Consider the following 144,179-nt stretch of genomic DNA (forward strand, 5'->3'; position numbering starts at 1 on the left):
GCCTTTGCTACCAAAACCATGGCTGGATTTACTCATGTTTAAGGGCTTAATAACTCAATTGGGACATCCCTACCTGACTGTAATGAGTCCACAGGATACACATTTCCTCTACAGGTATATCCGGATCATAGTTACATTGCTGCAAACAGCAATAAAAGTTTGTTTCCAAAACGCAATGACAATGTACTGTCAGGCTATAGTGCCCCCTGCTGCCTGACTGCTGTCATTACAGGGCACACATGTGAGTTATGAACATGTTGAATTTAACTCAGACTCACTCAGATTTTTATTTATTTATTTTTTATGGTGTCTTTACTGTTGTTTGGAAAACGTCAGTGAAGTCAGAAAATTATTTTTAAAAAATGCACATTTTAATTTAAAATGACTCGGGTTGTGATGTTTTATTCTGAACTCAGTAACTGTTAATATCAGGCAGATTTTACAAAGAGTGTTTAGTGAACTGGGTAATGAAATAAAATATGAGCTTGTCTGTGCTGTCTTCTCTCTGGATCCTTTTTCCTCAACTGTTCAGCCAAATATTCCCCTCTTCTTTGCTGTCGAAGAGAAACAAACATGTTATTCACAACACAGCATCCTTATCATCCTGCATAATTATTCCTCTTAGTTTGAATTTGTCTCCCTGCACAGTAAGTTGTCTTACCTTTCTCAGTAACAGTATACACTGCCTCCATGCCACCTTTGAGGTGATCAGTAACATGGCAGTGGAGCAGCCAGGTGCCAGGATACTGAGGGCGCATCTTTACTGTCTGAACAGCAGGAAAATGAAAACAGCAACATGATTCACTGGCCACAAGTTACATTTTTATAAATGCCTGACAGCACCGTCAAGCCAACAGAGAGACTAATTTCACTTTAACCTGGTGATGCTAAATTTTCTCTTTTTGTAATGATTTAACTGAAACATTTAAAAGTTTTCTTTTTTTAATTTCTGTTAAAGATGGTAGTATTTGCAAAGCAAAGCTTCACTAATATTGAAGCTTGATATAATGCGTTAGTCACAAGTGTAGCATTTCATACCAACAATAGTCAATTTTCACAGTTGCTACCTATTTGTTTTGGAAGTTCATCTGTAGTAGCTATTTTATTGTTTCTATTTTTTTGTTTTTTGCCTTTGTTTTAATATCCTTTATTAAAACAAATATTGCTTGTTATGCTGAAGAGTTTACAATACAAGAAATGATAACTTTTTGTGTAGTTATGCTGATCTCTAGAAGTTACACTAATGACAGAGAATTAATTGACCTTGAAATCAACGTGCAGCACATTTAAAGGAATACTTCACCCAAATAAAGATAATTTGTATATCAGTTAACCGTGTTATGTTGAATTCATGAGGAAAACTTTCCTCGCATGCCTCCATGTTGAACAAAGAATCCAAAAATAGAGAAAATTCTTGATGACTTGAAATAAATGGGGGACGTGTGTAACAACAGCGAAACTACATCAAAACATCTGTTTACAAAATTCTCACACTAATTATGCAGTCTATTCCAAGTCTCATTTATCTAGTCAAATGTTTAGCACTTCCCAAACACATGATTATTTTGCTAAAACCTGACTATTTTAAACACTTGCTCAACAACAGTGTCACACACAGATGAGTAGCACACCTTGGGAAGCACGTGTGTTTGAACTCTGTTCAATGGAATGCATGAGCAGAGTTGAAACAAACACACCTCCCCAGGCAGGCCACTCGTGTGCAGGTTGTAAACAGATGATTCGATATACTTTCGATGTTTTCAAATGCAGACCCCCTTTTACTTCAGTTCATCAAGACTTGTCTCTGCTTTTGAATCTTTGTTCACCGTGGAGGCATGTAAGAAAAACAAAGTTAATGAATTCAGCATGACACAAGGTGAGTAACTGATATTCAAATTAACGTTTTGGGAGTAAAATATTCCTTTAATGTTCAGATCAGTTGATGCCAAGTTGGGATGTGTTGAGGTTTTACCTGGAAGGTGGCTGGAAACAGCTCATACACATCAGTGCGATGAGGACCTCCACCCAGCTGGAGACAAAGAAGAGTTGGTGTTTGTCTTTTATGTGCTTGTGCTGGTGTGTTTTGCATGTTTGTATGTTTTTATACCTTATATTCCACACTGTGTCCATGCCAGTGTGCGGTGTGTATGTCCACCTCATTGCCCATTCCCATCAGGTACCAGTACACCTTATCACCCGCCTCCATGTTCAAACCATTCAGATTTCCATACATATAACCATTAATGGCTGCATCCACAGAAAAGCACACAATCACAAATACTGTTAGCTGTCTGGACAAAGCAAAAAAAAATATCATCCCATCTGTCAAAATGATGCAGTTCATTATGTGTGTATGTTTATCTCACAGTGCATCTTGTTGCTCTCGATAAAGGTTTCATCATCCTTTAGGTTTGTACGCGGGCTCTTTATGTGGGTCCTGATATTTTCATCCAGATACCTGGAATAATAACAACAGAAAAAACATTGCCAGGTATTGCCATATAATAAATGAACAGCAGTTTTTTGTTCCTGGGATTGCTGCAGAAAGACATCAACACCACAGAGAGTGTATTCAGACTAGGAGGATTAATCCGTCAAAAGCTCAAGACATGAGGCAGGACCCCATTAAATTAGCTCTAGTTGCATCTGTGAGATTATTTCTAGAAAGTCAAGTTACAGTATTTCAAATTGATGCTGTTTTTGGAGAACAATCAAAATTCCATCAAAGTCCATTGTATTTGGGTGACAGCATAAGTTTCAGACTTAAAACTTTGGAATATAAAACCAAAACAGAATTTGCATGGCTGAGTACTATGAAGTTATGCGGCTTAATCTGTTTTTGTATGTGAATGTACAGACTACTGAAAGTCTAACAAATGAATGGTTGTAATGAGGGTTATACTCACCAGCTTTCATTCTCATCAAACACTAGGAAAAGCAGCGCAAACTCTTCTACTTCCTTCTTCATACCAAGACTCCTGCAAGTAACACAATAAAATAGCACTCTAGTGTACTTGTTGTGTGATGTAGTACAAAAAAGCACAAAGTATCATCCACCTGCCATGTCACATCTTGATCTTAATATGCATGCAATACAGGGATGGATTGCTGAATGAGCCCCTTGGGTACAGGCCAAAGGGGTCAGGGGGCCCCTGGACCAGATCCGCAGTTTGAAGGGATTTTTAACATTTCTTATTGTGAAGACAATTAAACAACTACAAAACTACAAACTGACTACAACGAGATGCAAAACAACCACAAAGAGACTCAAAACAACTACAAGAGATACAACAGCTACATAGAGACATACAATGGCCACAAAGAGATACAAAAAATTACAAAGTGAGGCAAAATGGCTAGACAGAGAAGCAAAAGAACCTCAGAGAGATTCAAAATGACCACAGAGACACAAAACAACTACAAGGAGATGCAAAAGGACCGGAGATTCAAAACGACTACAAAGAGACCAAAAAATACATAACATAACAACCAAAAAAAACACCACAAAGAGACACAAAACAACCACAAAGAGATTCAGACTACAAAGAGACATAAAGTGAAAACAAAAAGACACAAAACAACTACAAAGAGATGCAAAACAACCACAAAAAGACTGAAAATGACCACCAACAAGAGGTGTGGGGGGGCCTTTCAAAACGTCTGCACCCGGATGGATGGATGGATTATCTCATAATCCATGGATGGATGGATTATCTCATAATCCATCCATGTGTATATACCACAAAATTACTAAATATCAACTAGTTTGGGTAGTGCTGTATGCAGAGATGCTCACCTAGCCCAGCTACGGCGACAGATCACCAACGGACCAATCAGACCGCTGTACAGGTCCTGTTAGGCAGGGAGACAACATAAGTGCGTGTGTGCGTGTGTGTGTGTGTGGGGTGTGTGTGTGTGTGTGTGTGTGTGTGTGTGTGTGTGTGTGTGGTAGTGTACCTTGGTAACATCAGCAGTGGAGTAGTATGCTGACACAGAGCACTCCTCCTGGTCTGTGGTTGGTCCTGTATTCTTTGTAACATACCAGTAGTAGGAGTGAGTCTCACCTGGGAAACAAATTATAGGGGGTTTTTTTTCAAGGTTTTGGACAATATTGAGACCAACTTATACACAGGCTTTTAATTATGCGGGTCGAGCGCTATAATACTCTCAGAATATTAAAGCCATGCAAAGTTAAATTTTACTGCACAACACTAATCAAATTAATCCACAATTAAAACAAAGCATGTGAGGATTTTCTGTTTCAAATGTTTCTGTCTGCTGATATCCTGCCTGTCTGTACCTGGCTGAGTGACATGAACTTCCGGGGTTTCTGTCTTGACTCCATGGGCGTGGATAGAATAAGGCCTGGACGCCATGTTTTTAAAAACCACCTTCACCTTGTCTCCCACATCAGCGTGAATCATCGGACCTGGCCGAGGGGAAGATGTTCTAATTACAACACCACACAAACTGGAGCTTAACAGAAAGTTATACATCATACACAATGTTTCATATATTGCAGTTGTGGCTTTTATTTTGCAATCCAAGTTTGTGCATTATTGATGTTTTGAAAGCCTACCCATAATGCCGAGGTGTTCCATATCAGCCGCTCTGTCCTTCTGTTTTGTAAACTTGTCATTGGTAAACTCACGGTAGACCACCTTCTTGTAAAGGGAACCTATATACCCACCCTGTTTGTCCAGGAAGACAGGAGCAGGACTGCAGAGGAAGAGAGGCAGGCTTATGAATATGTGAGGCTCAGTGTGTGTGTGTGTGTGTGTGTGTGTGTGTGTGTGTGTGTGTTTGTGTGTGTGTTTGTGATGTTGTGGCTACCATGGTACAACATCATGTGGATGTATTTGAGCATTTACTGCCATTTGCGTATAAATATTTTTGTGAGTAAATCTATATTTATCGGTTTGATTACAATGAAATTACAAAACATTGACTAAAAATAAGACATAAGATGTGATTATATTTACATCTTAAAGAAAATAGTCAGAAGAGAAGTTTGAAAAAAAAAAGTTGTAAGAAAAATAGACTGCAAGGACAAGGTTGGCCCTAACAAATTCTTCAAAAATATGTCTCCAATATGGATTTTTATTTTCAAAAAGGCTTCATTTTCTGCTGGAAAATAGAGCCTGCTGGAACTGCTGGAAACCGTAGTTTTAAGCAAACATCACTCAAACTGAGGTAGATAGTGGACTTGTTGGGGACTATTTTTAGCTGTGGATTAATCCACTGTCGGTACTCTAGTGAGTATTTACAGCTGCAGGATGGTGTGTGTGGGATTGACTCAAAATAAAGTGTATGTGTCTGCAACTGTGTGGCTCACTGATATGTTTTTTATAGTGTCAGACAAAAACTGAGGTCTTCTTTTCCACCAATAATCTCCACTGATACTTTGTAAATGACTTGTTTCATGCTGTACATGTGCAGTGGTACTGTACTTGTCCATATTGCGGAACATCTCAGCCTCCCAGGTGCGGTTTGGAGAGTAGTCCCAGTCAACTTCCATGGCAGCGATGTAGTAGGTTTTTGAATGAAGCATAATCTCACCCTGACGCTGAAGCAGGCTGCATTTTTGTACCGTGTAGTTGGCTCTCATCCCACCACGGTAATGGTTCACTGTCGCTGACACGACTTCGAACTGACCTGAAATAGAAACACAGCATTCTTACAGCCTAGAAAAGTGTCCCTTCAGCCCTATGTTCCCTCATCTTTATGTTCCCTTCGATCAGTACCTTTGCCAATGTGGTGATGTTTTGTTTGTCTTTCTGTCTGTCTGTTATCAATATTGTTGGTGTGATGTTAAAGATTTTATAAAGGGCAGACCCCATAATGTTCACACAAGCATACAGTGGAAGTGTAATATGTAATAATATATATGAGAAGTACACAATTGTGTGTGTGTGTGTGTGTGTGTGTGTGTGTGAGATGTCTACCCATGCTGTCTGGCTCCATAGTGACTGTGTGTGAGATATGAGGGAAGATGCTGATGGTGTCTCGTCGGTTCTGACGGTAGATGAAGCGGTTTCCCTGGAAGTAAAGGCTGATGATGTCTGTCTCAGAACCCAGTCCTGACACGTGCCACGTTACTTTATCCCCTTTACACATGGTCAGGCCTGGGAGGTTCCTATATACAAAGCCATTGATGGCTAAAGAGAGAGACACAGAAATAACACAGTCTTTACACAGAATCAAATCTTTTCTGCTAAGCATATTGAATTTTGCATCTTCAGTGAGTAGTCTAAGCTGCTAGTGTCTCCTACACACCATGCATCTTGTTGCTTTCCATAAAGCCCTCATCTTCTTTGTTAAAAGGGGTGGTACGTGGGCCAAGGGTCTTAATGTTGTCATCCAGATACCAGCTCAGGTTCTCATCAAACACTGTGGCCATGAGGTGGAATTCTTTGTCGTAGTTTTTCTACATGAGGAGAAAAGAGACGAAAGAAAAGGAGAGATGTCAACTTGAAATGTATTGATAAAATGACAATTATTTAACTTTAAGATATGCTTTCTGTGCCCTTCGTGGTGGACATCCATTGAAGCTGTTGCCTGCTGCAATATCCCACAGATCAGAACTGAAAAAATCAGATTCAATGAGATGTGATCCGAACAAGTTTGGATTCTGACACTCTCTTCTCACCTGTGCTCCTTTCTTCAGCGATCCAGGTCGACAGACAAGGAGCGGTCCAACCAGTCCAGAATGGGTGTCTTTCACAGGGTCCACTCCAGAGTAGTACAAATAGGTCAGACAGTCAGCCTCCCCTTGCACTGGACCAGCATCCACTGGCACTGTCCACTCATAGGTGTGTGTCGTTCCAGGTCTGACCAGAGCAGCGGGGGGAGGGGTCACCACTCCTGAAAACATAAATTTATATAAAGTTTTATTAACAACTCTTTTGTTAATGTGTGCTAAGTTAGACTGGTACCGTAACTCACTCAGTTCTTTCTTTAGCTCCCGTATTCTCTTTGCTGTGTAGGTCTCTGAGTAAGAAGTGTAGAGGAGGAAGGATGGAGGCATAAAAAAGTATGAGGAAGTGATTCATGCGGTCTTATACACTGATAACAGTAGGCTATGTGTGTGTGCATGTATTAACCTTCCAGTTCATTGTGATAGAGCGTCCCGTCCTGTTCTATACTGTACTGAACACCATGTGGTTGTAAACTGTAAGGTCGGCTGGCTTTGTTCTTAAACACCACCCTGAGAGTGTCCTTCTCCTCAGCTCGCAGAACAGGACCTGGAGACACAAACAGATAGGACCATTAGATGACATCATCATGTTAAGATCCTGCTGATGTATTTCGAATAGTTGTGTTGAACCCCAGTTCCATATGTAATAGTTTCCTGGCCAAAACTAAAACTGTCCAAAGATTATCATTACTAATGCCTTCAACGATGATGATGCTAGAAGGTCAGAATATAAAATAATTCTCTTGACAAATAGCTTTATAATTTAGTCAATTATTTAGTCAATCGATAGACAGAAAATGCAATCATTGATTGACATTCCAGTACCTAAAATATTACACTTGCATTTAATAGACTAAATAGTAAATCAAAAAATAATCTGCAGATTAATCAATGATAAAAAATAATTGGTAATGACAGTCCTAATAATAATAGTTGTAATTTTGGCAGAAAACCCTGAAGGCAAACTTCTCTCAACAGCTACCAACCCCAGCCCAGCCTGGATTACCCAGAATTCCAAGGTGTTGCTCCTGTGTGCTGCGTAGCATCTTTGTCATGAAGGTGCTATCAGTATACTCCACATAGCGAACTTTCTTATAGCGGCTTCCAATACGGTTCTGATTTTTGGTTACAAACATGTCTGCTTCACTACACACACACACACACACACACACACACACACACACACACACACACACAAGAACAAGTTATCAACAAGTCTCTTATAGAAACATTATGACCACCCAAGCCCTTTCTGTGAAGATGTGAGTGTGTGTGTGTGTGTGTGTGTGTGTGTGTGTGTGTGTGTACAGTAACCAACCCATCAGTAGGTGGCGTAGGAGCGTAGTCCCACACTTCTTCTTCAGCAGCGATGTAGAATGTTCTGAGCTCACCGTGTGGGCGGGGCTTATGGACATTGGGGAAACATTTCTTGATCTCAAATAAAGCCTGCATTCCACCTGCGCACAAAACCACAAAAACAATAAAACAACTCACAAATGAAAAAACTAAATGAATGAAACAATCATTCAGTTGGGTGACAAAATGTCTTGTTAATAAATTAAGAATGGAGGAAGTGGGCTCACCCGACAAATGGTCATTGACAGTGCACGTCAGCAGCCAGTGTCCAGGGTTGTCAGCTACCATTTCAGCTGTAGTGCTGGAGGCAGGGAAGAGACTGACTGTGTCTGTGTGGTGGTTCTGAGTGGTCAGGATCTGGCCATGGAAATGAATTGAGTGCATGTCCACCTGTTGGAGATAAATGACATTTAAACTGTAGACCAGGTGCCTGTAGCTAAGTCCAGTTAGCAGCCCTGCAACTTAAGTAAAAACTAATATATGCGCAATATTAATACATGTTCACAATTTTGAAGGCAAATTATTGAAGATGATTAGTGAAAGAAACTGCAGCAGACTTTCACCTACAAAAGGAGAAATCTAATTTGCATCCATAATAAATTTGAACATGTGAAATGCACTTCATTTAAATTGCACCAAACTATATATTTATAGGTACCTAATGGTCATGTTAGCAGACTGTGGCATGATAATTATTTACCACTCAGGTTGACAAAACTTTTCAAATAAACTTAGTCTCTTCTACATACATATATACATACATACATACATATATGAATATATTTAATTCGAGTAATTTATGTTTCTTAACTTAGACTCTTGTACACTGCAGCAAAAAATGTTGAACATGATTTCAGTGATTGATGTTCTGGAAAACTAGGGATTTTATTCTAAAATACAAAACAGAAAAAGAAATGTTTCCCTGTAGCATCAGATATTCTGGTTAGTAGTCATGATAATAATAATAATAATAATACAATATTTACCTCATTGCCTAAGCCATACAAATGCCAGTGGATCTTGTTGCCTTGGCACATACTCAGTCCGGGAAGGTTACCGTACAGAAAACCATTTATACCTGCAATCCACACTCAGAGTTAAAGGTATTTATGTGTGTATGTATATGGACGTGTGTATGAGGATGTGGATGATGCCCCTCACCATGCATTTTGTTGCTCTCAATGAAATCTTCGTTATCCTTCAGGCCCGTGGCAGGATTCGTAATGTACGTCTTGATGTTCTCATCCAGGTACCAGCTGAAGTTCTCATCTGACACCATGAACAGCAGAGCGTACAGATAGTCTCCTGACCTGTCTCCATGTAAATCCAGAGTTCCTACAGAGGAGAGCAGAGAACATTTTAGGATGCTGTGCATTGATGTACTGAAGGGGAAATCTACTTAGAGCTCTGAAAACCTATGTTCTCAATTAACTTGCTATTGTTTGTAAGACTGCAGATCAGAACAGTTTTTCATATTTCACATAACAGCTTTCTGTTTTTCTGGGGGGTTTCTTTTCTGAACTCCTGTTACTGGTTTGAAGTGGGTCGGGCTCATATAGATAAGGTGGTGCCCCATACTTTCAAACACTTGTCGGTATTAAGCAGCAATTTAATTAGAACCAGATGGATTGTTTGGTCACTGTCAATCAAATCTGATGAAACCACACTCACACAGTCCTGATAAAACAGATTAGCTGAGGTTTTGAGTTCAAACTCATCATAAATAACTTGGACAATCAGCTTGTCCAAAAATGACAAATGTTCTCTACATGACATTACCCATCTCTGATGTATTGCAGTCTATGCTATCAGACTTTAATAAAGGACACTTGCTAGTTGTGGAATTGATAGTAAATATTGCCCAATAAATTGATTTATTTTAGCATTTTATTTCTTTATTAAGTGTTCTGTTGCTGACCAACTAATCCAAGCTGAAGTGCAGGGGCCGTATTCACAAACATTCTGAGAGTACTCTAAGAGAACTTAGACTAAAAACTCTTAGAACTCCTAGCTTAGGAGTTCTAAGAGCAACTCTGAGCAAGAAAAGGACAGAAACTTTTATCTTAGCGAGGTGTGGTTGACCCTCTTGCTAGGTGTGATGCTTTCTTTTAACCGTTATGATTGGTTGTCACAGACACACCCTCTTTTGGGCCTGCAAGGTGTGGACACCTACTGGAAATGAAATGAACTGCATCCCAGTGTGAGCTTGACAGTGTTATCATTGTCAATGCGACAAAAGTCATCACTGCTGCACTGTTGCATTTTTTCAGCTTGTCAAATATCTTAGTATTGTGATAATTTTATTTCTGGCGCCATAGCATTATTTTCTTCGGTGGGAAATGTGTGCATATCTCTAATGAGATCGACCACAGAAATTATCCCTGCACAATCTCATCTGTTGCATTTTATTTACTCACTGTCATTTTGTGTTTAGTGACCGTTTCTCCGACCTCTTTGTTTTTCCACCATTTTATCCTCTGCTTAAGAAACTCTTAAGCCTCTTAAAAGTCCTCCTCCCTGCTCCTAACAGTTTTTCACCTTAGGAGCTCTCTTAAGGTCTAAGATGCTTTGTGAATAACTTTGTCTTTACAAGGACCTAGTCTTAACTTTAAGGGGAAACTCTAAGAAAACTTTTGGTGGCAGAGGTCTGTGGCAACATTAAGAGCAGGGGCACTGGAAGTCTTGCATTTTACATCAACCTGCCAGAAAGGAGAGATGGATTTATTTGTCATTAGATTTGTTTCATTTTTTTTTTGGTCTTTTTCCTGTTTGAACAAAAAGATTTTGGCAGAGGCTTTGGTGGAAAATCCAGAGAAGGGTCCAAGAAAAATTTGCAGAAATGACGCTCCATATATATATATATATATATATATTTTTAAAAATGGCGCTCAGGGGAAAGATTAAAAAAAAAAAAAAAAAAAAAAAAACTTGAAAATTACAACAAAAACTCCTCCAGTGTGCCTAGTATGTAGGAGAACTACAGTAGCTGAAGCTGGAGTCGGTGTTTGGTTTGTCCACTCTGAGCCACTGTAGAAAAACCATGGCAAACTGGAACAGGACCAGCTCTGTATGCAGATGTAAAAGGCTCATTCTAAGGTAACAAAAACATGACTACTTTTAGTTTCAGGAGATTATAAACTAATGAAAACATTGTTATGAATGTTATATTTCATTTCTGCTGACATAGCATCCTAAATCTTGCACACTGGACCTTTAATATTAGTGTTTTAAAATGTTATAGTTCCCTCTGAAATGTAGTTGAGCAGAAACATATAGTAGCAGGAAAAGGAATTTAAAATATAAGAAGCTCAAAATTGTACTTAAGTACAGTGCTTGAGTGAATGTACTTAGTTCCTTCACTGTATACAATAAGATCAACAGTTTCCAGCACCTCTCTTACAGATGATCAGGGGTCCAATCAGTCCTGAGTTAATGTCATTTGATGTGGCGACATGGGAGTGGTAGAATCTGGTCAGGCAGTTGCTGTCCTGTGTTGTTGGGCTGTGGCTTTCTGGGAGAGTCCATGTATACACCACTGTTGCACCAGGAGCCACTGAATCATCACGCTTCAGATCTGCACTTGTACCATCTGGGTACAGGGCCCCTGAAGAGACAGATACGAACACACAAAGTCACACTTCTATCAGTCTGTTAAGTCTGCCCATGCGCTGATTTGTACATCAACTCAGTAGTTCCTCACCCTCATTGCCCTTGCTGTAATTCAGTCCATGTGGGTGGATGCTGTAATGTCTGCGTGCCGTGTTCCTCAGCTGGACGACTATTGTGTCTCCCTCCTCGGCCATCATCAGGGGTCCCGCGTAGCCCAGCCAGTCGGGCTTCATCACCTCTGTCCTGTAGCTGCCGTCAGTGTACTGTTTATACACAGCCTTCTTGTAGGTGGAGCCGATACGCTGGGGGCCTCTCTGTAAAAACACTGAGGCTTCTCTATAGACAGAGAGACAGTGATGATTGTTATGGATTACAATTCAAAAAAATAAAAAAAACTGTATAGCTACAGCTACTGACAAAAACACAGTAATCATAATGTAGATGTTAAAAAATATATCTAGTTATCTGCTGATTCGGCCGTTTCACATCAGACAATCTGATTTGTGACTGTAGGAAAAGCACCAGTGTTGCTGATAATATTAACGGCTAACCCCCTAACCCTTACCCACATACTGCTGTCTTGTTCCTAGTTTCCAGATAGTGCATAGTGCAAAGAGATAAATGTTAATCTAGATTCATGTGTGTTTCTGCAAGTATCCAATCAAGCCAGTTTATTTAAGAGTACATTTTATAGACAAGTTTTAAAGTACAAATAAATAGTTCAAATGAAACATAAATACCTGATTAGCAGGTAAATGTAAAAATGTGATAGGCCTTTTGCACTGAAGGATATAAATTAGAATATATAATATCACTCACTAAAAGTAACTCTGTCACTAAATTTTTTACAAATAAAGGGAGGCCGATATAGCAGAGATATTGGACCCTATCTTACACGCACAGCGCAACTGTCATTGCTAGTTTCAGACCGACACAGCTGTCACTTTTCACAGCCAGCACCCACGTCGTGTAAGGAGCAGGTGTAGGTCTTGGAATGAGGTTTGGTCAGGCACATTGGTGGTGGCTACTATTCTGAGGCAGCAAAAAGCAATTGCACCATTTACCAACAAGAGCCTGGTCTGAAGTCAGAATGGCGCAGTATTTTCCTGCTACTAAAAGGGTTTATTATTCAGGTGGTGAGACATGCCTGCATAGGAAGGTTCACAACATGCATACACTCTTCTTGTTACACACATAGGAAGATGCAGATGGGTTGCAGGTGGGTGAAATCATAAGTTATTAATGAGGAAAATATTATTTACATTCTCTGATATGTGAATGTAGCAGAGAGCAGAGCAGAGCTGCTTTCCAACTCCCCAGTAAGAGAGACACTGTGTCCATTTACACATGTGGAGCAGCGAAACTTTATTACTTAGGTTCAGGAGCAGGGCGACAAGTTAGCCACACCTCTGATTACCTGCCAAGCCTACTTATACCTTGTCAACGTATCCTGCTCTGTTTGTCTCAGATTCTCCACCCACCCTCCTTTTCCCCTCCTTTCATCCATTATCCTCCCTACCTAATCCCAACCCCATCCTTCTTTCTGCTTTTCCCAGCCCACATTCCTTCATCCTTTCTTCCCTTCTCCCCTCATCTCTTCTTATTCAATCAGGTGCATACCTCTCCGATGTCTCATTCTAGGTACCGTCTGGGGGCCTGTAACCAGCTCAGGCAGCAAAAACGCCTGAGACGGAACCCCCACACTGAGTCTCCCTCTGCCGGATCTTCAGTGCATCCTCCCAGACCAACCTAACAGAAGACATCCCTCTACCACCTTCACCCCCACTTACATCCATTCATCAGTCCTCAACAACTAACACCTCCTGAATTACAATTGAACCTTTAAATAACATATTGTTGTGGCATGGTCCTTGCTGGTGAACAGTTTTTGCTGCTTAGATGTCACACACAATATTTGCTGCAGGGACATTACTGCTCTTACTGCAAAACCACTCAATTCTCCAGTTTGCCAAATCTGCCATGTAAATAGCAATGAGCTAGGTGCAGGTGCACCAGGCATTTAAGACATGACACTCTGACTGGTTCAATTCATGTTACACCCAAAAGACAACTATGATTAATGAAGGAGCTAAATACAACCCCTTTGCCTCTTGCTCCTTACTTTGTGCCCAGATTATGCACCGTTTAACAAGTATAGGTGGTTGGACATGTCCTAAATTGCATCATACATTCTACATCATATGCTATAGATCCTTTAAGTAGGACCCAAGGTTTCTTCTCTTGGCAGACTTGCTGCTGCATTTTGGACGAGCTCCAGAGCAATTAGGGCTGTTTGACTGACTCCAACTGAATCAAGACAATGTACTGTGCATGTACTCACTCATCCTCCTGCAGTGTGCGGTTCTGAATGATGTTCATCCCACTTGGAGCGTAGTTCCAAGACACCTCCTCAATCCTGATGAAGTAGGTTCTCGTCATCCCAGACACACATACTGCTGCCCAACACAGCAGCAACACTTCCTTCAATCCCCACCGATGCATTTTTAAGACGCAGCTCTGGCCTCAGTTGGCTTCACCAACTACAAGTCCACTTTGAAAGAGCCAAGGAAGAAGACGGATTTTTAATTTCTAGTTAGTGATCCAGCTGATGAGAATGATGAAGTCAAACAGTGCAGACAACTGACAGCTGTTAGTCAGTCTGTCTGAGAGACTTTAGACCCTCTATTTGTCTTTATACTCCGTCAACTGACTGCTGGGAACAGCCAGGGCAGAGGGGTCACTGACCAACAGACAGGGTTCAACCAATCAGAGCGGTAAGGAGTAGGATCAAAAGGTTAGACTTGCATAGAACTGAAAATTCTTTTCCTTTGCAATGTCAGCATTTTATTGTCCAAACATGATGAGATAAAATTTACATTAGACTTCATGTTGTTATCTCCTTTTAGTTGGAATATAGAAAATCAGAGCTGTAGTCATGTTTAACTAGTGATGAAAGCACTCTGACTTTTGATCCAGTCGATACTGCTGTCCAATGTTTAATGCAAACAACTGAAGAAGACACTGAAAAATTATGATTTCCTAATTAAAATTTGCATTTGTCCTAATGAACTTAATGCATCCAACACATTTAAGTAGTTTAATTACCTAACACTAATTCTGCATTACTTCCATCTACCTCCTTAATAAAAGTAAAGACCAATTCATTCTACTTTCAAAATAGGTTGGTGATTTTTTTAAAGAAGCAGTGCGTAGGATTTAGTGGCATGTAGCACTGAGGATTGCAGATTGCAATCAGCAGAAACCTCTGCCATGTGTCAGGCACCAGTTAGAATTTCTTCAGTGTTCATTGTTCAGGAAGTTTTGACTGGGAGCCGAATTATGCGCAGAGGTCTTTTCCTCTCCAAAACAAATGGACTAGGTTAAAACATACTGAATAACGCAGGTTCACTTTACAATTCAGTGTTTGACTGATGCTGTTTGGCACGTCACAGACAGGCCGCTGCACCTGCTAATCTGTGCTCATCCATTTTCTCTCATAACTAAGATCCAGACGTTCAGGAGGTTTTTACCGGGAGCCAAATTATCAGCAGAGATTTCTTCCTCTTCAAAACAAATGGACAAAACAGTGGCCCCATCTAGAGCCAGTGTTTGGTTCGTCCTTCTGGGCTACCATAGGAACATAGCTTTGTGGGATATCTACATGGACAAGGACCTGCTCCTAGGCCCTTGGGAAAACAGCTTTGCCCGGCAACCAATTTTTCCCAGCGGCCACTCATGGTTTTGCAGTGAAAAAATCCCCTGCGGCCCAAAAAGCTTTTTTTCCATTGATCCCTATTATAAACAAGAAAACTGTTGACAGTTCACCTTAAACTGCATGGTCAGTTAGGAACATTTCTACTATGAATTTTTGATCCATGGCAGTTTTGTATTTGTAAAATTTCCTCGAGCCTAGTAAAGCATTTTAAAAAATCTATGATGTCATCACAATATAGAGTGTATGAGCTGAGCGGGAACTCACAGACGGGCCAACTGTTCATATTCAGTGGGCTGCATACCGCATAAGTAAACCTGGCAGCCAAAAACATTTTTGGCATATGTGCCAGGCGAGCAATGCCATAGGGCTAAATAGGCGCCATTTTGCCTTCCAGTATCTAGGTATTATTAAAGGGAAATTTCAGTTTATTTCAACCTGTCTCCTATTGTCCTAAATTTGTTTCAAGTGACTAGTGACATAAAAATAATAGTTAGCATGTTAGCCATTAGCCTAGATACAGCCAGGGCGCATAGTAGCGTCAGACCTGTTAAAACGTAAGTGAACAGGCATACTTCAAGTGCAAAGTTAGTCCACTAAACAAGCTTTTTTTCCACAAAGACCGCCTCATATCGTTAGGATAAATGTCAAAGAACATATAGAAAACGACATATAAACGTGTTGTCTTACCTTACCGGTGTGCTGCCATGTTTGTTGTTTACCATTTAGCTCTGCTTTCCAAAGTGTGGCCGAAATATAGCAAGAACAAGCAGCGATCTCTCGCGAGCTCTAGATAAAGCCCAGCTGGATACTACTCCAGGTGGAGGTGTCTCGTCCTCGGTCACATCCAGACCTTGAAAATAAGGCTGCAACCGGTCCCATTCCTTGCAACAGAGGCATTCCTCTTCTGTGGGCACTGGGGCACAGCATTCACAGGTACACCACCAATCTCCAGCCTTGCAGCAGCCATTCCTCCTCTCTCATCCTCTACCTGTTGCGCTTCTCTCTCTCTCCTCCTCTGTTCTTCAATTTCATGAAGCTCTTCATCAGTGTATTCTGGCTCAAATAAATAAGGGCGGCCTTAAAACTCTGCAAAATCAAATTCCTCCTCCACAAAGTCGAAGTCTGGCAAAAAGTCAGCCATTATTCTATAAATCTTTCATAAAATAAATGAATGAACTTTTTAGGTTACTGTCCGGTTCTGCCTTCCAGCTGTTGCTGCCTGTTCTCGCGATATTTCAGCCGCGCTTTGGAAAGCAGAGCTAGATGGTAAACAAACATGGCACCACACCGGTAAGGTAAGTTTACATGTCGTTTTCTATATGTTCTCTGACATTTATCCTAACGATATGAGGCGGTCTTTGTGGAAATAAAGCTTGTTTAGTGGACTAACTTTGCACAAGTATGCCCGTTCATTTACATTTTAACAGGTCTGACGCTACTATGCGCACCACCTGTATCTAGGCTAACAGCTAACATGCTAACTATTATTTTTATGTCACTAGTCACTTGAAACAAATTTAGGACGATAGGAGACAGGTTGATATAAACCGAAATTTCCTTTTAAGATCTATTCCCACTCCCTAAGTAGATGTAAACAACTCATTCTAAGATAACAAATCCACAACAATTCTTACTTTTAGGTGATTATACACACAAAAAAATATGGAAATACTATATTCCATTTCTGCCAATATATCCCCCTAAATCCTTCACACAGGACCTTTAAGGCACATAAAGCAATTTTATTCACATGGTGCCATGAAGAGAAAAGAAAAATATTCTTCCCACAGCCACCTTGTCAAAAGACCTTGTAAGATTTAGTTTCATTTGCTGAAAAATTAATTGTAAAGGGACTGGTTCTCAGGGTCCAAAGCCACATTTACTCAGTTTGGCTATGGATCAATAACAGGCAACTCTGGAAACTCCAGGAGATAAACTTTCGTCCAGGAATCAGTTACAACACACCAAGCATGCTGTACCAACACATGTACCAAACCAACATGTTGACATATCAAACGTAAGCTAATGTTTCATTTGTGTCAAACACCCATGGCCTCTGTAAGAGTGAGTTGGGCCAAAAGTAATCCGGATGGAAACATTTTGTTTACGGTAACAGTTTGGAGGAGGTGCAGGAGGGGAGTCAAGCATGCAGACACACATGAGAATGTGCTGGTTATGAAGTGGAACCAGTTTTTGTTGACAAAGAGGACAAAGATCAGCTTCAACTTAATGACTCACTAGATACTCAAAATGGAATTTTTTATTCAAGGCAGCACAAACAAACATACATTATAAAAATATGTCACTAAAATATATATAAAATGTCCATTAACACTGATCTAGCATCCAAAAGACGTAAAGAAAACAATTTACAACAAAACGCTCTGAAAATGAAAACAAATGTACAAACACACACACAAAAATCAGCTCGTAATCCTCACGTGATGCAACACAGTGTATGAAGTATAAATGTTGGATCCACAAGAATTAAACTGCACAGAGAGGACACTTCCTGGTGTATTAAGATAATCATGTTAGCCAAGATCCAAGGACACCACACAACACATGGCTGCCATCTGTAGTGTACTATTTTACTGACATTGATTTAAACTGTAGTATCATTTATTTACATAATAAAAACCGAAGTGTTCTGTTGTTGGGTTTATGAAGGTATACAGTCAATAATAACAATAAAGAGAGTGAGCGACATTGGCATTGTCATTCATCCTCTTTAAAGAAAAAGGCAAAGCAAGGCACATGAAAGTTTCACACGCTGTTACTTACTTCAGTGAAACCTACTGTCACATATACCTAATAATATTATTATTATTATCAAGGATGCTCTACTTTGTCTTTATTATTCATACATGCCTCCTTTCACAAGAATTAAGTCAATTTTATCTTTTTTTATGTTTTCATTGAGTGTTCATGACAGAGACACTCACATTTACATTATTCTGGACTAATAACCTGTCGCCTTTGAAAGGTTGAGACTTACATCAGAAAATATCACCATCACCGATGACTGCGCAGTGATTTTTTTTTGTCAAATTTGCCCTCAACACTTTGTCATTATTCTCAAAATGCAAAAAATCTTCCTCTTCTGATTTGTTTTCCTTACGCCTGACTGGCACTAATACTGAAAGTTCAACATTATTCTCAACAAAACAATTTCATTCTTAGCATTTCAACTTCATTCTCGACAACTCAACATTATGCTCATAATACAAAATTAAAAAAATAATTTCTCCCCTGATTTATTCTTCCCTGTGCCTGACACTAATACTGACAGTTTGACTTTATTTTCAGCATTTTTACTTTATTCTAGTAATGCAAAAAAACTTCTCCTCTGATTTACTTATTCTTATGCCATGGCTTATCCCTGATAGATTTTTTTTTGAATGAAAAGGTTAAAATTACATGATTACACTGACGTGCCTGTCAGGTGTTTATGATACTGGATGAGAAAGTGTGTCTAAGGCCAAGTTGTACTCACACACATATGCATAGCACTGGGTAATAAGGCTGTGTGTGCAGAGTTTCACATATGCATGGCTCCATTAGTGTCCTGTGTGTGATTTCTTTTTTTTTAATGTGTGAACATGCACTTGTGTCTCTGCAGTTGCGTCTACATACATGCGCATGTTGATTTAAGCATTAAGACTATACTCCTGCTTGTAGCAACAGGGCCGACAGACGGCGTTGACTAAACCGTTTCCCAGCTGTAAGAGACAGATGATGAACTCCAGCACAGAAAGGCCCAGTAACACGCACAGCAGAGTCACGTTCCACTCTACGATGTGAACTGGCTGAAGACACCGTGACCACTTCTCTGGTTCTAAGAGATACCTGAGGACATACAGAAAAAGGACAGAGATCAGTAGACAATTAATCACAGACTGCAGCCTCACTTTACTCAGAGAGCTGCACTACATTCTTAAAATGCTGAAATGGTAAAGGGAAGTGTTATCTCTTAGTGCACACTGATGAGTTAAATGACGCAAGTAAGCAGTAATACATGACGAGGTGCCTGATATGCAAAAATAACAAACAAGGTGGGGACAAAGTCCATTGTTTTCTATATTAGGGCATCTTGTTGTGTCTCATCACGCTTACACCATGGTCATTTACAACATGCAATAGCAGAAATTGTTTATTTCTAGTCAGTTTTATCCACAGTTAAATCTGTTTCATTAATGAATATTAAATGGTAACACAACATTACGTGGTGTATAAGCACTGTTACTATGGCTGTGTGCAGTTTTATACTCTTTGCAAACTCATTTAGAACTGTGGTTAACCTACAGCAAGTTAGAGATGTGGGTGACAAAATAACTTTACCCTAAATTCACATTATTTGAGATTACCTGTCACAGGTGATCTTAGATCTTACCAAGCTGATACTTGAGTACTTTAGCTGGATTAAAATGGGCCATTTAGCATTGTATTCAATGAGGACACCTAGCCGACCTGATTCAGCCTTTTCTGATTGTACCAATAATGTTAGGAATTACTAGCTCCAGTAGTGATGCGAGAAACACTTTCCAGAAAAAACACAAGGCTGTAAAACTAGAAATGTGTAGTGAGTGCTCCAATGACTGCAACCTGTATTGTGAAACTTTAGCTTTCTATTTGATAGTCTTTTACGCAGAAATGAGACCCAAAATGGTTAACTTATTGATCAAAAGATTAAACAGTACGAGCTCTGATAATTTGTTACTGTACATTCACACCAAAAGCGACCAGAGCTTCCAAAGCGGAGGAAGTCATTCATTTTCAATGAGAGCCCGGCGACTTGGGCGACCTGGTTGTCAGCCGCGTGTCTTGGGCGACCAAAGCCACCAGAGCGGCTCCGGAGGGGAGTTAAAACACATTTAACTTTATGGTAATAAGCTCTGACACGGTTCGGCGGCAACCAGTCGGAATGCTGACGTGCTACGATGAAGCGGGTCCCAGAGAACAAGCCATGTAACTTTGGTTCCTACAGCACACTTGTTCTGACAATGGATATCGAGAAGTTTATTACTTGTGTTTGCGCCCACTCAGTCCTTTATAATGTGTCGCTGTTCAGTTACAGAAACCAAAATAAAAAGAATGAGGCTTGGGACCGCGTCCTGGAAGTAGTTGGTTGGTCTGGTGAGTTTTAAAGTGTGTAATATTAGTAATAGAGGAGAGAATTGCAGGCTAATGTTGCGATGTAGCATGCAAGTCTTCCTTGCTTGGTTTGAATGGGATGACATACGTTTTCTGTTTTCATTGACTAAACATAACTTTCTGTAGGCCAACTATGAGCTTTTTGACTGGACAACAGCAAGCAGCAACTATGCTGCTTTCAAGCCAGTAATCTGCTTTGCGGCTCCTTTAAATTGACAAGCACGATCGAACATTCAATGATTCACGTGATGAGCAACTAGAGCAACTACGGATATTTTTGACAGTCGTGCTTCTTTGCGTCTTTGGAAGCTTTTGGTGTGAATGTACAGTTAGTCATGTGCCATTAATTAAGCTACAATGCCAAAAGACCCCACTGGTTTCAGCTTCTCAAATGTGAGGATTCCCTCCTGTTCTCTGTTTGATGTAATTGTAAATTTAATCACTCTGAGTTTTGGACTGTGGGACAAAACAAGCAAACTGTAAAAATTGTGATGAAGATTTTTTTCACTATTTTCTGACATTTTATAGACTAAATCTAAATGCTTTATAAATAAACGAAGTAAATAAACCTCATGCTACCAACCACACACACGGCACAGTATCTCCCTACCTGCCCCACTGGTCTGCAAAGGGGTACGACCATCCGTAAGAGGTAAAGCACTGGGGACCCTGCGCCAAGGCGAACCCTGACATGACGAAACAGTAGCCAGACCCCACCAGGCCGACCACAGCTGCCAACACTGACCCGCACATCTGGAGAGGAACACAGACACACAAGTGATTTTAAAGGAGAATGTGCACGTGTTTGGATGCCTTTGTGAATGCGTGTGTGACTGCAGCTGCCACACACACACACACACACACACACACACACACATACACGACTGCAGCTGTGCATGTGGCTTGAGTGGCGTGAGCCAAGCTTACTTTGTTGAGTGGTATCTAACAATGGGCTCCTTGTTGAATGATCATAGCTGGATTAGCATTAGCATTCCACCTCATAAGGACACAGTGTTGGCTGGCTTAATGACAACTGTACAGTATTATCCTCCAAGTGGTGAGAAGAAAATGGCAAAAAGGGGTAAAATGGGAACGACATGAAGAGTTATAAGGGGTGAGAGACCAGTGTGTGTAGCAAGCAGAAATATACGAACATAAAACTAAGCCTTGGTTATATATTTAGAGAGGGTTTTCTCTACATGTCACTGCTAATTGTGCTAATCACTGTATTGCGCTAATTCATCATAAACAAAGTAGGGGCTTCTCTACCACACCGTTAGCTTAGCATAGCTGTCATTACAGGAGTTTGAGTTGTTGGTGCAGACTCAGCATAGTGTGTCTCCTGCAGATGGAGTGTTACTGATACTGTGGTAAATCCCCTTACCATTAAGCTTGAATTCCAGCAGCAGCTACATTTCCCCAGAGTGATGAAGACCACAGCTGGAACCAGCATCTGGAAACACAGAGTTAAATGTCAGGATATTTTCGTTTTTAGTCTTGATACACATTGAAACATTTGAGATAGGAAATTTGTAGTGTAGGAAAGTAAATGATCATTAATCCTGCTTTTCTTTACTTGCAGTTGCAGGAACATTTCATATCAATACCTACCACTCCAACATAACAACATATCACTGGCATTTTACAGGTACTGTGATAAATACAAAATGAGGAGCCCATTGCCCTGATTACATAAAAAATGAAACTCAGATTTTCTACTCAGATTTTATACATGTGGTGGTGTGCTCTTTATACATTAACAGTCTTTCCAAAATTAACTTTAAAATTTGCATCATATCTCCTTGCTGACAGTATCTAAATATATTACAATATACTGAATCGTAACCCATGTATAATGACACGCATTGTATCACCAGATTCTTGCCAATACACATGCCCTACAATCAACATAAGGCTGTAATGCCCAATGGGGGACTGCCCATTGTTCTGACAGCCCAAAATTCCAACGACTGTTAGTCCAAAAAATGTCCCAGTGGACTTAAAGCTCATTTCTCTAACAGCACGTTATTCCCCACCGCACGGGTACATTACATTTGTCAACTATGCTGTGGTGAATGTGTGGTTAGGTTCGGGCACAAAAAACACGACACGTTGCGATCAGGAAAAGATCATGTCTTAGCTTAAAACACCCACATTTGGTGGCACAAAAGTGGCTGAAAATCCAGGGACAGGCACTGCGACGCTGACACTAACTGCAGGGTGTGTGTATTTTCAGAGAAACAGGACTTCGGATCAATTGCTGTTTGTTGTTGAGATAACAGGCTGTCAGAGAAATGGGTTTTAGTTCCCAGGGACATTTTTCGGACTAATGGGGCTTCGGAATTTTGACCCATCGGAACCATGGCATGGCACCGCTCATTACACACTATAATCAAATATTAGGTCTGTTTTGACTTTGTCAGATATGGCTCAGCTTTCAACAGTCTAAGCAGTAATGTGTCAGCATCAGCTCTACCTAGGCCTATGCGTGCCTGCTAACACAGTAGCCTATGTAGCATGGCAAATAACATATATATATACTGTAGTAAACAGGGAGTCAAACTGTGAACTGCAAGAGGAAGAGAGAGATAATGGCAATCCTACATCTGTTTGTTTGTTTGAGAGTTCTACTGTTTTAGTATCCCTCCCTCCCTTTTTCCTCTCCTCCTCTTTCCTGTGCTGTTGCCTCTCTCCCAGCGGTCAAGGATTTTAAATCACACCCTAACAGAGGGAGGGAAGTTCCCAAGGTCTTACACACACACACACACACACACACACACACACACACACAAAGATCACAGGAATCATTACACACACATCCTGGATGTCCCCCTAAAGCACTATCTCTGAGCACAGGCAAAGAGAGACAGGCTGACAATACAGAGGGAAGTGCACGGGGAGAAAGGAAGGGAGAGATAGAAGGAAAAACGAGGGAGGAAGAGTGAGGGAGAGGGAGGGAGCTAAAGATAGATTCCTCTCAGGGGGGTTCAGTTTGCTCTTTGACTATTTTGCGTTCTGTCATTTCCACAAAGAAAGGAAAAGCCCAAAGAGGAAAAAATAAGCACAGCACGTCAAAAGTCATCTCAGAAAAAGTAAAAAACATCAATGAAATTAAGTCATGTATGGAAATCTCCGGAGTTACAGGTGGTTCCCTGTTCTCTTCAAATTACATGCACAGACTAACTTAAACTCAGATAAATCACTGTATTCCTAAAATGCTGAATAAGGCTGTTATCTACATCAACTGAAGATAAAGGCCATTATTTGGGATCGGGTCTCACTAAAGACCTTTCTACACAACCCTGATTTAATACAAACTTCCTCCATAGTTCCCATTAAGAACTTCCCAGCTGTTCAAGGGGCATTTTATTGTGAAAAATCTTCAAGAAGTGTCATCTACAGCATGTGAAAGGGACATGTTAAGGTTCAGACTTTTCTCTCTCATAACTTGACTGCACTCCATAATTTCCCTGGTCATTGTTCTGCATCCTCTTCCGGTTTTGAAAGGCTTGGTCTCCCATTTGTGTGCTGATTCGTCACCTCTATAAATAAAGTTTTCTAGCAATGAGGCACTGCAGCAGCAAAATGTTCAAAACCTGTCGCACCTTTTACTTGTTCTGACAACTTAACACTAAACTTCTGCAGAAATTAGTGCCTAAATCGTCCTTCTATGTGGGAAAGTCAAATATGAGCTGCTGAGAAATGCCTTTTTTTGAATGGTCAAAAATATACTGTTAGATGTACTGTTACAGTGGAGATGGGCACGTGCTTGGTTCATTTAGTTTTACATACATCATTTCTGTTATGTAGAATACAATATCTATTTTAGTTGCGTGTTAAAATTAACTGAGTAACTTTTTATTTTCACCTGCACAGACTACAACAAACCACATTAAAAACAAATCGAAATATTTTACAGAGCAAAGCTTTATGTATCCAACATAAATGCTCTGCTGGTCAACAAGGTTAATCTTGTTTGGTAAAATACAATCTCTCCTCTGTTCCTCCGTAAAACCAAACTAAAAGAACAGCTCCTTTCTGCTCAGTCAGAGCATAAAGCCATCAGATCAGCAGCATGTAGCAGATGGATTAACTGTGAATTCACACAACACTTCATTGTTCTCAATGAGCAACTGCGAACACACTCAGACTGAATGGTGCTGAGTGGAAACAATTGACATTTAATAACATTTTGGTCTTAAAATCCTGTGAGTATTAGACTTAGACAAGAAAAGCAAGTCTAAGCCTAAATGAGTGTGAATCAGCAGTGGCTGTATGTAATGAACACAAAGTGAGCACACATAATAGCACACACTGTATCTCCATGTACCAGCGTCTGCCTCCACAACCACTGAATAAGAGAAGAAGGGAAGTGAGTTATCAGTGAATGCAGTTTGATCATGATGCTGTGTAAAAGAGCTCTCAGTGGTAAGGTTTTAGCGTCACATGGCTGAAATGCTGTGAAAGAATGTCATTCATTTTTGTGTAAATGTAAAAAATCGGTGGTCAAAACATGGTTTGAAAGAATGTTACTGGTGAAAGGGGATCTCATAACTTTTAGTTTCAGTTAATGTCTCTCTCCGGAGGCAAATATTAGTGACGAATCCCACCACACGGTGGTACCAGTGACCTCAGTTAAACCTATATCCACAGTGTTTTTGTTTCCTCTGCCAGGCAAAATAATCCGATCTGATTATTCATTTGGAACAGTGCTGCCACATTGCTCTGATATCAAACAATTCAACTTCTCTTCAGTCATTATGGTGGATAACCATTACTGTCGTGATGAAAGTCAAAGCTTTAAATCTTCACAATAAGACAAATTATTTTTTCTATGTCATGATGAAGTACATACAAAAGTTATAGTGGATACAAACTCTCCCTTCTTCAGTTTCACTAATGGCTTATTCCAATATTCTTATGAATTTTCAAGACTAATAGGATGCAGATATAAATATCCAAAACTTGCTTCTCTGTAAAACTTATGTAACTGCAATCTGACCATATCTGAGTGCAAAAAATGGATGTAAGAATTTGCACCAGGTGGAAAAAGAGCTTTCATGATATATCAGTGTTTTGTTTAAAATCTTGCCTCATTAAAGGATTGTTTTAGCTTTTTTGATGAATAATAAAAAGAAACAAATCATCAGTTTTTGAAAGATGGTAAGCACATTTTAAACTTAATGGAAAGCAAAAAGTAACTTTGGACTGCATAAAGTTAAAGGAAAGTCATCCCATGATACTAAAGTTGAGCTTTTGAAGAGACAACATCCACACTACACTTTGTTCGGTCCATGTGAAATAATGGGACCTTAGTGTGTTTTATCCTTTCTTCAAAAGATGTATCTGTCATGACCAGCACCTAATTTTTACTCACCATCAATCCCCCTCCTCCTAGTCCACCAAAGTACCAGATGTAGCTGGCCAGGCGGTCCTGCTGGATGTAGGTGGTTTCTCCCATGGGAAACAGCAGCAGCAGGTTGGCCAGGATACAGCAGAGGGCCAGAGGCAGCAGGGCCAGACCCAGAGACCTGGCGAAACCCACCGAACAACACATTGCTCACCCAAAGACACACTCACAACTGCAGGGAGGAGAGGAGAGAAGTGGAATGGACCGAGGAGAGCGAGAGTAAGAGAGAAAGAGGGGAGGGAAGGGTCGGAGCAGCTGGGGAGCCAGGAAACAAAAACAAGTGACGGGAGCCTGTTGTGTGTATGTGTGTGTGTGTGTGTGTGTGTGTGTGTTTCCCACAGCCTTTGAGTCAGCCTTGCCTCACAGAGCACTCTGAAGTATGAATTTCCTTCAGAATGACTGACTCACTACAACAGTGATTTTTTTCCTACTTCCCTTTTTTCTACTTATGGTTCACACATTTGTACAGTATATGTATCATGTTATATGACAAGACTATACTACATAACTTACATTATCAAGTGTTGATCATTTTGTCTATAAGATGAAAACAATTTTCAACTAGAATTACCGACTCAAAAACCAGTCATTTACAGTTGCAGTTACAGTTTACATCAATGTCTGTCCACACTCATATAATACACATATAATATATGTTGGGGACTATGCCCCTTGAACTGCATATAACATACACATAATACTCGTATAATATGTGTGGTATATCATTGAGTCCAAGTCTACTTAGCATGTTTGGGCCAACCAACAGTCCCAAGACCAAACATTAATCAATTTACAGTTAACAAGAAGACAAATCATCTGGTGATCAACTAACAGACTGATTGTTTTAATAGTAATCTGTACGATACCTATAGAGGTATATCCACAGTTTAAAAATGATGATTTATTTATGAAGCACTTTTTAAAACATAAAATGACAAAGTGTGTCACATTTTTTGTAGGAAACACATAAAAGTGTGTACACGTACGCGTATACACACACATACACACAAATGTTCATTCATACGTACATATCAGTTATTTACTTTACTAAATTACTTTTGAAGTTCATTTACTAGATAAAAAAATGGAGCAAGCAATCCAGCACATTTCTCAATATACAGTTTCTATTCCTCTGCAAATGTAAAGACTATGTAGTGTGCAAGAACCAGGCATGGAAGATGTATTCAGATAATTTACTGATAAAAGTAGCAATCCCAATTAAAAAAAAACCTCTATAACAAGCCATAGCCTTGAATTTAAACTTAAGTGCAAGTGTTACTTAAGTGCAAGAATAGAAGCATCAGCAACACAATGTACTTTAAGTATCGAAAGTACTTGTTCTGCAGAATTGTTTTTTTATATTTTATAAACCTTTCACATGTTTTTGTAAGATGTGTAGAATAACTAGAAACCAAATAGCTGTCAGATATATGTAGTAAGCTGAACTGTAGTGGAGTACATAAACAGAAAATGGAAATACTCAAGCAAAGTACAAGAACTTTACTTAAGTACAGTGTTTGAGTAAATGTAATCAGTTACTTTTCAACAATTGCAAAAGCACTGCTGGCATTTTAATTAGATAGTATTAAATCAAACTTGTGAAAAGTGAAAATAGCATCCTCCAAAGTGTGAACTTTTTTGAGAAATAAAGACAAACTTGGATTTAGTCTATCACATCTGGGTTAAAGGATATCAGATTTTTGTCACCAGACAACAACACTAGTGTAGATCAGTTTAACAAGGACTACTCAAATACAAAATGTTTCTAAGACGTTCCCAAATCTGTCATATGGGCAAGGCCGCCTCCTTCTAGGTCAGAATGATACAACAGCTCAGCAGGTCTATGTGGGGCAATAGGACAAAAGCATGACTTCTAACAGTGCTGTGTCAGAAAGCCACAAAGACCCTGTATGTGAACATATGTGTGTTTCAGGGCCCCAACATGTTTTGAGCTGCTTTTTAATCCAGCTGGAATGCACCACATCCAGATAAACTGCGCTGTAAGCTGGAACTGGCCTTCTTTAACAGGCTGTTTCAACCAGTGTTAATTAAGGCAGATTATATAAAACAGAGTGTGTGGGTGACAGAACACATGGCTCTTTATAGGAGTAAACTGTTGGTACCAGGCGGGGTTTGGAGCTGTAAGGAGATCAACAATGAAACAAAGTCCAACATCATGTTTCTACATCGAGAGATTTGTGCTGAAGTAGAATCATGTTTGAGCTGCCTACTCAAGTGGTTTTTACAAGTTTAGTGTTTACCAACTGACGCATATTTTTAAAATCCTTTTTCACACAACCACAGCCACTGCATACTGTAATATAATTTATCTCGTCTGTGTGGTATGTTGGGGGGCAGCAGGGCGTTTCCCCAACAGCTAAATATTCACCATAAGACAAAGCTCATACACAAAGGCAAAACACCCACTTCATCCAGCCTGCTTAAAAACATGCAATGTAACAGATGGATCATATGCCGTGTGATCATGATCTTATTTCTTAAGAGTTGTTACAGTGTGAAAGGCCATGTAGTTATTAGGGAGATGCCAGACCACAGCTCATAGTGTGTCCAAAATAGGAAAGGTTTGGTCTCTGGGCTACATGAGTGTGCTTAGAAAATTTGATGGCAGTGTGCCCATTACACTCAGATTTCTGATGGTTGTGTGAGAGTAAAGGTCAGAGAGTAAGCAAATAATGCAAGTATTCACCCTGTGGGGGCTGTAAATATACAAAACAAATGAATAAAATCTAACCTCTGGTTTTTCATATGTTCTTTACAAAGTGTGCATTTTTACATTACCATAGTTCAAAAAAACAATTATTAGAAATCACTGTTTGGTCCAGAGTAAGATGTCTCAAAAGGACTTAAATGTGTGGATTTTCAGAGTCTCCACAATTTGTAAAATTGTTCAAAATTTTGTACACAGGTTCAAACACCCCTGCAAAACCCCACGCACATCTATCTTGTCCAGGTGCTGAATCCTTTGAACTGAATTCCCTTCAGACTCCAACAGTTTCAACTAGTTCTGTTTAAATCTTGTACTTTTCCAACCCAATCACCAGAATAATTGTCGACTTTGAACGTTTCTGCAAACCACAGATGCTAAATTGGTATGTTTTATATGGTGAAGATGTCAACATTACATTTCTTTTCATTTCAATTTTCAATTCTGTTGTGACAATGCTGTGGATAAAGTGGTTAGGTTTAGGCACAAAAAATACTTGGTTATGGAGTGGAAAATATCGTGTTTTGGCTTAAAACATTCACTTGAAATGTGCTGATGTATCACTAAAACACACAGCTGGTCTCAAGCAGTGGTCTGCTGCTTGTCTGCTTGGTGGCTCTCTCATCTAGGTCTTATATACATTTAATCTGAACTACACCAGTTTAGAAAAATTGTGAAATGTACAAATGTAACATTCTGTATCTATAGTTTGCAGAAACATACAATGCCAACATTTTCTTTTGGCGCATGGAATGACTTTTCTTAATGAAGAGTTTTGAACCCAAATCATCTCGCCACTGGGTACAGAGAAACAATCTGGAGAACTTAACATCACTTAAAAAATAAATTCGATTTATTTGTCATTTGTAAAAACGTACAATATCATGATTGTATCCAGCATATTTCACAGATTATTTTAAATACAGACAAAGTTAAATCAGTTTGTTTCCAGCAATAGCAGATACAAATATACTTCACTTAAAAGTCTAGGAAAATGATGCAAACGGAATTTGAATTAAGATATACCGTAACACTGATTGACTTGACTTAAATGACATTATTACATTATCTCAAAGTTTATTTTGTAAAATGTCCACCAGAGTAAAGATGCAACTATCATTTATTTAGGATGGAAGTTTTTATATGTAATGATATTGTTTTCCTTCTGGACCAGCAGCAACTGAACTGACCAGCAAAGGCACTGAAACGGATAATTATCGCACCCAAAATACAAAGCTGATGAATGGCATCTGAGATTTTTAGTGAAGTGTTACACAAAAATTTGTTTTCTAATTCGTTGTTCTATATTTAAGAGCAAACAAAAGAGTACACTGACTTAAAAATGTAGCTTGAACTTAGGAGGATTTGGAATAAAATTAGGACGGTAGTGCCAATGATTCCTTGACAAACTATGAAATACGGTGCACAATCTTAAGTCAAACTTTACTGCAGGTCACAGATAAAATGTGTGACATGTTATATGATGATGCTGTGATATGATTGTGTTATAAACCTGAGTTGTCGTCAAGAATTTATGGGGTAATAAATTCACTTGGTTACTTGAAGCCACATTCCACATGTAGGAATTTGCCTTCTGAAACCTTTATGGTTTTAATGTACCTTGATATTACATCAACACAGAACAGGAGAGGAGGTCACATACTGTAGGTCTAGTATCCCTGAGCACATCCATCTGCTCTTGGGTCGGATCCCGCCCACAGCACCCTGGATGGATGATCAGCTTGACTGACAGATGGGTTCCACCAGTCCCCCACTGTGATGATCTGTCCCCGCCCAAACTGAGCCCTCTGATGGCCTGTGTGTTTGAATAAAAAAAGATAAATAAATAAAAATTTATTGAGCTCATTAACTGCCAGAAAGGTGGCAGTTAGGTTCTAAGGAAGATACACAGTTATTTTTTTCTCAAGTGATGAGCAGCTCAGTGATGAGCAGTTAGACAATTGGTTCCTTAAATATGATTTGTGTGTTAATAAATGATGTTAAAACCAGAAGTGTCATAAATCCTACATGAGACCATAAGTCTTTAGTGCTCATGACAGGCAACAGATCTGAATAACTATCTAGTTGGTTTAAAAAATTGAAGGTAGTAAAATATAAATAGAATAAGACAGGTTAATATTATGCTGTATTTTTCTACAAGTGAACCTGAAAATAACATTATTAACAAGAAATAATTAAAAGAACTCAGCATTCTACATCAAGATGCTACAAGCTGCCCTGGATATATACATCTTTACATCACTGCAGCATTCATTTAGATAAAAAAGGCAAAGAAAATGGGCAGTTACAGTAAGAACTTCTTCACTGAATTGTAAATAGTGTCCTGCTGGGCTCCACATAAATGGATTGCTCTATGATCTAATTTTTAAGTGGGTAATGCTATTCCAGAATTAGCTAAATTAATGTTCATAATAGCTGGTAGGGGGAATTGAAATCCTAACACTTCACACTATCACAAAAAACATGTTCACACTTTTAAGAAAAGCCAGAGAGCAACAGCTAACTCACCCAGAATGATGTCAGGGTAGGGAAGAGGAACCAATAAAAAGATCCTGTTTGTAGCAGGAAGCAACAGTGTGTATGGGAACTAAGGCCTAATCCCACTGATTTGAAACTACCAGTTGTTTCAGCCATGGTCTTGTTTATGGCTGTAGCTATACATCAATAAAACAATTAATGTAGCACGTTAACTTCTGAGTAGACTACATGTAGCACCTATTTATCATAAAATACATCATCAATGCAACAAAAAACCTTGACTTGTAGATGCCTGAGTGACAGTTTTAGTGACATGTTGCATTCCTATCTAAGCTGTTGGAGAGTCATTTCAACCCAATACTCTCTTACATGAATAAAAAATAATATTTTTAGCAGTTGCCAGTCAGGTTTTAGAGACCACCATGGCACACACAGCCCTTGTGAAGGTTTTTAACAACTTACGTTTAACAGCTGACAGAGGTGACAGCTCATTCCTATGTGTTGTTTTCTTTTGAGTACTGCCTTCAAGATGATCGATCACTCTGTTCTCCTGTACTGTCTAGAAACTGGGTTTGTCTACAGGCAACAGCTCTACAGCCACTACACTCTTACCCCTTGAACAGAACTTTTACTGTTGTAGAAAATGCCAGTTCCTCTATTGCTCATTTAAATTGTGGGGTTCCTCAAGGGTCCACTGTTGGCCCACTGTTGTTTTCAGTTTATATGCTCCCTCTTAACCAGATTCATTTAAAACCATGGTGTCTCCCACCATTGTTATGCAGATGACACACAACTATATGGGCCTTAACAGTACAGTATTCCCAGTAGTTAATTTAATCTTCTTGCCTGCCTCAATCATATGAAATGCTGGATGTCACACATTTTTTTTAACATTTAACAATGAGAAAAATGAGATCACAGCCATTGGTCCAACCAGCCTGGTTCAAAACAAGCTTGGATCCCTTAATAAAAATATGGAGCAGACTGTTAGAAATCTTGGCGTAATATGAGAGACAAATCTAAAATCTGATCTTTTTTCTCTCCTTCAGAGTCACATAAGGTTATACATGCTTTTAATTTTTTTTCTCACCTTTTCTCACATGCAATTCATGTTGGTATCAGTCAGAGACTCCAAACACATTACTCTGTGCTAGCCAACTTGCATCTGCTGCCAGTATGTTCCATTTTGATTTTAATACTTTATTGATACTTCTTAAAGCATTAATGGCATTGCTCCAAATTATTTCAAGGATTTTTTGACGCTCTATGTGCCTGGGCATTTCCTCAGATCAGTGGATGCAGCTCTGCTGGTTGTTCCTATCCTGGCTTGTGACCAAAAGAGACCAAGCCTTTGCTGTTAGAGCCTCCAGACTGTGAAATACTCTTCGTATTGAAATCAGATAATGCTACATCATTTATTTGCATCTTTTAAATACTTTCTTCATAACATTCTTATAAAGGAAAGTGTTTAGGAATGTTTAATATGTTGTTAGGTTTTATTCCCCAGTGTTTTTATGATTGATGTGACATAGGCGCAGACACTTCCAGCTGCCTCTCTGTCAGCTCCACTACAATTGTGCTAGGTTTGGGCTCTTGAGTCTGCTTTGCGAGCTATGGTGGGGCTTGTGTGGTTGGTGTTGGACGGTGGTGGCATATAACTGCAGGCCATCGCTTGGGTGAGGGGTTCAGCTCGCCAACCTGTGGGCTCTCCTACTGCTGATTTCTGGCTAGCCAGGTCTATGCTTTCAAATGTAAATATTAGTTAACACTGAGAAAAGATGGAGAAGAGTGAGTACCAGCCGAACTAGCATCCTGCTAGTCATTGTACATTAACCAGGAACTGTAATATCCTTTGATTCATGAAACTTGGCTGAATCCTGCACAGCACCATTCAACCAGGTGACTCCATTTCTACTGCCAATCCAACAGTGCATAGGACTCTGGAAAGGCAAGGAAAGGAGAAGTGCGCTTTACGGTGAATAAGGACTGGTGTGCCAGTGGGAAAGTGTGGTGGTCCCTGTTAAGCTGTGGGTAACTGCTGTAATATTTTACCGTGCAGACAACCACGGAGCAGCACTGCTGTGTTCAGGAAGAAGCAACCCTGTGGTCGTCTTGTTGTGGTCAGGATGTGTGGGCAGTTAAATCATTCCACAACAAGAAAACCATGGATTACCAGAACCATCCAGAATCATGGACAATTATGACGCACCAGCCAACGATGTAAAAAGATGAAAAAGGATTAACTCACAGGGCACAACTTAAAGGAGCTGATGAGTTCATTTTACCGGAGTTGTACTACTGGTTTGTGTTTGTGTGTTTTATGAATGAATGGCTGGGAAAATCGTCTACTTTCTGGAACCACTGCATACTTATGATGTAAAAAAATGCCATGCAGCAACTGCCAACAGTAATTATGTAAAAGAAAAAAAAAAACAGGTACCTGTGATTGGCCAGCTGACTTTGTGGCCCCGTCTTCTCAGCTCTTCTGCTACCTCCTGGTCGATCCCCTCCTCCAGATTGACCAACCACTGATGAGCTAGACAGAGAATGTTTGATCAGAATCAGAAGATATAAATTTGTCACATACACTGTCGTTTTTTACTAAATTCCCACAATTCTCATCTCATATACAAATTATGTTACATTTTACAATGACATCTGACAGTAGAGGAAAACCATGACTTCATATGACCATCACCCTAAAATATGATGAGGCACAGCCATATCGTTCATAGCCAATAAACATGAACTCTGGTATCCCAGGATAGAGAGCTGATTATCCAAAGTCATTAATCACATGTATACTATACTGTTTTCTATGTGTGTGTGTGTGTGTGCTATGGAGGAGCAGGGCATACTTTTAGGGTCATAGTGTACATAGACTCTTGGTGCATCCAGAGCTTGTTGAGGATTCATCCCAAACTCCAACATGTTTAACAACACCTAAACACAAGAGAAACATCAGTTATTCACTCATTAACACAATAAACTAAGACTGAACCGTGATTAAAGTGAGGTATGTTCAAATTCTCTGTGAATTTATACACACTTATACACTAAATCTTTCCAATGCCTGATCTAGTCGTATTCATTTATTTAGAAATGGACAATGAAAAGTTATATTATAGAGAATTTTCTGCACTTACCTGGACATGTCCTTGCGGTTGCATAAAACCCCCCATCACCCCCAGTGCAGCGAGGAGTCATGGTTTTTGTGATTTGGTTGCAGAGACAGTGAGAAGTGCAGGTATTATGGTGTGATATGGTCGCTTCCCCCCTGCAACACAGTTAACGTGATCACGATGCAGAGAGAAGCAGGCACCACGATTCTGTGAGAGGGAAAAAGAGATTTTATATAAAGATACACACCAGAAATCAAGCTTTTCAATCTCCTCATTCAGTTTTATGTTTTAATATTTTAGCGTGCTTCTCGAAACAGTCTGGAAATTCTATTTTTACAATGGATAAGCTGTATGAATGATGTTAACTGTATGTTATCATCTTACTACAGCAATATGTCTTTATAGGTTTGGTTCAATGATTTTCAAAAATATTTCCAAGTTAGTACACCATGCATACCATACACTCGCAAAGCTCAAGCACATTCCTGCTCTCCTAAGGTAATGATACCATGCAAAACATTCTCAAAGTATGAAATTTTTAAATTTCATTCTCACACTCATGCTGCTCCTCTGGTAAATGACTGCTGTTCATCAAATCCACTGATGTAACCACCTACTCTGCAGTGTCTAAACAGTCAGTAGGTTACCATCACTATCTCACATGCATACATATCCTCTTGCTGACCCCCCTGACCTGTAGTGAGAATCCACAATCCTTAGGGACCAGCCCACTTCCAAAACTCATATAGTTGCTGTTGACAAATGAACAGGCATTGCCCTCACTGTCAATCACACAGAAATAGACAGTGTCACTTCCTGTCGTTGGGCCAGGCTCCACTTCTTTCATGGTCCTAAAGATACACACACACATACAACAATTAGAACACACACATAAATCATTGCTGTTGTTGTTGCTGTTTTTGCCGTGTGGTTATCGAAAATGTTTGGAAAAAGACAAATAGGTTTAACTGGGCTGAGGAGGAACTTGTGCTGGTCAAAGGATATGTCAAAAACATATTGCAGAGTTACATCATAAGATCAATACCACTATCATGCCTGTACTGTAAATATACGGCAACAGCCAAATCAAGTGAACAAGATATAACATTAGTTACTGGCAGGTAGATTTTTGAACTTGTGACAGGGCCAAGAAGGGCGTTTCACCCTGTTTCCCATCTTTATGCTGAGGGTAGCTAACCATCTTCTAGCTATAGCTACATATTCTAGCATACTCTCATGAGGGTGATATCAATTTTACTCATCAAATTCTGCAAAAAAAAATTAGAGTATATTTAATTAAAACATTGATCTATATTTTTCAGTGTTTCCCTTTGCTTTTAAAATTTACTTACATTTTTTTATGCCCTGAAATAAATATTTTCATAAGAAATATCAATGGATCTTTTTTTTAATCAAAGACATTTAATAGAAAAAAAAGGTCCTGAATAGAATCACCCAGGCCCATCCACCAACCTCACACACTGGAAACAGCGGCTATCACTTACATAATCTTTATAATTGTGTGCTTTCTCATTCAATGTCCTCTCACAGCATGTCAGTCCAAATGTTCCTATCAGCATACATCACAAATAAACCATATGCCAGCCTTGGTTCAAACATGTTGTAGGGTGTTGGCCGAGAAATTGATTGCCAGCTCTATGTAAACACAGGTTTTACAGTAACCATTTTATTGCATTACAAGGAAACATGATCTGTAATTTCCTGCCATCACCTGATTTCTATAAGTTACATGCATGTATACATAATGACAGTGGAGACAACATTTTTCTTACTTTTTGTATTACGAGAGACATCAGGTTCTGCTTCACATTTCATTTAAGGTTGGTTGAATCATCAAAGTGATACTAAATTAAAAGAAAGTGTATGGTTGGTGTTTGTATTTGTATGTGTTGCCTGATGCAGTAGTACACCCTCAGGGATTTAAGGTTATTAGAGTATGAAACAACGGCAACAACAGCAGGATTTAGTACGACAAATATGTCTGTGTGTGTGTGTGTGTGTGTGTGTGTGTGTATGTGTGTGGAAATCATCATGTTGTTTTATACTTTTATAGTCTGTTTGTCTATTTGTGTTAGAACTGATAAAGACCCAAAGTTCAAAGTCTAAAGTACTGACCAGTAAATATGTGTTGGTGCCAAAACACACACAGTTGACGGAGCAGTGGAGGAGGGACAGAGGCATAAAGGGATGGACATTAAGGCTGGGGGGGGAGTAAAAGTCTACAGTCCTATCTAAAGTCAACAGAGCATGACTGGTACCCACTGGTACTAACAGACACACACACTTACACACACAGAGGCACAGACCTGTCCATGCTGATGCGTTGCGCTCGCTGGTGGCTGTAGCTCTTGTCCAGTAAGGTTTCCAGAGGGATGGTCACATGGTCTGGGTCGCCCAGGTAACACAGAGCATCTGCTACTGCCAAGCGCACAGTCTCCACCAGTGTGTGGATGTAGTCCGAGCTGTTATGGCCTGCAGCTACATACATACATACACACACACACACACACACACACACATACACACACACACATACACACACACAACAGATTAGTGCAAATCAAATTCTATGATCCACAACCATTTCATTGTTTGTGTGACTTGTGGTTTTGTCCCCTTCAGGGACTACAGGAGAGGTCCACAGCAACTTTAAATACATATCGTGGACATAATATGATGTAACTTCCAGAATCAACATGTCATCGTCATTTTTTCTGTTCTTTCTTCTTTTTGACTTGCTGTTACTAAAGATATTGGACATTGTGGGAGTTACCCATCAACATATACCTACTTATCCTGTAAAGGGTTGCAGGGGCCGGAGCTTTTCCAAGCTGACAAGGTGCACCCTGAAGAGGTCGGCAGTGCTATCACAGGACTCCTAAGAGTCACAATACAATCAACTTAGAGCTGTCGCTTGAAAGTCAGAGATTCAAATCATCAGTCAGAGACTCCTCAGTCAACTGACATTGCCTCAAGTTGAGCTGTCTTTTTTTTCTTTTTTTGCTGGTCACTGCACTGTGCAGTGTACATCTGGAGATGTTCTGGTGTCAAAATTTTGCTGCAGAGTGAGCGCTCTTGACTTCAGGCTACTCTTTGGGACAAACAGCTGAGGACACAATGCAGCAGCACATAGGAGGAGAGACTTTGCATCATAAGGCTCTGAGGTAACATTACCATCTCTTCTGCTTAGAAATGGTGAATTTACAGCTCACAGCAACTAAATATGATACAGTCTCTGGCTTTTGTTTGATACCTACACTTCTGATCCACTGTTAGCACAGTTAGCTTGTTTACTATATCCCATGAATGTCGCTGTCACACTAAACGTCTAGCTGAAGCCTTTTCAAACTTTCAAACTTTATCATACAGCCAAATCGGGTACAGCCCTATATCAACTTATTGAGGTCATCAAAAATGATCAAGGTCATGTCCATATATCATATGATGTTGTCCTTGTGTTTATATGTGTTTGTGTTTGTTTACATCATAATGACACCAACATTTTATTTCACAGCGCCTAACCCCACTCAATGGAAGAGACTATGTTGAGACATTTTTTGCTATCATTTCTGGTCACGCTGCTTCTGTCTTCTCATCTGCTTTCTGTCCGAGTTTCAGCATGGGCAGAGCTAAGCCCCTTCACGCACACATTTATTTAAATTTCATTTTTTTTTATATATTTCATTTAATTTCCCCCACATTCTAATTCCAGTCTGAATATTCTTAAGAATTAAACAGTTAAATGCTTTCTGAAACGGTGTTCTTGTGTTACTGTGCTATTTTAGTGGCAAAAGTGGTCGCAAAACAACATTTATTTCCTGTAATAGAAATGGGCCACGATTTAAGAGGAAAACATTTAAACCCAGGCAAATAAAACCAAGAGTATATTTTTAAATATTAGTATGCTAATGCTTTATGTTTTTTATAAAGTACATTTTGACTCATCCACATCACCAGATTAAAATCTATATTAAGATTTGAGGTCCTACTCCGTCTCTGCTGGTATGTTGTATCAGCATTCCAGTGAATACCTTTGAGAGGGAAGTTCTCCAGGATGTTGAGAAGCAGCAGGGCAGTCAATCCCTGACTGTTAGGAGGAGGCTCCCACAGACGCACACCCTGAACACACAATGGAGTCATTGCCTCTGCTTACCACGCTATCAAAATACACAAAAAGTGCCTGTGATCGCTGACCTCACCTTGTACTCTGTGCTTATGGGGGAGATGACCTCACTGTCATGCCTGCTGAGGTCATCCAGGGTCATGACTCCTCCGTTTTGGTTGATGATGTCAACGATGGCTTTGGCCACTCTGCCCTGGTAGAAAGCTGGTTTGCCACGCTCACCGAGCTCCTGTCAACACATCAGTCCACCAATCTGTCAATCAGTCAACTTTCAATACATCAGCCTATTCTGCCTGTCCAGCTACATGTTTTAAAACCACAGCTACAAACACAAAGACATTAAAAATATGAAGTTGTGTGTGATGTAATGCCATTCATGAGCCTAGAGTTTGAAAGATATGCGGATGATGTGTCTGCTATTGTGTATATCTACAAGTCCAATCAATTTTAGCAAACGAACAGGATGGTGTGTGTGAATGTGTGATTTTTCACCACAAGAAAGTAACACACTCCGTCATCACTGAGGAATGACCGTTATGATGCCATGGAAACAATCTATCAATGAGGCTGAGGTCACTGCTATTGTTCTCCTGTCTTAGGAACGTGTGTGTGTGTGTGTGTGTGTGTGTGTAGGTTATCATGGGCGTACTTGGCAGAGCTCCTGCATCATTGAATTACTAAAGACTGAGTGTTTGATGTAGTAATATAGTAGAGCATTGATCAGCGCATGCTTTAATGGTGACACACCAGCAGACAAACACACATGGTGGGGTCAGCCATCGCTGCAGTGACAGGAAACTACAGAATGAGTGTGGTTTTATGAATGCTACATTGTCCACACACACAAAAAATCATAGTAGAACATTCACATGAGGGATTTCATGCCAATCCACCCAGTGGTTGTTGAGATGTTTCAGTCTGGACCCACCAACCATAAAATCAGGTCAACATTTCAATAAACTGTAACCAAGATCAGGAAACTATTTACAAGTGCATTAAACCATGAAGAACTCCACTGATGGACATACAGGCTGACTGACCTCAGCATCACCTGTGATGCACACTGTTCTGTGGAGACCAACACTTTGATTTACTGTTATTGCTTTTAATTTTATTATGGATATAGATTATGTTTTTATTGTTTACCACCTTCACCTTTACTCCCACCTATCCTGCTCCCTTTCTTCTTTTTCTATCCATCTCCTCCTCCTCTCTCTTTTGACCATTTCACCTTTCACTCATTCTTGAGAATTAGGACAAAACCTTATTTTGGGTTGTTGTTTTTATTTTTCATTCAATTAGGCTGTGAAAATATATTTCTTGTTATAGGCCAGCCACCCAGTGACTTATTTTTATCTTTAATAGCATGCATGATGGTTGTCAGAGGTAAGATCTGATGGAGTTGACAGAAAGTTAGTAAGTGGGACAGGAGTCCTTGTGATATAGCTAACCCCATGTATACATAATTAAATTATGTTTTTGTAGAATTTTGACACCATTGAGAAAAATCTGGGACACATCTTTAAAGTGTTAAATTTTAACACTGATGTTATCAGTACGTACTGTTAGTTTCAGATTTTGAGGACTTAAAACACTTTTTTAAATGTTTGAAGCTGGCAATTCTTGTCTGGGACAAGGATGTTTTCTGGCACAGAGCAAGTTTAGAAGATAAAAAAAATGAAAGCAGATCTATATATATACATATATATATACATACATATATATATATATATATATATATGTATCATATTTGTTTTAGATATGTAAATCCTTTAATAATAATGTTTCACCCCAAGAACAGAATTATAGTGTCAATATGTTAAAAAGGGCTTTTTTAATAAGACATGATTTTTCCAAATCCAAAAGAAAGGGTGCTTTGCATTTCTGTCATCACCATGTTTGCCTTTCCTTGTTCGCTTTCACTCCCTCCTCCACACTTCCCTCTCTTTTTGCCTCATTAAATATCCTTCCTATTGTGCCCACCCATGTATTCCTCCCTCCCTTCATCTTCCTTGTTTTCCTTCCATGTTGAGTCCATCACACTAATGGATCCATGGTTAATTACCCACTATGCCCCTGGGTTCATCCAAGGTCTTCCCCATAGAAGACTAGGAGACAATGTTAAAGGGCCTGTGTGTAAAATGGGTTGAAAACAGTGACATCAGTGGTCAAATTCTAGATTGCAGGGCTCACTCGCTCACTCTCCCGTCGGGTAAATGACGGTGGCCTCGTAGGGACAAAAAGCCTTGCGCAAAGTTTTTCAGGAGTAGGTCTATCTAGCGACGAGGTGAATATTTATTTAGAAATCTAAACCATGTTACGATATTGTAATGAATCCCTCACGAGCAGGAGACCAGAGTAGCATTTGGCACTCCAAAAACTCTGGTAACACTCCAGGGGGTAAAAGACTCCGTCCCAAACTCTGACTCTTCTAGCGTAACACACACACTTCAAACACACATACTCGCTTACAGCACCTAGCGGGTACCCCCTCCCCTCTCTGCTCAATCTCCAGCCCGCACACTGACTGACAAGGTAGCCTGTAAACAGAGCTCAGCTGTTTATTTAGCCTAGCAATATCTCTGGACTATAGCAGCTGCAATGGACGACTTTGAACGCGATTTTGAAGAGTTTCTTGTAGTGGACACAGATCCAGAGCCATACCTGTTTGAGCCGGAGCATACAGATGAGGAACTCCATGTGTTTGATGCTGAGCGGGCGAGAAGAGAGGCTGAATCCTCCGCTCCCATTTTGCTGCACAGAATGGGATTCGGTGCTACCATCGTTGGGGAGATATATCATCAGGAGGAAAAGCGCCGAGTGCATCACAAGGAGTGAAGTTGCGTCTTCTTTTCCTCGCAGATGACAGTTCGGGTTCATTCTCTCCTGTTGCGTGGTAAGTGTGGTCCATTCACAAACTTTATGACTAAAAAACTTTTCACTAGTCTCCATCAACGAACTACTAACACTCTCTGCTGTTTCCTCCTCCTTCCTTCCTTCCTTCTGCTGTCTTCGTTGGTTTATTTATACACGCGAAACGCGTTCTCTGGCTGGCTGGATTGTCCGCTCGGGCTGCCTTACATACATGGCAGCGCAAGATAGCGACCTCTCTAAAGCAAGGCTCTTGCTATACATACTGTATATATATATATATATATGTATGTATATATATAAAAGCATAATTATAAGGCTACGAAAACCAAACAAATTTTATTTTATAGCGATTATACACGTATATAAACATATTAATGGGTAGAATATTCAGATTCAGATTCAGATTTGACAATAAACCATGCCAAATATTACACACTGGCCCTTTAAGTTCAGCAAAAGAAAATAATGTCGAAGAGAACGTGGAACCAGCACAGTGGTTTCTCTGGGGCTCTTCATTGTTCTGTTTCCTTCTGTCCTATGTGTTTGTTTGTGTATACCTTCAAGGTCTGGGCCAGGTTAGGGTTTCTGAACACTTGTCCACATTTGGGCGTATGACCATCAATGAGCAGGTCTCCACCTAGTTCCTTCCCTGCATCTCTCAGAGCAGCCACCCCTTTCGCCCAGTGGTGAGCTGTTACCTCGGCAACAGGAAACCCCACCTCTGCGAGCTCTGTCGGCCCGCTCAGCACCTCCTGCAGGGACAGCTGGAGAAACAGGGAGTGGAAACACACACTTGTTACCTCACAGGAAACCTACTGAGCAGGAAGTGTGAGTCATTGTTTTGAGAGGAAATATGTGGAGACTAAAACTGGGTTGTAAGTTCCTCTGAGGGTTTTCCAGGCAGAAAAAAAATCAAAGAAATGTTATTAATCTGTGTGAACAAGAGGAGACAATGGGGGTTACTTTGTGATATACAGTATAAGTGTCATTCACTTTTCTGATCATCAGCATCCTAACATCTATTTACAAACTCTCACACAACTTGTGCAGTCCAGTCCAAGTCTCATTTATCCAGTCACATGCTTATTACTTCACAAACACATGCATTTTCACTAAAATATTACTATTAAAACACCTCTGCATACAAGTAGTGTGCCTGGGCAAGCACGTGCGTTTGAACACTGCTCATGCATACCACTGAGTTGCCAGCCACGCTACCCATCCGTGCTTGAGACTGTTTAGGTTTTATAATTTAACATTTTAACAAAACTGCATGTGTTTGGGAAGGACTGAGCACACAACTGGATACATGAGACTTGTAAACAGATGTTTTGATTAGTTTTGCTGTTGTTAAACATGGCCCCCCTTTACTTTAATTCAACAAAAAACAAACCTTTCTACACAAATTCAAGGTGACATGGGGTGAGTAACTGATATACAAATGGTCATCTTGTCGGTGAAGTATTCCTTGAAAGTGAGTCTTACCACTAATTCTATCCGTTTTAAAATGTTGCCCACATTTTCATGGACCTGTGGAAAATTTACCATAGATGGCTAAGTTACGTCTGTTTTGACCAAAAAAAGGAAACGCTAGTTTGTCCACTTATTTACATCTCCTTGATCACTTTCAGCAGCACTGTTTAGATCATCCACAAGAGTCAAGAGTCCCACTTCCATGTGTGTTAGTGGTGTGTGTCAGTATGGTTCCTTTTGCAGTGCTTACATTTAGGTTGTTTATGTCATGTAACTGATTATATTAGATAGGATTTGGCTACGAGAGTGTTGCATAAAACACATACCGGCACATACTGTTCTGCAGAGATAGATACACAAACACACACACAGTCAAACCTTGTGACTACCAAACAGCTGTACAGTATCACACCAGCATGCAGGGGCCCCTGGTACTGTGACATTCAAGACATCAGAAGGTAAAGGAGGGGCCTCTTCAGTGTACCCATGTCCTTCCAGGAAGTCCAGGGTCTGAGCTCTGGCCGAACGACCACTGAGGACACAGAGAGAGGTTCAGCAAATCATTCTGTACTATGGAGACAACGACAGCAGCGAGAGAAGATACTCCACCTGCCATTAATTCCTCTGATCTCTCCAGTGTTTCCGTTGTAAAACAAGCAGAAGGCGTCTCCACCAGGACCGGTGCTGAACGGCTCTGTTACCGCCAGCGCTGCTGCTATGGCAACCGCAGCATCTGCTGCATTACCACCACGCTTCAAGATGTCTGAACACAAACACATTACTTTGTGTGATTAATGCATGCAATTACTCACAATAGTTTTACTATCCTAAAAGGACCTGACCCAAGTATGTCATTTTTGATAGCATACTACAATTTACAAACTTTCGAGGTAGGTTATCCAACTCTAAGATTTTTGCCTCCACTCTTAATGTCCCACATCTTATGTTTACTTTGTGAGCTGCAAAAGATAAAATCCTTTCATCTCAGAGGCACCTGGACAAATTAAACAAACACTATCTGCACAGACCGAACAAGCTGTCTGAACATCTGTGCATCTGAGGATGTAAAGACTGAAATATGAATATGACATGTATAATCTGCTTATGCAGTGGAGCCTCTTTAACCCAACCTGCACTTTCAACTGCATAAGCCTACAATGAGTATGAGCAAGTATTCATGTATTTTTATACCATTTGAGAATGAATGGAAACATCTATACAATCAGCACAGTTTTAAAGTGGTGATAGGTGTCACCAATTCAATATCTGACCAAATGTCTTCCCTTCTCTTCCTGAGCTCTGAAGTTGAATAATGACCAGAAAAGGTGTTTTTTGCAGTACATTGTGATGTCACAGTGAAGCTGACATTTGACGCTTTGGATATGAAATGTCATCACTTCATTATTTGATTCTATTAGATATTTATGTGCAATTTTGTCATAATTAGCATCAGAATTCTTGAGTTATGGCCAAAAACATTTGTTTTGGGAGGTCACTCTGACATTTGACCACTAAACTATAATCAGTTATTTGTTGAGTCAAGTGGATGTTTGTGCCAATTTTGAGGAAATTCCCTCAAGGGTTTTTTGAGATATCGTGTTCACGGGAATAAGATGGACACAAGGCCACAGTGACCTTGACCTTTGACCACCAAATTCTAATCTGTTCATTCTTAAGTCCAAGTGGACGTTTGTACCAAACTTTAAGAAATTCCTTCAAGGTATTCTTGTGATATCATGTTCACGAGAATGAGACAGACAAGTGGTCCTTGACCTCTGACCTATGACCACCAAAATCTAATCATTTAATTCGTGGAAAAATTTAAAGTAATTCTCTCAGGGCGTTTTTGATATATTCCATTCACAAGAATGAGTCGAACAGATGGGTGAGTGGACAGCCCAAAAACATGATGCCTCCGGCCACTATCACCTGTGCAGAGGCACAAAAATCTTAAATCCTAAACAACTGTTGCCATTAATAAACGATTTGTTGTACGGGCTGCAGGTGAAACAATTAGTCCATTGTCAAGCAAAATAGCCATTAAGTTCCTCAGTCATCTACTTAAATATGAGGATTAGCTTTAGTTTCTCTTAAATGATGATAAACTGAATATCTTTTTTTTTTTAAGGCGACTGGCTTGACAAAAACAGCAAAGTGAAAATGTTAAAATAGAGGTTGAACAGATAGTATATAGTCCCCTATTTTCTGACATATTGTAAGCAAAACAGTTAATCAGTTAATCAAGAAAACTGGTTTAATCCTTTGAATGCATATGAGCTACGGCACTGCATACAGAATGAGGTCTGAAAGAAAACATGAAAACTTTTCTTTCTTCACCAAGTTGCCAAAGTGTCTCTCTTAAGAACTTCAGTGAAAATAAACTCAGACTACTTCAAAATTCTCTGTGTAATGTTTTTTGTTTTTAGTCCTCCAGTTCTCCTTTGTGGCAAATGTAATGACAGCTTGTTAGCTAACTTATTTAGCTAGCATTAAGTTAGCATTTAGCTGTTAGCTCTCACTGGATCAACCGTTGACTACCGGTCCCGATTACAGAGTGATGCTTTTTGTTCTCAAGAATGTATCAGATGAGTTTAAAAAAAATGGCACAGTTAAGTGGAAAAACAGAAACTTAACGTAACTGTGAAACTTACTGAGGAGACTGTCATGTTCCTGTCTACGTTTTAAGATCTCCATGGCAACTGTTTCTCACTCACCGAGTCCTGTGTTGGTAGCTAGCGGCTGGCTGGACGCCACACAGCCGTGTAAACACACCACAGGTGACCGACGAGAGGAGAAAATCAAGTCGGTATCCATTCCGCTTTAACCACCAGCGAGTGTTAGCAACAACAGAGCAAAAATAAAGGGATAGAAATTAACTGCTGTGGACTTTCAACTTCCGATCGGTTACTCGGGCATCGATTGAGTTTGGCTCAACAAGGACAGCAGCAAAGATGATGACGGATTGCATCGATAGGTGATGAGGTTTTGGCAGTAGAAATTAAAGTTGAAGCTACTTTGTCATCTGTTCCTCATAGTGGTATTTGTTTTGCCTGAAAAACACTAATAACTACTGTCAGAGATCAGGAGGGCTTCTATAACAGAGATACTTTACAAATTAATGAGGCCCCGCTGGGTAAAATAGAAATAACCACAAGCCATGTTGCATTTGGATGAAATGCTCATCTACCCCAAAAACTGAAATCCAGGTTTTAAGACAGTCTAGTAAATTTGGGATGGATTACAGAAATTCTTGGGAAACCTACCTCAACTCAAATTGACCAGTTCACTTCAAGTTTAGGTTTGTCGCTCTATCTACAAAAATTATGGGTAAAATTTGATTTAATTCTTATTCTTAGGGCACAGAAAAAAAATTAAACGAAAGGTCAGACAAACTGTAACATTATAACATGAAAGAAGGTGAGCAGAATTACTATGCCATCTCTTGCCAGACAGTAGGGACATCAAATAGTCTGGGAGAAGGGTGGAACAAGTAATTTTTTTTTTATTTATCATTATTATTATTATTATTATTATTATTACTATTATTTTATTTTTATTTTTTCTAACTTTTGTAAAGGGCTAGGATCCGATCCAAAACACTTTTATTGAAGTGCCCACAGGACAATGACTCATTTGGGTGTACATGTTTGTCTTTTTTACTGCACAAAAAGCAGATAGCATTATGAACCTTTCAAAATCAAAAATTATCCATCCATCATCCATCCATCCAGCCATTTTCATTGGCTTATCCAAAGCTGGGTTGCGGGGGCAGCAGGCCAAGCAAATCACCCCAGACGTCCCTCTCCCCAGCAACACTTTCCTGGGGGACCCCAAGGTGGTCCCAGGCCAGATGAGATATGTAATCCCTCCAGTGTGTCCAGTGGGATGTGCCCAGAACAACTCTAACAGGAGGCGCCCAGGAGGCATCCTGATCAGATGCCCGAACCACCTCAACTGACCCCTTTTGATGCGAAGGAGCAGCGGCTCTACTCTGAGCTCCCTCTGGATCTCTTAGCTCCTCACCCTATCTCTAAGGCTGAGCCCAGCCACCCCACAGAGGAAACTCATTTTGGCTGCTTGTATCCGCGATCTCATTCTTTCAGTCACTACCCAGAGTTCATGACCATAGGTGAGGGTTGGGACATGGAGAGTGGAAATTTAAAGCTTTGCTTTCCGGCTCAGCTCCCTCTTCGCCATGACGGTCCAGCGCAGCGCCACCATCACTGCAGAAGTAGCACCAAACCGCCAATTAATCACACTCTCGATTCTACCCTCACTTATGAACAAGACCCTGAGATACTTGAACTCCTTAGCTTGAGACAGTGACTCTCTCCCAACCGGGGCGATCCACCGCTTTCTGGCAGAGAACCATGGCCTCATATTTGGAGGTGCTGACTCTCATCCTGACCGCTTCACACTCAGCTGCAAACCGCCCAGTGCATGCTAGAGGTCACAGTGTGATGAAGCCAACAAAAATCATTTATATAAAGTTAAAAAACACAACAACTGGCCAGCTCACTCAGTGTGAAAGTCCAGTTTTGACTAGAGTCATCATCTTCAGGGGACCCTGATGAAGACTCTCTAGTCGTATTGGTTTATCTATGTATCAATACAGGATTTTTACTTACAATCACAGTGCCTTGGATGTATTTTTGGACCGCCTTTACCATGGACTTTTACACTGAGAAAAGCTTTACAATTACCTACACAGTGCCTTAATCCAGCACAGCATTCCCTGTTTTTTCCTTATCAAAAATGTTATGATGGATTTTAAATCAATGTTAACTCAAGCTTACAGAATGCACATGTTATATTAGCCCAGTTGGTTATACCTGTGATTAAAGTGATTACCACAGGTCAGGTGATCTTCAGTGTGGCCTTCTTTTGGGCATTTTATTAATACTTTTTATATTTTATTGTAATAAATGATATCATGGCTCAAAAGTACTATGTTTTACTCTGTTTCACATCTGTCAGCCCGTAACACATCATAAGACATTATATATGACTAATTATGCAAAGTTGAACCAGGGATTTGGCAGCCCCAACTAATGAAGAAATCTTTCTTGTTACTCACTAAACCATGATAGGTACAGATCAGCCATGAGGGCCCCGCTGTATCGACCGCCTGTCTGTCACTTCCTCCTCTGTCTCCATGTACACAAAACACATGGTAGAACATTAACCACTGTGTCTTCATCAGTGTGTCTGTCTATACACACACACGGCTATGTAAACCCACATTAATGTGTGTGCGCGTGTGTTTGCATGAAGTCACAAGCGTGTGCATGTGTGTTTGTACGTGTGTGTTATCCTGCCATATTACAGCTGGCTGCTATAAAAGTGAGGCGGTGAGGGTGGGGCAGGTTATAAAGTCTCAAATATAGCATCAACCACATTTGACACAGGACAGGTGAGGAGACAGGGTCATTCAGAGGATCCAGCACAGTGGACTGAACTTTAGAGGAGACAACCAAGCTTAGAGGTGTAAGGAGAAACTGTTGGAAAGGTACAGCTGGAGATAAATTTAGGCCAAATACTCAGCCAGAAAAGCCAACAGGTGGAGTGTTATAATTCTCCTGAACAACTTGGAGTGGACAAAGACTGGACCAGATTTAAATCTTCAGTTTTAAAGCAAAGACATCCACGCTTTGTCAGTTTGAGCTAATTCAGTTGAGAGATCAACCTGAGGGGAGATTTGAGATACCTGTAGGAGTTGTTACTTGTAGCGGAGGTTGAAGCATCAGTGTCAGAATGTGTTCAGGCGGCTTTGCCAAATGTCTGGGGATCAGCCTGATGCCTCTGTCGATTGTGTGTGTGCTGTGTAACATCCTGCTCTTCTTCCCGGGGGGAAAATCTGTGGTGAGCGAACACATCACGCAGGAAGTCTGGTACTTTGGAGGCATTCTGGGATCTGGAGTGCTGGTGAGTACAATAAAGATGCACTCTGTGTGATATAACCTGTTTTTATCATTGCTGAAGATAATTTTGTTGGATTCTTCTGATGTTTTCCTGTATAGTTTTTCGAATTTCATATGTAACTTGCATCTGGCAATTTGTCATGATGGAATTACAGTTAATTATAAATAATACAAAAATAATACAATGAAAAAATTCAATATGGCTGCAAGTAACACCTTTTTTTTTACTGTAGATGAATATGCCAATTATTTTCTTGATTAATCTATTAATTGTTTACTCTATAAATGTCAGAAAATAGAAAAAAAAGCCCATTTTAAAATACCAGACCCAAAGGTGATGTCTTAATATAGCTTGTTTTGTCCAGAAGCCGTCCAGAACTTCAGTTTTCTATCACATATAATGAAGAAAAAAAGCAAATCCTCGCATTTCAGAATCTAGAATTGAGGAATCTTCAGCATTTCTGCCTGAAAAAAAAAAGAAACCAATTAACTGATCAGGTAGTCAATTACTGTTTCACCTTTATACAGCTGCGCTTCATCTGAAAGAGATACTTCCAAAGATCTCATGCCTACAGCGAGTTCACATTAGAGATACTGGAAATTATAATAGCATTAAATTATAATAGAAAAATGTTTTAAAGAATCATGAATCAGTTTAAAGCCTCTTTGTGTAAATAGGTTGTATTATTTTTCAGAATATTCTGACAGTATATTTGTAGAGAAAATATTCAGTCCTGGTAGAAATTAGTGCAGCGCTAATAAATGGAAAGGTTAGGAACTATAAAATAATTCATACCTTAATGATTATGGTGGAACATTATGCAGTTCAATTTCCTCCTGCATACAGCGGGGGAACAAATAATTCATCATCTGCTTGACTGTTTTATATCTGTGTGTGTGTGTGTGTGTGTGTGTGTGTGAACTCGGGGTGTGTTTGGGCAACAGATGATCTTCCCGGCTCTGGTCTTCCTGGGTCTGAAGAACAATGACTGCTGCGGTTGCTGTGGCAACGAAAGCTGTGGGCGGAGATTTGCGGTGAGGAGATGTTTCACTGTTGAACTTCTTCTCACCATAATGAAATGATTATTCAAAGCTGTTCCTTTCAAAAGTTGGGCGAGAATCCACAATAGGCTCACAGGAGAGGAAGATCAGAATGGGTCCTAAAATAATTCTGCAAAAATAGATGATTTAAATTTGGTTGGGGAACAAAAATCAAACGATTAACATGTAGCCTACTATCTATGAGTAGACCCAATAAAACACTGAGGATTAGGAAGTAATGAAACATCATAAATTATATAAGTTTGCTGAGCAACTAAGTAATTGGGATTGTTAGCAAGCACAGTAGCTACCTGGAGCTTAAACTGAGGCATCTAAATGGAATTCAGCCATCATTAATTTCATTATTTACACCTGTGTTTTTCCTGCTGTGACATGTCAAAATGTCCGTAGTAGAAAAAGGTATTTTAAACTGAGCCTCCTGCTGCTGCAAATGAGGCTCTGTGGCAGTTTTGATGTGGTCGTCACAATCAGACGTGCAAATCATATGACACCCAAGGACCTACATCCTTTACAAAGGCAATCCATTAACACAGAAAGTCATACGTACGCTACAGACAATCAGGCACAGAACCTGCAGCATGAAGGAGAGCTTCAATTTTCCTAAAGTGTTGCTTAAAGAGCTTCAAATGGAGTGAAAAGATGGCCTTGTGTGAACACCTCACGGTTTCAGAGTAGTAGGCTACTCAATATGTGTGACCTAGAACATAATGTGAATGGTAGTTACGTGTTATTTTTAAGTCCTTGCAATAAAATGGTGTAAAATTAAAAAAAAAAAAAAATTGATCTAAAAAAACAATCTGGACAAATATCAGATTATAAAATACAATTTACAACACCAGACCTTTCATTCTGTTGTTGCAGTTTATTTATATATTTTATTACTGTGAGGTATTTTTATGAATGATCCGTAGCTTTGCATTTGCTCCACATTTATGTCTTTATATTACATAAATCACAGCAGAGCTCAACACAAGAGGATCCCAGTTCACAACAGCAGTGAAAATGTCCTCTTTCTTCAGAAAACACAACTTTTATATTCTATTAAATTCCTTTTTTAGTTTTTAGGGGTGAAAATAGGTTAAACTGATTATCCCCCTAAATGTCTTAACTAAAACTAAATAAACAGAAGAGAGACAATCAAGCTTTAAGGCTTGAAGGGTGTGTTTCTTCCAATGGCTCTATTTAATGTCACTGTACAGTCTCATCACTCTGAGCATGTAAAGCAAACACAATGGTATTATGTACACACCTTTCATAATTTACTCAGCAATAAATGCCAAAAAATAAAACCCATACACGCAAATTGATGAGATTTTGATCGCTGAACAGTAACAAGAAATTCCTCTGATGGGAGTTTGACATGATTTTATCACACAGAGCTGGTATTGTTCTGGTAGAGACACACATACTGATCAATACAGCAGGAATGTGTCGGTGTGTGAGCGTGTGTGGGGTCCAGGAAAGATTCAGCAAACAAAAGTCTGTTAGATCACTGCACACACACACAAACACACACATACACACACCACTTCAGTAGCTCGTGTCAACCGTGCTCTGCTTGTCACCCTCAGCTTGTTCTCTGCACACCGAGAGAATAACTCCATTGTAATCACAGAAGTTAAAAGCCTGATTGTTAAAAGTATTGATTCCCAATATGAGTGACTGCTCCTCTTTCTTTCTGTAGATGCTGAGTTCCATACTGTTTGCAGCCGTGGGTGTTGTAGGGGCTGGTTACTCAGTCATAGTTTCTGCTGTGGCCATAAACCACGGCCCTCGGTGTATGTTCAGCTTCAATGAAACCGTCAAGATCTGGGACACTCCCTTCTCAAATGGGTGAGACACACAGTCCTATTAGTATTAAAAGACGTACTTCCCATTCTAAATGATAAGCATAACCACCAGTGTAAAGATGGGCATCTTGTTTTGTTAAGTGTAAAATTTAAACCACTTTTTTAGTTGCTTGGAAATAAATTAGATTGTGTCATATTTGGATTTTAATTTTCATAATTAGGACTGATTTTTTTTCTTTAAAAAAGTAGTTTGATCATTTGGAAAATAAGCTGATCCAACTGAGAGTGGTATTGATCTTCTCATCTCACTCTCAGTACAAAAAGGAAAAAGCAGCAGATTTTGAACTATTCCTCTAACAGATTGGTTGTGGATATAAAAGGAAAAAGAAAGACAATAGCATTTTGCTATCTAATATTGTGCAGACTTAAAAGGGCCAGTCCCAGGTGGACTGCTCCCAGCTTGATTTCAGTCTTTCCTCCAAGATGCTTACCTGCATGTAATGTCTTACAACACAGCAGAACAGCAACAAAAAGCTCATAAAAACTTGTAAATAGACGTTGAGTCAAGATTATTTTTCCAAATGACTGTTCCCAAGATGAAGAATAAACGTTCACACCAAATATTTTAGTGTTTTCAGCCAAACAAACTTTATTCACAAACTTCATTCCCTTCGGTTGTCTTCAGGGGGAGGCAACAGTCTGACAAACTGGTTTTATTTGTAATTTATGTTAACTAATCCTTCAAAGGAATACTTCATCCCCCAAATGATCATTTGTATATCAGTTACTTGCTCCATTTTACATAGAATTTATGGAGATTTTTTTCTTTCATGCATGCCTCCGATGAACGAAGAATCCAAAAACTCAAACCACGTTACCAACAGCAAAACTATGTCAAAACATTGGTGTACAAACTCTCACACAACTCATGCAGTATAATCCAAGTCTCATTTATCCAGCTGAATACTCAGTATTTCCCAAACAGACAGCCCTTACCAACAGGGAACTAAACTAAAAAGTTATCTACACTCTCTTCAGAGCCAGACTCCACTGACAAAAACAGTTAATCTTAGGGATGCGTGATAATATTGGCATGTCATCAGTATCGGCCGATATTGGCTTTAAGATGAAGGGCCCTATTTAGATGGTCTAAAGCGGACGGCGGACGGCGCATAATCCATGTCGCAAGTGTCATTGCTATTGCCAGCGCAGTTGTCATTTTCACGCCCTGCGCCCTCTTCGTCTAACTAGCAAATGAACTTGCGCTTCTCTGGGTGTGCTGGTCTAAAAATAAGGAGTGGTCAGGCGCAGTCATGGCGCGTTGCTAGTTAGATGATGGGAAAAGCAAATGCGCCAGTGACCAACAAAAACCTGGTCTAAAGTCAACGGCGCAGTATTTCGCTGTTAAACAAGTTAGTAATATGCGTCTCTAGGCGGGTGCACAACGCGCGTGCACTCTGCTCAGACACACACGGAGCAGCCACACATATGCAAAAGATAACAAATAAAAATATGATCACAATGTGAAAGGTTATTTTTGTGCACATTACAATATTTATCAGAAACACGTCTTAATGGTCAGTCATTAATCAGAATGATCTAATCGCAGTAATAATGATCATCATAATCAGGGAGGTCCAAGCTCGCAGTGTCCGAATATACGCAACTGCGAGCAGACCTCCACGGGCTGATGATGCATAGCCTGTAAAATGAACTTGTCTTTCCCAAATGAGTTGTGATCATTTTGGCATGTAAATCACAAAATCAAAGATGTGAAAACGTTTGATAAACTTTATTATGACATAAACACAACAATAACCAGCTTCTGTGAACTAAAAACGTAAACTTAGAGCCACGTACAAATGTATATTTAAAAAAAAAGCTTTTAGAACATAAAACTGAAGATCATCTTGTCAGGAGGAGGAGGAGGAGGAGGAGGATGCACAGCGGCCGCACAGCCGGGGGCACCCGGGGGAAGCTCCGCAGCCCACGCGCAGCCAGACCAGACGGGCCCGGGTGCAGCCACGGGAACAGCCCTTCCTGCACCTTCAGGCGGGGGGGTTCAGGATGCTGGAGAGGGAGATGGGCTCTCTAACCTCCTGGGTTAAAATAAAATTGAATAACTTACAACGTGTTGACAGCGTTTCTCCCGTGCGCGCGCGCTCTCTCTTTCTCTCTCGCAGTCTCACTCTGTTTCTTTTCTTTTGGCTTTTCTAAGATGACAGATGCTGAATATATACTCCCTATCTGATGCTGTGGCTGTTTGTGGTTGGCTGAGAGATGTGAACTTATTAGATTGCAGCTGTATTAATCAAATCAGGTTGGGTTTCCATTACGCGTGCCAAACGTGCCAGACGGTGCCAATCCCCTTTGATCTGACATCAGATGTGACGGGACAGTCGATACAGAGATACATTATCGTCTCCTCAGCTGTAAAACACTCATTCTTTCCAGTTGGTAGGTCCGCCATCTAACTAGCTCTCCGTCGTGCGCCTCTCTTAAAGGGAATGAGAGGTGACACTCTGATTGGCTTATTGAATGATACACCCAAAACACACCCATGACTAATTCACAGAGTAAGTCCAACCCTTTTAGACTCTCCACCATGGCGCACAGTCTGAAAACCAGCTGTCTAACTAGCAAGTGACTGGGACACGCCCATGCGCCGCACGCCGTCCGCCGTCCGCTTCTGTCTCCCCATTTCACACACTGTCCTGTCAATTAAAGGCAAAAGCCCAGAAAAATAATCTTTAAAAAACATTCTATTTCATGTCTCCATCTGCTGGTGGGTCATCATGATAAGAGTATGCATGCATAATATGATGTTAATTCCACTACAGAACAGACTTGATGATCACTAAAATTAAATGGGGCAAAAAGTAAATATAGTGATATCTATATCGACCAAATAAGTTGTTATAAATTGGCATATAGGATACTGGCAAAAACCCCAATATAGCGCATCCCTAGTTAATTAACATTGCTGAACATGGGAGCTGCTGGTCTACCACTGCCTCCATCAGTTAGTTTGTCTGTGTTACTGTGTCACTTTGGTCTGAACTAAACCTTTGAAACACCAAAGTTGTGTGTGAGTTTGTAAACAGATGTTTTGAGATAGTTTTGTTGTTCTTAAATATGGACCCCTATGACTTCAATTCATCAAGAATTTTTCTCCATTTCTGGATTCTTTGTTCACCATGGAGGCATGTGAGAAAAAAACCACTGAGCTCACTCTGGTGTGCTCTTCAAAAGATGAAAGTGTCTACAGATAAAAACCTGTTGTCTCTTCTTCACCCTCCCTTTCCAGTGACTATCTGTCCAACAAAACCTACTGGACGATGTGTTTAGAGCCGCAGGGCGTGGTGTCCTGGCATCTCTCTCTGTTCTCTGTGCTGCTGGTCATGGGTTTGATCCAGATGGCACTGTGCGCTGTGCAAGTGGTGAACGGCCTGCTGGGATGTCTGTGTGGGGACTGCTGTGGCTGCTGTGGAGGGGTCAGTGTGTAGTCGAAGACGATATGACTTCAGATGAGTTTATTTGTTAGAAGGATTGGATAAATTTGAAGGGAACTTCAACGTTTCTGATATTATTATTCCTCTTATTCCCATTCTCATTCTTCTTCTTCTTATTATTATTATTATTATAATTATTATTATTATTAGTAGTAGTAGTTGTAGTAGTATGTGAAACTGTAGCAGCAGTGAAAAGCCCTAAAATCACAGACATGAATGAAACATTGGTGACATAATAGATATTTTATTGTTATAACACTATTTTATCTGCTGTAGTCTTTGTCAGAATTAAGAACTTTGATCTTGATTTATTTTACTTTTACCTGGTTAAATACAGGAAAAGGAGAAGAAGACTATGATGAAGATGATGATGATGAACCAAAAAAAATATATTAGTAATTATTAATATGAAAAATAAAACAATAGCTGTAGGCTTTTAATTTGCGAGTCTCTGGCAGTAAGTTGTGTGTTTTATTTGTTAAAGCATCCCTACCTGTTAAAACACTTACTCAGATTCTTCCTAATAATTAGAATTAAATAAATATACCGTTTATTGCCCATTTAATTCCAGAGTTAGATGATAAATTGAAGTTATCTGACATTAGCTCCTTATCCAGTGAATTATGCAGCTGCTTGTAACTTGATTATTGGTGTTAGCAAACAGAGATGAATTACACCTTCAGAGTAAACCACATTAAAAATGTTGATGTTGTTTGTCTTTCAGAGCGATGGAACCGTCTGAGCACTTCCTGCAGCCGTGGCAGTCTGCAGGCGGCTGTTTCCTGTATTTATTCTAATAATAGAGGGTGACAGGTAGTTTCTCACTTCGTGCCATTTAGCATTAAGTTTTTTTCACAAGAGCTCATTGATTACATTGTGTTTACTATCTGACAACACTGGTGAAATGACAGAGCTCTACTTTACAGGGTTTCTTGTTTACTTTCTACCACACACTAATGACTCCATCCTCTCATTGTTAAATCTGAATGTGTATTTTTGGCTCTTTACTGTCGTACACTGACCACTGCAGTTAATAATTTTCCTCCTGTTATATAAAATATATAGGCTACAGTATGTAACCGTTTTTACAGCTAAATCACTAATGGAATATTTTATTTTTATATATGTATGAAAAGCAGATGGGGCCATGGGACAGAATAAGACCTTGCTGCTGCTTTATATATTCTTTTTCTAATTTAATCAAACTCAACAACCTGTTAATAAAATAAGTTTTAAGAGTTTCTCCTATCAGATATTTCTGTTGTATGACTGCCCCCTGCTGGGCACTTTGGTTGTTGTAAACATGAGGTTAAAAAGTCATAGACGGACCTACATGATCTACACCATCAATACAAATCTTTACCTTGTACGTCTCATTAACAGAGGTTGTTATTAGAATATAATGTACAGTTTGTTGTTACCAGTGGTTATAACAAATGTATTGCAATATCTCTCCACACTCAAATCTTTGGCCTCTCAGTCAGCTGTGTTGCTGAAAGACTTGTTCTTTAATACTACTCACTGTAGGCACTGATGTGACAGCCACTGGGCTTTTTTCACTTTTCTTTTGTGCACACTTGGATATGTGGGCCTTCTTATGAGGCACTCACTTGTCGGCTGTGTCATTAAAATATATCTTTCTCTAAGTCTGTGAATGACTGATCTCATTTCATGATGCTTAAATGATTGCTGAAGAATACGTACTTTTAATAACCTCTGCCATCAGGTCATGTACAACAGAAAAAGGTCAATTATGGCTGTTAATTGAAATTTGAAGATCCATGAACTTTCTGACCTACAGCTGCAGCCCCAAGTTATCCAGACATGGCCTCAGGTGATGACAGCCAACATGACAGCATGTTACTGTATACTGATGTTCTAAATGTCACATTGTGGCCTGATGAGATGAAGAAAGAAATCTTCACAGTTACTCTTAAGAGGCTGATTACATGCAACGTAGTTTATTTGTGCTAAAATGACAAGTGAGAGCGGTCAGTGTCACAGTGGCAGCAGGCTGAGAATGCCCAGATGTCCTTTTCCTTGGGCCACATCTTCCTGGTCTGTTTCCAGATATTTAAATCTTAAATCTGCAGACCCCCTCCCTGAGAAAGACCTTATATTGCTAAAGACACGGCAGGGCTATTCCAGTTGTTGTTTTGACTCATTTTCACACTTCATTATAGCTTTTAAGGGATTATGATTTTGAAAAAAAAGATACCCACTTCTCCCACAGGAGAACAGATCAAAAATAAAGAGGGGGAATGTATACTGTAAGGGACCTGCAGAATGGAAAGGAAACCTCTGCAACTCTATGGGGAAGCAGGCGCCCTCAGCCAACATTACTGTCTGTCAGAGGCTGCAGCAGGCTGACTTTTGAAGCCAGTGTGAATTTACTGGTATCATATTAAAGTAGAAGGACTCCATTGATAGGCTACCAGCCATGTCATTAGCTTGTCTTAGCTTCTCAGCGAGGGGATTGAATAACGCTCCAAAGTTAAGCAAAATTTTCACAGGGGTCCCTTGAGCTCTCATCTCAAGATATCTGAATGAAGATGGGCTCCATGGATACCCATGAGTTTCCCCTTTAACAGACATGCCCACTTTATTTTAGTCCCCTGCAGTTTTGGGGGGAAACCGTGCAGTTTTTTTGCATGCAGTACAAAAGTGTAATTTCCACCTATTGTATTTGAATATGTCTGCATACTGGAGTTTTTGAAGTGAAGAAAAAAATGACTTATTATGGCCTCTGGGATAATCAGAGCCTCATGAAACTTTACAAACACAATCTAGAGACTTTGGGCATTCAGAGGATTTTTCATAGGTATACCAACAATACAGGGATTTCTCTGCAGTTTCCAGAACAGAAGTGCTCGCCATGCAATGCTAAAAAATCAAATACAGAAATCTCCAAATGTCAGAAGTTTTTGATACCAAATCACAGATTTTTCTACGGTGTTCCTCAAGTTATTGGTGTCTTTAAGGTCCAGTGTGTAGGATTGAGGAGGATATGTTGGCAGACATGGACTATAATATAATAAGTCTATTTTATTTAGTGTAAAATCCCCTGAAAATAAGGATCATGGTGTTTTCTGAGCTGTTTATATCTATATAAGGAGCGGGTCCTTGTTTATGGAGACTGGCTTATTCACGGCCATGTTTCTACTGTAGCCCAGAATGGACAGACCAAACACTGGCTCCAGAGAGGACCATTTGCCTTTTACTGTTTTGTAATGTGAAACTGCTTTATAGTTCTGCTCCCAGTAAAAACCTCCTGAACAGTAAGTTATCAGAGAAAAAGGGTGAGCGCACGATAGCATGTGGTTAGGCGAGCCACCTGTCTATCTATACTGATTTGTAAAGTGGAACTGCTTTATTCAGTGTTTTTTACTGGTTTTTATCACCTGGTTCATTTGTTTTGGAGAAGAAGAGACCTCCATGGATAATTCAGCTCCTGGTGAAAACCTCCTGAACAATGAACACTAAATGAATTCTAGCCAGGAGAAAATGCTTAAATTTAGTACCAAATCTGTGTAACAAATGGTATCAACACAAAATTTGCTGTCTATGAGGCACAACTGAGCATGGGAATGACCATTATATACTCCCATCATAATGTTCTAAGCCCCTATACACTCTAAACTTTCAAAGTTTGAATAGGTTCCTGACCAAAACACAATGTTTATTACAGATTTATGACTTGAAAAAACTTGAGATACAGTGCTGAGCTGCATATCATTTAATTAATCTTCAGGTCCCAAGCTTTCTGATGATGTATACGTGGCATGTAATATATATAAATATGTGTATGTATATATATATATATATATATATGTATATATAGTGTACTGTATACCTGTTGTATATTGAAAGCCTGTTAACGTTCTCCTTTGTGTGCTGGTTTAATAGTTTGTTAGTGAAAGACAGAAACTGTCTTAGCGGCATTGTCAAAGTTTGTTCTAAAACTAGTCCATATATCCATTGCTGAGAGCTTTGTCACCTTCTACCTATGCCAATCCTCAATGCCTATGTGCAGTTTCATATAGATTGACCACGTCAGTGAGTAGAAAAACGTGGGACAGACAGAACGACTGACTGACAGTTTCTGTGATTATGTACAGCATACCATACCATGACTTAGTCATACCAAAAATTAGAAAAAAACAACATTCGGCCACAGGGGGAGCCACAGCGATCGGTCGCATTTTAGCCATTTTTAAGCATTTTTCTGTTGTTGTAGCGCCACCCAGTTGCCAATTAGAGTTAAATTTCTCCAGTCACCTTGAGGCATCCTGTTCTACATATCTACCAAGTTTAGTAAAAATCGATAAGGCGGTTAGGCCTAGATAAGAAATTAGCTCTCTAGCGCCCCCATTTTGTTTGATGGGGTCAATAATGGAGGGGTCCCCTCAGATTATGTGTGCTCATATGCCTACAAAGTTGCGTGGTGATCGGTGAAACCCTTGAGATGTTATACACCTTTATGTGATGAGCCACGCCCTCCGCAATATTCATTGCCTTATAGAAGCTCAGTTTTAGTAAGTTTTCCAACTTTTGCCAAGAGGGAACTTTAGATATTGGTCCCTAGATTATGTTCACTGAGTTTCATGCAGATCGGTCAAACTTCCTAGGAAGAGATCGATTTTAAGTGTTTTTCAAAAATTTCAAAATGGCGGAAAATCTGTATACCCGGAAGTTATGGGTTCTTGGGGCAAATTTGTTCCTCATGAGGAGAGGCATCTCTGTGCAAAGTTTCATGTCTCTACAACATACGGGGCATGAGATATGCCCATTCAAAGTTTGCAATTTCAATCGGTTGCTATAGCGCCCCCCTTTGGCCAATTGGTGTAATATTGCTTCATTCGCATCCTCCCATGACCCTCTACCACTGTGCCAAATTTCACATGGATTGACCAAGTCAGTGAGGAGAAAAACGTGGAACAGACACACAGACAGAGTGCAGCTGACTGATTTAGACTCTGTGGGAGAGACAGGCACTCCAGAAAGCAAAAACTGTCATCAGCAGCGATCATGCTCTGTCCAAAGAATTCACACTTATGACACCAGGGCGGCGTTATCTGCCCCCACCCAGGAAGACAAACTGTTACTCCAGGTCATTCATTCCCTCTGCCATTAAGCTGCTGAATGCAGAGTTTTTCTTTCTTTTCTTTTTGTATTTATTTATTGTCTTATGTGCAATATACTCATGCACTTACTGCAGTTCTCTAACTGCTTTTATTCCCTTTTAATTCTGGTTTGTATTTCTTGTTTTACTTGTTGCATAACTCCAACTCCCCATCCGTCACTTATTGCGCTCCTCTATTACTGATGTGTGGGAAGTATGTTTGCTCATGTGCAGTGGGTGACTGTAGAAAATGAATTGCCCTTAGGGGATAAATAAAGCTTTTTCTGACTCTGACATATAATGTTGACCTACTATCTCCTAAGATCCCCTGTCCCCCTTAAAAAGGACAAAAATGGGTCTATAGTAGGGAGACATGGAGTGGAAGAGGCTAGTCTGATGTACATATATCAGAAGCCCAATGAATGTGATTGTAATTATATAAACTAGGGTACTTTAAAAGCTTTTAAGGTTGCATAATTCCTCCAGCATGATCTAAGCTCCACCTGGGGCTCATTCAAGTTGAATGTGTCAAGAATTCCTCTTCAGGGAGGCAACTAGCCATAAGTGCCTCACCTTAAAGAGCTCCTCACTCTGGCTCTGAGGCTGAGCCCAGACACCTTGTGCAGAGCTGTCATTTTGACTGCCTGAATCTGAAGCCTCTGTCTCAATGCTGCCGAGAGCTATTGACCATAAATGTGGGCTGGAACGTAGGTTGACTAGGTTGACTGGTTGAGGGCCTCGCCTTCAGGCTCAAGGACAAGGAAAAACAGTGAAGCTTAACGTTGTTATGTGTGTTGCTGGCCTATTTATAGAACACTCTGACCAAGAAAACTGTATATGTTTACATGTATTATTCCTAAAAAGGTGCACAGTTTAATTATTTCAGAAGTCTCTGTTGTCTGCTCTATTGCTGGTTTCTAGTTCTTCTTAAGCACTTAATGTTTGGGAAAAAAACTATGTTACTTCACTACATTAATTTGGCAACTGTAGCTTTTACAAGTGCAGATCCAAATTTTATGTGCAAAGCAGCTTATCGCCATCATAATACCTCTATTACATAATAATATTACAAGTGATTCAAGCACTGTACTTAAGTGCAGTACTAAAGTAAATGTACTTAGTTACTCTCCACCACTGGCTAAGTGATTTATATTTGTAATGTTTTGGCTCAGAGTCATGTGTCACTCATCAGAGTTGCTAAAGCTGAGGTGGCTCAAAGAATCATAGAAATCTTTGACCAGTTGACAGTTTTCCTGCGCTTTCTAAGTGACGTGTGCATGCAGAGTTGCACTGTTTATTGGCAAAGAGAGTAGTGTATTTGTGTGTGTTAGTGTGTGACAGAAGCAGCACATTGCTTTGGAAGCTGACACACCCACAGGATGACACAACTGCACCTACAATCCTGTTAAAACAGGACAAGGAGGAGAAAAGTGCTTTGTAGTCTTCCCTCACTGCAGAGACTGACATACAAGATGCATAGCGTGACTAGACGAAACCTACAATTTCAACTGGAGCACAACAAACAGGAAGGAAAGGTTTTCAGACTCTGAAAGTTTAGAGCTGAGAACCAAAGTAAAACTTTCTGGGAACTTTACACAGGAGAAACTGATCCTGTGTTGCTTCAATTTTGTGCCGAGGGTGTCTTCAGCTTCACTGGGAGATCAAATGTCGTCCACGTCGTTCTTCTCAGTGACAGACCTCACCTGTCCAGTTTGCCATGACATCTTCAAACACCCTGTAATCTTGCCATGCAGCCACAGCTTGTGTGAAGCCTGTCTGCTGGAATGGTGGAGAAGGAAACCGCAGGAGTGTCCAGTCTGTCGGAGCAGGGATTCAAACTGCAGACCACCTTGTAACATGGCAGTAAAGAGCCTATGTGAGTCCATTGTACTGGAGACAGCTCAGAGAGTCTCTGCAGGGTGGGAGAATCTCTGCAGCCTGCACTCGGAGAAATTCAAGCTCTTCTGTGTCAACCATCAGCAGCCAGCGTGCTTTGTCTGTCGGGATTCAAAAAGACACACAAACCACACATTCAGACACATTGATGAAGTTGCGCAGGATCACCGGGAGGAGCTCCAGAAATCTCTGAAGATCATGAAGTGGATACAGAAGCTTTTTAATACAGCACAAGAGCCTTGCAATCAAACAGCAAAACAAATTACAGTCCAGAAACCACACATGGAGATGCAGATGCAAAGGGAGATAATGAGGCTTCACCAGTTCCTACAAGGGCAAGAGGAGGCCAGGATTACTGTACTGATGGAGGAAGAGGAGCAGAAGAGTCGGGTGATTAAGCTGAGGAGTGAGGATCTGAGCAGAGTGACAGAGGCTCTTTCAAGCACAATCGGAGCCATCGAGGAGGAGCTGAGAGCTGATGATGTCTCAATCCTGCTGAACTACAAGAACACAGTGGAACTAATCCAGTGCCCCCTGCCAGATGATCCAGAGCTGGTCTCAGGAACTGAGACAGATGCGGGCAAAGACATGGGCAACCTGGTTATTACCACCGTCTGGGACAAGACAATAGGGGCAGTGTCCTGCACTCCTACTGAACTTTAATACCACTCATCCAAAACTCATCTGGGGTCTCATTTATAAAAAAGAGCATAGGATCCATACTAAAAATATATGTATGAACAAAAGCCAAAAATGGTGTGCAGCAAAAAAAAAAAAAAAAAAAAAAAAAAAACCTGACAATTTCTATGATCAGGCTTCATTGCATCTGCATTGCCAATTTCCTGTCTACAAAATGTTCATAAGCATGGGTCAGAGTTTCTCCCATCAAGTCTGGTTTTATACATCACACCTTTTGCATGGAAAGTGATGTACGCCACTTTCAGGTCATTTTGTGACACGCAGTGTTTATAAACGTGTGATGTAAAGGCAGGCACTGTAGCAGCTTCCTGAAAAGGTTATAAAAAATGTTTTTAAAAAAAGTGACTAAGTGTCTAATTTTAAATGTAAATGCTGCAAGAAAATTGCAAGCATAGACGTGAGGAAAGTGGGCACATGGGCCAATAAATGTTTTACATTGTTAATTTGGACACTCTCAGCCAAAATCTATGTGTTTGTAGTTTTTACAGTTTCAGTTTTTTTCTGAATGTTCCCACAGTACCAGTGACTCTTGAAGCACTTAAAACCATTAACACTTGTAGTCAAAGCATTGACGGTGTGCCAAACTGAATGCACTTTTTTTGCTTCACACTTTAGAACACACTCTCACAACTGCTTTACACTCAGTTTGCAAGTTAACACACTTCTAGCTGAACAGTAGTCTCTACATTGCTACACTATTTTGCTAATTGCCTTAACAAGTTTTAAGGTTTATGGCCAGACCCACAAAGGGGGCTAGACTTAGCCAATTTTTTCTATGTTTTTTTCTAACACAAATTTATTTGTGTATGTACTTTCCCTTATTTGTAGTTTCATAGTTGGAATACACATCCATACTTTACACATTTGGATAGCTGTGTGGATTTGTGTTAACAGTTTTTTTAATGCTTAAACACTAACAGTGATTCTTAAAGCAATATCTTTGAAACTATTAACACTTGTAGCCAGTGCATTTACCAAGTGTGCTAAACTGAATGCAGGCTCTCTGCTTTACACACAGTCTGTAGTTTGAAAACACACTTTTTGCAAAACCATGAACAACACGTTGGTTTTTACTCAGCTTGCAATTTAATACACTTTAAATTAAAGTGTAGTCTCTACATTACAGCACTATTTTGCCAATTGCCTTTCCACATAGAAACATGTGAAATCACTTTTAGATAATGAGTTCACTTAGAAATCAGAGCATGAGCACTATAACAGGGCACAGGTAAACATTTGGACAATACTGAAGGCCAATATTGGACAGAGAGATGTGGATGAACTTTTATGGGCCGATCCCTATTTTTCTAACAGAAATGTTTTGGTTTTCTACTTCTGCTCCGAAGTTGTTTGGGAAGTTTTGGAAATTTTTTAAGAAAAAATCTTTCCCACCTTATTTATGTTAATGGGGTATGGTGTTTGGACAACACATCTTTATTTTCTTGACCTTTTTGTTAAATGGAAGAAGGTGAAGGGAAGCCTCTACTCAGTGAAAGACAGATTGCATTAGAGCTCACATTATGAGAAACAAGATAATCTAGTCTGATGAAAACTCTCTGGCCTCAGCTCTGAGCATCCTGTCTGGAGAAAAGACACTGCTCATCACCTGCCCAGTACCATCCCAACAGTGAAGCAGGGTGGAAGCAGCATCATGCTTTGGGGGTGTTTTTCAGCAGCAGAGACTGGATGTCTGGTCAGGGTCGGGGAAAAGCTGAGCAGAGCAAAGTACAGAGATATCCATAATGAAACCCTGATCAAAAGCGCTCAGGATCTCAGACTGGACTGAAGGTTCACCCTCCAACAGGAGAATGAACTGAAGCATACAGCCAAGACAATACAGGGACAACTCTGAACGCAACATAACAAAGTGTGACAAAAGTGAGGGTGTCTGAATGCACTGTGTAAAGTCTTGCACTGGGTAACTTTAATTCCTGTATTTTTAGACTCACTACATTTGAATGTTATTACTTTTAGGCCAACAAATGAATACATAGGCTCATTATTTCTCTGTCTGAGTTTTTTCTTTTATGTTGGGAAATAAAACACTTTATTTCATGGGTCCATGATATTCTGAGCAGTTTCATGAAAAATAACTTTCTTTTGTTTTGTTTTTTCCAATTTATGACCTTAGTAATTCTAAAATTCTTATTACACACCCAATTTCCATGTATTAACACACACACACACACACACACACACACACACACACACACACACACACACACATTTAGTCTCTTTGATATATATTTATCTCATATTCTGTCCACATTTACACATAACAATAATATAGAAAATATAATAATAATTGTTATTAATATTATTATTGGTAGTAGTAGCAGCAGAAGTATAATCTATTCATTTCAATTTTATTATTTTTTTTGTCTACACATAAACTGATGCCTTGTATGATCGATACGACTGATACGTCACGAACTGAACGATGCACTCGTTAATCAGTTGTGCTAATCGATAACCGAGTATCTTTACTGATGTTGAGAATAAAAACAACTGGAAAAAAAGAGTAATACGCGGCCAGTTTGAAACAAATGACATACACGTGTACGTTTGCAGTAAGTTTTTGTTAAATTATTAATATTTACATGTATTTTTAGGATAGCTTGTCTTGATATAGACTAATTGTATTCTAGTGGAACTGTAACGTTAGTTCTGGGCTGCTTTCTAACGAACACGGAAGAAATAAGCCGCGTACCAGCGGGTTTCCAACTGCTGTGTGACCCCGGGGATAAATACGATTTATAAGAGAGATAAATGTTTTTTTCTAGGACAATGTTTTCAGCTTGAAACAGAGGTAAGTGTAGTGTCTGTGTTTCATATTAACCGCTGAGACAGTCTTCAACCGTGTAACTTACCGTTAACTCAGCCATGTTGTGGTGGTGTCGGATGACACACATAACACGAACCAGTCTGCACTACTTAAACACATTTAACTTTTCACACTTTAATTATGTGTACCTGTGTGAGGTGTATAGTTGTAGCTAAATTTCAGTACAGTTGAGGGAAGAATCTGCACCGGGGAAGACCCAGTAAAGACAGACTGGTTTGACTGGTTTCTGTCAGTGTCAGGTGATGTGCAACCATGTACCCTCTGACAGGACAAGAAGTGTGCCCCATGCATGAGAAATAGCAGCATGTGGATTGTTTAATTCATCCTTTTAGTAATGTCTGTCAATAAGGTTGTGCCAAGTAACACGCTATCAAAAGATTATCTACTGAAAATTAAAAAAAAAAAAAAAAAAAAAAATCAAGGCAATCATATCTCTGTATTTTGTTCATGTAATTCACGTTTGTATGACATGTTAGCCTACATTTGAATATTGTCGTAAATTAGTGTGAATTCACCCTCCTTCAAGGGTAAATAATTATTATGACAATAATGCATTGCATTTATATAACACTTTTCATAACACAAAGGCTGGAGTCTTCCAAAATATGTAAAACCCTCCATAATGCACAGTCTCTGCCCCACTGTCAAGTATTTTATTTCAAACATACTTCAGATGATAACTGGTAACCTTGGAAAATATTAAAAGTTGGTTCTTTCCTAGCAAAAATTACAGGGGAATTCAAATAGTTAGAAACTGGATTTTCAACCTGCCACAAAATGTGTCTCCTCTCTAAGATGCACGGTCTCTGCTCTAACGTCAAGTATTTCTTGTTGTGTATATGTATGTTAGATAAGAGTGAGATCAGAAGAAGTTTAAACGTCTAACAAATTGGTTTTCTATAGTTACTTTTTAGGTAGTTTTTAAACTACATGGTAGAACAAGCTGTACAAATGAAAGCTTCTTCTGCTGGTGGGCTTTCAATGCACATATGCATGGTGTAACCACCACAAACAAGTGTCACGCTGAATTATTTTTTTCTTTTTTTTTATTATTATTCCTATTTTGATTTTCTTTTTGTATTTTAGCTTTGAGTGAATGAGCCTTTATTGTGCAGCTTTGCTCTGTCTGACCTGATCTGTTTATCTTCTTCTTTTTCTCATCAGATGCTCTCTGCTATATTTCAAAGAAGCACTTTTGCTGCCCAGAAGGTAACAGAGCTTTTGCTCCAAAAACTCTTTAGCTCACATTTCTAACAATGCCTCATTTTAAAACTAAAATGTTTTTTTTTTTTTTTTTTTTTTTATAATCTGACTGTCTTGTCTTCAGGTATGGCATTGGGCAGGTCCTCCACAAAGATGCTGGACATCAGCCCTGAGCAGGGCTTCAGATGTTGGATCCAGTTCCCTGCAGAGCTGCTGGGCCTCAACGGCAAGGCTGCCATTCTCAGAAAGGAGCGATGGACGAGTAAATCCTCCTGCTGTCTTCGGTTTCAGGAAGATTGAGCTGTTCCAGAGGACCCAGACTCATGCAGCTCCATTTTCAGCGAGGAACCGACAGTTCCATTCCTCTGCTGCGAGGCTGAAGAAGCGACCAGAGCAGCCTGAACCTCCCAGAGAGCTGGATCTGCTGCGCTATGACATGAAACACTTGTGGAAAAGTCCTAAACCTGCCCTGTACCTGGGGTTTGCAGGGCTGCTCCCCTTTGTCACCCCCACTCTGCTCATGGCTGTGACTGAGAGCTACTATCCAGAGTTGGCCTACGCTCAGTTAGCTTATGGCGCCTCCATCGTATCCTTCCTTGGTGGATCCCGCTGGGGATTCGCTCTTCCTGAGAGCAGCCCAGCCAAACCGGACTGGATAAACCTGGCCAACAGTGTGGTTCCCTCCCTGTTAGCGTGGGTGGCCATGCTGATGAGTGACAGCCTTGTTTCTGCAGTCACCATGGTTATCATGGGACTTGGAATCTCGCTGCATTATGATTTGTCTCTGCTGCCTACTTACCCCAGCTGGTTCAAAGCCCTGCGCAATGTCCTGACCATCGTGGCGTTTTTATCTCTTCTTGGTACACTTGTAGTTCATGGAATATGCCCAGAGAAGAAGCTATTCTTAGATTAAAAAGTATAAATATATATATATATAAAACTAGAAAGCCACCATGCTTTTGAATTTGGTCAGTCACTTTGTCAGTGATGTTTTTGAAGCTACCACTAGGAGTCGCAGAAATCAGACATTTTTGGAACACCACACAGAACTGAACAAAATAGACAGAAAATGTGGAAGCTCTTGCTCAAATGTCAAATAAACGCACTTTTGTCATTCAACACACCGTCATTTTTATGTGAGCTGATTGTTCTCTTTTCATTGCACAAAGGTCTTCAATTTGTGATATGAAAGAGTAAAAAGAAACACATTTCTAACCAAGAAATGTTGAATATTTTTGCTTGACTTCTTCAGCCTTATTCAGAAACAAAATATCAAAAAGGATGTTCTGAGTGATTAAGCAGGAAGTGGACAAGTGGAAAGCAATCTCACTTCACTGCCATCTTTAGAGCAATGCAACAAGCTCACAGAGCCGGGGTCAGACAGCTAAAGTCAGAAGTACTGACACCGGTGGGAAAAAGGCCATTACATAAGATCTGAAGTGGAGTAATCTGTACTTAAAGCTGCCGGGGTCAAATGGCGCAACACACTCATGTGAAAGGTTGCACTCAGTTTAGAATACATCCAGGTTTACAGTACAACTTTAACAGGTTTTCAAATCACAGCCGATTCAGTGCTTGGCTTGACATGTGCCACACATTTATGACAAACATCAAATCTATTAATGCAAATTCAAATACATTTTCAAACAGACTGAAATAAATTCACTCAAAATACCTCATGTTTGTTAAAATGGTTTTATTAATGTAAACACCACCATCTAATGAACCAAATATTGAAAGGCAAGAAAAAAAATAGAGGGTGTAGAAGTCCACAGATATCTGAGAAACAGCACATAAGGCACATTACTCTCCTGTTCACCAGACCCACTGAAAAGGTGCAATAATGACGTCCTACAAAAAAACAGACCAACAACACTGGGGTGAAATCCATTTCCAAAAGTGCAAACCTGTCTCAAATATACCAGCATGTGAATCCCCAAAGAGTAAATACAGTATTGCACTTCAACAGTTTCCTCAGATTTCAACATGAAACAGCTCCCCACTCACAAAATACTACACCCTATTGTAGTAAACTGTTTATAAAGCTCAACAAGTGTCTGTAAATGAATGGAAGGTGTCAATTTTCAACTTTTGGTGTGTCTACTTTTGATAAAGAAAGCAAAAGAAAAAAAAGAAAAATGTGTGTTTTGGTCAAGTATTAGAGGAACATGTGGCATAAAAGCACCCATACTTAAAATGACTGATACAAAAACATTACCATTTCTACCCAAATCCACAATAACACAACTTAAAATGTCTTGAGTGTTTTTGGTGTTCGGACTCCCCATCTTTGGTTTGAACTGAAAGTCAGTTGATCCAAACTGAGCCGAGAACTACAGTGCACTATAATCTGTGGGTGTATCCTAAATGTAAATTGGACAAATTACTAACAGATGGAAACACTGTAGAAGTCTTATTAATCATTATAAGCCCTGTGTGAGAACTGCAGGATTTTGTAAACTATTTTTATAATGGCTCAACAGTTTAGCCAAAGTCCTGCAATCACTTTAAAAACTTCTACAGTGACTCCATCTTTGGTGACCTACAGGTAAACAAGTTCTTTACGACAGATTTCCTAATATGTTTGAAAGGATGTGTTTGAAATACGAAAAAATGCTGCTCATCCTCTGACACTCTCACACAGTCACACATGACTGCTGCCTACTTTTGCTGAATACCCAAGTTATCCCTCATGTGCTCATACACCACGTAGCTGATGCTGACAGCAGGTAGGACCTTCATGAAATTGGGCAGGATGCCACGGTAAAGTCCAAAGAAGCCTTCGTTTTGCAGAATGGTCTTCACAATCTTGGTCATGGGCAGCTGCTCTGAGCCCTCAAGAGAAGCTGAGAAAAAAAAGAAATATTTAAAAACAATGTGAAAAAGCAAAACATGATGCCTCCTGCCAAGCCTATCGCCTGCGTGGGGGCATATAAATATTTAGGAGCTTTTGGGCTGAATCTGCAGTAACTGATGTTTTGCCACTTGGGGGCAGCAGAAACAAGCTGTAAACACAACTATGATATAACATCACCTAATGAAGTTGAAACAGTTGCACATAGTTACCAATCTTGGAACCCAACAGCTATTGGTGTGACATTGGTGTGGGAGGAACGGCTAATATTTCTGTGGTTAACATGAGGAAAGCTCTGCACACTGTAGCTCTTGTATTCTATTTCTTATTGGTCCAGCTCACAGACTGTATATAAAGATGGACACTTACTCCTACTGAACAAAAAAGAAGCCAATATATCACAAACGGCCTCTGTCAGCTTGCATTTGTGAGGTCATTTGGAGCCAGAGTCTGCGGCGCAGCAGCGATCCCCAGGTTATCACATCCTGCCCATACACTTGTCCAACCAATAGCATGCAGCACCATTGATCACGAGCACAACAGCTGGCAGACATAGGAAATCATGGCCTCCTTTTTATAGCATCAAATATCTAATGAAAACCAAACTTATCAGAAAATCAAACACTTGAATATACATCAGTGTAATAAGTACTACCTAAAATGACAGAAAGCGTTTATTTGATGCGTACGTTGAGTTTTTAGATTGGCCCATGTCCTGTCCACTAACATGGAGGGGTCGGGGTTTATTAAGTAAATTATTTTCTACCTTTCATGTAAATTCCTCTGGATATGATCACTGGGTAAATGCCAACAGCACTAAATTAAAAGCTGACAGAATTTTGAACAAGGTTTGGTTCTCTGTACCTTGTGCCTGCATCCTGGTGCGGACCAGAGCCAGGGGGTAGCTGGCCAGCTGTCCACAAGTGCTGGATAGAGTACCACAGCCAAGCAGCACCAGCACACCGGGGTTGGCTGAGTCTTTGGCGTAGTGAGACAACCAGAGGTTCTTCAAGCTCTGGTGGGGACAGGAAAGAGGTTGTGTGTGATTAGTTGATTTTGCAAAATAAAAAAGTGACATCTATACAACATAAGTGCAAACCCTTCACTGTTTTAATGACAGATGACACATGAGAATGATTCATGAAAACATACCTCGTACACTGCCAGATCTATGCCAGCATAGGGGATGATGCCGATGAGATTGGGGACGTAGCCCTTGTAAAATGCCTTCACTCCCTCAGTCTTCAGGATTTTCTTGGCACAGTCAAACATTCCTGAGTACTGCCCGGTCTTCCTCAGGGTCAGACGGGTTTTCATCACCTGTGGGGACAAAGTGATCATCAGTGAAGCTGTTCTGTACCTGAGAGCACTTCTGCTGACACTTTGTGGCAGCCAGCAGCTGCTGAGGCTTAACAAATAAGGATGTAGCCTTCAGTCTGACTGAAGGTGAACAACTTGTGAATGAGTTTGTGTCAGTATTGATACATTATGTTACCACTTCACCAAAAAGATCGAGGTGGGAAATTTGCATTATCTTTCTAAAGTCACTCACATCTTTCAACTTTGCTCTTTATTTAAGGTTTGACTGAAAGAGGCAGGGTTCAGAGGACCATTAATGTAGACCTAACCTAGATAACTATCATCATCAAAAGTATATGCAAATACATTTTCTGGCACTCTTAACGGCACTCTTAATACACCTGTAAGTGCCTCCGCCTCTGCTTACCTCCATGGGGTAGATGGCAGTTTGTGCTGTGGCTCCAGCCAGCGATCCAGCCAGGAACCTCTCGTGGGTCTTGATCGTCCCTGGTTCACTGGCCAGCATCTTCTTATACTGATGAAAGACAGTGACGTGTATGGGGGTGAGAAAATATTGATTCTCATGAACACTGTAATGATCTTAAACTTAAACTTAACATGCAAAGGCTCTTGGCAGTGAGTGAGTCAATTTGTGCTGTGTTGTGAACCCCCGAAGGCTAGATCCTTCAGTGTTGTAATTCATCCTCAGCCATTTGACTCTTCCACTCCAACATAACAACATATTGCTAGCTTAAACCATGGACTGTATAAAATACTGAACGTAACCAACATGATGTCACCCAGTCGTTTGAGGACTCTGGTTTTAAACCTTGACTTTGGAATTTTGCCCATTGCCATTGTAGATTTTTGGAGCCAAAAGAGACCATAGTTGGACAAGAGGGTGGAGATAACCCTGACACTAACTGCTAGCTTGGTTAGCATTGTGCATTTACAGGTATTTTTGCTGGTGAAAAACGGGCTTAAAATCATTACTAAAAAAAGTCAATATTCAACTCCTTAGTCTTGTAGCGCAAGCAAATGCTGAACATGATTTTTTTTTTTTAGACAAATCAAAACTTTACACTAACTATGAACTGAAAGCATGTCAAAATAGTGACAACTGTTCCTTTTTTGGCACTTCCACGTTGGCTTCATTTTTCAGAGGTTGCCGATTGGTGTGAACACAGACAACACAGACCTATAAAACTGGCAGTCACAAGTTTGCATCGCTAGCATTGACTATAATCCTAAATCCTAAATCCTTATTTTGCTAACAGGTATTATAATATATTGCAATATATTGAATTGTAATTGCTGTATCGTGATACGTATCATGCCGCCGGACCTCGCCATTACTCTATTAGTGTCTGTAATTATCTTCAGCTGACATTGTGTCTTGGGATGTCATTATAAATTTTTCAATACATCAATGATCTTTGATATTGAAAAGATTACATCAATAGTGACATGCTGCAAAACAATACAGTGCATCTATGTATCTAGCATGTTTCTGTTTACCTTCTCATAGGCCATAAATTTAATGGCCGTCTCCGGGGCGATCTTCAGCACGTTGATACCATTTCCTCTCCACAGAGACGTCGGGCCTCCTTCTTTTAACATTTGCTTAAAACCACTAACCAGGCTGATTTTGTTGGTCTTGGTGGAATGCACCTGTACATTAAAGAAAACAAAAACACCTGTAAGCCATTACTTAAAAATGTATATACATGTATTATGTCGTTCTAAAGGCACCATTTAGGTTATATAAAATACAAACATGACCATGACAGACCACCAATTAAAAAAAAGTTTTGACACACCTGCATGAACACCTTCATTCTGTCCAGTGGGGCAGTTCCTGTACGGGACACGGCACCGGCCATGGCCCCCGCTGCCAGCTGCTTCCACCACACACCGGTTGTCTTCTCCTCCTCTGTGAACTCATCTGGGATGGAGAGGCTGTCACCAATGTCCAGCACCTACACAAAACAAATATAATTAAACCACGGTCAGACACATTTAAATTTTGTGTCAACTGTGTTTAGTTTCATTATCAAGGAGCTAAAAGGAAATGTGAAACTCTCACAACTCTTAAACAGATATGCTCATTAATAGCCAAAACATAAGCTGTCAGAATAGATCTGTCTGAATTTTACTAGAGCTTTGTACTGTTCAAATATGAATTTTATGCATATTTTAAAACTGACGGAAGCCTGTGTTTGAGATTCACGTTATTTGAATCACACCTTTAAAACCACATGATTACCTGCTTCGCCTTGAACTTAATTCCTGGCAGCACTGGTCACTCAGCATATCCTCATCCAAAGTCTTACATAACAACAGGTCCATGCTGTGAGATCAATTACATCATTGCACGACACTTTTATGAAACCAGGTGTTTGAGTATAAACAATGTTCTGTTTCGCGGAGTCTTTGTCAGAGATGTCGTGATTTAATTCTAAGGTCATTTTGTGGGTGTTTCAGTTACTAAACAGAGATGTGTTTCAAGGTATACAAAATATTTTGCCATCTCTTGTACAGTCATGGGAGTGGAGGGACAACACCTTACAATAAAGCTAATTAAATACCAACTGTGTCCTTAAAAATCAGAGTTGAAGAGCACCTTTGTCCCACAGTCTCATACACTGGACATTATAAGTAATTGGCTGCATTAAAGTGCATCACAATAGCTCAGATATCCATGTTAGTGTTTCCACACCCAGTATTCCGGCCTGTCAGCTTTTGAGTTTTACAAATGTACACACAACATATAAGCCAATATAAATTTCTAACATAAAAATACATTTTTGATAAAGAAAACTCATCTCTGATTAATATAAAATTGTGATATAGAAAGAGAAATGTACTAAGCAGGACATTTTACAGTTGAAAAACAATTTGTAAGTGCTCTCTAGTGAACAAACACTGTTTCTAAATTACCTTCAACATACCTCTCTGTATTGCAGTTTCTTGTAATTTATGGGCCTGCATACTGAATATTTCAGTATCTGTGATAAGATTTAATTGGCTGATGTATCAATCAGGTTCTACTATCAAGACACGCCAAGTTTTCATTCATGACCAGGAGACAACCTGGACTCACCATGTCCACCTCCACCTCATAGATCCCCCCATCTTCTTCAAAGTCGATGAGGAACATGTTTGTCTGTTGGTGCTGCTGGTGAGGGTGCAGCAGAGCCAAGGCCATCTCAACTCTGATAAAGCTGCTGATCCAGTACAATACAGCCCCACTGTGGTACAAGATCCCTCCTAAACTCTGTTCCTCAGACTCCTTTACACGATTCTAATAAAGTTCCCCGTCAGATGTCAAAAGGTCTGCAGATCAAATCCAGCCCGAAGGAAGAGAAGCTGAATCCCGAGCAGCCAGGAACCATCAGCATGAACACTGGAGATGATGTGAGGCTCTCACTGCCATAGAAGACTCCAACCACTGCTTCAGTCGCACCACTGCCTCATCTTAGCAACCTCACCCCTGTCCTGTTGTAGACTTAGGTCCTCTCTGCGCGACCTGTCCCAATCCCACTGACAAGATAATCCTCCTCAAATTAGCTTATCTCCGCCTCAGTTTAGCAGCCGCAGGTTTATTTAACCTCTGAGGTAGTGCCAGTGAACGGAGGCAGCAAACGTCAGAGATTAGCCATTGACTGGAACTGTCTGTGTCTCTGTCATGCACACATAGTGTACGTCACACTGTGTGTGTTTCGTGTGAAACTTCAGTTGAATTAGGATTTGAGTATTCTTTGTTAGTCTAACAAGCAGCAAAAAGTTTGGGAGTGAAGTGAAGCATCTGACTAAAATTAATCAGACTACATTTCTTGAACTGGACCAAAAGACTCTCTTTTTTGCAAGTTCTATACAGCCTCTTTTCCCAAGAAAAGGTCATTATGAAAAAGTTTTTGTCTCCACTTGTCTCTTTACTTTTCTCACTTCTTTTTTGGATATGAATGAGTCTCATCTGGTGACGTACAGCTACTGATCTGTTGCCAAAGTCCTCACCCAAATCCAGTATCAGCGTAAAACTCTCTTTCACAACTTTCCCTCTTAGTGCAATGGTCCTTAAAGTGATGTCTGGGACAGTTGAAGGACACTGAAGGCGCGGGTAGGACAGTTAACTGTGGTGCCTCCATATTTCTTCTGTTTTTATTAAATGGAGTTTATAACTAGGGATTTTTTTTCCTCTATGTGAGGGCGTCCGGGCATCCTCGATCTGCTCAGACTGGCCTTGGTGCCAGAGCAAAATGAAAACTGTATAAGAAATGCTTTTTCATTACCAACTGTGTGTACTGGGCTGTAATTATGCCTCATAATAACTTATAATACCTTATTAAAACAAAAGAGACATTAACAATAAGTTAAAAATACTTTAAACCTTTAAAGTTTAGTCCACACCATGACAACAGATGTTTACTTTTTTGGACTTAACCTTTGGTTATGTGTGGCATTATTTTGGTCTGTGTTTCATGAGTATATCACTATGTTAATCAGCCATGTCCAAAGTCCGACCTGGGGGCCATTTGTGGCCCGCGTACAGACTCTAAAAGGCCCTTGGCTTGTCTGGCAAAATGTATCGTATGTGGCCCACCACACAATATTGGTTAATTAAACAAGATCACTGTGTACTTCTTTCATTCACATTACAATGGCAGGAATATCGTAGTTTGTAGACATGCATCAAATAGGAACTACTGAGTTTTCACACACTGTGAGGGCTGCCGCTTTTAAGAACGGGGGAAAGCTTAATACTTATTCAGTAGAAGATAAAAACATTTTTTTGTTTTTTGAGCAACCAATATCATGCATGCTGGTCCACAGGTATTTTCACATTATCTACTCTGGCCCAAGAAAGTTTGGACACCTCCGATGATAACAAAATAATTCCATCATTATGGCTTTTTTCTCTCTCCTTCAGACAGAATAGTTACTGAGTCATGCCCTCTCCTTACCGAGGAATGCTTCCAGTAGCGGATTATCTCCTGCAGGTTGGTAGCTGGGTTAAACAGGAAATGCTCCCTCCATTCATTCCAGTCCAAAGACATGGTGCCATCCGCATCAATACTGTACAACAGGGAAAGACAGAAGACCACATTTTATGTGTTGTTTTCATCTAAAATATGAAACTAAGGTCCACTTAAGACTAACTGGGCCTACTTATTGGCTCGTAGGGGCAGAAATGGGCTTTTTATATTTTAGTGTTATGGGTTGATGATTGGGGAAATCTGTTGGGAGCACATAAACAGCACCAACGAGGGTGCTTTTTTTCAATTTTCCATCCATCCATCCATCCATCTTCTAACCGCTTCATCCTCTTGAGGGTCGCGGGGGGCTGGAGCCTATCCCAGCTGACATTGGGCGAGAGGCAGGATAAATATTTATGACCCTTTTTAATTTGCCTTTTGTATCTGATGAAGTGTAGAAGAGAGCTAACAGAGGGAGAGATGTGGGATGACAGGAAACAAAGGTCTTCAGCTAGACTCCAACTGTGGACTTAGTGATTGCATGACAGGCGCCTTAAACACCAACAGGAAATGCACAATTTGTGTTGTGAACACTGAATCCTGAACAATGTGAGAATGGACAGTGACACCTAACCAGAAGTTTAACTAACAAATGAACCCACAGTCCAGAATCTTAATCTCGTCATACTGTGATGAACAAAGAACACAAAAAAAGGATTTAGGCACTAATTTATATTTCTAAAGAATAATTAGCATCACGTTTATCAAAATAAAAGTAACATTTCATGTTGTAAACTTCATTTCACTACAAGCCCTCCATCAAAGAAAATGGATGATAGTCTATGCCAAACTCCATTTACTTTTAGACCAATTAAGCTCCTTCTTACTTCTGCTCAGTCAGAGACAGAGAGAGATTGGCAATAGACAGCGGTGTGGAAGCATGCAAACAAAACACAAAAATAAGTCACAAGAAGATTAGAGTCATTCAAATCAAACCACCAGCAATTATAACAGTAGAACAGGTTTTACATAAAATCTATTTTCAGAATAAATTAGCAAACACAAATGACATAACCAACACATTTCTTAGCTTATTTTTCTATACTTTGAAACAAAGTAATAAAAATAAGGACACCATGTGTCTCCTCCATCTCTTCTACGGTCTCCTCTGTAGCCAGTCTCTGTCCTCATCTGCCCTAAATGTTCATTTTTCCTTTATTTCTTTCCTCTGTGTCAGTACGGCTGACTGACACACTCATAAATTACTCTCTGCGGTTTTCAAACAAATCTTTCTGTCTGATTCAGAGTCATGCACATCCTGCTTTACTTCTCTTTCTACGGCGCACTGTCAAGTTTGCTCCTGTACATCTGCTGCTTCTTTGTTTATGCAAATACAGAACATACTGGACATCTCGCTGCATAAACCCGGCCTGACTGCAAAGAGCTGGGAACAATATGGAGTGTTGAACAGGATCCAATTCAGTGTAACGTGTTCATTTCAAACTTGTTTCTTTATTAGTGGTAAAATATTTTCTCTGCTGCTGTTCCACTTCCTGCTTGCATACAATGTTACCAAGTAACATTTAATGTTTGTTGTATTGTTTTTGTGCTTCCAATTATGACTAGGCTTCTGGCCAGACAGACTGATGACACATATCAAACAGGTTTCACACACCCATGTAAATCCCAGAGCTTAGTCTTATTACTATTGAATGTTGGGACACAAACAGTTGTCCCATTGTTTGTCAAAGTGGAATGATGACAAATTGATTTATACTTAGCCTTCTTATTGTTTTATCATCAGGTAGCTCCTCCAGCATTTATGAACCCAGAGCAAAAGCAGGGAACTGAATATGTGTGGTATACCTATAGTAACTGCAACCTGGAGCTGTTTTACGAAGATATACTGTGCCTGTAAAATATCTGTTGTATGAAATATTCGACAACAATTAAAACTGTACACTATTAAAAAAAGTTTTAAAAATATTATAGTCTAATCACTCTCTCTCTCTCTCCACTCCCGCTGCAGTTCTCTCTCTCATTACCGTATTTACAGGTACAAGAGCGACCGTCTTTACACAACTTTGTCTTTTTCTATTACATTCGGTTCCTTTAAGCAATTTGTTTTCTATTTTAAGACAATTTGTATAATTTTACTTTCGCTGCTACAAATGACTGTTTTCATTTAATTCCCTTTTAATATGGATTTGCACGGAATTAAAGTGACGCCACAACTTTCTAGGAAACTTATAATACGGTAAATATTCTCTCAAAGTTGACACTTTTAACAAAACACCTTCCTCGAAGAGAGTATTAGCTTAAATGTTTACTTCCGTACGTCCAGAGGAAAGCTTTGGCCGACTAAGCAGATAACCAACTGTTTCTTCTTCAACTTGAACCCCGTTTCCACCGTGCAGTACGGTACCGTACAGTTTAGTTCGGTACGCTTTTTTTCAGTTTCCACTGCGAAAAAAATAACCCTATTTCCACCACACACTTCCGGTATTGTAGTTTTGGAATCAAAAATAATATTGTAGCAAAATTAACAAAAGTAGAATGCCCAGACTACCGGTACGTCCTTACTTACCATCTGCCAGTGAAAACAAGGCAGCTAATTAACCCTGTACCTGACAGACCAATCAGCAGTCACTTCGGTTAACGAGCATTATGATTGGATGTGTGACGCGGCAGTCATTATCAGCATGCTACTAATATTAATTCCATTAGCAGTACAGATACAAAATAATATTTATGAGAATATAAAGTGTTCAAACTAGTATTCTGTGGTAGTGAGGGGGGGAAATTATTATTATTAACAAGAAAAGGTATTTCTGTAGCCTATTTAATAAACCACACAAATATGTGTTGCTCCCAGCATGCAGGACTGACCACATCATAAAAAAAAAATGAAAGGCCAGGACATTATTGTACAAATGACCAACACTAAGTAAAATGTTAAACAAAAATACAGCTATTTACAAATCAGAAAATATTCCTAAAAACATCCATCCATCCATCTTCTAACCGCTTCATCCTCTTGAGGGTCGCGGGGGGGCTGGAGCCTATCCCAGCTGACCTTTGGCGAGAGGCAGGGTACACCCTGGACAGGTCGCCAGACTATCGCAGGGCTGACACATAGAGACAGACAACCATTCACACTCACATTCACACCTACGGACAATTTTAGAGTTATCAATTAACCTAGTCCCCAATCTGCATGTCTTTGGACTGTGGGAGGAAGCCGGAGTGCCCGGAGAGAACCCACGCTGACACAGGGAGAACATGCAAACTCCGCACAGAAGGGCTCCCACGCCCGGGATCGAACCGGGAACCCTCTTGCTGTGAGGTGACAGTGCTAACCACCACACCACCGTGCCGCCCTCCTAAAAACATAGGGCACAAATTATTATCATTAATATTACTATTATTACTACTATTATTATTATTATTATTATTACAGGTAGTAGTGGTAGTAGTAGTCGTCGTAGTAGGAGTAGTAGTAGTAAGTAATTGTATTTCTTTTATTTATTTTTCTCTGACATATAGAGCTCGCCCCCATCCTGGTAAAACTGCTGATAACAAAGTGTGATAAGACAAAACAACTACAGTACTTATAAATAATGTGATCATTTAACTAATGGAGGAAGCCTCTGGGCTTCTGCATTTCTTCCATAACGGTCTACTTATCTGACATGTTATTTAAGTAAAAAAAAAGCAGGGGAGTCAATTATTAATTTACAAAAACTCATCAAAAATGTGTCCTTTTTAAAAGGCAGTGAAACATCATGGTTTGGTTAACAACTAGTGAGCAGCCCTGTGCTTATATACACCAGCAGGGTACCTGTGTAGGCTATTTATATGTGTGCCCTTTAGGTCATAGGCTTTGAAAATGTTAGTGGAGCAACCCCTTTACATATTACAGTTTTTGCTCTCATCCTGAAAATACTTTTAATTCACCCAATTGTTCACCAAACTCACCAAGCTAACAAAAACAACGTTATCTAATGGCCATTTTTTAATCAAACTCCCCCATTAACAATACTGTTCCTACATGTTTGGATATGTTCTACAACTTAGATATCTTGCCAGCTTTTTATCACGTGCTGTCAGCTCACAGCCAAGATACAGACTGAACTGGTTATCAGTGCCTCACACTGGTCCCCGCCTTTGACATCTTTCTGTCACTTGTAAGTTAAATGTAACTCCATGAGGGTTTTGCTTGGATCCAAGAGTAAGAGGAGCTGAATATTTACATGAGACCTGCAGAGTGACCTTCTTAAATTATTAGCAGCTACAAAATAAGCAGAAATACCTTTGAAGGATCTTCTCTGCCTCGCCTTTACTGATGTCCATTCCCAGATCGGCAAATGACTGCCTTATCTCCGTGATGTCTATTCGACCTGTTGAAAATGAAACCACAGTAGTCCTGACATCTCTCACATGCTGAGGGACATACATTCCCCATCACTAACATGATAGACACATCACTACACATACTCTTTAGGCACATTTGAAGTTTGCTAGATGAGATAATTACGGCACACATACCATCATTGTTTTTGTCCAAGCTCTTGAAGGTCAGTCGTAACTTCTTCTCATGTTCCTTTAGATACTTGGTGAACTCGTTGAAGTCGAGCCCCTCATCTTTGTCCTTGTCTCCAGAGGAAACTATTTTCTAACAGCAAAAACACACACACAGAATATTAGCAACCCAATGTCATCATGTTGTAGAGTTATAGAGAGGCGGATGACTTTTAGTTGAGTCTGCCACCTCCTCCTCATACAGCAGCTGGCAGAATAACGCAGCAAATTCCTCCTTTGACCCTACATGTCCTGCTTTACATTTATTCATCAACATCTGAATTGAATCATCTTTATTCATCTGTATCCTTGTTTGCAAGGATTGACTATGATCAAGAGGCATTACATTCAGTTGTCTTGCTATGTTGCAAGAGCATAATGTTGAGCACATTTGTGCTGATTCAGGATCAGTCCCTCAGGGGATAAAGTGAAACCTGAATCGCAACGTCACTTTTGAATACTTTCAAAAGTCAAGAGGTGATCCAAGTTCTGTGGATGAGTGCAATCCACATGGAAATCAATTAATGTAAAGAAAAAAACACCATGCCACTTTCAATGAATTAGTTTTTGCCTAAATTAAAGGTAAAGTTTCAGAAGATGAATTGTGGTGTTAATGAGAACACCACTGAGCCAAACGTAGCCCGTGTGCATGTTTATTACCTTTATCATATCAACGTCATGTAATTGCATAGATATGGAAAGCTCCTGTTTTACGACACGGAGCAGTGACCTTTCCTAACCTTTTTCTCCTGAGTCATACTTTTATAGTTATCAGACTCACTGATGAGTGTGAGGAATGTGATACTATTTGATTAGCAAAGGTGGGTCCGTCCTCGTCAAGTTGCAGCCCACAATAAACGCTCACCTGCACCTACAGTTTGAACTTTGAAACAGTTTCTTCACTCGCCTGATCCTGCTGTTACTTCTGCAGAAATAAAGCTGATTTCCAAAGAAGCCAGAGTGTTAATGCTCCAGGTGATATGTTACTATTTGTGTGAGAACATTCTGTCACACATTTTGCAGACATGCTGGAGCAGTTTGGGGCTGAGCGCCTTGCTGGAGGGCACCTCAGTGTTGGTAATGAAGGAAGGGCAAACACTGTTCTGTCATCTGCCTGCTCAGTAAAAGTACTGCATTCAAAAGTTTACTGCATCAATGAAGATAAAATTGGAGATAAAACAAGGATAAAAACCTACAATGAAGATGATGTGCTGTGAGTAAAAGCTCCAGAACTGCTACTAAATAAACCTTGTTGTAGATTTTTTTTTTTCCCAACTGTTGCTTCCAAAGTCAAGAACATAATTCAGACCTGATCTTTTCACCTAACTTGGATGAGAGCTCTGGAAAAAACTCCATCTGCTGATGAAGATCATGTGATATAATCAAAAGCTGCAGTGGTGAGTTTTCTAATCTCTTTAGATAAAGTTTGAAAGTGTGTCAGTCCTGAAGGGGTGATATTTCAGGATTACAACTGAGCACAGGCCAAATTTAAAGACGCTCAGATTTCATTGAACACATGAGTCAGCAGTATTTGGAAATATTCCTATAAAATGAATGTAGCATTAAGTACAAAGCACATCCACAAGTAGTGCTGACATTATTTGATGATGAATTAATGATCATTTTGATGAGCATGTTTTCATTAACTTCAATTATCAAGCAAAAATCTGAAAGTTTTACCAGTTTCTGCACCCAAAATGTTTAGATTTTATGTTTTTTGTGTTTTATATATCCATAAATGGAATATCTGAAGGCAAACAAAGACATTTGAAGATGTCTTCTTGGGCAGCTGGAATATTATAATTGCAATTTTCACTATTTCCTCACATTTAATAGACTTAAACATTAGTAATTAATCAAAAACATCATTAAAGTTGCAGTCCTGAAGTAACAATAAAGTGCCATGTATCTAAAGCAGTACTCAGGGACAGTATTTGAGTAGATGTATTTAGTTACTTCCTCTGAGGCCTGTGCTTTATTGTTAGGTTTACTGAGAGTTAATACAAAGTAATTGCAGCCTGTCCTGTTCCATCAGGAATGCAGCAGCTTAATAGCCTACACATAAAGTATTTGTGTCAACTGTCTCGCCCTGTGAGGCCTTCATGTGTGCTGTTTCCTGTGCCCATGACTCTACCTGAGCTGCTTCTCTCCCAGTCTTGATGCCCATGGCAGCCAGGCCCGCCTTCAGCTCGGACACATCCACTTTCCCATCCTTGTTGGTGTCCAGCTTGGCGAACAGATCTTCGTATGTTTTGGACGCATCATCAGCACACAAGCAGTCCGTGAAAAACAGCTTCCTGACGACTTGATACATGTTTGATGTGAGACTGAGAGCAACACAGACGCTAAGTTGAGCAATTTAACTGCTGTGGAAACACACACACACACAAGCACACACACACACAGGCCGATTCCTGCGGCTGTTGGCACTTCTGGTTTCAAGCACCAGGATCGATCCGTGGGATTTCAGAGAGATTTCCGCGGTGCAGCTTCAAAACAAAGTCGTGGAAAAATCCTCATAAATCGGTTTGGGGAACAATCCGGTAGCCAGAGGTGATACTATGAAACTTAGCATAAGGCAGTTTGCGGATGAGGTAGGCTGGCAGAGCTGAGCAGAAGGGTGGGGACAGTCGGGTTGCTTTGCCTCAGAAGACCTCCTCTTTCACTGCGCACACACACACACACACACACCACAGAGACACACCCGTCTGCAACAACAACACTCACTATGAATATTTTTTCATGGCGTGTATTTTCAAACACGAGTAGCTATATGACGGGCAGCTGCTTTAAACCTAATCTTCCTTTAAATAGTTTCCTTTCTTTTTCATTTCCTTAAACTTGTAGTTGCCGCTTCTTCAATCTGAGTTATGCGTTGTTGTGGTTTGTGGTGTAACACCGCCTCACACACACACACACACGCGCGCGCAAATATGCATATTCATATAGAGTATGGCTAGTCCTCTCACAGTGGGCTCCAGTGGAGGCAGTCTGATTCAGCTCAGTGAGTCATACACACAAGAATCCAGCAGCTGCTCCAGGCATAACAAATTCACAAACTTTTTTAATTAAGGGTCCGTTGCTTTGTGTATGGAGGCTGACTGATGCCACCCAGAAATACAACAACAGATCAGTAGCATGTGATGATGTGAAAAGTTTTTTATAACAGGTTTTTCCCTAGTGTTAGTATGTACATAAACATGTTATAACAAGATAGATATTGTTATAACCAGAAAAGTTTCTTCTTAGTGATCTACTTTGAGTCCCATCTTAAAACATGCTTTTATCGGACAGCCTTTCCTGATTTTCCTTGAGTTTTAAGTTTACTTAAACTGTCTTTTATTTCCTCTGTTTTTCTACGCTGAAGTGTTTTATCAGTCCTTTTAAAAGTTGTTGTTTTCATGTCTTGTCTGTTTTAATTATTGACATGTAAAGCACTTTGCTACTCTGTTTTGAAAAGGGCTTTAGAAATAAAGATTATTGTTGTTATTATTATTAGGCTATAATGTGATAAGTAGGTCATAAAAACAATTAAATATTTTGTTGTAACAGGAAAAATAACAATAAACATTCCATGTTGTACCGTGATAATGATCTTTTATTATTTTTATTTTATTTTATTTTATTTTATTTTTATTTTTATTTTTTCTGGTGTGGCAGCAAGGAGGAGAGATGGATACGGGGAGGGAGGTAGAGAGTCCATGGATGTCCCACAGTTGGCAACATAGAAAACTGAAAATCTGATTAATCTCTTAAATTCTGTTTTCCATTTTTGACCTTTGCAAACTCATATTGTATACTTCAGAACTTTATGAAATCCCAAAAATGCCAGATATATCCAGGTGAAGTTTTGAGAAAACTTTATAAAATTATAACTATATATACCTATGCCAAATTGTGCAGGTTTATGCATAGCTTGAATATATCTAATTTTGTCATCTAAATATTCAAAGTTCAAAGTTAAAGCTCTATTGTAATGATACAATACAGGATTGTGCATTGCAATGCAGTTGCAACCCCTTTATTGCTACACACAGAATGTGCAAACTAATATTCAAATATTTAATTGTATATTATTTATCATAATATATCTTCAGAGAATAGATAATATTATTATATTAATATATAATAAACACACACAGAAATATGCACAGTATGTGCAATACAAGTGTAACAGAAGTGATATAAATTCTGGTTTAAACAGAAAACTTTGGTTATAGTGGGAATGAGGGTAGTGCATATAGTAATATGCAAAAGCAGCATTTTTTATTTATTAATGTGGATCCCCCTTAGCCACTGCCATGGCAACAGCTGCTCTTCCTGCGGTCCACACATCAGCATTTTCCACACGACTTCACTAAAAAAATGAATTAAAGTGAAAAAGAAAGTGGCTTGAAAAGTGCAGTTCAGTAAGAGTGTTATTGTAATTCCTATATTGTACCACGAGGTGGCGACAAATGTTACATAACAGCAGCTGGTTTCACTTTGTTGTTATAATCTGTACAATCAGTGCTGCTGTTAGTCTGACTGACCGCCAGGGGGCGATGGAGGAGGGAGGCGGGCTTTACTGAGCGCCATCAAGCTCATAACTGTCATTTCTGTACATCCGTTTAATACTCATTTATTTCAAAATAAAAGCAGAGACAAAGACAAAGTTTCAGTCAAAATGTTATTAAGTCTACAGTGGAAAGGAAGTACATATAATGAGTACTGTATTTAAGTACGAATTTGGGGTGCTTGTACCCTGCTTAAGTATTTCCATTTTATGACCATTCCATTTCTACTCCAACTGGCTACATTTCAAAGGGAAATATTCTTGGCCCTATCTTTTAGGCTACTCCACTGCATTTATTTGATAACTTTAGTTAGCCTATCAGATATCAGTATCATTTATGAACACGAAATATAAACCAACTAATCAATTCATTATGACATATTATTATTGCATAAGCTTTCCAGCAGTGCATAAAGTAATTTTAACTAGCCCACACTTTACCAGCTGCAACATTAAAATGATGCAGACATTAATGCATCAGTAATGAATCTAATAAAAAACAAAAAACATAGCCTACGTTATTATGAAATGATGAGTACTTTTACTTTTGGTACTTTAAGGAAAGATTGATGCTAATACTTTACCTATTTAAACCAAGTACATAAACAAAAATCAAAGTCTGAATGCACGTAATTTAACTTTATTTCAGACATAGAGGTCCATATTATAAAAAATAATCTGTTCAGTTAAAGGGGAACACCACCTAAATTAAGAACTCCAGTATGTTATTTCCATGGCCTTGGAAAGCTCAACCAATATTTTTATACTTAAGCTACTCCCTCACAAAGACAGAAAACAGAGAAGTAAGTCTCAAACTTGAGATTTCATAGGGTATGAAGTCTGGAGCTGCTTCATAGACAATACATGGGATACTGGACTCATAGATTCTTTGCTTTCTTTGTCTTAATACCCAAACAAGCTTTATTCTATTGTGGTGTCCTCAGTTCTGAAACAGAAAATGTGCCCATATACTCAGATTCCCCTCAGTGCTCTCAGAGTCATAACATTTTTCTCATTTAGTTGTCTATGGAGTAGCTCCAGACTTTATACTCTATGACAAAACAGATTTGAGCTGTAGCTTTCTTTAGTTTTTAGATTTGGGAGAGAGTTGCTCTGGTTTACTAATTTTATGTACTGTCTTAGACCACAGGAATAACCAATAGATCATGAATTTTGAAAATGGGCTCAGTTCCCATTTAAGGCTATTATAACTATATTTTAATTGATTAATCAACACATATAATTGTGTATAAAATTCTCCATGACAGCATGTAAGATGGGAACATTGCAACTTTTATTAAAAAAAAAAAAAAAGTACTTCTTTCACCGCTGGTGTTCACCAAAAGGTATTCACAAAACTAATATTGATGGGTTTCAAAGCATATCATTTTATTTTGAAAGCTGACAACAGGAAGTAGCTCTTCTTCATCGCCTCGGTGAGTTTCACAGTTTGACTGACTGTTGTTACCAGCAGCTTCACCACCCTCCCACAGCACGACACTGTACCTTTACTACAACACAATGGGACTGTAATGTCAGCGAGGGGCGAGACTAGAGCATCTTGTGTGCAGCATTGAATGTGTGTATGGATTTAATGATGATGAAAAAGAAGAAATTCAAGTTCAAGGTGGATTTTGAGCTGGACGAGCTCTCGTCGGTCCCCTTTGTCAACGGTGTCCTCTTTTGTAAAGTCAGGCTGCTGGACGGCGGGTTCTCGGAGGAGTCTTCTCGGTGAGGATGTGTTCATACAGTCATAAAAACATTGAGTGTACGTGCTTCTCTAAAGCCTGCAGCTTAAGTCAGGTTAGCAGCTTTAGCCTACCATGATACACTACTAGCTAACCAGCTAACACGCTACATGAGTACCGTTAGAAACCAGCTAACGTCAGTCATTTAAACGGTGTTTCTGTTGTTCAGATTTAACATTACCGTCCAGTCAAGTCTGTTGTATCAGCTGAGGCAGAACTGTAAACGCCATGTTAGCGCAGACTGGAGCAAACAAACTTTAGCATGTCTGATAATTGGTACTCTGAATTATCCACTAATTAGTTGACAGTTTTCCGTGTTCAAGAGGACATGGGGTTACATTTCACAGGCTAACTTCCTCGCTGGTTGTGGAATTGATTACTGGGCTATGAGCAGCCAGCTGACTTGTCATATTCTGCCACGAAGCTGAATATGACTCCTCTGTCAATTGTTGCTTAATCAATAGCGTCACTAATGTCCTGAGCTATCTCTGCCCCCTGTTTGGTCATAAAGTTATCACTGAGGCAACTGTGTGTGCTTTGTCAGCCTGTTAGTGATTATAACTGATCAGGAAAATGCAAGGACAGTGCACTGTTGTAAAAGTCATATGCAGTAAGAAAATGCTGTCCCAAATAATTCCTGCTTAGGTCAACTCAAACTGTAATATTTTTGCTTACACTATAAGGCATAAAAAAGAAACTGAAATTATGGGTATTAAATTGTATGTACTGTTGTGCATGACAGGAAATTACCCCATTCCCCTGTCAGTCACTTTGTGTTCTGCAGCAGTGTCATGATAATGCTGTTGTCAAGTTGTGACAGGTAAAGTCATCTCCAGTGTTACCTGTTGTGAGCTGTCATAAGTAAAAGTTCAACTCTGCGCTTAATCTATAAAGAGGAAAGCTTTTAGGGCTGCAATCATTTTCGTTATCGATTGATGTACAGATTATTTCCTGGAATAGTCAATTAATCATTTGGTTTATACTGTGTCAGAAAATGCCCATTACAACTTTGCTTTTTTGCTCTCCCAACAGTGTAATACAGTTATTTGAACTATAACACGTAAAGACAATGAAAAGCAGAAAATTCTCACAATTATAATATAATATAATATAATTATTAATAATATCAATAGTTGCAGTTTAAGTTTCTGTCAATTATTTAGCCAAACTACATAATCATTGCAGCTTTGGTCCGAATCACAAAGATATTCAACTCATTATAGAGGAAATTATTCCCATTTGGAAGCTGCTGCCGATTCATTTTCAGCCTTTTTGCTTCAAAAATAACGTAAAGAATACATTAATGTGTTGATTCATTTCTGTTGCTAGACTAATCTATTCACTGACTTATTGTTTCTGCTCTAGTTAAAAATATTGTCATATATAGCTGGGAGAACAAAGTGATAATGTTTGAGTTCAGATACCGATACCTGTATCTGAAATGCCTCCAATGCTGCCTAAAATGTCTGATCAGGTGAGTATCGCAGTCTATGCACCAATCAGATACCACGTAATTTATTAAAAGACTTGAAAGTAGTTTCACACCCAGATATAGATGTTAGTTATCCCCAGAAGTCAATTATTTTGGCTGGCACTTATTTTGGCAACTACTGTTTTAGAGCAGCAAAGATGGAATTGATCTCTGATAAATGTTGTTACATTAGCTGTTTGCAAAATGTCAGCAATTTGTTAATATTTTACACTGGAAAGTCCCATCATGTCACATCCATACAGGGTTAGTATACAGCTATTCATATTTTTTATATATATAATTTTTATTTATTGTTATTATTTTTTAATGCACAGTATCAGATCGGTACTCAGTAACGTCCGATATGCAAGTGTAAGTATTGGAATTGGTATCATGATTAAAAAAATGGTTTCAGAACCTCTCTAGATAATGATGGTGGTAATATAATATGTTTGATGTTTACACTGAAGTGGTTGTTAAAAGGAACTAGAAGATGGGTTACCAGATAACTGGTCATGAAAGGAAATGATCTTATGCCCATTATTCAGAGTCACGCTGCAGTCCACAGCAGTATCATGATAATATCGTTATTGCTGTCAAGTTGAAGCAAGCAGAGACAGTCATCTCCTTTGTAACCTGTTTTGGGTTTCTGCTCATAAATTAGACCGGCTTCTAATGTTGCAGTAAGGGAAAAGCATTGTTTTGGAGCGAGGCTGTAGGGATTAGATGGCTTCACCCTGATTATATAACAAGCCCTCTGTTTGCTCTGCAGTAAGTAGCTCTCATGAAATGGCTTGATAGAAAGGCCAAGTGTGTCGGACTTTGTGAATCAGGATTTTTCTGAGGTCATGACATGGGGGCATTTTAATATAGCTATTATTTTCTTTGTACATTTTGTCCCATGTGAGCAGCCACTGCAGCCGAGTTAAAGCGATGAAACACTGTAAGAGGGTTCTTTAATCTCATAACCCAGACTTTGAAGTTCATACGGGTGATGTTCTAATTAAAACGTCTTGATCTGGCTCTGACATTTTCAGCTAGCAGAGTTCGTAGTCACTAACTGAGTGTTGTTAGATTACATTTTTCTGCAGCAGTTTGATTTATGAAACTCTCAAACTTCAGTGTTTCCTCTGACACTCTTTTGAGTCATCCCAGCTGTGAGTGTGAGGGAAGTGCAGATTGTTGTTTTATGAGCCTTTCTTTTCCTTTGGTGTGGCTTGTCATCAGGACTGCACCATTGTTTCTGCCAGGAACAAGTTTTCTTTGTTGTATGAGTTTACTTTTTTGAAAGTGTAACAATTTAGGGACAAATTCAGACTTGGATCTTTTCGTTGCAGCCAGACAGTTGGAAACCCTGCCCAAAATTCATGTCAGAAAGATCTACTTTCTGTGTAACTATGTGTTCATGAGAGTTTGTAACTGCAGCTGCCTTCTAAAAGGACAGCAGCTGTAGTTAAACAAGATATCTGACCCATGTATAGAGGTGAGAGTGATGACCTCCGCTTGTGCTTAAAGGCAGACTTACATACTCACTGATAGGATTTTGCTACGCTGAGAAGTGCTGTGATTTATAGCTAGTACATGCAATCAGGCTAGAATTCCCGGAGCACATAGTGTCCAGCTGGCTGGGAGTTCACTCTCTGGAATTTATCAACCAGAGGATGAAGTCAACGTTTGTAAAAACATTAGTCACGCATCTGCTGCTTTTTATTTATAGTGAGGCAGGGATGCAGAGCACATCTTGTGCCTATATGCTCAGTCAGTCTTAACCATCTTAACGGGGATTTGTACACCCTGTTAATCGTTTAAATCTTTTGTCGTCAACACTCTTTGCACTACATTGTTAAGTGTCTTATCCCTCAGCTTTTAAATCAGAAATGGTGGCAAAAAGAGACAAACTTTTGTAACATTTATGACTTGTTGCACCGTATTAAAGAGGAAAACCATCAGCTGCGCATCTAAATGAATGGCATGTGCTGTCTTGACAGAAGGGAGTTGGTTAGGTGAGTGGGAGAGGAGAGGATGCCAGTGAAAGAGAGGCCATCTGGGGTATCGTAATGCTGCCCACGCATACACGCTCTTTTCTCTCTCACTTCGTCTCATCCCCTCACTCAGAGCAGGCTACACCTCACTCTCATTTTACCCTCTGGTTATTGGCCGGGGATGTGTGTGTGCACGCGTTTCTCTTTCACTCTGCTGCCAAAATGAGCCACACCTGCCGCCATAACCTTTGGATTCAGCAGTCAGATGAATCAATAGGTGAAAACAGGACTGTGATTAATTAGCTCTTTTTATTAAGTGGCCAGAAAAATCCGAGGATAAGCACATAAGCTTGTATTGGCAACTTAAATCAGTAGCTTTAAGCAGGGTAGAGATGTGAGAATTGTTAATCCAGCAGTCATTCAACCCAAATGGCTTTTATTGTTAAATAATAATGATATTAATATGAATGAAATTAAAATGTGCCTCTACATTTTAGGGATGTGTGATCAGGACCGTTGAAAACAGTGACAAGGCAGGAAATTATTGATATATATCAAAAAATGTAATAAAAACAAATCATCTTTGTTGAAAATCTTTTTTTTTGTCTTGAATGCTGTCTGGTTGTGGATTTATTATTCCCAAAGCAATACTTTTGTTTTGGTACAGTTAAAAAACTTTTCTTGATAACATGCTTTTAAGAATATTAACATTTCTTTTCAAAGCCATGATTGCATTTTACAAATAAAGTCAAAGTTGTCAAATGTTTAATGTCGGGCTGAAGCAGCCGTACAAATACAGTCCACAATTAATAAAGTTTTTTTATTTTGCAAACTTTTATTACTCAAAGAGTGAGTAAGCAAGACTGTCAAACAGTTCAGATATTCAATAACAGGCTTTGAAATTTGTTTCCAATAATCTGTGCTATATGGACACATTTTAGTCAGAGCTAGAAAAAAGTATTGACGTTTGATACCTACGTGTGTTATTGGTTAATTGCTTTGTCATTTTTGTTTTATTTCGATAAACATTGTTTTCCATGAATAGTATACGATGCATTAAAATTCTGGTACCGGGCCAAACAGTCAATCAGGGGTTATAATGTGAGCTGTCCAAACCACAAAAGGAAATGATCCAGCTTTTCAGCTGGACAGAGACATGCTGTACAAGGAATAAAATCTCATGTGTCCACGAGTGTTTCCACCAGTCTCTACTTGCATTATCTGAAGCTGTCTAACATCATGTTGTAAATTAGCCTTTTAGAGCCCAACATGCACCACATGCACAATACATGCACATCTGACCTGACAGAGTGCTTAACGTTTTTGTGATGTCCCTTTACAGGGAGCCAGTGCAGGCCAACTGTGTTCGATGGAGGAAACGGTTCTCTTTCCCCTGCAAGATGAGTGCCAGTGCAGGAACAGGTGTACTGGACCCCTGTGTGTGTCGCGTGTCTGTCAGAAAGGTACAGTATGTCGCTACTGAGCTCCACACTATAGACATACATATTATCTACATAGTTTTGTTGATCCACAATCAGATGTGTTGCATGTGAATGTACAAGGTTCAGGTTGAAGATGCATCAGGGGAGGGGTTTCTGCAAAAACAAAGGCTTCTGTTCTCATTGTGAAAATGAGGCTGCAATAAAGAGGAGCACCTCATCTTTTTTTTTGCTGTGTCTGGGTTGAATTGTGGTATTGGTTACATCCACAGAAACTTGAGAGTGAAATGTGACCTCTAAATCATAGTTAGCAAGCACAGCATTCTGAAGAAAACAGACTCATCACTGTCAAATCTTCAGCCGCTCATCCTCTAGTTGTCTTTCAACATTTAGCGTTACGTGAGTGTGCTCTGTGCTCTGCTTGTTTACTCGTGTCATGTTACATTATTTTTAGGGATATAAGGGTATAAAAACAGCAGTATAAAAAAAGGAAATGGATAAGCCTGAATTAGCCTTCCTGGTGAAATGTGTCTTATGTTTCCACATTGTATCTGTAAGCTATTTCTGGTGTGCCCTGCCCTCTTTGTTTTAGGACACTGAGCATGTCAAGTACCCAGAGAAACCTTTGTTATTTTGCCTTCACTGGTGGCTCCCTTTGGTATTGAACTTTAAAAGGTCAGACAGTTGCCTCTTGCTAGTATCTGGAACCAACAACAAAATTTTCCAGTGTAACACTGATGTTATTCTTCTGCTGATGGAAAGTAGCAAATATGTAATATTTATGGTTACAATTACGGTAACCAGCCCGGTATTTGGTTAGTAAGTTATAATGCAGGGTTTTCCTAAAAATACATGTAGACTCAGGCAACAGTAATCTCTCTCAATCATCACTTATGACGCACTAGAAGTGTGTTGCGGTGTATTTTTCTGCAGAGACTCTGCTCTCTGCCCTCTGTCTGTATTTTCTTATTATTTTGCTGTGTTTGGGACACTCCTGGGCACATGTGCAGGTGAGGTCGGGACTTTATAAAAAGGTAGTGACCAGGTGCTAGACCATAAGCAGCAGGCATCCCAGAGGAAGCTACAAACAGCACAGATAAAAACATGAATATAGTGAAGCAGAACACCAAATGGACAAAGCTTGTTCCAAAACAGGAGTGAATGTGCTTTAACGAATTCCTACATAGTATACCTTTTAGTTCAATGCCTTGAATGTGGACACATGACCACCAGGACTGTAGAGTCTGAATCAGTATCTTTACTTTGATATGCTAGTATCCAAAACAACAACTTCCTACTCCTACTCCCACGTCTGCTCCTACTTTATCTCCTACTCCTTCTCCCACGTCTTCTACTCCTACTCCTACAAGGAACTTTGCCTTTCTATGTATAAAAATAAAACTTTGCAAAGAGATCCAGTCCTTTGCTGAACTTCCTCAGCAGCCACTGTGGCCTTTTAGTTCTGCTGGTGATGCTACAGCAACTGTCTAAAGTTTAAAATTTTGATAATTCATGACAAATAAGCCGTACGTGCTACGACTCACCAAAATGTAGCCCCAGTTGAGCAGAAATGTTCAGATGCAGGAGTTGCAGGATGAAGCTGCCTTAAGAAGTCCATCATTCTGTTTCTCTCAAAAACTGTAAAACTAATTACTCTATCTCATCCCACACATTTTGCTCAATGGACACCAAACTCAATACACAGCATCTTCAGACTAACCTCCACAAAAGATCCAGCTAGATTTTTTAATCCTCAAAAATTGAGGCCACAGTGCATCAAAATATTTAACTGCAAACAGCTACTGCAAATTCTTGCAAAATGAATCTCCAGTGTTCACGAAAAAAGACAACATTTTGATGTCAGAGAAGATGTACTGTGGTAAATTCCTGAATTCCTGAAAACTCAATTTTTGTGATAGTTATAGTAGTCAATGGAAATAAAAGAATCTTTAACCACCAGTCTCTCACTTATGGAGCAATCAGTCTTTGTAAAAATAAATTACAAACATCTCTTTGTTGTCTAGAGGAAGTACAAAATCCGTCCTTGCAACATGCAACCCTGCTCACTACTTAGGTCACAATGTGAAGCCAGTCTATAGATTCTCACTTGGCAGGTAGCTCAACAATATCATGACTTTCTTCCTCAAATGCCCGGCCCTGACTCACTATAATTAAACTAGTATTTTGGAATTCAGATAAATCTCAAACACATTAGATAGTGATCACTAATGTTTTGTGTTTTCAAGCATTAGTCGAGTATTTTAAACTTTTTTGTGCAACGTTTTAATGTAGATGTTTGTGCTTCTCTTTTCCAGGAGCTGAAAGGTGGAAAGGCGTATGCAAAGGTAATTCCCCACATGTCATCCAACCCCCATCCCCTAACCCAACCTCCAGGTCACCTAGATTTACAGTAAGCAGCCATATTTATGTAGATAGCCATGTGTGCCCATACCAAACAGATGGCCTTCACTGCCTGCAGGTTGGCTCATTATGTCATGTGTTCTCGCTTTCACTGTTTGAAAGTAATTATTTATTGAGCATGCTAAACCTCTTCCTGTGGATGTTCTAGACTAGATAATATTGAAATTGTAGAAGATTACCAGCTTGTTATTGACGAACAAGTTTCAAAATGTGTGAATATTGTTCAGTTTCCCTGAAGTTTCTCTCATGTCCTGACTGCTGTCATGTCACATCCAGAGATTGTCACAGTGCTGACTCAGCCAAACATTAGTCTCCTGAGAGGAAACAAAGTTCACCCACTGTCATTCTTTCTCCTTCAGCTTGGTTTTGCAGATCTGAATTTAGCAGAGTTTGCTGGCTCAGGGAATACAACCCGCAGATGTCTGCTGGAAGGCTACGATACCAAAAATACTCGCCAGGATAACTCCATTCTCAAGGTAACATTGAAGCTACGGTAACCACATCCACACCAGTCTGACCTGATGTCTTTAGGGGGCAATCTTGGTGTTACAACACAGGCGTTTTTCTCAACAAGGAAGTAGGTATGGAAAAAGGTTTTTCCATAAACATCTAGGATTACTCACAACGACCACAAGGTTACCAGGTAGTCCATTAGATTGTAGCCAGAAATAAACCATTGAAGAAGAAGAGCGCTTTCAACTGTGGATAATATTTGGCTAATGCAGCCATTATCTGCTTTATTTCATCTAACAGCCCCTAATATGTGACAAAACAAAAACTACAGTTCTTCAGTGAATTTTGGAGGGTTTGGATCTTATTGTTGGAATAAATTATAACTATGCTTGAACCAAAAACACCTTTTCCTGTCTGTCTTTAAACTAAGAACCCATGCTAATGGAAACCTTGAATGCAAGTCAAACCTGAATTGATTAACAAGTCTCCTCTTCTTTTCATAGGTTATCATCAGTACGCAGCTCATGTCAGGAGATCCCTGTTTTAAAACGTAAGTCAAAGTGATATTTTTCAGTTTCAATATGGCTTAAAATCTGCTTTGGTCCATATTAAGTCAGTCAGGGTTTGTGTCAGCATTCAGACATTTTGGATTCCTAACCATACAATTTCAGTTGGATTAGAAAGCCATTTAATTGCTTAAGTTTTTGGTTTAAAAAAGCGCGTGAATTGAATTATTCTCGTGCCTATGCTCGACTTTGTACTTGCCCAGATTTAGATATTTACAGTCCCCGAAGCCAAAGCTAACTGACCTGGAGCAGATTGTGATTTAAAGCCTCTTTGTTCTGTCAGAACCCCCCCTCTCTCTCCCTACATTTCCTGTCTGTATCTCCACTACCACTATCAAAAAAGGCAGAAGTGTTAAAAAAAAAGATACTGTATTATGCGCCAAAGTTATGACATCCAATCTGCTGCTGTAATCTGCTGCTGATTGCATTCGTTCAGGAGCCGATCCAAGAATACTGCCGTAGGTGTGGTACCGACAGCTCTCATGACTGTGCTGCGTCAGACTTTGTCAGGCTTGGGAGAGTTTCATGGGAATGAAACGATGCAGAATAACCCAAGCCTAAAGAGCAAGCTAGTGTTCTAGTTCCAGCAGAAATATGATTTGCAGTGAAAATATGTGTCTGTACAGCACGAGAAATGCTGCTTCACCCAAGGGCAAATTCGACCTAAATATTATTCAGTAGCCTGTATGATTATGCCAAAAGCTGTGTCTCCTTTTATCGTAGCTTGTATTTAACGAGTATCTCCAGTATTCTCACTTATAGCCTTAGCTGAATGCTATTCTGAATTATGACCGAACTTTATGTTCTTACTCTTGATTAGTCTTTGTTTTAATCCTCCCTCTCCCATGCCTTCCTGTTTTTGTCTTTCACCTTGTTTTATATTTTTAAACAACTGACACATTGAAATACAAGACAGGAGAAAAGGCCTCATTGTCTTTCCTCTGTCACCAGGCCTCCCTCCACAGCCACAGTGATCGGGATCCAGGGTGATGGAGAGAGCCTGCTGGAGGAGAGGAGAGGAGGGGACTCACAGAAAGGCTGTTCTGGTAAGAAGAATCACGCCACATTACACTCCTGTGCTCTGCTTAGTCATCCTGTTGGCTTTTCCAAACATTTCCAGGCACCTGATGGAGCACACATTAGCCATCCCATTGCATGCTGACTGCTGAGCCAGTGCTGGGTTTGGAGTTGTTTCACTTTTACCCTTGTGTTCTTACGTAAGGGATAATGTACAGCGTCCTGCATCACCCTGTCAGGGTTCATTTATCAGTAATGACCAGCTTGCTGTACATTATCACACTTATTATACAGCTACTTACTAAAGAAATCAATAATTTGACACAAAATATTGATTTAAAAATGATTTTATTGCTCCCGCTAAGTGTCTATGATCAGAACTGCATCCATAGCAATGGTCTGTCATCCCTAGAAGTGGTCTGCTATTCAGAAATAGTAGAACATAGAGTGCCGTGCAAGAAATGTATCTGACAGATACTGTAACAACTTTGACGTTTCTTCTATCTGCTCTCCTTTGCTATGTGAAGTGCCTGTTAATAACTGGTACAGCAAAAATTATCCCTCAGACATTTTGACTTGTAATCACAAGGCTGAAACAAGTTTTCATTTTGGTTAGACACCAATCTTCATAGCTGTGTAAACTCACTGAGCATGAGTAGAGGAGCATGACCTCATCACTTGTCATTGTTGTAGAATCAATTTCTATTACAAGTCACTCTGTATCTAGCAGATCTAACTAGCAGTGATAGATTTAGATTAATAGTAATTTAGTTGCATTTATAATCTCAGAGTGGTTATAATCCAAGTTTACCAGCCAAATTCAGATTAGGGGAGGGCATAGTTTATCTTCAATAGTACCTTCTGATGCTCTATTACCTAAAAAAATGCTTTATAACACCCTCGGAATTTAACACAAAGTAAATGTACATCACTTACAAATTTAACTATAGCATAACCTCTAATTTACCTGCCCCCTTGACATATATCCACCCCACCCCTGTGTCCACACCAATTTTGAAACCACATCTGTTCCTTTGCCACTAATACAAACCAACCACTGATCATTAAAAGTTTCACCCAAGTAAATGAGTGAAAGGCTTCTATTGTGAAACAGCTACAAGAGAGAAAGCCTTATGTGTCAGAGTTTAGCCACTTGCATGTAGAGGAAAGTGCAGACCAGCAGTTTTTTTTTTTATTGGCGTACAGTTTTATTAGGTTACCAGGTGACAGGCATGTACTTCAGGTTGGTTGTTAACCTCCAGCACATCAAGACAAACATTAATGTTAAAGTGCTGTCGTGTGGAAACTTGATTGTGCATCATTTTTGCAGTTATTCTTCTAATTTTATGGAAGCTAACCTCTAGTGTATTTCTTCCATTATTGCAGGCAAGTTTAGTTTAGCTTCGGTTTATTTTGGTCATTTTCCAACTTCTACAACTCAAATATACACAAGAAAAAAAATAATAACTATAATAAGTCAATACTTTTAAAGCATCAACAAACCAAAGCAGGTTTTGCTGAACTGAAAAGGTGTAGGCTGAATCCTCAGCTGATTGCACCTACTGTTTTACATTAATTGTTTGGCACTGTTCTCTTTGGATCAGTTCATTTGTCAAGCTGCAGATGTTGATCTGATAACTTGTGTCTGATTCTTCTCATTTGTGTGTGCATGTGCGCTCTCCAGCATCATGCACTCATACTTCATAGAACTAATATCTCCCATTCAGCGCTTAAAAAATGTTTCTCTTCCAGCCACCCCTTTCTGCTACATTTCTCTTTCCTGTTTTACCCCTATCTCTCTTGTTCTGTGTATGTTTGTCCATGTGTGAACACATTGCAGTGCTGAATGCTTGTTCCTCCTGGAAGCTTCAGAGTGTAGCGCAGCTCTTTCATGTATAATTTAAACTAGCTCTCTTTTAGATTATCCACAATCTGCTCTGACCCTGTAGGCTCTTACATGGTTAAAAATAGGAGTGTGTGCAAGTCTGTCTAGAGGGGGTTGTGTGTTTGGATGAGCACACCATGTGTGTGTTTGTCTGCTGAAGATGATGCTCTTTCCCATCAGCAACATCATGCTTTGGCTGTGCATGTTTGCAGTGTTGGGTGCAGGTGCTTCCTGTGTGTGAGTAGTATCCAAATTGCAGATCAAGAGCAATTATGTTGTATTATTTTTTAGATTAATTTTTTGTTAGAATATATTCCTGTATGCATATCTTTCAAGACAAGTATGAGTGTGACAAATAATTGCGATAGTTTGCTAACCCTTAGATGCACAGGACACTAGAAATTACAAGTATTCATAAGTGGGTCAAAATGACCTGCATCAGAATTACAACTAGGGCTATGCAATAGTGATATTATATTGATACCAACCTGGACAGGACTGTAATTTCAAAAGTTGTCCTCTTTGTTTTAGGTTCATAATAAATACATGCAATCTTTATTTTTGAATTTTGCATTTTAGAGTGTAATCGCTGCACTGCTACATGTGCAGAAACCAAAATCAATATGGCCTTCGCTCTCATAATATTCTACAAATGCTGGTTCCAAGGGTGAGAACAGAACTCTGCCAGAAAAGTTTTAAATATGCTGCCCCTTCGTCTTGGAGTAATCTACAGAGGGATCTGAAATTGGCACAGCTGATCACTGTGGGGCAGTTTAAGTCGATTTTAAAGGATCAAGAAATTAGCTCTTTGAGTCAGTGTAACTGTTCCTAAATCATTTTTAGAAATTATACCCACATCATATTTGTTCTTTTCCCAGACCTTGTACTTCATGTTCATTGCATACTATGGTTTTTATTCATTTGTTGGGTATGACAGTTATATATGTCTGTCTGCCTTGTTGTAACTTGTAACAATGTTTTGTGCTGCCCTCTTGGCCAGGGTCGCTCTTGAAAAAGAGATTTTTAATCTCAATGAGGCTTTTTGCCTGGTTAATAAAGGAGATATATATTTGTTGACCTCAAAGTCAGTTTTAATTGGGCAGTCATTGTCTTCTCATTTTGGAGATATCACAAGCAAAATTTTTTAGGAATATTTGGAATATGACTTGAAGAAAACAGTAGTGGGGTCGTCTTTGGCCCAGCTATGTGTCTGAAGGTTAATATTTCTTGAAATGGTGTCTGTTCTGTGTTGTGTTGCTGAGGCAGAGGCCTTTCCTTCCTTCCCTGCAGACATTTGAACTCTGAACTGTTCTGCTTCCTCACAGCTCAGCATTTTCCAGTTTACCTACTTGACATTAAAACGGTGGCACACGTTTATGATGCTGCATGTGTTTTTAAAAAGGCTCAGACATACACACAGCTGTACACACAGCACTATCTCAACTGTCAGAGCCGTCACGACTTTGGTTTTTGGGTTTCCTCTGCAGTCGCGCAGTTATTGTGGGTTTCCTTTAAGTTGCAGCACCAGCAAAGCTCCGATACGGTTGTTATCATGGGCAAAATGTAGTATTGAATAAGCAGTTACCCTGCTCTTCCTGGCCATTTCTTCAAATGTGTTAATTTTGCCACAACACAAGCAGAGCTACCACTGTGTTCGGATACTTGCCAACTGTGGTTACTTGCTCATTAACTCAGGGAAGCTGAACAAAGAGACAATGCGCGGGAGGCAGATGGGAGTTTTCTCCATCGCTGTAACTTTTGTCTGTTGGCAGAAATAAGCTACAAATCAACAGCCAGTAACACAATCCAGGTTGTACAGAATATAGATAACTGAGTCTATATCTAACAAGACAGATGGTGGGTTCCTGTCTGTGGCCTTAATCGAAACCAGATCGTGTTTATATGAACAGGTGTTTTATATAGTATGTGGGGCCAGAAATTTCTGGTCACGCCTGACTAACTTGCAAATGAGAGCACAGTGTGTTGACACAACACTTGATCATTTACAAAAGGAACATGTGGTGCTGCATTATCAGGATTTTACTTGATTCAGCTATTTCAGCTTTCAGTCACAAAAAACTGTACCACACACAAATCTGGTGTTTTAAGCTGAGAATGAGCCATGGTATTAAAAAGTTCACAGCGTGGTTTGGCCGGTTACTCTCTGACTATACGTGGAGGCATAAGCAAAGCTATACATGTGAGGTTTTTACTTAATTACAAAAGAACAGACTCTTGTAGAGCTTTCTGGTGTTCATCATGCTGTCTGTCTTTGGTGTTGTTCTTTCTAATCTAACAGAGAGTCGAGAAGGGAAGTGTCCTGTCGTTTCTGATGATCTTGGGGGCTGCGGCCACTCCCGAACGTCCAGTTACGCCAGCCAACAGTCCAAGCTCTCAGGTAGGGGCATCCCACATAAATTATTGTTATTATTTTTCCCCCTGATTCACTGTTGTTGACCTGACATGGATAGCATACAATCAAACAGGCCATTTTTTAACAGATGTAATATGTTAAGCTGGCATGGTGAGTGAAAGAATTAAAACTAGTTGTTACCAGCCTCAACTACGCAACGCATACATATTACTGGAGAATGTTTTTGTGGAAGGTCAAACTGAGAACAGCCTTTGACCAAGGAGGAGGGAAGTGATAAAACAATTTTCCAGTGACACTCCACCAGAACAGTTCAAACCTGAGGCTCGAGTTTCCATTACAGGCAGATCAGATGACTGTAATGAAAGATCGGAGGAAGTAGAGACATGCACTGAGATCAGTTCTAATGGCACTCTAATTTTGAATTTAAAAATGTTATTTCCTGCCTCGTTATAGTGTGTGGGCAGTTTGCTCTTCAGTCGCTGTAATGAACTGATGCTCTGAGATACACATCAGTACATGGTTGAATCAGGATTAAAACATGTCAGGGTGCAATAAGGCAGATAAAATCAGACAATTAAAATGATACAAACACTAAATTGAATATCCAACAATAATGATAATAATAAGACAGAACCGAATGCTAGCATTATTAAAATACTTTTTTTAAAAAAAAAACAAGTTTTGAGAAATGATTTAAAAAATACTGAAAGCCTCAGATGTCTCGTCCCTGTCATGACTTCCTGCAGACATGAACAGTTCGAATGTGTGGGTGTCGCTGCACAACTCTGCTGAACTGATAAATCTTTTAACACATTGGAAGTTGCAAATCTGCTTGACAGCACAGCAAAGTGGGTTTTGCAAAAAAAAAAAAAAAAACCTGCCTAACATGAATAGCAGATTATTGACTTGTCTTCCATTAGTAAAGCAATTATTATTAAAACTTTTTTTGTGCATACATGAAATGCATAATATTTAAATGGAGATTAGACCCCTGGTGCTATTGCTATGTAAATATACAGTATAATATTATGAATGCATCCCTTGATTTCTCAGGGCATACAGTTTGTCAACTACTGATAAATCATGGTGATAGTGTAGTATAGTGGAGCATTTAGCAGCTAAGGAGCCAAATATTTACTGCAGGAGCTGGTAGAGACCAAAAACAGAGCTGCAAGAGAGTGAATACCTGACTTACATTCAGTGGCCAAAAAAAATCTGTTACTGCAGATTTGAGAACTGCTACTGTATTGTACAAGTATTATTTTATGAAACCATTGCCCATCTCTCTCAGGCTACAGCACAGGTCACTCCCGCTCCTCCAGCATGTCAGAGTTCAGCCACCGGAGAAACCATTCGGTGGGCAGCGCTTCGACGGGCATTGGCAGCATCCCAGAGCCCAGCGAGGACCGGGACAGAGAGTCCAGACCCTGCCCTGCTCTACGTGAACACCCAGTCCCCACCGCCACCACTAGCAACCCAGCGGGTACACCTGTACGCAGCGCCTCATCCTGTGAACGACTCAACAGGTGAATATTTAGGGTAAACAAATAAAATACAATTACTGAAGATGTAATCATTGTCATAGTCCTGTTTAATGAAGAAAGCAGTCTGCAAGTCCAGCATATTTTTATTGCAGGTAATGAGTGCAATACAGAGTAGCTGTAAGTTATTTAAAGAAGTTAACAAACTTAAGATCGCACCTGAGGCTTGGGTCACGTTTCAGGAAGCAGCTGTCATGCAGAGAAAAGCAGTGAGGCAAAGCAGCGGCAGAGTTATATGTGGTTTCATTACGTGGTGTCAACAGACGCTCTGAGTATTTCTAAAATTGTTAGTCATTGTGTTTGTGCAATCTAAAAATGTCCTAACATGAATCAAGCGTAGCAGCTTCTCAAACTCAACACTGAGGATAGTTTTCAGTGTTTTTAGGGCTTAGGTAGCACTTTATATTTAGCCATCCTCTTTGAAGACCAGCTTTTAGTCAGGTGTCAACATGTTTTGCTTTACACAACATTTGGGGTTTTTGAATGAATAGCTAGACATTTTTGGAAACAAGCTTTTTCACTACCTTGCTGACAGTTATATGAGAAAATCTATACTACTTTCATATCTGTACATATGAAAATGAAGCTACCACAGCTTGTGTCTCCACTTGCTGCCTAGCAACCTCACAGTGACAACAAGACTTCAGGAATTGCTTTGGCCAAGAAGTAGTCTGGCTGCTATCTCCTCATGAAACCACAACATTTACACTTTGCTTCTTGTATGGTTTGACAAATTAGATATAATGTGTTAATTAGTGAGGTTCAGAGGTGCTGCTAGGCTTAGAGGACAGGCTCTCTGCTTTCTTCCTTCCAGCCTTTTTGCTAAGCTAAGTGGCTACATCTTCTCATCATATTTACCCACAGACATGAGAGAGGCATACATGTTCTCATCAAACTCTCAGCAAGAAAGTGAATCTGTATTTTACAAAATGTTGAATTGTCCCTTGGTTTTGTTCAAAGACTGCTCACATATGCACAACAATCAGGAAAAAAAGTAGACGTCATAGTTTCTAGTCTTGGTAACAAGATGAGGCTGGTTAAAAAACAAACTGCTCAGTGAGTAGTAGTGGAGGAAGAGAAAGTGGCCACTTAGCCACAAATGTTTGCAGTAGTTTTGCTATATTATGAGCACTAAGTAGCACTTACAAGTTTGTGCCTGCTACCAGGAAAAAAAAAGTTTGGTTACAATGAGTCAACTGACAACAGGCATCATTTCCAGCCGCTCAGATGGAATCCCTCGGCTCATGGGTTGACCTCATCCCTGCTTAGCAGTAAATGGGATGTGGATTTCATATGAGAAACAGAGTTGTCAGTTTGTGGTTGAAGCCATTAGTGGTCAAATAGATACACAATGACTCATGTACATCCTCCCCTCAGACACCCGGTGAAGCAGGACTCCATGGAGTCTCAGTTAAAGAGAATGGACGACACGCGGGTGGACGCTGACGATGTTGTTGAAAAGATTCTCCAGAGTCAAGACTTTACACCTAGCCTACTGGACTCCAGTACTGAAGGTAGGCTACACATCCAGAGAAACACAAACACACACCTTCACAAACACACTGTTTTCGTCCAGAACAAATTGAGCCTCATATAGGGCTAAAACTTTGGCCGCCAAAAGATAGGGAAAAATTTGTGGACCAAACGACAGAGCGAGCTATTGAGCTGCTGAATGCAGCTAATAAAATTTAACCACACAAACTGACTTGTATAAAGTTATTTTCATGATACATCTATGAATTGTTTTGTCAATGCAATGACACTTAAAGAAAGAAAAGCAGAGAGAACTTTGAAGTAGCTGTAATCACCAAATGTTTGCAGTCAATTTCTAAGCAGAAATCCTAAAAATTAATTCTCAAAGTAGTTGCCAACTAATCAATAAATCAAATTAAGCAATAAGCCATGAGAGACCGGGGTGTACACAGACTTAAGATCAGCTAAGGGGTGTAGGGCATGACGCAGTAAAGTCATAAAAGTAAAAGTATAGTTTGTCAGAAAAACTCCTACTTTTGAAGGACCTAAATTGTTTCTAAATTGATTCATGAACTCCTTACACTTTTAAGCCCCCACAGACACCCTGAATTCATATCAATCAGTCATTAGTTGCAGCCCTTGTCTGGAGCACTACTGTATGTGTTCAATGCACAGCTACTTTGCATAACAATATAATTAACTTGACAGTATTGTGTTACCCCATGAGTCAGTCTGTGTATTTTGAGGAGTAGGACTTTTTTTTTCCTTCCAAGGTCTCATCCAGCTCAAAGCTAGGAAAAGAAAGCTGCTGTCAATAAATGATTATTTTTAGATTGCCTAGCAACTGGCTGCTCCTCATGACAAGATTTATATAGCAGGATGTGGGTGCTCTCCGTACTGACCGAACGTCTGTTTCAGAGGAGGGCTTGCGTCTGTTTGTCGGCCCTGGTGGAAGCACGGCCCTTGGAAGCCATCACCTACCCACCAGGTAAGCATGGAATTTTCTAGTTTGTTTGTCCGTGGGGTTTTTTAAACACGGGTAATCCCGCTAAAACAGGTGATAGACCCCTTTCTCATTCCTAATAGACCAGACTGTCCCTTTCTGTGTGTGGGTATTTTTTGGGGGGGGTGTCCCGTTCAACTTCACGGAGAGGCCGGAGAAAAGGTGAACAGTAGAGAGTAGCACATGTAGGCTTTATCGTCATCTGACAATAGCTGATCAGTTCAGAGACTGAGTCACCCCCAGCTCAGAATGAAACCTCTGCATGTCCTTTTTTGAAAGTGGAAGTTTTTTTGTCTTGATGTTACATTTTGACTCCTTAGACGAGACAGCTATCAGTTTTTAGAGCAGTTCCTCTAAAATGTTTATTGCACATAATGTGTAATCTCAGTTTAAATCATAGAATTAAAATGATGTGAAAGATAATGTTTAATTTATGGTTTAAATTGTCAAAATCAGTAGGCCAATGCATTAATAATTATCTCTATCACTCATGATGTGATTGAGCGCATTAATGGAGCATAATCCCAACAATACTGGAAACTATGTGTTAATATTTATGATGAGCAGGATCGTGGTGCAGCTGCAGAATTTAAGTGAGTTTTTTCTAGTCTATCTAGTCTGAACATGCTTTACCAGACTGTCAGTGGCTGTGTTTTAATTTACAACATGACATAATGCCACTGAATGCTGTTGGGCCAAAGATTCAAATTGAAGTGTGAAATTTAAAATCTTTTCTTTTCAAGTGCAAATCAGCAAACACATTATTTCAGGACAGGATTCAAGGACACTCAAAAGATGCAGTAGGTCAGACAATGTTGTGAATCATTTACTGATATGATGAATTTTTGTGAGACAAGCGGAGCTAGATAAGTAGGGATAATCGCCAGACTTCTGTGCGGGCCATGGTATCAAGATGATACTGCCTATCGAGTCATTGGGGCCAGCCACAGCAGTTTAGCTTAAGCAGATACAATGTAGATATAAGGCTGGGTCAAGCTGCCAAGATCTCTTTGTTTGGGTGGGATTGGGATATAAAAGCAGACTAAACGTAAGTTAGGTCAGGGTTGCAGAATGTTGTCAGATGTCACGGTGCCCAATAGAGTTATAATGGCAGAGTCTGATAGCCACTGTAGGGCCTAGTGATAGGTTAAAACATAGTTTAACATAACAGTGGACTTCCATGGGAATGCTCTTCCAACTTCTGGCACATTTAATTGTGTTTTAATAACAGTTCTGTATTTCAATAATGACCTGGTTTGATGCAGAAAAAGAGGGCATGATATGCATTGTTAGTTGTCAGCTCTACTGAGTGATATGTGGGCCAGATATTACAATGTGTCGCTAATTTTGTCTTTTCTTGTTATCCCAGGGTTGGTGCTGGAGCGTACGAGCAGGTGGTGATAAAGCGTTAGACCTGTAGCCTCTCAGAGGTGGACTGACACTGCTTACATCAAAAATAACTGGAGGCAAGGCTGCGTCAATTTTAATCTGCATTCCTACAGCACACGTTACCTGATCAGCAAAGTGTCTGACCTGATCACTCTGTGAAAGGTTAACATTACAACAGTGCCCTCCTGTGTTCATATCTGCCACATGACACTGTAGCTCCCTGGTAGGTTTTTAAGAGCGAGAGGTAAACTGTCGTTATCTCAGTGTCAACATGCAGATATGAAATAAGAGAAATGACACATTGACCAGATTATTCAAAATAATAACATTTACATAAATGAAACCGTCCACTCCAACCGTCAATCTCTGGGTGTCGATAAGCCTCATCTTTTTGAGGTCACCTGTATCACCAAATCCAATTTAAACTGATAGGAAGAAGAAAATTATTAATCTTTCTCTGTAACAGAGGACACCAGGACAGGCTCTTTGTGTGCATCATCAGAATGAACTGAAATCTACGCTGCGCTGCGATGCGCTTTCAATACATTCCTTTAGTCTCTTAGTGTTTTTGTTAGACTTCCTTTTCAACTAGGATGTTCTATTTAATATTTGCCTATAAGCTGCTAAAAAGCTGTAAGTGTTGGCACTCTGACAACCATCGCTGTTTTGAAGTTGAGAATATTTTACTACAAAGACGAGGCATCAGACTCAAGCTATTTGACGAGTGAGCGCTGACTGTGTGAATGTGTTTGCCATGTGGCAAGACCACTTTTATTAGGCGTAACTGTTATCCTGTTATGTTGGATGAGTGAAAGGATGTGAGATGATCTCTTGTAAGGAGTGCTATATTGGTAAGTTTGCAAAGACAAAATGGGAGAACATGACAATTTGCTGACTTGGTTCTTGTTCTTATTTGTTTGGCTTTCTGCCGAGGGTTGTCCTGCAGTACTAATCTGCCCTACAAAGGCAAAACCCAGTAACAAGTTTTGTTCAAAAATGAGTTTTTAAATCTAACTCTTTTTTTTAATGACATGTGGGTAATCCAATTTCCTCAATTCAGTGTCTTAGCAGATCTCAGTAACTCCATCTTTGCTTTTGACTCTAGTGACACTGATGTGCTTTGGTGTGATTAAACTAACCTCAAGTCACACATTTAAATCTATTAAATTGTAAATTATTTTACAAATTTCACTATAAATGTCATTAATAGATGTACAGACATATGTGCATTCAAATCCTATAATCTGCGGACTATAAATAATCAAAATTGAGTTTATTTTTGTAAACAAACTAGTTGAAAGGATAACAAAGCTGAGCATACACATTTTGTTGTTACATTCTGTGCAAATTCCCCGAAGGTTATCCAAATGCAATGATTGCATAGTTTTCCTTTCTCAAGTTGCTGCTCTCTGCCTTTGTAGGGCAGCAAATAGCGAACATAAAAAGGGGCTTCTATGATGAATATTACTATAGAAGGGGATATATCTAATGCCCAGTGTTTCAGCTATGTATCTATTGTATACTTACGCTTTGCAACGCACCTACATCTTTGTGAGCCGACCTGTTGACCAGGAAGCTAACATCAGTGAACAAATGAAGGATCCTGTGACGCACTAACTAATTAATGTGTAAGGATTGTATAGTGAAGGACTAGTGAAGTAACCCACTGCCATGAAGAAAAATCTCAACAGCACCTGTTTTTAAAAATGCCCAGAGTAATAGTTTTGTGTATGTGTATGTATACCCTGACATCTTAATTGTTTCAGATCAGAGTTAAAACCAGTCTAACTAACCAACACAATCAACACATGAATGATCAGTGAACCTAATAACATAAATCTGCTGAGAGTTTTGAAATCCTGATAGTGTCACGCACGCTCGCTATTTGCATTTCTAGCCTAAAAGGAGATTAAGTGCACAACTTATTTAGTTTATAAGTAAATTAGCCAAAGTACACAACACACTGTTATTACCTGGGACTCTGCAAGGCCTATGCATAATGAGAATATTAGACGCATTATAACTAGTGAAAACAGACTGCACAGTATCTGTAATCTTCTGTCTCCTGTCATAAGCCATAGCAGAGGTAGCATACCTCCTCTTCTACATAAACTCTATACGTATTATATCAATATCTGCACAAGTGTCATCAGTGTATGGTGTTTTAACTATACGTCAGTGTTCTGTTTTTATGTTCCTGTGTTCTGCATGATCAAAACGTCCTTTTGTTAGCTCGCAGAACTTAACACATCTTCATGTTTTTCCTCATTTTGATATTGTGCCATCTCTTATCTGAATATTTCCACATTGAAGGAACAATTTCGCTAATTAGCATGTAGGGAATCATTGTTCTCATTTCTTCCTGTTAAAAGCAGATATCTGCACAGTGTATGATGTAACTGTAGATCTGTGTTCTCATTTTGTGTTTTTACTTTCGGCATGGTTTAAATGTTGTATGTTAAGAAAATCATATCTGTAAAGAAATCATCGTCTTTGTTTTTGAATCTTTCATTGCTGATATTGTGCCATATTTTGCTAAATGTTTTATTGTTAAGAAACAAAGTGTTCTCACTACATAGTTATGACAGTGTTAAGTGTATGATTTATGGCTACCAAATATCAACTATTGGATATTTTTTCTGTTTTTTTTTTTGTTTGTTTTTTTTCCCTTTTTTGATAAAAAAAAAAAAAATCTTTTGTTTTACCTGTGTGACACAGGTATGATTATCTTGGTACCTAACATGTTGTTACAAACATGGTTTCTTCTTCTCTTCTGTGAAGCTGTTGTCTATATAAAACTGTAAAATATATTCTCCTGTAAAGTGACGTTCTGCGCTGTTCTGACACTGTCCAGTGTTTCCTGTTACAGACCAACATTTGCTTCCTTAACAAGTGTACTGGATGCTTCAAATGTGTACCTTGCACTGTTGAATAAAAGTTAAAAGTCTTCAGCATGTTTTAAATTGAACACGAGCATCATGCACAAGAATAATATTTTTTTAGATTTTTATTGTACTATTTACATTTGGACAGTCTGTCTCCTTCAGCAAGTACACTGCTAATTTAGAGGCCAGTTAATATTTACATATAACACAAAGTTGCAGTCCAAACAAGTATTTAATAAATGCAAAAGCCAAAAGTTTACACAGTGCAGTTGGGAATTGTCAGTACACCTGCACTGTCCAGTAGTAACCAAGGGAAACCATTTGCTCACTCAACAAGTCACCTACTTGCCCCGACAACAAAGCTGTATCCGCCAGATCAGACATTTGCTTCCCAGTCTTCCTCTGGCTCAGCACTGTGGGAGCACCGGCTGGCCTCTGCGTACCCACTGTCCTCCACAACATCATGATCCTCTTCTTCTTCAGCGTCTAAAAAATACAAATGAAGGACCAGTGTCACACCCACAGAGGCCATTCAGTTGTCAAATTCATTGGATAAGCAGAAGAGCAGGAAATAAACATTGCAAAGTCAGCTGTGCAATAAGCTGAGCGGTGACTGGGGAGAGTAAGCTTTGTTAACCACTTAAGATACAGTTGACAACTTAAATGAAAATAAGTTTTTGTCACATTTGCTTAAATTGGCACTACACACACAAAAGTATTACATGAAACACATAGTAAAAAAAAAAAAAATGTCCCTTCGACTTCTCTGCCTCTAATGGCATGTGCTAGAATCAGACTACAGTGCACCAAAGACAACCAATCAGAGCTGAGGAGTCTGTTTCACAGCTCATGAACTGTGGTCAAACTGTTAAACTCGGCAGCACTGATCAAATATTACTCAAGATTCTGTTACTGCATTGCTTACTTATCGCCTCAGATGTTTTCAGAAACATTTTAATGTACAGTTGAATGTTGTTGATGCGGCCACTGTGTTGGAAATGTCAAGCAACGCACCAAGCACTGCCCACCGACCAGACCAATTTTCTCATTTTACAATTTAACAGCACACAAATTATGTTTCTGAAAACATCTGAGGTGAAAGATAGGCAGCACAGTGTCAGAATCTTGAGCCATATTTATCAGCGCTGCCTAGTTTGTGGGCTTTGCAGGAGCTCACTGGCAGTAATTGACATGACTGACAGCTGCGTTAGACACTCCTCAGCTCTAGTGGGTAGTTTTCATCTATGTGTGTTAATGCCATTATAAGCAATAAGAGAAGGAGGAGTATTGTTTGTTTCACAGATTTTCTGTCTCATGTAGTTACCAACTACAGCTTTAACCACCAGGACCCATAGTGTAGAAAATGGTTCATAATTACGAAGCATTTCAAAAAGTCAAAATGGTGACATCTGCTGGGCAAACTTTGGTATTGCATTTGTATTGTAGTCAGAATGTAAGTGGTGTTCCTGCTGCTGTCACAACTATACTGCTGTTTTGCTCAGTAAATGTTAGACTATAAAAAGGAAACACTTAAGCAAAGTCTACAGGTCTGCTTGTGGCAGACTGACACGCACATATGTTCAAAACCAATGTGTCACGTCTCTGATGAGAGTGTAATGAAACAGGCTTTGCTTGTGATTTTTGCCATGTTAACACGAGGCATCGATATAACCTGCAATGACACCTCTGCTTTGAAAACTGGATAGTCGATCCTACTTCAAGCGGAACATCACCACTGGAGAGGAAACGTATACACAACAAGAAAAGTATTTTTTAAGATGAATAGCTTTTTTAGCAGGGTTTCTCGAGTTTAAAGCAAGCTAGAGCCGAGGCTTTTAAAAACTTTTTATTCCGCTTGAAATGAAATTCAAGACCAATTTTCAATAACTTAAATAAGGAAAACAGCCAACATCAATTACTTAGGGTCAGGGACAATTTTGCCCAAATGTTAATTGCTATTTTGGTTCAGTAAAATTTGGAATATCTGCTTCAAGGGTTTAAAAAAAACCGTAGCATTTGCAGACCTGGAGGAGATGAGGGTAGAACAGAGGTGGAATTACCTGGCCTCTGATGGTGGGTTTTCTCTGTGATTTTTGTGGGATGCAACTGCTTTGAATCTAATTGTGCCATGTTTGAAAAACTTTCTGCATGAAATACATTAAGCCTTGTATGTATCACTTAGTACCACAAAATCTTGATTAAATAGCCTTTTTTCTCACTTAATCTGCACTTCACCATGTTGCCCAGAGTAAGATGACAGCTAGAAAGAAGACAGTGGATCCTCTGCTCTGAGTATCCTAGCCGGAAACAAAATATGATTGTTGTTGGCTCTGCTTTCCTTTTCTGCCTGATCCAAGAGGCATTTTGCAATTTTTTTTCCTCATAATTTTTTGTGAAATTCTACAATGCATCTTAAGGGAAACGCAATTTGTAATCTCCTACTTCTCGTGTCTTAGTATTACTAAGTCTTTTGAAAGGCTGATTTAAGACATTTTAATACCAATTAAGGCCTTATTTTTAGATGAAGGACTTTTAAGACTTTTAAGGATCAATGGGAACCCTGTCCAAAGTATCTACTGTAGCTTCAGAATCATGATGTATTTGAAACAGGAAACAGGATAGGCAGGCAGGACATTACGTTGGGAGGAATTTGATTTGATTGTTGAATAATGGGCGTGTCATAACAAACAAACAGGCCACGACACTGTACACTGACGGAATAGCAGTATCTGTCAGGGAGACAGACGAAGCCCATTGTATGATTCATGTAGTTGCTGAAGCAGTCCACTGTAAAATGCCTTGTGCATATCTGGAGCTGTCACAAATACCACTTTCCTCAAAGTGAATAAATTCTAGCCAGTGGTCCCGTAGCCACGGTGTCTGAATGTAACAGAAAAAAAGTGCAAGGTGGCAAACACCTGAGGACACACTGACGTACCATTGCTACCTATCTAACTAGGTCAGTGCAGTTAAAAGTTGGAGATTGATTGATGGTTGGATGTTGTATTTTTGTTTGAAATATGTTGGTACAAACTTATTTAAGCACACATCATACTTTGTTTTACAGAAAGAAATAATGATGGGATTTTGCTACAAGATTTTCTCTAAATATATCGTTGAAAAGGAGCAAAAAATGACCTGGAATGTGATCTGAAAGGGTTATAAAGAAATTCTGCCTTTCATCTCGACTTTAACTTTCACCTCTTATTATAATAAATTTTTCCCTTCTCATGAGAAATCTTTACTTTTTACAGATACAATAAAACAGACATAAAAGTGATCAAATATAACAGTACCTTGTTCCTGGACATTTAGGAGCACAGCAGAGCCGTCCTGGCTCAGCCTAACTTTGGGGTCGTCCATAAGGAAATGGCGGAGGTTACTAAGACTTCCACTCAGGGCATTGACTTTGGGGCAGCAGGACCACAGCACAGCCAGAGGTACAGAAACACACCTGCAAGCATACAAAAGATGACAATATGATATGAAATCCTGATGATAGCATTGGTGCCATTTAAAAAAAAAAAAAAAAAAAAAAAATTCAAACAAAAGATCAATGATGACATTTGTGAGAACTGCTGTTGACTAGCAGCTACATGAAAATAGACGTGCACAAATATTGAAATTTAAGGATATAGGAGTTTGGAAGATAACAGTTCCAGATAACAGTAAACTGAGTTGTTATGGTGAAGCATGAAATGTAATGAGACAACTGCAGGACAGGAACATCTTCATAGAAACAAGGCCTGTGTTAGTGATCTGTTTGCCACAAACTGCCTTCTAACTCGCCGTGGCCACATTGTTCCTCCACATCTTCCTAAAGGAAACACACCTGCGCGATCTGCAAGACTCCTGTCGTCCTAGGCCATTTCTCCAAAACACCTGTTGTTCCTCTCCTTCCTGTTGCCCTGGCACACCTCGGTCCCACTGCTCCACTGGCGTTTTCACCTCAGATCCACATGCTGCTGTCAAGTACCATACATTTTAACAAAAAGAAGCAGAGAAACATGCTGTAAGCATTTAACATAAAGTTTAAGGGACCAAGAACATTTTATAAACAGTCATACAAAACACTGATATTCTGGAGAAACTGCTGATACTGAGAAAACACACAAAAGCAACTAAACTAGAATTACTGCAAACCAATCAGTTACAGTTTACATCCATGTCTGTCCAGACTCATATGTAGCTATGACAGTCGACAAAGCTTTAAATATGGATGTTGCTGCAACGTAGATGCTTCACACACATCTTCAATTCAGCAGCACAGACCGTCTGTCCAGTCATTAAAGATGGACACCCAAGATAAGTGTCATCAATTCAGTATCTGACCAAATGTCTCCCCTTATGTTCTGATTTTTGACTGTCGCTTTTTTTGGCTCTGTTGCTTTCAACATTGGTTTTCATGTTACCAAATGTATACACAACTTCTTTTAAGAATGAAGAACAACTGTAAGATGTTCACCTGTCTGTTTCTCCCCCATCTCCATGTGTCTCTCTGATGCTCCAAAACATTCCTCCCCATCTTCAGCCTGGCGCTGACTCTCACCAGTCCTCTCCTCCATCCATCTACTCTTCAGCTTTTCTGCCCAATACAACACCTCACTAACCAGGACCCTCCGCAGGATGTTGTTGTCATGCAGGCTGGGGTAGTTTACACTATACAGCTAATACACAAACAGGCGAAAAATAGATATAGGTCACAATATCAAATTATCATGGAAACCTGGGTGAGATTTTTACTGCTCCACCACACAAAGGGAGTTTATATATATATTGAGTACCTGATGTGCTTGCCTATCATTAACAGTGAGTCAATTATTTATCAGTCAAGTGTGGAAATATTTGGCTTTTCTTGCCTGTAACTGTTTGGTTATACTGAAATCACAGTCCGTCACAATCTTGACTCTGACGGGCTAGTTTACACATCTATAATTCAATTATTTTTTCACTTTGTGTTAATTACAGTTCTCTATTGTTTTTAGAGGGTAGTGAAAGTATCTCACATATGCAGACTATTGAGACTACCCATGTTGTAATTGTCAACAGTCACCAGCAGAGGTCAGCAAAGATCACCACTCACCACTCACCACTGTCTTATCTGATGATTATGTTCTGGGGCTTATCTGGACACAGGAGTTGTAATACAATACTACTCCTACCATGTCCACAAAAGCTTTACTTCTTCTTTCAAATCTTAAGTCACATTGATGCCGACTGGTGCATACTGAATAAATTAGGTCAATTAATGAACAAAAGCAAAAACCCTACATGAAATTTTAACATCTGTTTGCTGTTTCCATCTTCACAACAGCTTGTAATAAAGGATCTGTCCACTTGTTTATCAATAAATGTTCGTATTAGGTATTCCTTTTCCTTTTTTGTTAGGTATAATAAACAGAAAAAAGTGGTATGACTAAATGAATCTAAATTTTTCTCACTGAGTGAGAGGCACTGTAGGAAGGTTAAATGAAGACTCAAAGCCATGTTCACACAGTCTACTGGATTATATTTCTTCTCAAAGAGCAGGAATTGTGTGAGAACATATATATATATATATATATATATATATATATATATATATATATATATATATATATATATATATATATATGTATGTGTGTGTGTGTGTGTGTGTGTATATATATATATATATATATATATATATATATATATATATATATATATATACAGTACAGGCCAAAAGTTGGACACACCTTCTCATTCAATGCGTTTTCTTTATTTTCATGACTATTTACATTGTAGATTCTCACTGAAGGCATCAAAACTATGAATGAACACATGTGGAGTTATGTACTTAACAAAAAAAGGTGAAATAACTGAAAACATGTTTTATATTCTAGTTTCTTCAAAATAGCCACCCTTTGCTCTGATTACTGCTTTGCACACTCTTGGCATTCTCTCCATGAGCTTCAAGAGGTAGTCACCTGAAATGGTTTTCCAACAGTCTTGAAGGAGTTCCCAGAGGTGTTTAGCACTTGTTGGCCCCTTTGCCTTCACTCTGCGGTCCAGCTCACCCCAAACCATCTGGATTGGGTTCAGGTCCGGTGACTGTGGAGGCCAGGTCATCTGCCGCAGCACTCCATCACTCTCCTTCTTGGTCAAATAGCCCTTACACAGCCTGGAGGTGTGTTTGGGGTCATTGTCCTGTTGAAAAATAAATGATCGTCCAACTAAACGCAAACCGGATGGGATGGCATGTCGCTGCAGGATGCTGTGGTAGCCATGCTGGTTCAGTGTGCCTTCAATTTTGAATAAATCCCCAACAGTGTCACCAGCAAAACACCCCCACACCATCACACCTCCTCCTCCATGCTTCACAGTGGGAACCAGGCATGTGGAATCCATCCGTTCACCTTTTCTGCGTCTCACAAAGACACGGCGGTTGGAACCAAAGATCTCAAATTTGGACTCATCAGACCAAAGCACAGATTTCCACTGGTCTAATGTCCATTCCTTGTGTTTCTTGGCCCAAACAAATCTCTTCTGCTTGTTGCCTCTCCTTAGCAGTGGTTTCCTAGCAGCTATTTGACCATGAAGGCCTGATTGGCGCAGTCTCCTCTTAACAGTTGTTCTAGAGATGGGTCTGCTGCTAGAACTCTGTGTGGTATTCATCTGGTCTCTGATCTGAGCTGCTGTTAACTTGCCATTTCTGAGGCTGGTGACTCGGATGAACTTATCCTCAGAAGCAGAGGTGACTCTTGGTCTTCCTTTCCTGGGTCGGTCCTCATGTGTGCCAGTTTCGTTGTAGCGCTTGATGGTTTTTGCGACTCCACTTGGGGACACATTTAAAGTTTTTGCAATTTTCCGGACTGACTGACCTTCATTTCTTAAAGTAATGATGGCCACTCGTTTTTTTTTAGTTAGCTGATTGGTTCTTGCCATAATATGAATTTTAACAGCTGTCCAATAGGGCTGTTGGCTGTGTATTAACCTGACTTCTGCACAACACAACTGATGGTCCCAACCCCATTGATAAAGCAAGAAATTCCACTAATTTACCCTGATAAGGCACACCTGTGAAGTGGAAACCATTTCAGGTGACTACCTCTTGAAGCTCATGGAGAGAATGCCAAGAGTGTGCAAAGCAGTAATCAGAGCAAAGGGTGGCTATTTTGAAGAAACTAGAATATAAAACATGTTTTCAGTTATTTCACCTTTTTTTGTTAAGTACATAACTCCACATGTGTTCATTCATAGTTTTGATGCCTTCAGTGAGAATCTACAATGTAAATAGTCATGAAAATAAAGAAAACGCATTGAATGAGAAGGTGTGTCCAAACTTTTGGCCTGTACTGTATATATCAGCAGATTTGACTATACTGTGTTTGGAAAAAGGTACTGAGCTTGTTTGTATTGGAAAATGGATATTTACATTTTTTTGTTCATTGATGGGTTAAGATGATTTGTTGTAGAATTCTTTGAATCGACTGCTATAATATGATATGTTGTGTATTTACGGTCATTAATTTGAAATTTATCTATCTGCTATAAGTCCATTTTGAAAGCTCACACACTGAATAAGTCTCAGAGATTACAGGTTGTGTCTTTGAGGACTGGGCCAACATGATGCCTGACTCAGGAATGACTGATCTAAAAAGGAGCTCACTCACCAGTGTGTATGAAAACACATCCTCAGCATCATCACCAAACAACATGCTGCAACTCTCACTCCCCCCGAGCCGCTGAAACACACCAATCTGGGAGCAGAAGCCGACCCTCTCCTGCTGACCTGGCGGTGCCTGTCCAACGCCAGTGAACTCCACCTCATAACCATATTCCAAACACACCTTCAGAGCCCTGAGGAGGAATGTAATGTTGAGAAAAAATTCAGTGTAAATCTTTATTGTTCATTAAGGGATACTATGCTCGTTTTCAGGTTGATACATGCATTTTGGGTTTCTACTAGAACATTCTGCATGCTATAACAACACCTGTAGTCATGTCTGAGCGCCTGCCCCCCCTCCCAAAAAAGCCCAGTCTACTCTGATTGGTCAGCATTTCCGGGTCCTCTGTATCTCGGCGTCTTTGCACTGTCATTGCAACTGGAGAATGACTGTAACGGAGAATGGCGGCACTTTCTACCATAAAAAAATAAACACTAAAAGCTTCTAAACACAACGGGACCAGGGTGTCTACAGGTATCAGACTGTTAAATTTAATGCTTTTTAAGACCTGTACAAGACACCTTTTTACCAAATTTAGGACAGATTTTTGGACAAATAATCTTTTGCCCATTTAAGCATTACAGGTAAGCATTGCAGGCACGTAGTGTTTATGTGGCCTCGTGCGGAGGTAAGAGGAGGAGTGAAAGGAGTAAATCTACATATTGCCAACAGGTAGGTGCAAGTATGAAGTAAAATGACAGTAAGATAGTTTGTAACATTATAAATGTGGATTTTTACAAAGAAAGGCTTCACGCATTTTCACAAAAAGAAATTAAAAAATGGATATATGATATTAGATAAAATGTTTGTAGCAGTTAAGACCTTACAAATTCAAATTTAAGACTATTTAATAAACTTTTCAGGCCTCATTGCTGTAACAATGAATTTAAGACTTTTTATGGACCTGCAGACACCCTGCAGACATGTTCCAGCAGGAATGTGATCTGGAATCAGGGAGAAATTTCTGCGACCAAGTTTACATGTTTTTCCTGATGTCTGCATGTGGCTTCATTTAGCAGTGTGGGCTACATAATGTAAACACTTGCAGTAGCATGCCTGGAGCAGGTGACCATATCAAGAAAATGGCAAACCAACATACCAGGACTTGAACTCTGCTCTGGTCCACTCAAACTTATGGTCACTGTGCCTGAAACCTGATAGTCCAGGAAGAAGGGGGTTGAACTCAGAGTTTGGGGTGCTGACGATTACCGCCCCTGGGGACATGTAACCAAACACCACCTCAGAGAAACGCTCCACATCAGCAAGAGTGAGGTGCTCGATGCTGCAGACAGCCAGGGAGGAAACATGGTGATGAATAATGGCACAGGGGGACCCAGAAAAACCGAAAGATAACAACCACACAGACACAGAGAGAGGCTGAGTAAACATGGGAAATGAGTAGAGAAACAAGAGAGAGAGACAATAATAAATTGAAAAATTATGAAACAAAAGCCCAGAGATGAAGCTAACCAGTTAACTTAGGTTCGGGAGCAGGGTCATGCCTCAACCACACCTCTAATCACCTGACAAGCATACTTATACCAGGCCAATCCATCCAGCCCTGTTTGTCTCAGATCTCTCATCCCGCCCACCCTTTCCCCTTCTCTTCATCATCTCCACTACTCCTCTCATCCCTTCCAATTCTATCTAGTGCATATCTCTCCCATGTCTCATTCTAGGTACAGTCCAGGGGTCCATAATCAGCTTGGGCGGAAAACGCTGCGACGGAACCCCCACACTGAGTCTCCTTCTGCCCAGCGTCCAGCGTACCCTCCGGACCAGCCTGGCTGATGACACCCTCCATCCATCCTCGCCCCTCCCCTCTACATCCACTCACCATCAACATCATCTCATACCTCAGAACATTCATTAAAATGTTAACTTCATATTGTTGTGGCGTGATCCTTGCTAGTGAATTATTACTGGTAGCTGCAAAAGCATGCAAACTTAAAGACATTGAACCTCAGCAGCCAAACAGATTCTTACAGCTCTATACTGGTCACAAGATCAAATCCTCTGAGGCGGGCATCTTTTTGTGTGACTGAGCCCTGGTACAGCTCAACACGCAGCTGATCGTAACTTGGCTGCAGATAGTCAGTTGATACAGGTGCCAACCCATGCCTGAGTGGAAGATACAAGCAGAAAGTACACATTATCAGTCCATTACTTATCACAAAGACCAAGCTCTTACCCACCAAGCAGGTGGAAAAGAGGTTACTAAAGGCAGTTGGCTTTTTTATTTGTCACATCCAAATGATAAAATGACTACACTTATTAAGCTTGACACTTAAAGGTTCTGTATGCGATATTCAAAGCATTAATTTAGCAGTAAACCACTGTTTGTTGCATAAAGATATAGTGGAGTGGGGCATCGGTGGCTTAGTGGTAGAGCAGGCGCCCCATGTACAAGGCTGTTGCCGCAGCAGCCCGGGTTCAAATCTAGCCTGTGGCCCTTTGTTGCATGTCATCCCCCCTCTCTCTCCCTCTTTCACGCTTACCTGTCCTGTCCAATAAAGGCAAAAATGCCCCAAAAAATATCTTTAAAAAAAAAATAAAAAAAGATATAGTGGAGCGATGGTACCCTGAGCAGAGAATGAAGTCATGCTACCTCTCTGTGTGCTGTGATCTGAGCCTCTCCGGGGTTTGTTGTAGTAAGCAGTAGTCTCTCCCCTGGTTAATACAGTTTGCTGCATCAGCACTGTTGCCATCGTTTAGCACTGTTTATGGATTTAGCACTGTTAGCTTCTAGATTCTGGCTCAGTCACCTTCATGTTAAGAGCCGTGTGCACACAGAAACTCATACACCCTGAATTTCACGTAGAATGTGAAAAAATGTTTTGCACAGTCGTTCAAAATTATTTTACATATTTTAGAACATCTGATATTCTGGAAAAGACACTACTAATATTTCATTTGGACCTGAGACTTAAAAAGTTAAACAAACCAATACTGTAGGTGAAGGGTTTTTTTGTTGTTGTTTTTGTTTTCTTCTGGAAGGTTTCACTTGTGGTGCACAAGTCCAGACTAACTTAAGTTCTCAGCCAGTTAACTGATTTAATGGTAAAAGGGCCCCTAACCCTTTAGCACAGGGATATGATCACGATGTGTTATCGTTATCCTGGGTTGAAGCATTGAATAACAGCCAGAAAAAAGTCTTTGCAGAATATTATGATGTCACAGTGAAGCTTACATTTGACCTTTTGGATATAAAATGTCATCACATCATATTAGATGTTTGTGTGCAATTATGAAATAATTAGTGTAAGAAGTCTTGAGTTATGGCAAAACAAACATGTTTTGTGAGGTCACAGTGACCTTTGACCAAATTTTCATCAATTCATTACTAAGACCAAATGGACATTTGTGCCAAATTAGAGGAAATTCCATCATGGTGTTCTTGAGATATCGCATTCACAACAATGAGATGTACGCAGGTACATAGTAACCTTGACCTTTGACTACCAAAATCTAATAAGTTCATCTTCAAGTCAAGTAAACATTTGTGCCAAATTTAAAGACATTGCCTCAAGGCATTTTTGAGATATCTCACTCACAAGAATGGGACAGACAGATGGAAAACCTAAAAGCATAATGCCTCCAGTCAAGGCCATCGCCAGCGCAGAAGTAAAAAAGACAAAAGTTGTTATTGGAGTTTTCTGATATGGATATGGTGAAATATGTAAAAGTTAGTTGCATTGATCATAAATCTGACTATTTTATGTAACTTTTCATACATCTAGGGCTGCAAATAATTTTTGTTTTCAATATTGATTTTTTTTGCAGATCAAGCCATTAGTCATTTAATCTTTGCAATGTCAAGAGGACAGTGAAAATGCCCCGAACATGCTCTAGTGATTGGACAGTCCAGAGCCAAACATTGTTAAAAAATACCTTTTGTAAAAAGATCCTTTAGATTCACATTTTAAAAGCTATACCTAGTGAATATTTGCCGTTTTTGCCTGATTAAACAACTGAAACGATAAACTAATTATCAACACTATTACTGATTATCTTTTTGGTGATAAACTCATTGATTCATTGATTAATTTATTCAGCTCTGCATACACATCTGCCATATTACACCATGTAGCAAGTAGCAAGTATTCATTCTTTGATTTACCTTTGATTTTAAAAACATACATACATCTTTTTTTTCACTATGGCACCTCTGATGTCCACTCCAACCAGCAGTTCAATTTCACGGTGAAACTTCAGTTTTTGGAGAAGGCTGCACTCACTGCATCCCAAGTCAACCACCTGAGAGGAGGGGGGAAATAAGATGATTTATGCTAATGAATAAAAGCTAGAGTAGTGGGCTTAATGCTATTAACTTCATTTAACACAAGGTAACGTTACGTCCACTTGACACAACATTTACATTAAACTTATAGCATTATAAACAATATTTTGGACACCAAATATTTTAAAATTGGAAGGACCACAAATGAACACCTCTTCTGCTGGTGGGCCTTGAATGCACATATGGTGGAACTACCCCCAAAAAATGCCACACTGAATCTGGAAAACCAGGAACTTGGGTTGACAATTAAGATGTCTTCAGTAGTAAGCTGTACACAGATTATTCTTGATTAGGAAGTGATCAGATGTCCTAAAAAGGTAGCAACATGTGCCAGTTGTTGAAGGCAGACTACTTTTAGGGCTATCCCCCATTTGCTGGGACAGCAGAGACTTCTCCATGATCACCAAGGTCATTAGGCATGATCTGAAGTATACCCAAGATAAATATTCGATAGTAGGGCATGATCAGTGCATTACAGTGAGGGGATAGCCTAAATTTTGTGGCAAGTTGAAAATGCAGTCTGAAAGACTGTTTCAACAGCAAACTTTAGTTGATAATATGACATTACGTGACATATACATTAAACAATACACGTTGCTTCTTTACAGGTAAGTTAATGCAGGTCCACTTTCACTGGATGCACGCGCGCTCCCGCGGGCCAAACTGCCAAGGGCACACTTCCTATCAGTGGGTAACGTTAACTACCTTAGCACGACACCTGCTAGTGTTAGCTAGCTAAAGTTAGCGACCGCGGTTACCCTAACAAACTTCAAATAAATGTTGACTTTCAAGTTGAGTCAAATATGTTTACCACTAAGACCTCAGCTAACTTTCTACGGTTTGTTCCTCTTCACAAAGTTCAAGTTAACATGGCAAAGAACCCAGAGCATCATGAAGAACGTTTTGCAAACGTTGGTTTTGAATTTAGAGCGATAAATTTGTTTCTAAGATGGTTGTTACCTTCTTGGTTTTGTTCCTCTTGACAAAGTCGATGACAAACTGGTGTCTCTGCCTGTGAAGCGGTGGACTGAACATTGGCTCCATCTTTGCCGTTTAAGTTATTCAACCAACGTCTGCAGCCCCGCCGGACAGCAGAGGGCGCTATAATTACTGAGTGCTGACTTTTTTTTCTTTCTTTTTTTTAAACTTTGAGTTATTCTGAGAAAAAGAAATAAAACTTACTCGAGACAAATTTGTGCAAATAAGATGATGGTGATCCTTAAACTGTAAAAATATGATGACCCCCTGTCTTTTCCTCTAAGGCCGGCTGGAGGTCAAACTGAGGTCCAACTGTAGCCTAATGCTGCATTCTCGTGCCCCTCGAATGTTCCAATTTCCGGGTTGGGGAGTGTTCTTCTGATTTTGTAGTTTTCATGAGCTTTAAGTCGTAATGTGGAAACAACATGGACGCTACAAAGAAGATGTGTTGTATTTTATTGCTGAGAGCATTTAAACAACATGTTGATGACAATTTTAAGTTTTATATGACAAACTGATTTTGACCCAGAATTGTTGCTGCACCAGTGCATCCCCTTAAGCTATTAAAATATTGCTTCACCTGACTAATACCAATAAATTAATTTTATAATTAATCTATTTTATAATCAATCTATACAGGGGCATCAGTGGCATAGTGGATAGAACAGGTGCCCAATGTACAAGGCTGTTGCCGCAGCGGCCCGGATTCAACTGTAGCCATAGACTGTATAAAAATAAAAATAAATAATCCCCCCCCCCCCAGCAATCAGTAACACCTGTGCTGCACCACTCCTGCTCAGATGGGAGATGTAGTTAAAAAAAAAAGTTCAAAAGCAGAGTGTGTAGTCCTCTCTGCACAACAGATTTAAATATCAAGTAAAGGAAACATTATAGAGACACTCCACAAGAACCATGCGCAGACAAAAACAACTAAACAATAGAGAAAACAATATATAACAAATAGAAGACTGAATATATACATAATACAATTGTCATTACAAGCAACTAACTTTTTTTTTTTTTCAATTTTACATCAAATATTTGTTTAAATAAGGAAACATGTAAGGACCTGCAAATTCTACATTTCTTCATATTGTTTCCTTGTTGTGAACTAAACTTGAACATAGCTCAGTTTGGGCGGCAGTAGCTCAGTCCATAGGGACTTGGGTTGGGAACCGGGGGGTTGCCGATTCAAATCCCCATCCAGACCAAATATGGAGCGTGGACTGGTAGCTGGAGAGGTGCCAGTTCACCTCCAGTGCCCTTGAGCAAGGCACTGAATCCCCCAACTGCTCGGTGCCTGTCCACGGGCAGCCCCCTCACTCTGACATCTCTCCATTTAATGCATGTATAGGTCCTGTTTGTTCATGTGTGTGTATTTCGGACCTGTGTGTACATATGTATATGACAACAGAGTGAAAAAATGAATTTCCCCTATGGGACTAATAAAGTATGTAAAATTAAAATCAAAATTTTAATTTTGTACATTGGTTGGACTCAACTATTTTTATTGCAAGGGCAGAATGTGTATGTTTTCTATAAAAGTAAAGGAAAAAAGATAACTGTAATCAGCGTAGGTAATTTGTTTTATTTCTGATATTTTGAATTGTATAAGAAATATATTTTAGCATGTGTGCAAATAAATTCCATGGAGCGAAGCTGCATAGAACTGAAGTACCTGTTGCCTGTGTCGTTCTTATCTCCTGTTTTCTACAGGAAACTTATTTGAATATAGGTTCTTAGTCTGAGACCTGTAACAGTGACTTATAGTTAAAATGTATATTTTTCTGTGTTTTGCCCATAAACCACTTTTTGGATGCTTTTAAGTTGGTTGTGTGCGGAGTCACTGACTAATTCCGCCTCAGCTGAAATTAATTAAAATACTCACTGAGAGCCTACAAATGATTTCTGGAGTTGTAAAATTTTGCGAAGAATAATTTGTGCTTTATTTTATTTATTTATTTTTATCATAGATCATGTACAAAAAATGAAGTAAAACAATGAGGAGAGACACTTTAAGACATTTTGTAACAGATTTAGATGTGACCTCAATTAGTGCACTGCACTGCACCACATACACACAAATTCAGTACCGATTAACTGACAAATGCCTAAGAGAATTTAAATTCCCTAAACTGAGATGTCATTATACAGCTTACTATGGGCCATGTTGCATCGCAGTTTGTTCACACCTTTATGATAGTTAATGAGGTTTCAAACCACAGGGGCATTTCTCCAATCAAAGGTGCGAGAAAAAAACTGTTTAACATTAACACATCATTTGTTCCCCTCATCAAAACATGATGTAAACAGGGAACGTTGTATCCTCAAAACTGTATGGGCTGTTTTGGTGTGTTGGCTCACTTATTCCAAAATTGCGTTACAGGGCCAAAACCATGGATCAAAACAAAGGGAAGTGGACAACAGACCATAGTGTACTTTTGTTGTCTTAAGTTAATTTTGTAACATTTGAAATCTCACTTTGATGTACACTTTGAACACATGACACACCAGTGCTGTCTGCCACAGTTTCATTTATAACACTGCCATTTACAAAGACTCAGAATTTAATGTAACCATGCCCAATATACAAATGTCACACATAGAACCTAGTTTTGTGAGCCAGTGTGAAGTTTAAAAGGCACTCAATGCACCAGTCAAGTTTCTCTTACAGTCAGTAGAGATGTCACAACATGAATGTGACATTCATGTTGTGACATCGAGTAATGGCCAGGAAAGTGTTTAATGCAGAATATTGTGATATCACAGTGAAGCTGACTTTGACCTTTTGGATATGAAACATCATTACTTCATCATTTTAGGAATTATTGAGTTATAGCCAACATGTTTTGTGAGGTCACACTGACCTTGACCGTTGACCACCATAATCTAATCAGTTCATCGTTCAGTCCAAGTGGACGTTGTGCCTTATTGAAATTCCCTGAGGCCATTCTTGAGATACTGCATTCACGAAAATGGGATGAATGGACATATGAATGTAAGGACAGCCTCAGCTACAGCTATTGCCGGCATGGAGGCATAAAAAATCTCCTTTTTTCATTCATCGTAATGATTCTACAGCTGGTTGGGCCCAGGTGTGTTGCTTGGGACCCAAAGAAGCACAGTGTTGAGAGTGAAGTGTTTGGATGAATGTTCTTGAGAAACCTGCAAGCAGCACCACAACAGGCCAAGCAGTTACAGTTCCTGTTCTGAAAAGGCAGGTGTTGAATGGTCACTGCACAAGTTAAATAAAAGGTCAAATGTAATTGAGTGTCTTTTATTAAACTAAACTAACAGTGGGAAAATCTGATCAATACATCTTTGCTGACATTAAAGCAGCAGTTGAATTTTTTTATTGCCCCCTTTAATTATTTCTTTTTTATTTGTAGAATTCTTTTTTGTGAAATTGTGAATTTTACAAAATGGGAATTGTAATTTTATATCCACACGAGTTACTGATATAGGGTTCTGGTTCATGCTATAAATTATCACACTCTGTGACTCATTTCTGTGGAATTTCAACAGAACAAATTAAAATACAAGGATACTATATGGTTGCTTATGCAAGATCACAGGTAGCCTACAGTAAAAGCATAAAGCAGTCACTGCTGTTTGGCAGTGTCTCTGTGTCCCTTTGCATAATTAGCACCATTGTCAAAAAAGTAAGAAATGAATGAAAAGTGTCATTCATTGGGAAAATGTAAAAAATAAAATGGCATGTTATAGATATAGATATTGCTTGTTTATTCTTTGAGTACCACCTCTATGAAACCGTCAAATTTCAACTTGTGAGATGGCAGAATCAACAATCAGCAGAATTTCATATAATATTGGCAGCTCTTACAGCAAATGATGAGAGAGATAAGCAGAATCGAATCATTTATTTTTTATTCATCTATTATTTGAGGAGGAGACATTAACCTGGATATGAGGCAGAAGTAGTGCTCTTTACTGGACTCATTTTGAGGGAAAAAAGAGACCTCCGACATTTTTTTTCCTTCAAAATGACTGCCACATCTAAGATACAATTTTTTTTTTTTTTTTAATTTTGATCAGTTATTCGATGTTTTACGCACCGAATGTGGGACAAACTGGAGCACCCGGAGAAAACCCGTACCACCAAAGGAAAACAACACACAAACGTAGGAAGGCTAGGACCAGGAATCAAATCCTCACCTTTTGCGAAACCAGCTGCTCTACCATTATTTTGATGAATTATTCCTGTTTTTTTTCCCATGCTGTTGCGGTATGTGTAGTGGGTGTTAAATCACAAGACAGTTTTTTTGCGTTTCTCCACACATGCTGTGCCAAACACTTTGGCAGTTTCCAATGGTTCACACTCCTCAATGACGATGAGCTCTTCTAACTGTGTCTGCGGCAGTGACTCAGTGCCCACGATAGCGAGTGTTGTCCTTTCACTGTGGCTAACAACCTGAGTCGTCAGCCACCAGCTCATCAGTCCCAGGAAACGCCATACTTGGTTCCTAATTTCCATGTACATGTCAGCATGTGCTGGAGGAACTGACACTGTCCTGCTTCTCCTACTTCTATTTCTACCTGGTTCTGGGATAGGCTCAGGCACTACCCCATTTGTAATATAACTGTACAGGAGATCACTAAATTCCTGTATGAATATGAGGGTTTCCCCTCTGGACATATTTTGAAGCTCGTGAAACACACAAATGTCCTCTCCAGCCTGTGTTTTTTCACCATCCTCTTTCATAAGTAGAGCTTTAACATTGATTATAAGCATCTGCATTGACTCTCTGCTTTGAAACTCTAGAGTTCTGGCAAAATTTGGTCTTTAGTTTTGCTAAAATACAATGCACTAGTGCTATAACAGAGTGCTTAGTAAAAAGAGACTTAATCTTGCAACAATTATAATATTCAGAGAGCTTTCAGAGTCCAGCAGGTCATACTCATGGTCCAGTAAGTCCTCTAAAAGAGCTTCATTGATGGAATTCATCACTATCCTAAGCAGATTTTCAACGTCTGCTGCCGCTTCTGGCGTCAGCTGGGAGGTAGTCTGACTTCTCTGCCTACGTCACCCGAGGTGAGAAGATGGTTTTTGTCTTAGCTGTGAATGCCTTTAACATTTTGCAGGCATGATCAATCAAGGCATTAAGCCTGCAAGGAGGAGTGATGCACTGATGAATTACAGGCTCTGCAGTGGACATAGTGGTGAAGAGTGCAGATTTGACACTTTCTGCAACCTCTGTCATGATCAAGCCCGTCAAACGTTTGAAGCTTGTGCCTCTGCAAACCCAGCGGAGAGTGTGTTGTACAGACTGGACTTAACACCCTCCTCAAGTTCCACTGTATTTCTACTCCTACACGTCAGAATGGCTTCTGCCACAGTTCTAATTATGTCCCTAAGCAGATCTGCCATCCCGACTTTTGTTGCATCGTCAAGGGAACCTCTTTTCAACAGTTCCCATTGTTCAGCTGTAATTTTTTTGAAATGGGAATCAATAGGTTTGGTAACAAGGAATTTTACCTCTGATACCCCCAATGTCTCCTCCGTCTGTACTGTTATCATATGTCATATTTATATGATGATATATTTATATGATTCTTGTTTTAAAACGAGTTAGTTAGAAACATTAAAAAGGCCAACCATTAGCTTAGTACACTAGCTAACTGCAGCTGATGAAATCTAGCGACAGGTGTAATTTCGGCAGCAAATATTGATGGTTGCTGGCTACAAGTGAGAAAGCTGCTTTTGTCTACATCTGTCTGAAATCAAGGACCTGTTGTTTTGGAAATTATTAAGAAGTTTGATGTTAAAAGTCAAATGTGTAGGATTAAGTGGCATCTAACAGTGAGGCTGCAGATTACAATTTACTGAAACATGGGAGAAAAGTTAGGACGATTCCAAGGGCCCCTGACTGACAGGGGCTCCAAAAATAGGTAGAAATTAATATAAAATTATTAAACCATCCTCATTAAGAATTTTTTTTAAATATAGTAATAAAATCAATGATCTCTTTGTTTTTACTTGTTTTTGGCAGTAAAGGTTAAATATCCCCATTGACCAAAAAGTAAACATCCATATTGACTGACCACCCCCCTGTATCTGCATGAAATGGTTTGGTCCGCCTTAGCTCACTGTTGGTGCCTGGTAGCAGTCAGCAGTTGTGCCAGAATGCTACAGTCTTTTTTTGTTGTTGTTGTTTTTTTAACACAAACTTTATTCAAATCTTAAAGACAAAGTACAATACGATACAAATAGCTGTATCAACATGGAAGTACAGGGAGTACAGTGTTAAGGAGAAGTAAAAAAAAAAAAAAATGTATATATATCACATAAAAAAAAATCACAAGCAGACAAAAAATGTGCAAATTATATAATAAAAGAACTAACAGAGTAAGTAAGTAAATATATAAATAAATAAATAACAAATCAACAAATAAATAAATGACTAAGCAAACAGATAGCAGGGACAATATATTATCTGGTAATATGGTCTACAATATCTTTTAGTAGGCTGGATGTCTTGAAAGCTTTTTTGTTTTTAGGTACTTTACATACAGAATCATAAAAAGTCTTAAGTTCAACATGAAACAAAATTTCATTTGGGATTAACTGAAGAAATCTGGCTTTATGAATATGTTATTTACCCAACAGACACAGCAATTTTATCACATTATCAATTTTCTTATTGTTAGATTCGACACTCAAAAACAAGACCATACTTTCTGTAATGGTGACCAAGACCTTCTGAGACTCCCAAAGTAATAAAGATATTTGATTCCAAAAATGAGAAGAATGTGGACATCCATAAAATAAATGAGAAAAAGACTCCACCTCTTCTTTGCAGAAGGGACATAAAGGTGACACATCAGGTCTAAACTAGTTAATAAATTCATTGCAAGGATAGTATCTATGCAAGAGTTTAATATGAACTTCTTTAACTTTTTGGGGGACAAGAAATTTGTTAAATTCAGTCCAGACATTCCTACTGATGTTAGGAAACATCACTCTCCACCAGTGAAAGGAGTAGGGATACTGACTATGAAGAGAAGTAAAAACACTCCTAATATGAGCATTATTACAAGATCGTTCCTCAAAAGCCCTTCCACCAAGCCACAGGACAGGAATCATTCCTGAGCAAGGTTCATACAGACAAGACGCTTTAATTAGAGATAGCAAGTTAGTAGGTATACTTTTAAGTACTCTGGAATGCAAAGAGCGAGAAATTTCTAATCCTCTTTGTTGGGTGAATTCTTCATAGGTAGCTAGGTACCCAGTATCATTCAGAAGTTCAAAAATAAACATAATACCTTGGTCATACCAGTCTTTAAAAAATATGGTCTTATTTCCGTATACAACATGTTGATTATTCCATAATATACGTGTGTGGAGAGAAGTTGTGCTTAAAAGCGATTTTCCATGTGTCCAGGGCTTGTTTATGGAAATTGGCAAGCTTAACAGGCAGTTTACTTGAGATAAAATTACACGAAAGCAAAAACTTTAAACCACCACATTTATCAAACAGAAAGTTGGGGATAAAAAACCAAGGGGCATTATTGTGTACTAAACAAAGTTTTAACCGATTGATTTTAAATATATTATTAATAGTTTGGAAATCTAAGACATTGAGACCACCCTCTGAGTATTGTCTAATAAGTGTTTTCCTCTTTACATATTAGAATGCTACAGTCATCATCATGCTACTTAGTACTAAAAGAAAATCCGGTTTTCACAAATGGAAAGAGAGAAAGGAGAGAGAGGAGAGGCAAAAGAAAGGGTGTCAATATGTGAGCCAGTGTTTCTCCAACAAAGGTGGGTAGCCTTTAGTCTGTGAGTGGTAGAGATTAACCTGTTAGCTTAATGTCCATAGTGAAATAAGCTAGCTACAGACTAGTGTTAGCCTGCATTTCACTCCTTTTTAACCTACATTTAATCAGAGCAGGTAAATGCTTAGCAAGGTATTCATATTAAATCAGTTATCCCTGCCCCTTTTACCAGACTCAACAACAGATGAGTCAGAAGCCGGGCTAGGGTGACCATATATTGATTTCCAAAAAAGAGGACACTCGGCCCGGCCATGAGATAGCCTACTTAAATGATACTCGCAGTTTACTCAAAGATGCCTTATAATTTTAATATAGCCTATTTAAAGTATATATGTATGGATAGAAAATTCAGTTATATTACAAAATAATATCTCTCAAAGACAGAAATTCAGATGGGCCCCTATAGATAGGGGACACATACACACACTAGAGTGTGGCTACCCGATCCAAGCCCGACGGGTCCCGACGGTAGGCCTACCCGACGGGTCGGGTCAGGTTCGGTCAAAAATGTATAAATTATATTCGGGCTCAGGTTGGATTCGGTCAGCTTTCAGTGAAAATGTAGTGTAAAAATAAATAAAATTTATTGCTTGGGGACTGTTATTTATGTGACAACACCTGAACACAACACACACACAGCAGCTGTGTTCGAAACCGTCCACTCACTCACTCACTATTCCCTATTTCGTGTTTACTATATAGTGCACTACATGGGGAACGACTGAACGAGATTTCGGACACTAACTGAAATTTTTTCGTCTTCTTCTCCTCTGGCAAAAGACGATTGCATTGCATTGTGGTATACGCGAGTTAAATGTAGGGTACATCGTTTGTTCACTCACATTTGCTGTGCATTGTGGGTATTTCATAGTCCACTATAGAGTGAATGAAATTAACCGCGGAGAATTCGAACAACACTACAAAATGGCGAACGCACTATATAGTGCACTATATCCGTGATAGGGAGCGATTCGAACACAGCTATTGGCTGTTTGTTTCTACCTCTCCCCTCGCTGGAAACCTCAGACCTTACGCCGCCTGCCTCCGCCTTGATTAAACGCTGAAAATAAAATAAAAGAGGGAGACAAGTTTTCCTATTTGATCTTATTTTGTTATATTTCTCCCTCTCCCCTCGCTGGAAGCCTCTAACCTCCTGCCGCCCGCTCCCATCTCAAACACGGATGTCTCCCACTCAGCGGAGCACCACGGCACACGCCCGGCCTGCCTGTAACCATAACAACTGTGTGACACAAACTCAGTGCTTTAGTAATTAAATAATGTCGGTCTCGGTTTGGTTTCGGACATAACAAAACAGAATGACTGTCGGGTTCAGACAGAAATATGCGGCCCGTGCCGCACTCTAACACACACACACACACACACAAAACAACAAACAAACGTATCTAGTGTATGTAATCTAGTGGTGGTGATACAGAATTTAAGGTAATCAGGGTCAATGTAAGTCTGTAGGATTTAGTGTCGTTCATTTATTGGTATCAAAAATCTGCTTTTTTTTATTATCTGCATTGAATTGCATACTGTATGCAGACTGTTGCATGTACAACTCACTAGCAGTAAATATTGTACTGGTAGTATTGAGCTACAAGAAGCAAGACAGTTACAAGCCTTCAAAGGTAGAGTTATGTAAAGCTTTTAATGGGTCAGTTAGGTCCTAGAGATGTGGTGACAACAGTTGTGCAGGGGAGGCCCAATGTGTTTTTTTTTCATGGGGCCCAAAATTCCTGGCATCCCCCTGTGTAGGAGAACAACCTGCCTTGCGTGGAAACATCAATGGCCCTATCAACAGGCCTCAACCCTCCCATCTTCAGTCAAAGTTCAGCCTAAATGCAAAGACAAAGAAAAAAAGCATTAAAATGGGCAGTTGGTCAGTCACATAAGATAAGTGCATTAAAATATAATCCCTAGGCAAAAGCACCCAGCACTGCAAGAAAACAAAGATAAAAAGACAATTACCCAAAAACCCCTTGATGTATTTGATGCTAACTGAAGAAGGGTGTCGGGAGTATTACCTTGACGGTCATGAAAAAGAGTTAAATCAGCTCTCACTAATGGCTGGACCAGACATTCACCTCATCCAAACCAGGGAATGTGCTGGCCATCAAGGGAAAATCTGGCCTATGACATTAAAACATCAATACATTTTAGTGGCCACATGTTTTAGAGAGGTCTTCACAAAACCAGTGAATCTGAGAACAAAGGAAGCGCACCAGGCCTACATCGGTCCAGTAGTTGTTACCAAGGTGTAAATCACTTCCAAAATTCAAACCCTTAATTGCTACCATTGGGCAATAGCGGCCAGATCCAGGTGGAGTCAGGCTTTTTGATGTTCTGATCTTTAATTTCTGTTTTGTTGTTGTATATATTGTTGTTCATTTGGTTGATAACCTGCTGTTAGTTAACAACTCCTTATGAGAGGTCGCCAGTCTTCACACACACGTGTTAGCGCACCTACTTTGTTAGAGCATACAGTGTGTTTGATCCCACTGGACGCCATCTTGTGTGTACTTTAAAGGAGCACATGGGGCCAGCAGTTATATGACCATTGTCTTGCTCTAATCTCCCACCTCACTCTTATCAGTACCTGGTGACATGTTTGTGTCCGCCATTTTAGGTCTATGGTAACGTGATCCCCCAGGAGGCCACGTCCACCATTTTCTCTCAAACTTTCCGCCTCACTCTTATCTGTACCTGGTGTGACGTGTTCCTGTCCACCATTTTAGGTGTGTGGTAACGTGACCCATAGATATCATATACAGTAGATACATTGTTGATGGCTTCGGCCTGTTTCAGCGATGTGTCAACGTTGCCGCAATCTTGGGGAGGTCACGGCCGGCTGGCTAGTACTGTTGTGTATGGAGATAAGTCTTCAGCAGACTTGGCGTGCTCACTCAAAAGTCTCAAAGTGTAACTGTAATTGTATATGTGTATATATATATATATATACATATATATATATATATATATATATATATATATATATATAAGAAACTTTGTATTATATTTAGACTTCGATGTATCACTGAGGTTGCATTTATGAATGATCCATATTTGTATTGTTTTAAATGTTAATCTGAACCAGCTGGTTTCTGTCAAAAAGGACACACACCCACAAACCATTTAACGCTGAGGACAGCTATGAGCTGAAACGCGTCCGTTTCACTGCTGTTGTGCAATCCATTATATTAAAAAGTATTATACTTATTAGTGAGTGCTGTCAGGTTTTTCTGCCTTGCTGTAATTTTTTGGACCGGCACCCAATTACACTTTGAGACTTTCGAGGGAGGGTTAGGAGTGAGGGTTAGGAAGTTTAGCACCTACCACACCTTTGGATGAAGTATCTGGGGACTGTGCTCAACACATTCAGGCTACTCTGTCAAAACACAGAGGACAGCCCTGCAGCAAGCAGTTTGCAAACTGCAGCTTGGTGCTACAGTGATGGTGCTAACCATAATGTGGGTGCTTGGATTCATGGCAGCAGCCCATCTGGTGGTACAGTCGGGGGCGATTGCGCATGTGGCACCTGCAGGGGGGGTTTGCTTGACCTTCAATTAGATGCTAAGAAGCACAAGTAACACTTGGTTTCCATTCCCTCCTCAGTATGGGACAACCTGAGATACTGGGGTCTCCGCAACTATTGCAGGGAACACAGCTGGGATGAGTGACCTCCTACGTCGCAGTGTTCACAGATGCATCCCTGACAGGGTGGGGAGGGACCTGCCTGGGGAGAGCGTAAGGTGGTGTGTGGCCTCTGATGGAGGTCTGACACTTCAACCTTCCCAAGCTACAGGCAGTGTATCAGGTTTTTCAACACTTCAGGGAAAGCACATGTTGGTGAACACCGACAACTACACCGCAGGTGCCTACATCAACAGGCAGGGAGGAGTTCAGTCTGCTGCCCTGTTTAGGATAGTGGAGAGTCTGTGGTTGTGGGCCTCAGAGCACTTGTTGTTTCTGAAGGCTCTTCACGTTCCCGCACTGTAAAACAGGGGTGCCAACCTCATGTCGAGGACTTGTCCCCTACCAGATGAGTGGAGGCTTCACCCTGAGGTGGTGAGACAGATCTGGACTTGGTTCGGGAAAGCAAAAGTTTATCTGTTCACCAGTCAACACCACACCTACTGCCCACCATGGTTCTCCCTGGCACTACATGGCAACCCCCCTGGAGGTGGACACGTTTGCATGTGTGCCATGGCCATGAAAACTGCTCTACATCTTTCTGCCCCTCCCTCTCACTTCTCCCCTGTTGGAGAGAGTGAGTCAGGAGCAGTTGTTGAGTAACCTCTCCAGGCTTGACTCCTTAGAGGAACAGGCTGAGGAGGGCTGGATTGTCTGTGTAGAGCAGACCATCCAGGCAGTGAGAGTGGGGTTCCCCTCTGCCTGTTACAAGGCAAAGTGGTTGAGTTTCCAATGCTGGTGCAAGAAAAGGAGGCTAGATCCCCTGTTGTGTGCAGTTGGCTCTTTGCTTTTTGCATTGTTTCATGGATAGAGGGATGTCATATGCCACTATTAATGCGTACACGGCAGCCATCATTTCCACCCTTGAGGGTTTTGGTGACAGACCAGTCTTTGCCCTCTCTCTCGTAAAGCGGCTCTTGCAGGGGGTCAGGAAGCAATGCCAGTTGATGCGTGCTTCCTCCCCGCAAAGGGACCTGCCATTGGTGCTCGAGGGCCTTGGTGAAGGAACCCTTCAGGCCACTGGAGCGCTCCTCTCTGAAGGTATTGTCATTCAAGACAGCTCTGCCGTTTGCATTGACCTCAGCTAAGGCAGTGTGTACCCTAACAGTGCACCCCAGTTGCTTGCTTCTTTATGGTGACCACAGTGGGGTTTCTCTTGGACCAAATCCCTCCTTTGTTCCTAAGAACATAAGGAGTTTGTGCACCTATCAGACACACTGAACAGCTGTTTGTGTACTTTGGTGATGGTGTGACCAGTAAAGCCCTTTCCAAGAAGCACCTTGTGAGACAGCTTTGTGAGTGCATCTTCCAAGCCTACAGACAGGCAGTCAGCGACCCTCCCTGTGTGGTCTGCGAACACTCCACATGTGGTGTGGCAGTGTCGACAGCCTTGTTCAGTGGGGTGAGTGTTGAGGACATAGGTACGGCATTGTCATAGTCTATGCTCTGTCTGTTCATATGGTTCTATCTCTTGGACATGTTGGGCTCTTTTTCAGGGTCTGTGCTTGTTGGAACAACACAGGACTGGTGAAAAGGGTTGGGTGTATGGCAGCTGTGTTCCCTTCTGTACGTGATACACTAACATGTGTCCATGCTCCTTGATGACCCACAAAATGTGGTGTGCTTGATGTCTTTTGGTTGTCTTTTCACCCCTGCAAGGTTAGGCCAAAGCTTCACCCAGTCTGGTTGCTTACCACCTAGGTTGGCTGGGGCCCCCTATTTTTTCGTTGCAGTGGCATGGATTATAAAGAAGTAGGTGGGCTACGCCAAAGGTCTTATGAGTATATGTCAACCACTTAAACACTGCAGTTGCTTACACGTCATAATAATATAGTAAACCATGCCAGGGCCTGTGGGCAGGCTGTCGTTAACCTGGGTTAATTGATTATTTTTGCCACTAGTTTTGTCAAGGTTACTGGAAATGTGTTTTAACATTTTGGAATCACTGTATTTGCCAACTAATCTGATATTCAATAAATCAGAGTAATTTGTTAAGGAAAATCCTTTGGTTGAGGACAAAGACATTTGAGGTCATCATCAATTATCTCCATATCAAATTGATATGGCAAACACATTAACAAACAGTGGCCTATTTGTAGTAGCATCAGCACTGATCAACTTAATGACTGTAAGTCCAATATTTACTCTCCTTTATAATGATTTGTAATGGTTTGATGTCCACCAGTGACTGAGGAAAATATGTGTCTCCTTAGCTCTTTAATGCTCCACTATGTTCACCAGCTAGTGGCTGACTTTGTTGATCAAGTGTTTGATGCTCGGCAGGTAGCATACAGTGGGTTTATCTGAGCCTTTTTCGCTCAAAACAGCTGCCTGCTGCCATTGAAAACAACATGGACTAGAAGTGTCAGTGAACTAAAACAATTAAGTTTTGGGCTGTAACATCAAAACACAGAGAGCGATTCTTCCTTTCACTTAACATGTCATGTCATCTGATCCATTGTTTACTTAAAAAATACCTTATCGATTAGAGCACTTTTAATTTAAGTTTATCCAGCTATATATTTATCAAGGATAGTTTGGGATTTATTTGTCAAATGCACAGCAGACATTGCCCAGTGGATAGTGGTAATTTAAAAGAGGGAAGGAGATGTAGAGAGGACAAAAAGGAGTGGGGGAGTGAATGATGTAATGGAGGAGTTGAGATCAAGTGTCATGGGAAAAGTTAGCTGATGGGAGTAGGTGTATAGAGAGAAACAAGAGGAAGAGACAGAGGGAGGGCAACAAGATAGATGATGGAAATGGTGAGATGAAGAGATAAATATCTCATCTCAAGAAAAGGTCATCTGAGAGCTTCTTGACCTCAGCAGCTCTCTGTTCAGCTCCACAATCACTTCCTCTGATGATGGTGGAGACACTGGAAGCAGCTGACCTCTGTATCTCTCCCCTCAACACCTCCTGCAGGTCAATGCCTGTTACTCCCCAGGCCATATTCATCAGAACACTGCTGTACTGCATCACTCTTCTCACTGTGAAGCTCAATTTGTTGGTCATCATCTCCATCTCCCACTTCAGGCACAGACATTTTTCTCAAATTATAACAATTGTTACTGTGTATGAGTGAATTCATGGATAGATTCTGTGGTTTTTTTTAGATGGTCTTTTATGCTAAAAAGACGTCAGTACTCTTCCTTGTGAATTCAATTTTAACTTTCATATGCTTTTCAGTTAAAATGTGTCTCTATGGTAGTAAATAGCTTAAATAATGTGAAGCTGATTGATATATAATTATAAATAATTATATATAGAATTTATTTGGCAAGTAAGCTATAAATCACAATCTCCTTCTCCAGGCAGCTCCACACCCCCACCAATCTCATCCTCCTCTCTCTGGCTGTGTCTGACTTGTTTGTGGGCCTCGCAGTGATGCCACCCACAATCATCAGCCTGCAGTCTTGTGGGTTTCTGGGTAAAATCACATGTGCTTTTTTGTACCTGTTGGGCTTCATCCTTACCTCTGCTTCTGTTGGGAACATGGTGCTCATATCAGTGGACCGTTATGTGGCTATTTGTGACCCTCTGCGCTATTCTTCCATGATAACACTAAGCAGAGTTCAAATCTGTGTGTGTCTGTGTTGGTTATGTGCTGTTATCTACAACCTTATAATTCTTAAAGATCACTTTTCACAAATAGATTTGTCTAACTCCTGTGCTCAAGAATGTGTAGTTGTTATAAATTACATTTCAGGGCCAGTAGACTTGCTTCTGACCTTTGTTGGCCCTGTTACTGTGATCATAGTTCTCTATATGAGAGTGTTTATGGTGGCTGTGTCACAAGCACGTATCGTGCGGTCTCAAATTTCAACTACTAAATCAAATACTGTGATTGTTAAGAAATCTGAGATGAGGGCTGCTAGAACTCTAGGTATTACTCTTCTTGTGTTTATACTTTGTCTCTGTCCATATTACATTCCTTCTATAGCAGGTCAGGACACCACAAATGATAATTCATCAGCTCAACTCTGGCTTTTTTTTTGTAACTCCACTTTTAATCCTCTGATCTATGCCCTTTTCTATCCCTGGTTTAGAAAAGCGGTTAAAGTCATTGTCAGCCTTCAGATACTACAGCCGGGTTCCCGTGAGGCCAAGATGATGTAGAGAAACAATATACTGTATATAAACTGACTTATTTTTGAGAGTGAAATCAGTCTAACCAATGAAGCGTCACAGTAAAAGCATGATGTCATCACATATGAATGTATTTACTTTGGTAGGACAGCAGAAAGAAACATATACTGGGTGTAAACCACAATACCTTTGAAACAACCTTTGCCAGTGAACAGTTTTAACACCCATAGTTTAGAAAACTAACTGAATAATTTCCTAAAGTTTCCTGTCACAAGGCTCCAGAGTATTTTTTCCCACTTAAGGTATGGTGCTCCCAAATGAAAATTTTAGGAACACCAGCACTACATTTTGAAGCACCACTTGTGCAATGCAATACATTTATATTTTTTCCATGTGGGAACTGCACTGGTAATAAATAGACAATTTACGGAAATAACAGTGTGCTCACAAATTCTTAGCTACTTTGCTCTGCAGTTTGCTGGTGTTTGCTGTTAACAGACCTTAAATTACCAGTGTTTAGACATCAAATATTTTTGAAATGTAGTTCTTTCAAGATGCACAAATGTGGGACTTTAATTTTGGAGGGTATCTGAGTTGATACAGTAAAAGTTTTCATTTAATTTTTAATTTTATATACTTTATTAATCCCCTAGAGGGGAAATTCTTAAAAACTGCTTAATGTTGAGTCTGTATGTAGTCAGAGTTGTCCTTAACTGAAAAAAATGTAGTCAATATCAAGATTTTTTTTATCTCTTCACAATTTTGGGGAATTTCTTAAAATTTATAAAGGGACACAGCTAACATGTTTTGTATTTTATTACTTTTTACTTATTTTTCATTTTTGCTGTATTAAAGGCACTATGTGTAACAATTTCAGTTGTTCTTTGAGACAAACAAATTTTGCAGTCAAAAGTGTGTCCTAGCACATGTGTTTGTCACTTTCTTTTTCATTTTAACCCACACCATGATCTTTTCCTGACCCTAACCAAGTGGTTTTTGTGCCTAAACCTAACCAGACCTTAACCACAGGGCATCATGATGATTTCAGAACGGACTTCGGAACAATGAGTTTAATATGGTCGGAACAATGGGATGTCGGACCAATGGGCTGTCGAACCAATGGGCAGTTCCCGTGTATTTACCTCCATCAGCGTATCTAAGTATGTCCGTAAGCTCCAGAATTCTCAATTACGTATACATTGCGACCGGTGTCTCATCATGTATGTGCGCCATCTTGAAAATACAGGTACATACAGGGACATACTTGAGAAATACAGAATCGCCTTTCGCGTTTTCACTTGTCGGTTTCCGCCTGCAGGTAGAGTGAGGAAAAGCAGCAGCAAGCAGGCTAGTCACAAGTGCTGGTGCATTTGAAAAAAAGGCAAAAAGGCAAAATGACCGGTGATTTCAAAAAAAGGCAAAAAGGCAAAATGACCGGTGATTTCAAAAAACGAGTGTCAACATTGGGGTAGCCTTTCCCAGGTGGAGAGAGCTGCTGAAGGAGAATCACAGCTAACAGCGGCTAACAGCTGTTAGTGGCGCTGGTCGCTAACAGCTGTTAGCCGCTGTTAGCGCTGTTAGTGCTGTTAGCGGCGCTGGTTGCTAAAAGCTGAAGGCGACGCAGTGTTGTGAGGAGAGGGATGAGGTGTGCGAGGTTGAGCCACTTGTCAGTTGTCTAAAGACAAGACGTGATTGGTTTGTTTCGATTTACACCTGCCCCAACAGTCCTACATTGTAAACACAGCCAGCATGGTGAGGAGGGGGTTTGTCAACTCGTGTCACGTGTGTCTGTGTAGGAGCCTGAATGAATACTCCATGAAGTATCGGATGAAATGGCTTCATCAATGTTATCATAATTTTTTGGTACACAGCAGCTACCGTTGTTGCAATATGCGTTTGAAACAGTGAGGTGCTATCAATATACAATCTCAACACTAGATGGGAGAAATTCCTACACAGTGCCCGTTTAACACCATTTTCTGAAAAATGGATTCTTGGCCATTTCAGTACAAGTTCAGAATACCCCTGTATGCAATTTTAGCAGCAGATGATTTGACCATTGAGATGCAAGTGATGGCTAACTTGATGCACAGCCATTTGATGCTGCTTCTGGACGACCAGAGAAGAGAATAGGATTTGATCCAGCTTGGACTGAGAAAAAGGCTGTGGTCAAGCTAGCTGTCACTAGCATCTCTGTAGTCAAACCAGGCCCAAGAAATGCGGCTTAGACTTGCCTTCAATTTTTTCCAGTGGTCACTCATGGTATTGCAGCAGAAAAATCTGCTGTTGTCCAAAAAGCATTTTCCCCATTGTAATGATAAGAGCACATTTTGGGTACGCCCCAAGCCTCTTAATATTATACTCCTAACTCCTTACTTGAACCGGAAGTCGTTTGAGGTCCGCCATCTTTAAGGTCGTCTCATGTCTCTTATTCCTGCCAGTAAGGAGTTAGCGTTAGGAGTTAGGAGGGATCTGTTAGGTGCGATGAGTAACACGAGAGGTTCCTAACAGGAAGTCTTTTTCAGCTTGAGGCCCTGACGTATAAATACCCGCCCCCTACATCTGGCTCATTTGAATGAGATGGCAGAGAAACAGCGCAAGTGTACCCGTTACATGCATTCTTTGCAATGAATTTTGTAATTCACATGCCTATGTGACTACAAAGAGTAACTTTAATGATATTTTGTGCAAGACTGTCATGTTGTAATTAAGTTTATTTCATTCACAACCCGGTGCATTGTTCAGCGGACTGTTGGTGATGTGTGGCTGTTAAATGTGCAGCTGCTCATGTCCAGAACCACACGTGTTGATATAACACCACGCACACACGCACACACGCACGCACACACACACACATACACACAAACACACAAACACATTTGCCCATCATTAATTGTCCTGCATGTCATGTGAGTGGAATAATGTTTAATAGCTTGTAGGTAATATTAATTATTAATATTAATATTAATTAATATTATTACTTTAATTAACGTTGTTGTAAGCTACTGTCATTACCGTCTGTCCTGCATCTCTCTCTCTCTCTCTCTCTCTTTCTGTCTCATTGTGTCATACGGATTACTGTTAATGTATTATGCTGATCTGTTCTGTACGACATCTATTGCACGTCTGTCCGTCCTGGAGGAGGGATCCCTCCTCAGTTGCTCTTCCTGAGCTTTCTACCGTTTTTTTCCCCCGTTAAAGGGTTTTTTTGGGGGGAGTTTTTCCTTATCCGCTGTGAGGGTCCTAAGGACAGAGGGATGTCATATGCTGTAAAGCCCTGTGAGGCAAATTGTGATTTGTGATATTGGGCTTTATAAATAAAATTGAATTGACTGAGGTAGACTGACAGGTCTGGGGCCGTATTTATCAAGCGTCTTATTTTAGTCTTAAGTGCTGAGAATTTGTGAAATTTAGTCTTACTCTCAAACTTAAGAATAAAAGCTATTTATCAACCTTCTCAAGTCTAAGAATCACTCCTACTCCCCCAGATATTTAAGAGTCCTCCAGAGGTGTCCTAAGTGGTTAGGAGTTGCCAGTAGAGGATGGCACTGAGGCGAGAGAGACGTGCGTGAACGTTCCGGGAGCGTAAGGATGTCCTGGCTTTGTTTGATGACGAGCAGCTGATCAAACGGTATCGTTTGGACAAAGCGGGTATTATTTTTGTCACAGATTTAATAAGGGACGTCATCACATCAGTAGCATCACGCAGCAGAGCTTTCACGCCAGAATTAAAGGTCATCACAATGCTTTGATATCTCGCCACTGGAAAAATGCAACAGTGTAACACTGATGATTCCATCACAACCGTCAATTAGCAGAATTGTTATGGAAACAATAATGGCCCTTAATGCTCTTCACCTCGTCATGCGTTTCATTGACTTCCCAACTACACCCCGGGTAATTCAACAGAAGCAAACTGCATTCATGCAAATAGCTGGCTTCCCTGGAGTGGTTGGTGCAATCGATGGCACACATATTAGGATCATTGCTCCAAGCATGGACGAGAGCGTTTATGCAAGCAGGAAGAGGTACCACAGTATCAACACGCAAGTAGTGATGCAGACTACAACATCTTGGATGTGGTACCCAAGTGGCCTGGGTCCACCCATGATGCAAGGATCCTAAATGAAAGTGGCCTGAAGCAGCTGTTTGAGAGGCACATTGTGCCACCTGGGTGTCACCTAATTGGGGATAAGGGATATCCCTTACGCCGCTGGCTTCTTACCCCTTTTCAGATGCCACAGACATAAGGCCAAGTGAACTATAACAGGTTAGCCCAAAGAAATGCCTAATTGTTTTAAATTTAAAATGTTTAATAAGTTCATAGAATAATGTTTAATAGGAGGGTTTATTCTCGTCACAGGGCACACAAAAGCACAAGAAGTGTGGTGGAGAGAGGAATTGGCCAGTGGAAGCGCAGATTCCACATTCTGCATTCAGACAGAGTGTGCCGCATCATTATGGCATGTGCAATACTGCACAACATTTGTAAGGCGCGCAATGTCCCACTCCCACCAGCAGACGATGATGATGACGATGAGGGAGGAGATGGAGATGCGAGCGTCCCTAGCAACATTCATCCATGTGATGGGGCAGCCTTCAGACAACACTTCGCCAACCTCCACTTTGGGTAAGAATAACAATAAATCACTGATACACACAGTGCCTTTTTATTAACTTGTTTTATTAGTCACTCAGTATCTTTTCTTTTTTTTTTTAAAGCCAAGCTGTAGTACTCCTCTTGGAGACGCAACACTTTAATTTGCAGCTTAATTTTTTGTCTCCGCAGTGCCTGCAGATCATCTGGGTCCTCTGCTGGGCTGCAATCAGTCACCCCGGCCTGAAAAACAAAAGCTAGTGAGACAGCATACTAAAGATGCAAAAAACTTAAGTTGATTTTTTTATTTTCACCCACCACTTGATGGATGCCTATTGCCTCACACGAAGTGCTTGGGCCTGGCTGCACTGCATCAAAAGCACATGGAGAGTGCGCGTCGAAGATGCGTGGGGACACAGGAGACTCTCTTGATGCATCTCGATCCAAACTGAAAAATAAAGAATATGGCTGAAATATCAGAAATGTTTCGATTGTTGTTATGGTTATGACTTAACAAACACACATTTTAGACCTTTACTGAACAGTAGCCTGGCAAATATGCAGCAACAATTACATACGTATCTCTCACCAAAACTCACCTAGGCTGCAGCGCAATATCCCTATAGAGCTGTAACAGGAATAATTTGGAAACTCACCCTTTTGAAAGCAAATCAAGCTTCATCGCAGCTGGATCCTGGCCGCCATCCAACCCAGAGATGCTGGCGTTATCTTCTCCAAGTATGCGCTGCACAACCTCTGCAACTGCACTCAAGTCTTGCCAGGGGGCCTCCGCCCACGTAAGAATATCAAAATGGATTAGATAGATATGAGCGAATAGGGTAGCATGCAAGCAAATGAAAAAGAAGCACTACATACCAGTGCGCATGGAGCAGGCCTTGAATGCTGCAATTTCAGTTCTGCATTTCGACAGAACGTTGTACCATTTCTTCTCGCAGTCAGCTGATGAGCGACAGCAGAAGGCTTGAGAAGCATTTAGCTGATTTGCGACGTCTTCCCATGCATTTTTTTATCATGGCTTGTAAGCGTTTGGCTGAACTTGCCTTTAATGATGAGCTTCCTTTCCTCGATTAACTCCACTAATAATAGTACCTTTTCTTCTCTCCAGTTTGGTTTTCTTTTTGATTCCATGTTGGTTTCAGCTTGGTGGACTGTGGCTGCAGTATATAGAGCCACTCAATTAACCGCACACCAGTTTCAAGTTAGTTGCCTAATTAATGAATTGGAAAGATAAGGAAACATTTATTTTTGATTCATTGCCAGTGTATATGTTTTGTATTATTTTGTAGATTATTGTCAAAATATACACTCCAATTGTCCATTTAACTATTCACTGAGATATTTCTAAGATATTTCTATATTCTTAGATAAGGGATTCCCTTCAGTGATTGGTCGTTTCTATGGACTTGGAAGTGACGTCACCTAAAATTCCATTTACGGCCCATAGTACTGTCGTAATTCAGCTCTGAGACCGACACTTAAGATTCAGTCCTATACTTCACTGAAAGTGTAAGTAAGATGCCGTCATCAGAAAAGGACGTCGCATTAGGTGACGCTTCAGAGTAAGGCCGTCTCATGTCTCTTAATCAGCAATCCTCGCTCCTCACTCCTAACTCCTGACTTCTTGCATGTTTTCCTAAGTGGGAGGGACTAAACAGTTAGGTAAGTTGGCTAGGTTAGGTGGTTAGTAGTAATTTTAAGGGACTTGGGAGTACCCCCAATTACACACACAGCCCTCTAAACAACAATGGCAGCCCCCATGGATGCGGTGCTGATGCAGGTGATACACGGTGAGAAATAGCTCTAATGTTAACGTTAAATCTGCTAATGTTAATGCATTATTGGCAGCCGCTCTAACAGCTAGTTTCCAGTGCAGTCCAGTTTTTTTCAATACTTATAAATCAATACAAAAAACGTTTCCAAACACATAGATAATGTAAAATAAAAAGTATAATAGCATCTGTGACCTTATGCGGCATTTCTCCTCCTCCGTTTCGAACAAATAAGCAAGAAACTGGCACCTTTGGCGATAGAAATGATCATAAACAAACATAAACCCCGCACGGTCCGCCATGTTAGTTTGACAATTTGGTGTGACTTGCCTTGAACGCTATGAAGTCATGAGTTGTGACTTAAAGTGGTGACTTACGGGCTCAGAAACTTGCCTGGAAAGCAGCATTAATGTCACCAGCAGGAGCAGTGTGGCGCAGACACAATTTTTTTCCTAGGATGGCGAATGCATGGCTTACCCTACTCTCTCTCTGACAGGTTAGTAG

At 39.9% G+C, this 144,179-nt stretch overlaps 9 protein-coding genes and 1 long non-coding RNA gene across 12 annotated transcripts; 4 read left to right on the plus strand and 6 right to left on the minus strand.

The window, feature by feature from the left end:
• Positions 1-386: 386 nt before the first annotated feature.
• cp (ceruloplasmin) lies at positions 387-14,336 on the minus strand. 2 transcript variants are annotated; one of them, XM_033622227.2, is made up of 24 exons: positions 14,004-14,336; positions 11,754-11,998; positions 11,445-11,657; positions 9,215-9,388; positions 9,040-9,131; positions 8,281-8,443; positions 8,016-8,154; positions 7,704-7,843; positions 7,104-7,244; positions 6,946-6,990; positions 6,650-6,864; positions 6,277-6,427; positions 5,946-6,158; positions 5,451-5,655; positions 4,580-4,719; positions 4,301-4,429; positions 3,958-4,064; positions 3,797-3,852; positions 2,907-2,978; positions 2,367-2,458; positions 2,108-2,247; positions 1,973-2,029; positions 662-767; positions 387-554 (listed from the first exon to the last, which is right to left on the minus strand). In XM_033622227.2, exons 1-24 carry the CDS (start codon positions 14,162-14,164, stop codon positions 529-531), a joined length of 3,222 nt encoding a protein of 1,073 aa, XP_033478118.2. In that variant the 5' UTR covers positions 14,165-14,336; the 3' UTR covers positions 387-528. The 2 variants fall into 2 exon arrangements, with proteins under 2 accessions (XP_033478118.2, XP_078025114.1); XM_078168988.1 differs by having other exon boundaries at positions 6,650-6,990; positions 14,004-14,328.
• Positions 14,337-17,619: 3,283 nt separating this feature from the next.
• On the minus strand, positions 17,620-26,219 carry tm4sf1 (transmembrane 4 L six family member 1). The gene is made up of 4 exons (XM_033620743.2): positions 25,909-26,219; positions 21,916-21,984; positions 21,142-21,284; positions 17,620-19,226 (listed from the first exon to the last, which is right to left on the minus strand). The coding sequence occupies exons 1-4, from the start codon at positions 26,086-26,088 to the stop codon at positions 19,028-19,030; spliced, it is 591 nt and encodes a 196-aa protein (XP_033476634.1). The 5' UTR covers positions 26,089-26,219; the 3' UTR covers positions 17,620-19,027.
• A 3,284-nt stretch (positions 26,220-29,503) lies between these two features.
• On the minus strand, positions 29,504-45,707 carry LOC117253598 (glutathione hydrolase-like YwrD proenzyme). The gene is given in 12 exon segments (XM_033621149.2): positions 29,504-30,482; positions 33,606-33,701; positions 34,024-34,108; positions 34,312-34,494; positions 34,982-35,138; positions 36,615-36,786; positions 38,340-38,427; positions 38,508-38,660; positions 41,863-42,069; positions 43,157-43,310; positions 43,388-43,541; positions 45,493-45,707. Coding segments are annotated over 12 exon segments (1,695 nt in total). The 5' UTR covers positions 45,593-45,707; the 3' UTR covers positions 29,504-30,336.
• A 2,477-nt stretch (positions 45,708-48,184) lies between these two features.
• On the plus strand, positions 48,185-56,709 carry tm4sf4 (transmembrane 4 L six family member 4). Its single transcript, XM_033620824.2, has 5 exons — positions 48,185-48,703; positions 49,645-49,734; positions 51,446-51,594; positions 54,859-55,045; positions 55,788-56,709. The coding sequence occupies exons 1-5, from the start codon at positions 48,533-48,535 to the stop codon at positions 55,803-55,805; spliced, it is 615 nt and encodes a 204-aa protein (XP_033476715.1). The 5' UTR covers positions 48,185-48,532; the 3' UTR covers positions 55,806-56,709.
• An 8,585-nt stretch (positions 56,710-65,294) lies between these two features.
• Positions 65,295-67,957, plus strand: LOC117253440 (transmembrane protein 69-like). The gene is made up of 3 exons (XM_033620876.2): positions 65,295-65,589; positions 66,790-66,834; positions 66,953-67,957. Exons 2-3 carry the CDS (start codon positions 66,790-66,792, stop codon positions 67,739-67,741), a joined length of 834 nt encoding a protein of 277 aa, XP_033476767.1. The 5' UTR covers positions 65,295-65,589; the 3' UTR covers positions 67,742-67,957.
• Positions 67,958-68,507: 550 nt separating this feature from the next.
• LOC117253437 (mitochondrial adenyl nucleotide antiporter SLC25A24-like) lies at positions 68,508-83,167 on the minus strand. Its single transcript, XM_033620872.2, has 10 exons — positions 82,673-83,167; positions 80,506-80,632; positions 80,270-80,357; positions 75,946-76,057; positions 72,802-72,960; positions 72,500-72,652; positions 71,409-71,516; positions 70,835-71,002; positions 70,547-70,697; positions 68,508-69,674 (listed from the first exon to the last, which is right to left on the minus strand). The coding sequence occupies exons 1-10, from the start codon at positions 82,850-82,852 to the stop codon at positions 69,490-69,492; spliced, it is 1,431 nt and encodes a 476-aa protein (XP_033476763.1). The 5' UTR covers positions 82,853-83,167; the 3' UTR covers positions 68,508-69,489.
• Positions 83,168-86,534: 3,367 nt separating this feature from the next.
• Positions 86,535-108,806, plus strand: LOC117253439 (EEIG family member 2). The gene is made up of 11 exons (XM_033620875.2): positions 86,535-86,824; positions 91,637-91,757; positions 94,049-94,078; positions 94,514-94,630; positions 95,111-95,157; positions 96,125-96,219; positions 100,375-100,473; positions 101,741-101,975; positions 103,368-103,504; positions 104,382-104,451; positions 105,836-108,806. The coding sequence occupies exons 1-11, from the start codon at positions 86,679-86,681 to the stop codon at positions 105,876-105,878; spliced, it is 1,140 nt and encodes a 379-aa protein (XP_033476766.2). The 5' UTR covers positions 86,535-86,678; the 3' UTR covers positions 105,879-108,806.
• A 41-nt stretch (positions 108,807-108,847) lies between these two features.
• Positions 108,848-121,938, minus strand: henmt1 (HEN methyltransferase 1). Of its 2 annotated transcripts, none has more exons than XM_033620874.2 (9): positions 121,689-121,938; positions 120,573-120,685; positions 118,415-118,549; positions 117,528-117,710; positions 116,375-116,561; positions 113,206-113,407; positions 112,573-112,702; positions 112,037-112,194; positions 108,848-109,226 (listed from the first exon to the last, which is right to left on the minus strand). In XM_033620874.2, exons 1-9 carry the CDS (start codon positions 121,770-121,772, stop codon positions 109,117-109,119), a joined length of 1,302 nt encoding a protein of 433 aa, XP_033476765.2. In that variant the 5' UTR covers positions 121,773-121,938; the 3' UTR covers positions 108,848-109,116. The 2 variants fall into 2 exon arrangements, with proteins under 2 accessions (XP_033476765.2, XP_033476764.2); XM_033620873.2 differs by having other exon boundaries at positions 112,573-112,705.
• A 14,124-nt stretch (positions 121,939-136,062) lies between these two features.
• On the plus strand, positions 136,063-137,318 carry LOC144463688 (trace amine-associated receptor 8a-like). The gene is made up of 2 exons (XM_078168989.1): positions 136,063-136,235; positions 136,514-137,318. The coding sequence occupies exons 1-2, from the start codon at positions 136,063-136,065 to the stop codon at positions 137,316-137,318; spliced, it is 978 nt and encodes a 325-aa protein (XP_078025115.1).
• A 4,472-nt stretch (positions 137,319-141,790) lies between these two features.
• Positions 141,791-143,025, minus strand: LOC144463749 (uncharacterized). The gene is made up of 4 exons (XR_013491763.1): positions 142,762-143,025; positions 142,542-142,672; positions 142,204-142,333; positions 141,791-142,128 (listed from the first exon to the last, which is right to left on the minus strand). It is a non-coding gene; the product is annotated as an uncharacterized LOC144463749 (long non-coding RNA).
• Positions 143,026-144,179: the final 1,154 nt, after the last annotated feature.

Source organism: Epinephelus lanceolatus, chromosome 6 (genome assembly GCF_041903045.1).
Source record: "Epinephelus lanceolatus isolate andai-2023 chromosome 6, ASM4190304v1, whole genome shotgun sequence".
Taxonomy (NCBI): Eukaryota; Metazoa; Chordata; class Actinopteri; order Perciformes; family Serranidae; genus Epinephelus; species Epinephelus lanceolatus.

Coding starts and splice junctions, on each gene's coding strand:
- cp (XM_078168988.1), bottom strand. CDS start 14,164: ATGCATCGGTGGGGATTGAAGGAAGTGTTGCTGCTGTGTTGGGCAGCA. Junction 4,430..4,579: donor GGAACACCTCGGCATTATGG/GTAGGCTTTCAA, acceptor CCCCTCGGCCAG/GTCCGATGATTCACGCTGAT. Junction 3,853..3,957: donor CCACTGCTGATGTTACCAAG/GTACACTACCAC, acceptor CCTGCCTAACAG/GACCTGTACAGCGGTCTGAT.
- tm4sf1 (XM_033620743.2), bottom strand. CDS start 26,088: ATGTGTTGTTCGGTGGGTTTCGCCAGGTCTCTGGGTCTGGCCCTGCTG. Junction 21,985..25,908: donor TAGGAGGAGGGGGATTGATG/GTGAGTAAAAAT, acceptor CTGTGTTTCCAG/ATGCTGGTTCCAGCTGTGGT. Junction 21,285..21,915: donor GCTGGAATTCAAGCTTAATG/GTAAGGGGATTT, acceptor GTTCCTCTCCAG/ATGTGCGGGTCAGTGTTGGC.
- tm4sf4 (XM_033620824.2), top strand. CDS start 48,533: ATGTGTTCAGGCGGCTTTGCCAAATGTCTGGGGATCAGCCTGATGCCT. Junction 49,735..51,445: donor GCTGTGGGCGGAGATTTGCG/GTGAGGAGATGT, acceptor TTCTTTCTGTAG/ATGCTGAGTTCCATACTGTT. Junction 51,595..54,858: donor GACACTCCCTTCTCAAATGG/GTGAGACACACA, acceptor CTCCCTTTCCAG/TGACTATCTGTCCAACAAAA.
- LOC117253440 (XM_033620876.2), top strand. CDS start 66,790: ATGCTCTCTGCTATATTTCAAAGAAGCACTTTTGCTGCCCAGAAG. Junction 66,835..66,952: donor GCACTTTTGCTGCCCAGAAG/GTAACAGAGCTT, acceptor TCTTGTCTTCAG/GTATGGCATTGGGCAGGTCC.
- LOC117253437 (XM_033620872.2), bottom strand. CDS start 82,852: ATGTATCAAGTCGTCAGGAAGCTGTTTTTCACGGACTGCTTGTGTGCT. Junction 72,653..72,801: donor GAATGAAGGTGTTCATGCAG/GTGTGTCAAAAC, acceptor TTTAATGTACAG/GTGCATTCCACCAAGACCAA. Junction 71,003..71,408: donor CTGCCATCTACCCCATGGAG/GTAAGCAGAGGC, acceptor TTGTCCCCACAG/GTGATGAAAACCCGTCTGAC.
- LOC117253439 (XM_033620875.2), top strand. CDS start 86,679: ATGGATTTAATGATGATGAAAAAGAAGAAATTCAAGTTCAAGGTGGAT. Junction 96,220..100,374: donor CTCACAGAAAGGCTGTTCTG/GTAAGAAGAATC, acceptor CTAATCTAACAG/AGAGTCGAGAAGGGAAGTGT. Junction 101,976..103,367: donor TCCTGTGAACGACTCAACAG/GTGAATATTTAG, acceptor TCCTCCCCTCAG/ACACCCGGTGAAGCAGGACT.
- henmt1 (XM_033620873.2), bottom strand. CDS start 121,772: ATGGAGCCAATGTTCAGTCCACCGCTTCACAGGCAGAGACACCAGTTT. Junction 116,562..117,527: donor AGAGCAGAGTTCAAGTCCTG/GTATGTTGGTTT, acceptor ATTCCTCCTCAG/GGCTCTGAAGGTGTGTTTGG. Junction 113,408..116,374: donor ATGTGTTTTCATACACACTG/GTGAGTGAGCTC, acceptor TTTGTGTATTAG/CTGTATAGTGTAAACTACCC.
- LOC144463688 (XM_078168989.1), top strand. CDS start 136,063: ATGATGGTGGAGACACTGGAAGCAGCTGACCTCTGTATCTCTCCCCTC. Junction 136,236..136,513: donor ATCTCCATCTCCCACTTCAG/GCACAGACATTT, acceptor CTCCTTCTCCAG/GCAGCTCCACACCCCCACCA.